General features: G+C 34.9%; 5 protein-coding genes across 5 annotated transcripts; 3 read left to right on the top strand and 2 right to left on the bottom strand.

Annotated features, from left to right (window-relative positions):
- Positions 1-33,112: 33,112 nt before the first annotated feature.
- On the bottom strand, positions 33,113-76,885 carry LOC144451123 (neprilysin-1-like). The gene is made up of 21 exons (XM_078141895.1): positions 76,413-76,885; positions 53,727-53,786; positions 52,491-52,652; positions 51,831-51,914; positions 50,404-50,612; positions 48,587-48,649; positions 47,922-48,044; positions 46,364-46,450; positions 44,557-44,684; positions 43,986-44,208; positions 43,572-43,670; positions 43,249-43,326; positions 42,537-42,640; positions 41,489-41,547; positions 41,139-41,190; positions 40,835-40,902; positions 40,372-40,502; positions 40,067-40,132; positions 38,723-38,821; positions 38,156-38,232; positions 33,113-36,137 (listed from the first exon to the last, which is right to left on the bottom strand). Exons 1-21 carry the CDS (start codon positions 76,660-76,662, stop codon positions 36,038-36,040), a joined length of 2,322 nt encoding a protein of 773 aa, XP_077998021.1. The 5' UTR covers positions 76,663-76,885; the 3' UTR covers positions 33,113-36,037.
- A 39,191-nt stretch (positions 76,886-116,076) lies between these two features.
- LOC144451308 (uncharacterized) lies at positions 116,077-122,754 on the top strand. Its single transcript, XM_078142112.1, has 5 exons — positions 116,077-116,255; positions 117,831-117,936; positions 118,713-118,819; positions 119,977-120,175; positions 122,431-122,754. The coding sequence occupies exons 1-5, from the start codon at positions 116,077-116,079 to the stop codon at positions 122,752-122,754; spliced, it is 915 nt and encodes a 304-aa protein (XP_077998238.1).
- A 3,184-nt stretch (positions 122,755-125,938) lies between these two features.
- LOC144451645 (protein phosphatase 1 regulatory subunit 35-like) lies at positions 125,939-131,056 on the bottom strand. Its single transcript, XM_078142540.1, has 4 exons — positions 130,944-131,056; positions 129,276-130,044; positions 127,802-127,899; positions 125,939-126,649 (listed from the first exon to the last, which is right to left on the bottom strand). The coding sequence occupies exons 2-4, from the start codon at positions 129,976-129,978 to the stop codon at positions 126,476-126,478; spliced, it is 975 nt and encodes a 324-aa protein (XP_077998666.1). The 5' UTR covers positions 129,979-130,044; positions 130,944-131,056; the 3' UTR covers positions 125,939-126,475.
- Positions 131,057-134,819: 3,763 nt separating this feature from the next.
- On the top strand, positions 134,820-135,920 carry LOC144451307 (prolactin-releasing peptide receptor-like). The gene has a single exon (XM_078142111.1). The coding sequence runs from the start codon at positions 134,820-134,822 to the stop codon at positions 135,918-135,920; it is 1,101 nt and encodes a 366-aa protein (XP_077998237.1).
- Positions 135,921-140,437: 4,517 nt separating this feature from the next.
- Positions 140,438-142,444, top strand: LOC144451306 (E3 ubiquitin-protein ligase TRIM71-like). The gene has a single exon (XM_078142110.1). The coding sequence runs from the start codon at positions 140,438-140,440 to the stop codon at positions 142,442-142,444; it is 2,007 nt and encodes a 668-aa protein (XP_077998236.1).
- Positions 142,445-144,179: the final 1,735 nt, after the last annotated feature.

Below are 144,179 nucleotides of genomic sequence, written 5' to 3'. Positions count from 1 at the left end.
CTTTTAAATATTTGATAAAGGCTATAATAGATGAACTCTATATCATAATAACTGATATCATATTGCATTACCCTGGTTGGATATGCTTTCACTTTCAATGCTCTATATTACTTTAATGATGACGTTGAATAAAACGTTTGAATGTATTATACAAATCTGACTATAAAATGTATTAGACTCGACAAGGGAAAAGTATTAATCCTTTTTGTCGTCATGGCGATGATCAAAAGGTCACTCGCGAGGCATTGTATCATTAAACATGAACACGCTTACATATTTTTCAAAGCCATTTGTTATTGTCTTCAGGTACTCGTGATGGTAAAGTGATTCATCTTTTGATGGTATGTTTCTATGGTAACAAAATGATGCATATGATGTACATACTTAAAAGTGCTTCCGACAAAGAGCATAGGAAAATCGTACATAATTATTATAACTGATTTATTTTTACATTAAGCCTCTTACATGTTGCTCTTTTGTTAGTATATGTGCTCCTATATATAGAGTCACACGATATTTAAAAGTTTTAATATTGAGATAATGGTATTGGAACATTATATCATGGTTTCATTTTAACCTCAGATTTGTCATCATGATGTCATGATCTTCCTATAACCGAAATAAAAGACACTATTGTACACCCATTACCTTGCTATGCGGGCATTAGTAGGCATCTATTGCCAAGAGGTCTATTGTATAGCAACTTCCCGAGACTGAAAGCCGACATAACAACAAGACAGGGAATATGTCTACAAGTACACGAATAAGGCCAGGAAATAAGTGTTTTAAAACCCATCACATTCTTAGATACATATTGTCTTCATATCCAAAGCAAACCCGATCAGATTTCCGTGCCATATGAATATTACTCTAGGGAAAAAGAACGCGACTAGTACCCCTATAAGCAAATTGAGGTCACCATGGCTCAAAAGTTCATGCCATGTGATATGATCTAAGCCAATCAATGAATGTTATATGTACGCGATATATGTATAATAGATAAGTTTGCTGGCTTGATAAAAATGCGATATTCTCCGGTAAAGGCACGTCAACCAGATATTTGCAAAATGTTTGTCAAAACACTTTTCTGCTTCATTATATCGTAATAAGAAAAAGAGTAAATGGGAGGAACCGTGTGTTTGTTTTCTCCTCTTTTATAAAGCGTGGCTTTTGCTAAGTAACAACCAGCATAACTGTCTTTTATCACAAAGAATCTTGTATATTTTAACATTTTGATATCGACATTATCACTGAAAAAAATTTAAACCGGGTTGTTTTTGCAAAGTACAGAATGGGATGGAGACCACATACATTGATCCAATAAGGCAAAGGTTTAACTTTGAGCTTGTAATGAAAATATTCTAGTTCTTAGAAAATAGAGTACATCTTTTAAAATTATTGGTGACTGGATGTGGCAAATGACAGTACTGCAAAGTTTGGTGTAAAGGTATCTTGTTTTGTGTAAAGCGCGTACTAGGCATACACAGAAACTGCCACACAGCACATAAATAGTAGATGACGTTGACGGCTGCTCCCGCCAATGAAATGTTCTGTACCACACGGGGTCGACACCACAACCCAGGTAAGATGTAGAGCTTGAAAGAAAGGCCAAAGGTCAGAGTTTCTTCATACATGATTACAACAGCATACTACAGCCTAGTTCTAAGTTCCTCACAGACCAGACCATATTATTAAGTGTCCATAACTGGCCAAATAGTCTCTTTTCAAGGTACATATACAGGTTACTAATTTGTATACACTGATGTAGATATAACACATATTTGGATATTTGTTTGGTCTTTCAGTCCTACACGGTTAGCCTAAATGTTGGAATATTTGCAATCTGTACAATGTAACAAATGTTATGTGCTGTAATCGTTATGCACAATTACATTGTCTATTTTTTGTCTGTGACGAGCCTTAAACTTTCTTAAACTTTAGAATTAACCTTTCATAAGCTTATAACCAAATGTAGCCTTAAATTGCGAGACTAATACACTAGAGGAGTAGGATTCTCAGTGGTAATTCTAAACCCCAAATAAACCGTCTTAGATTTCATTAAATGAATAAGGATGGGTTATGTTAAGGTTATCTTTTAAGAATCAGGTCAGCACTTATATAAGTTATACATATATGATGAATATTCCACTCGTCCAATACAAAGTATCGACTAACCTTTACTGATTGGTTTGTTAAGCTCATTAAAATAAAGTGACACATTGTGATTTTTTAGTATGACTAGCTTTTCCTTACTTGTGAAATGTTTACATTAAATCTCGATTAACCTATTTTAGTACGATATAAGATTAATGTCAATAACCTTTGATAGGCATTAAATCACAGTTTAAGGCATAATGCAGTTTTCCTCAGTATTGTAATAACCGTGTAATATATGATGTAATATATGATGTCATTTCGGTATGCCTTGGTAAGCAGAATGCTACAGGTACCTTTTATTATATGCATCACAACTTCGCAACAATAGATCTATGACATAGCTTCCATCTATAGTGAAGGATCTTCCATTTCAACTTATGACAAGGTAAAGCAGACTCCATGAATGTATACTTTTATTTGTTTAGATTTAACAACTTCCAAATTGTAGCACTAAAGAAACAACTTCCAAATTGTATCACTAAATAGTTAGCTTTGAAACTATTACATTTTAATTCGATTCAAATCAAGTCAATTCCACCCAAGTTGATTTAATTTATTTTGAATTTTCTATTTTGATTTCAATTTAATTCAATTCAATTCAATTCAATTCAAATCAATTAAACAATTCAACTTTGTTTTTTACACTTTTCGTACACTTTACAGAGATACGAGTGCTGAAATCAAATAATTGAGGAATGACTTAATGTATGCAGAAGAAAATGATTCAGCATATACCACATAAATGTATATATTGACAGATTTAAGGAGGTTACGACCAGACGTGTATTGTGTTGTATAAAATAACTCTCGAAACTGTTGTTGCAGCCGAAAATATGAAAATCTTTGTTTTTTAAATACAGAATTTATATCCTAAAAGTCAAGTCTGTTGCTTTTGGATCATAAAAATTGACGCCTTTTTAGGGGTTTTCAAAACAAACCTTGCTAACATTCACATATTGTAAAGGTCCTCCTAGGGTCTTTTAATTAAAGTTAATAGAGCCATTAATATAGAATGTAATATGTACTGAATAATGCCAAAGGGACACACACAATTCATAAGCCATGAATGCAACGTCGCCCTTTAATGGCCGCCACGGGTCGCCTCTGAGACTATAAATTGGCGCTGTAATTGTTCAGTAGCTATTAAAATTCTTTCCCGTCTGCTGTACTTTAGGAGACGGAAAAAAAACTGATCTATGAGGTCACGATTCTCTCGCTATGTGAGTGATAACAAAAGATTAGAGTTTTTCCTAGTACTTTGCCGCAGGTGTTTTTGGCACGTTTTTATATGAAAAAAAGCACACACAAAGTTATAACCTGCGTCTAAAAATGTCACAAACATTAGTTGGTTAAAACACGTGACGTCATACTGTCTGACTTGTAGTCACTTTGTCACATTCGTCAATCTTGTGATCAAAGACTAAGAACACCAGCTAGATAATTGTTTAAGTGTATTTAATGTCAACACGTAACCACCGTTTAGGCAAGCCAATAATTAAATACTGGGAGGCCCGTCTTTGGTCTTTTACAGTGGCAGCAGAGAATGGTGAAAGTAACTTTCTCACTGTTTTGCAGACAGATAATGTACACAAGAATTTTGAAAAAAATGTATTTGAATAATTATATCGTTGTATACAATATATATAAATATATACACATAAATATTTCAGGCATAAAATCATTAATCACTATAGCGATTTATGTGTGAACAGAAATATTGCATTTTGTGGGTCTATTTTAGTTTGCAACTCGTTGGTAAATATTAAGATTTTCGGCAAATGGAGAACAAGTTATGCGTTAGATATATTGAATTGCAGTCACTAAAATCACTAAGCAAATTTACTTTTTTTTTATAAACAACTGTACTTGGTGGTTGCCATGCTTACCAATTTGACTATTCATTGAATGAGACTGAATGTATAAAAAGCGTCTTTAAAAGTGCAATGAATTGTTTTATGATGGGCGTTTTATGGATATACATATTGAGGAGCTTGCCATAAAATGGTCTTGGGCATGACGATCAGCTAGTTTCGCAAGTGATTCGACTCGATATTTTTCACGGTTTATTATTTCGAAATTGTATAATTTGATTTTAGTAACTTTGTAAACTAACCACATATCTAAGTCGTTGTAAATTGCTTGTAAGTTGAGTTTAGAACGCCATCAAAGTATATAGGATTACAACGCGACGAACAATAACATGGTATGACGTGTTAAAATTAACCACTACAGTTGCCATGGTTTTGAGGGTATACTATTCCCGGTAGTTACCTTCCCGTGTGGATATCTATGGTTGCTTAATGATCAAATAATCAGTAGATTTAAGTCTCTAGTATGCTCTCCTCATTCAATGTTAATAAAACTAAGAAACAAAGTCACGACCCTAACTTGAATCAAAATGTAATGGAAACGAACACTAACTATACTTTGGAATGGGTTTGAATCACCAAGATTTAGAACCTCTTCGTCTACAACTAATTAATGCAAGTGTATATCGATATGTATAAAACCATATTTATAAAATAGTTTTAGAAGAACACCTTGAATAATAACTCATTGTTATGATAGATATATTATTAAGATACGGTTGCAAAAGTCACGTATTTGTGCATGGACAGATTGAAATAAAACCAAGTTAAGGAGAACATGTTTACAGTTTCAGACTTTCTATGACTCGCATATTGACGGCTATTGAATTACCCTTATTACCTTTACAATAATATATTGTTTTGAAACTCGTGATGTGAATTTAATAATTTGTCATCACCCTAACCAATATTTTGTAATGAATTGATATAACGTACTCGTTCCATTTGATTTGAATCAGTCTTCAGGAATTTGGACACTACGGAATATTTAACAAAGATTTAAGCGGGTAAAAGTCCAGCACAGAATAGTTGACGAGACACGCAACAATTCACTTGTTTAACAATACGATCCATGGTACTGATAGGGGTATTTCAAGTTGTAGGACTTTATATGTACATGTGATTACGTATTTGATAGTATTATATCTAACACTTGCCCTTTGCATTGAATGTTATTGAAAGAAGTGAATTAAGAATTTCAAATCGACAACTCTTTGAATGTTCATTAGGACACAAATATAAGTGGTGGGATTGTAGGGTTACGTACTGTGAATGTTAAAGAGAATCGTGTTTGTAAATCCGTTGATAATCGTTGATTCACACGCGAGAATAGAGTGATAATTATTGATATTTATTAGTGATCTCATTTACGACTCCTAAACCTTGTTTTTTCGGAATTCCTAAACTAGGTATGTCACAGAAGGATAATGTACTAACGTCAGCAATAAATAATAAGAATTGTGAATAATATCTGCATTGATTATCTGTTACCTATTTAACTTCACATGTATACATTACAACAATAAGATATACTGTTACAATATTATGATGCTGTGTATAGTCCAAAACACAACGTAACAATAAAAGCACAATCAAATTCTACGTACATGGAAATATGCAGTACATAAGAATAAAAGTTAGGGACCTAACAAAGGAATTCTTTTTAAATAGACGTATGGTGACTGTGCTCTTTTTTCCAAATTAATGGCATCTACATTTCTGAATGAAAGAATTCAATGCAATTTTTTTTCGCAAAACTAAATGTCCATTATGTAAAATGAATAGCGATTAATAGGTTACAATCAAAAATAAAGAGGTGTCAATCATAGCCAAGTGAAGGTATGACCTTATTCGATATTACATTTGCCCGAGATTGATACGTCCATATGGTAAACAGCATTATTTAGATTTTAAATTGATGGGATATTATTAAGGCATGGCAACGATAGATTCCCTGATGTAGTTTCTATACCATTATTTAGCAATTGTATCGGTTTTGTTGTTGTTGTTTTGTTTTTTTTTTTGGGGGGGGTTATATTTTATTATTATTTTTATTTTTATTTTTTTTGGAGGGGGGGGGGGGTATGAAGTAGGGTTAAAGTTAGACTTCCCTTGAAAATATCAGTATGTAGCAATTATTAGCTGGTAACATTATTGCGTCAACTGTATTGTGTAGAATTATGTATATCACGATAGTTGTGTTGCCACTTATTAGAATAAATGTCATTATCTTAATATGAATATGGATGGTAGTGTGTGTAATATCTTAATACCATTCAGGTGCTTTAAATTTATACTTTCCCATTAATATTCCTACTTCTTCCCACTGGCTCAACCAAAATCATCGACAATATTTTGATGGAAATGAATATTAATGACATTGAATACATTTTGATTATTTGTATGGTAAGTTCAGATATATGTTTTAATATATCAATGCACATTTTGCAGGTTTGGCGCACTAGGTTGTTTCAAGTTCAATCCCCTAATGTATTCAAATCATACATCATTAAAGACATGTTTGGTTAAGTTACATGACCTGTGATTCCTTATGGAAAGTAGAGCAACGGCAAATTAATATTAGCCTCATGACGCACCACAGTACTAAAATAAACTAATCCATGTAATGCGACTTTGCCGTCATGTAAAATTTAACAATTGAAAACTAAGCTCGACGAGCAGTGTTTCACTTACAGCAGAGTACACATTATTTACAGCCATTTTTATACAGACAATATTCTTTACAGTGCCTTCAAGGCACATGTACTTACAAGAATAGGTTTTTAAAAGTATGTTTTTTTTTAAATATCTTTTTTAAATATCACATCAACACATTTTCATATAGTTTATCTGATTTTTAAAAAATGATGTTAATACTAGAAATTAGCATTATTTAGTTTGTGTTTTATAAGATCCACTATCAAACTTTTCAAAGTTTACTTTATCATCACAATCCACGCCTTACAATATTTGTAAGTGAAAATGTCCTAGTGAAATATATATCGCTAAGTCCTCTGATAACATACCTATAACGAAAAATGGCGGCGGTTGAGAGGGGATATGCGTGCTTTCACGGAAATTAAAAAGGTTTCCTATGTTTATACTGTATATTGCTACTGTTATGATGTATAACATTAAAGTATAGTTGATGTATATCCTATCAAACCTGACGAAAATAAAAGTTTCAAGGTCTGCTGTCATATCAATAGTAAACAATACACGTAAAATGTATATAAGGAAATTTGATACCTTATAATAATTTCATATCACAAGCCTTGCCTTAATACAGGGATTTTCTTTTCATGTCATTTAACTGTAGTCCTTCACAGTGAGTTGGTAAAGAGAGATTAATGATAGCACATATAAGCTGTACCTTCCAGCTATGTACTCTCTTATTTTCAAAGAGATAATGGAATTGACATGAGTAACGTCTTTTCTACGTTCATATGTTGATGAACTGTGGTCGGTTTTTTAACGAAAATATTTCCGTTCCTTTAATTATTATTATTGCATCATACTGGCAGCTTTTTTGACACAGTGATGATAATATAATGATAATCAAGCAAAAAGGGGTATAATTGTGTTATATGATCATAAAATTATTGTAATTCTATTTATGGAGAGAATTGTGATTGGTGAACATTATGACGCAAGTATAGCAAACTTCCTTGTCGAAATCAGTCCAGCCAACTATTTTGTCAATATCTGTTGAAACACATGGTAGTGAAATCCAAATAGACTGGTATAAAAATTAAGTACTTACCCAAAGTTATGAACAATCCGTGGGGCACCGCAGAATAACTTCATAAATATTACACGTTGTCCGTTTGTAAATGTTATCCTGATCTGTGATTTGTTCAATGTGTTCAAACCAAAATGATTTCCTCGTCGCGATCCGCACACCATCAGCAAGTTCCAGTCTCCCTAGCAGAGATGTAATCGCCAGTGACACCCTAACTTTGAATAAATGCCAACAGTCAGGTGAATTACTATCGTGTGAGTTTTTTCGTCTAAAACCCGGCGTGCAAGGGTGTGTACAGTGTTCAATTAAATCACTCCTTTGGCAAGTGTTTCGTTTTACGATGCTTATATATAAAGACACAGCAATCTTAACCAGCGACGGTATTCATTCCCATAATGTGACTTAACAACAAAACTAACATCAATCCAAAATGTTGCAATTATAACGACAGTGTGTCGAACAGACAGAAATAATACGACAATGGGATGTAAAAATAAGCTAGTTTCGGTTGAGTGCTTTTATTGAAAATACCAAGGATTATATTCACAATGGATATGAATGTTTCTTGATGTTTACCCACATAACGGGGTGTAGGTTCGCATAAATGCCACATTGTCAACATTTAAGCATCAAATAGTAAACGAAGAAAAGATTTTTGAATTAAGAGAATACGTTGGTAAGTTCCTTTTAAATTGTATGTTTGGATAGAAAATCTCCTAACATATGGATATAATAGTTCACATTGCAACAGGTGTTTGTATCACTTGAATAATAATCACAATTCACTTGATCAATTTGCACAAACCTATATCCATCATTCTGATGCTATCTAGTCAGATGTTCGTAAATTTAGTTTTTTTAACGAAGGCCGTTCAAATCTGAAATGAAGCATATGGTTCCTTTATTACAATATTTTCAAATTCACAACGCATTTATACAATATGGGTGTATATATATACGTATTCCGTGCCCTGGAAACAACTGTGTCCTACTTTTTATCGCAGTGCTTAGTGTAGTGAATTCATAAATTGAACGTAAAATGAACAGATTTAGTCATAAAAGGATGATACTAAAGTCTGCTGCCTCCATGAACAGTCGTTAATACATTCAAATTTGTATCTTACGGAATCCGAAGATCACGAATACTGATGGAGATGGACTCCTTTCAGTGTTCAGCATTTGACCTCTAAAATTCCTAGCCTGTTAAAGTCAAAATATTGTCAAGGAATATGATATCTGTATTTCTTCTAATCGCCATTGTATTTTAGGTTGAATTGCAAGAATAACTGAAATAATACTAATGTACACAAAATGCGGTTCATGGGTAGAAATGTTCGCTTCTAAAAACATTTTCGAAAAAAAAGGTTATCAACATGTTCAGCACAGGTTAAGTTATGACTAGCGACGGTTATGAGCCTCTTGCAGTAGCTGACATTCATAGTATTTAGAATGAATATGAATGGACTTTTAGTACACTTAATTAACCCGATGTTTGTTTTCCTCATTTATTCTTTGTAAAGGCGGTCTTATGTGACATCATTGTTAATGACGTCATTCTGTAACATCTTTCAGACGACGTTGCTGTGGCATGTTTTTGAATAATGTAATTTTGTAACATCTTTTGAATGACATATGACATTTTTTGGAATGACGTCATTGTACTATAGTTTTGATTCAGGTTATTGACATCTTTTTAAATGACATCATTATGACATGTTTTTGTAAAACACCATATGATAACTTTCTAATAACGTCATTTTAGCATCTTTCTAAATGACATCATTATGACGTTTTACATTATTTTATATTGTTATTTTTCTAAGTGACACCATTATAACTTACATTATGTCATTATGAATTTCTAAATGACGTCACTATGACATTTTTTACACTACGTCATTATGACATTTTTCTAAATGACGTCACTATCACATGTTTTACACTACGTCATTATGATATCTTTCTATCTGACTTCATTATGATATCTTTTTTATAAATTTTGATTTTAAAGAGCCTGGTTGCATAATTTTGATATACTTGAAATTAAAAGACATTGTATTCATATAAACTGTGATGTCCAGTCCTTATTTTGTGGATGCATGGTAGGTGTGCTTCTCAGGGGGGGGGGGGGGTGTATAATTGATTGATTCTGATTGATAATATTGTGTCTAAATCCACTAATTAAAACGTTCTATCAGGCGATTAATTTCCTTTTCATGTCGCCATTTAATTCAGTCGATAATTGAAGTGCATTAATGTGTACGTAGGCAATATTTTCTGCTTATTACGTGGCATAAACATAGTGATTAATAGTTATTTTCAGCCATTTATAGCAGTGCTGAAATTGATATATAATATTAACTTTTCAAATATTACCCAACTTTCGCCTTTTCTATTTATACACTAAGATACATAAATGCAATAAAATACATATCAACATTTGTTTTTGAAATTAACGAGACTGTTAGTTTCACGTGGTCTGCTAATTCAATTCATATACTAAACTAAAAGTGTAACGTCTACCACGTAGTATGCCATACACGAGCCAAGTTGAACACAAATATGGAATATATACTCTGGTCGTCTACGTCACGACAACGCGTGTCTATGTCACGACAAGGTGTGTCTACGTCACTGGTTATGCTGTGTTCGAAATATGAGTCAAAACATTCAAAATTACCATTACTTTCCCCGATTTTTCTTCGATATTACTGGTGCTGGCATAATTAAGTTATTCCCCGATCTTTTTCTTCATTCAGTATTTTCCTTGGCTGAAAGAAGAAGAAAATATTGGGCAATAACTACTGAATGTTCCCTACATATTCTTTAATATTCTGTGAGTGGATTTCGTCTATAATTGCATTGTCTATTGTGTATAAAAGCAATCAACTAATTTGGCGTTGATTATCAACATTAGCCATGAAGATAGATTGTAAGTTTCAATTAGGGTGTCATAAATTATTTATGATATGGAAATTTATTTTGATTTAATATATCATTATCAATAACTTGGACATAAATGCATCATTATAAAAACATTATGGTGATAAGAATTACTTGAAATGTTCTTTCAAACAGGCACTATATCATTTGATTAGTGAATATGACTGAAAGTGTATCATAGAACCACATTTCGATATGAAATTTTACAAACTACGTACTAGCTCTTTATGTGACGACACTTTCGTCGTAGTGATGTCAGCTTACTGGCGATAGATTTTTATCATTATCAAATGCACATTACACGTTCCTGAAACCGATTAAGCGGCACTTGTCCTGAATCTAAAGATTTTAACATGTATTTGGTCAAAATATAATAAAACACCGTCGTTCATAGACGTGTGGCCTAAGCCAAACTAACTTCAACAGCTCCATACGTCTGATTATTCGACCTCTGACCTTGTCCAATTCAAGCTTTTGATACGAGTAGAAAACATGCCGTTTGTTACTGCTTACAGAGTAAATTGAGCATTTAAGTACCTAGACGTGGTATTTTCCTATCATAATATGCTTATACAAATTCGCCATAAGGCCCTCGTTTACCAGTATTCACACGTAAATTAAAGCCACGACTCCCGTAAGTTGCTAAGAATGCAACAAAGTAGGGTCACCATTTGATTTATCGAATAGTCAAACTAACAAAGTATTCGGTCGACTTCGGAAATGGTCGATATATAGACACACGTTTTAGACAACTAAGAGGAAATTATGCTGTCCACCTGCTGTACAATCACGGCGTCATAGTGGATGTGTTAGCATCTGTCTCCTCGTCTGCAACGACAAGTTTAGCAATTTTATTACAAAAACATGACCAAGAAAGTACGAGTCACCTTTCGTTATAAATACACATAAGAGATTTCAAAGAGGCTAGGCTAGTCATACAAACTTTGTAATAGCGACATTTACTTGTAAAAAGTGAAAATGCAACTTGTTAAGAATTTTTGTCAGTCATTTAGTTTAGAAAGAGGACATTGCGGTATAGATATGTTTGGATTTCTATTTTATTCACGTTCACACTATTATTTGATACCTCATTTTACCTACCGTAAGGGAAGTTTATGTTTTGACGATTCTTGTCTGTCTGTCTGTCTGTCTGTCTGTCTGTCCGTCTGTCTGTCCTTCTGTATGTCCGTGCGTATGTGTTTACAACAATGGCTCGGTTAATTTAAATGAAACTTAGTAAATACATTGTGGGTAATGGATAGAAGTAATAAGGTTTTAGCAAACATGCTACGAATATTAATGAGGTATTTGCTTAATTTACGGTTTATGGTAATGAGGCCATAACTTAAGAATGACATGCATAATTAATGATTTTCGGTAAATTCGGTAAATATATAAAGAATACAAGCTTCAAATTGCAGTAGATATGATTTATTCATTGATTATCATAGAGGGCACATATCCAACAAAGCTTGTTGATGTACCTCTTATATTTATAAGTCATTTGCATAATTAATTAAAGTCAAGCTATTCAATAAGAATACAAGATTCAAATATCAGTTTTCTGCATACATCGATGATAGTATTTTTATTTGTAATTGGTCATTTGCATAATTATCAAATTTACCAATCAATGGATACACCATGTACAGTAGTTCGGAATTTGCATTGTCATAAAAGTATGTAGAAACTAATCGAAAGGCTCACGTTTTGCCCTTACGACAGTCTTTCAGTTTACACGTGGCCATTAAAATAAGTGATATACCGAGTTTGGTACTAGTGGGTATATCATAAAACGTATCATTCCATTTCAACATGTTCAATTTACGATTTGCATCCGTTTGCTTTTTGTTAAAATATTAAATTTAACTGCATTTACCTATAGACCAACGTAAAGAACTGCCTTTGTGACTAATGCATGTGTTAGTATAGAGTAATCGTAGTGAAATGTATAGAGATCGATACCGAAAAGTATTAAAATTAATTCGTTCTTTAAAGATGCGAAATTTAAAATGTCATGTCACATCATGGCTTGAGTAAAGAAAGTCCATTAAATGTGTAGGATTTATTCACAATAAGGTATTATAACATATTTTACATTATCATATATGTTACATACATGCACACACACACACACACACACACACACACACACACACATACACACATACATACATACATACATACATACATACATACATACATACATACATACACACATACATACATACATACATACATACATACATACATACATACATACATACACACATAATGCATACATACATACATACATACATACATACACACGCACGCTCGCACGCACGCACACACGCACACACACACACGCACGCACGCACGCACACACACACACACACACACACATACATACATACATACATACATACATACATACATACATACATACATACATACATACATACATACATACATACATACATACATATACACACATACATACATACATACATACATACATACATACATACATACATACATACATACATATATATTAGAAAAGATAGTATATAAAATAGAAGTAAAATCACCCTTGTCTTATATATTTATTAAAAGCATATTGTGACAAGCAGGCAGTGAATTCATAGTACGGAATGCGACAGTCAATAATAATAGAAGTAAATCAATTACAATTATGTATTTCAATTACATATTTTAATACCTATCCTTTTCAATAAAAGTATCTTACTATTCATAATATTTAAGGATATATACTTCAATTGTTTAATTGTTAGGGTTTTTATTACTTTATTTTGTTGGTAATAAAAAAGAACATTTGTACTGCTTTCAGGGATCATATTTGTATATTCACTTCACCGGATTATGTTAACTTTACATTAGAAATATCATGTACTGTTCCGTTTCAAACACTAAGCGTATATGATAATAACGTTTGTTGGTCGACGCAATGTATTCATACCGTTATATACAAATAGGGTGTGACAATTCGTCGCCCATGCCTGCAGCGCTTCCATACTAATTCTTTCACTAATTCTAGTTTATGTTTCCCATATTTCATTACACAGTGTTCAACTGCATTAATCCAGCGCAAAAGGAGCCTGAAGCCTCTGAGCATGCGTAGCAGCAACACACACCAGTTCAACAGAAACTGTATGTAATAATGGCTTTATGAACAATCAGATCCTAGGCGTGGCATATGTTTGATTACTTTATAATCGCTATCATTTTGATAAGGAAGCAAGGAGATTTGTGAAGTCTCTTTTTAAAAAATACGCAAATTTTCACATCAGATTAATTTTTACTGTGTCACAGCTGGTACGAATGCTGTGAATAACATATTGTGATATTTGATGAGTACCCTGCGATCCTACATTTAATTGAGACCATTCTTCATAGTAAGTCCGACATGAATAAATGATCCTGTGTTGTCCCAAATGACACAAAACATGAATATTTATACAAGCCAGGTTATTCACCAGTATACACGTTTAAATACGTATTAGTATATTTTAGCATTTATGGATGACTTGTCTTTATGATACCAAATATTATCATAGAATTATTGGGGAATTTCATGTCAAGAATTATATCATTAGCAATGTTATGTATGAATTCAACATTTTCCTCTCAATGGAGGATTTGTAATTTATGACGTCATGTTATAAAATCATCTACCATATGACGGTAGATGCCTATGGCGGTCGATCAAGCTAATGGTGTCAACATGGATGACAAATGGGTATTCGTTTGGATTTTGTATTCACAAAACAGCTCTGCTATGTGTTTATACTTCAAACAACAATGTGAAATATCATATGCTAAATCCTTGCTTGTCACTCAAACAATTAAAATATTTTAAAAAAATCAAAAGTGTTTGATCTTTGCGTACAATAACAAATGTTTTAGACACGTTTTATCGTTTTGTAATGTATTGAGTTACAAACTCGGATTTGGTCGATTCTGTTTCACATTTGTCTTCAATTGCCACTTTAAGGCTATTTTGAGCTAAATATCAAACCATTTTTCTGCTTCCTTTACTATTACGTCGTTATTATTATTTCTTCGTTTTATTTGTATATTTTGTGTAACCATCGTAAATTGGACGTCTTTTCACATTTTAGAGTTATTGAATGATTAAATTCACAATTATTTCGTCTTGATAGAAGAGTACAAGATTAAAGTAATGATAACATGGGATAAACTGTACTATTTAGATAGGCAGATGGACATCATGCAAATAAGTTATTTTGTAGAGTTACACCATCAAATACAACTTAATAAAATTAAACTGGTAACTTCATGCAGGCAACTGTTTTAAATATTCATTAATCAGACAATTAGGAAGCTATGGATTTATATGTTCTATTTGCTACCAATTACATCTAAGAGAAGAACGCGGGAGTAAGGAGACCACAAGAGAAAATAAGTTTGGGAAATCTCATTTGTGACCATTTTAATTCTGCTGTCTTGGATAACATTTGGGGTAATCTGTAATTGTAATCCCAAATGTACAGTCGCTAGTCTAATTGGCCAAATTTCCACTGTTCTATGTTGTAACGTTCAAATGTTTAATCAGGCAAATACTGTAGCGATCGTATAGGTATCCCGTAGAGTAATAACTGCCATGTAATTTACAAACTATTAATTAAGTTTTTGTCGTAAAGTTAACGTCTGTAAATCTGTGATATAATATAAAATACATGTAACATATAAAGCTGTTACTCCATGATTAAGATACTAAACTACCAGATTAAATGTCCGATCTCAATAACAATAATTGCTAATGGTCTTATGTCGTTGCAGGCAAGGTATCTCCAGTTTTGCAGAAATAAAATTGTGGACTTCAAAGCTGCTTTTGATCATTTTTATTGTGTGTTAGTTACTTCTCAAATTAGATTAAATCATTCATGATTAGATATCACAAGGTAAATATGAAGAGTTAAAGGTTACGAGTTGTGTTCTATCATTCTATTGTGAACCTTTCTTCAATTACACACGTCTAATACATCCCATGTACTTTTAAGCCCTAGACTTCATGAAAAATGTATGAGAAGACTGTGTTGTTTTTCACTTTAGGAGTAATACTTACATATTGCATGGATCTAGGGTATTATACAGATAATATTCGGCTGTATGTTGTTACCCTAAAAGTGCATTAGATATGAGAATATTTTATGGTGAAGTGGTTTTATACATCAATAACCCTTAAACTAGAGAATATACAGTTACTGATACACAGTACAAACGACAAAATTGAACAGTTCTACAGTGATGTTTATACCAGAAGGGATGGTTGACCTTTCACTGGTGATGCGAACGCACATGCGCAGAAAAGTTGAAGCGGCTAAACTTGTAAAGATGCAAGTCATAAAATTGGTGACGAATTTATCGAAAATAAATGATCACTTACTTTAGTTTAGGATTCAGGACAAAGTTGATAAAAGACTTGTTTTGGTTGTAACTGTTCAAATGTTTGGAACACGAAACACTAAGAAGGTAATAGTCTCGTTTTCAGCATAACACAAGTTGTACTGTTTGTAAACTAACGCAAACATGAAATATCTTACTTGAAAATAACAGTGAATACTCAATACTAGATGACTAGTAATACAGTCGTGCAAATATGTACATAAGGGTATATGCACATGTATATCAGTTCTCAGCGTTTATATATGTATATGTTAAATGCATACCAGTCATAGAGATCTGCAATATCAGGGTTTTTCCTGGTGTTTGGTTTAAACTTACCGGTCCCCTAGGACCTTGAACATTGTTTCATTCAGCCAGATCTGTATAGGTCTTGCAATTCCTAAAGGTAAACCATTTTGGCATACTGAACATATGCGTTTTGCCTACGATTTCACTTTGTTTGAAAATACCAGGTCAAAGAATCAATGAAATTGAAATATTCATTAAAGTAACACCTGGTTTTACCAGATAAGCCAATCATTACAATGTTAAAGATTGATACGATTGGGTAAAATATGAATCTGCTAATCCAATTGGTCAAAAACTTGGCACGGAAGTAGCAGGTACGTGTTTTCGCTACTTAAAATACTTAAGCTGTGTAAACGATAAGCATTATAGAATTGTTGCAATTATATAAATGATAAGAAACAATAAGTATGTACATTTGAACAGTAATTATGTATTTAACCTGAATATAATAATTATGTATAGTGTTCACTAGAGCAGATATCTGATAAAATATTGACCACTGTTTGCATATTTCTGACATGTTACTTAATGACATTCCATGGATCAATTCGTACATTTTGATTATCAATGTATTTTTTTATTCCTTAGTCATTGTCATTCAAAGCATTACTTCAGTGTCAAGTTCACTGTCAAGGGCAGTGTCAAGGTATAGCTAAGATAAATTTACGGTATGCCTATTATGCATATAGATAAGGCGTAAAACTGAATCTCCTTAACATATGTCATATCCTAATCTCTGATATATAACATTTGAAAAACATATTTCTCTGTTTGGAAGTTCAGACGAACTTTTATATTCTTAGCAGTGTATTATAATAATGCTTAGGGACCATCGCACAATGTCGCACAAGCTCATCAAGCGATCGTCCGTTTGGGACAATACTTCCTCCCCTCCCTTAAACGAACGTTCATAAGTGAGACATTAACACTTTCATATATCGTGTAAAACATGATGAAACTGCAGCTCTCACACTACTACGATCAATGCAATGTAAATACATGATGGCAAACAGGAAGTTCCAACCTTATGAATCTGTTTATCGAGATGGTAAACACATCAAAATACTACCGTAAAGCCAGCACTGTATCTCACATTAAAAGAACATTTTTTATCAACTCATCAATATATCAGTAGTAAATACAGAAGCTGTTGACATTGGAGTCGTGAAAATTTTCGAAATTTGGTTAGAAGTTCAGCAATAGTATTGACGCCAGATACCACCCCCCCCCACCCCACCAACAAACGAAGTTCACTGACATTGTGACATTGTGACATTGTGCAACCGTCCCTTATACTTGATTGCCCTTTCTTAATGTAAGTGTGCCATAAAATGTGTTTTAGCCTCCAGCTGTAACCCTTTCTTTTTTCCATTTCAAGTTCGACTTTTCATGTGTCACCATTAATTTCCGCTAGCATCTCCTTAAAGTGTCATGTATGTTTCGAAAAGAATGAAAACAAAGGAAGTGGCTGAAAGGCTTGTCAAATGTAAATTTGTGAACAAAGATGGCTGCCAAGAAAGCTTTGTTTATTGTGAAATTGACATGGTTGGTGCTTCACGTCTATGGAATGCATAGCGTGATAACGTGATGGCTGGAATCAATTCAGTCCTTTATGTGTGTAATCCTTCTTATGGGATTAATAAGCTTTAATTATATGCACTACTGCATCACCACTGTCAAGAGGGCCAGGATTGACATCTGAATCTAATCCTCAGTAAACCCTATACTTGTCATCTCGACAGTTTTAATATGTTAAAAGTATATCGTAAGATCGTTAAGTAAACCCAGTCTGCAATAAGCAGTTCAAAGTGCAATTCAATATTTCAAATTATATATCGGAAATCTCCATAATGTTCCATCTAATAACCAGGAGAATTGTTACTTTTTTCATGTTATTTTTGTGACTATGGATGCATGTTGAATTCTTCCTTGGTAATTGTTATGGATATTTATATCGTATTGTGTGTCTCTATGTGGGTGGTTATTGTTACCTCTGTGTGTGTGTGTGTGTGTGTGTGTGTGTGTGTGTGTCTGTCTGTCTGTCTGTCTGTCTATCTGCCTATCTGTCTGTCTGTCTGTCTGTCTGTATGTATGTATGTATGTATGTATGTATGTATGTATGTATGTATGTATGTATGTTTGTGTTTATGTGTCTGTTACTGTCTGTCTGTCTGTCTGCCTGTCTCTCTGTCTGTCTGTCTCTCTGTCTGTCTGTCTGTGTTTGTGTGAAAGTATGGATATGTATGTACGTATATGTTCGCGTGAAGACGTGACTGTGTTCATAATTTACTAACCAGTAAGTCGATTTGTATCAAGGAATGTACAAAGATTTCGTCGAGAACTGCTGTTGATGTCTTTGCCAATGTCGTTATATACGTGAATGTTAAATAAAATAAGTGTATATATACACCTCACAGTTTAAGAGCTAAGTCTTAGAAACCTATACATAGGTTAAACAAAATGAAGTGCTATACACTGTGGTGGTAGTGTCTTTTTTTATAATGCTTTAATAGAAGATTCTCACAGCGGAATGACAACTTACTTACAGGCTTAACACTCCTTTGGCATCGGTCCAACTTGCAGTGGCCCAGTTTTACTAGTAAAACCTGTGAGCCAAATGTTTTAATATTTCACACTTTCGAATTACACAAAATCAGATGTTCCTGCAGCAGTACAATCACTTAATCCTTGTCAGTGTTGTATATTTAAACATGGCTGTTGATGCCTACACTAGTTGCAGGCTAATCCAGGGTAACGAATCGCAGTGCGTCAGCATGATGCATTTGTTCCGCAAAATCCATTACTGTTCAGTGATACCTACAGATAAACGTTTGCGTGAATTATTTGCTTTCCATCCACGTGTGACGCGCAGCAGGTTTTTAATTTCTGTTTTTGCCATACAATTGGTTAATAGTTAAAAGCAGATATAGTTGATAAGGCATCATGATGTCATTTCGAAGTCGCTGCAAAAAGCGAAATGTAATGTCACCAATTCTCTGATTGAACGTACCAAAGCGTAAGTCTATAGATAATAATAATGGCCTGGAAGCACACTAGCCAGACTCGGTTAGTAACTTGGATGGCATAGCAACGTAAACCTGACCTATCACTTAACCCAGCATTAACGCGCTTGCTGTGATATATATGTCTAATCATTTACAATTTTTATCCATTTTCCAGGTTATCTCACTCGTTGTAAAATATTTTTACTATTGTCCCAGAGCCTTTCATGATGCTTAATTGACAAAGTCGAGTTGTTGGGAGAGTCCAATCGGGACTTTACATGGCGCCGTAAAGTAGTGATTGATCCATGCATGGGAAGGAGGTTTTCTCTTATGATTCTAAAGCAACACAAACCACAAGGTGTCTTTTTCCTATTTGATTTAATTTAGATATCGACAGCTTTCACTACCTCTTATTTCCGGATGGAGAAATTCAATCACTCAGTGATTAATTTGATTTTAAAAACCTAGAAGAACAATTTACAGTAATTTCCCCCTCATCAGACCTCCGTTGCATTTTATACCGAACATTACATCTATGTATGACGTGAAGGAAAAACCAATGTACTTTTTTTTGTGAATGCATCAAGCGATTGGATCGAATTCCAAACCTTAAACCCATTTTTTTGTGATACTCGGATGAGAGTGCTGTATCAACGTTACTTGTATTTACTAGATGATTTGCTTTAATTGGTCAAACATTCGATGAATGTTTTCTGATTCGCTCTCCCCGTCAAGTTAATGGCAGCGCTATCCGTATTCGTCACATTCCTTCTTTCGATACAACTGACTCTTGTGAAAGTTACGTCAGCTAGTCTTAAAATAATTAAGCATTTCCAGTTATGTTTATTTTCTTGTATAAAACACGTTCTTATTATTTCTTATGCGGCCAGATAGCGTCACACATAGAAAGGAAACTTTACCAAAGACAAACTAGTCAAAGATAAAACTTTCTGTTAAATGTGATGTGTTTCTGTTATTTTTTGCATTCGTATGTTTAGTTATTTTATTTTCTCCTTTCCTACTGGGTCTTTTTCCAATTCAAAATCAAAAACATTGTAAAAACTTTGCAATGCCACATGTACACATGGCATATAATATGTTACATGAAACAACTCTACGTATAGAGAAGAACATAAAACACGCCTACATTAAATATTGATAGAATAATTATTTTTGATAAGTTCAAGTAATTGTCATTGGTCACAGAGACAGTCAATGAAATCTGAGAAGTAGAAATTAGCCTAGGAGGTAAAAGTTCCAGAAGGTGGCTTGATAATTGTAAAATAGTCGGAATATAATTGACATATACGCCTCAAAGCAATAATAACGTATCGTAGCATTATTCAACTAATCATATTTACCCGAAAATATATTTGATGATAGGTTTAATTAACTGTCAATCAAGTGACGTCAAGATGATCAAAGTGCACGGTAGAGTTCCCCATGCTTCAGTGTTGACAAGTTATCGTTCATTAAATTTAGAACATTAATAATTCGTAGATGACAACTTCATATATAAGGTTTACTTTTCTTCGCCCTGTCATTCAAATCAATTGTTAATGGAGAAGTGTGCAGCCGACTAAATGACACAATTCTATATTCCATTTCTAAAATTCGTTATCTTTGCCTCAAGCGAGTGTCATTTTTACAATATCACCCTTTGTAGAGTTTGTATGGTGTTCTACTTTGCGTGTTCTATTAAGGTCATATGAAGAAAGATAAATTTTGCCACTTCTATTACATGTAAAGTGTTATGGTATTAACATTAAAAGCAAAGACGGTGTTCTAGTTCTGTAAAAAACAGCTGCAAGTTAAGGGGGCAGAAGTTGAGTTTATAAGTTTTTGGGGTGGAATTGTTTTCCATGTTAAAATGTACATAAAGTATTCTACTTACTGATGTATACTTAACCATCACTTGCAAGTAACTGAACTCATCCTGGTACATGTATTAGGATATAACTTACAAACCATCCGATAACGTAATTTGTTTATTTACCAAAAAAATTACAGGAACCCTCTACAATGCAATCAAGTGTTCTAACAATGCCAGAACACAAATTGTAATGTGGCAGTCTTAGAAAGCATACCTCGACATTAACAATATACTAGAATAATTTTAATTATTTTTTTGTAAGTATTTTAATTGAGTAGAAATCTTATGAACTCCGCTTGTGCTATTTTAAATATGTGATATCGACTTCTAGTGCAATATCATCAGCATAAATTATTGAATTAATTAAGGGACTTGTTCACATTATAAGTCATGTTGACTTTACATAACACAGATTCAACGCTATCAAACTGTTTATCTTAATTAGACAATATGTAATGTTAGATTTGCAAATATCCCAGTGTTTTCCCTTTCTAAATATCCCTGTTGGCATTACCAATAGGAAACAGTGTTATTGATTATAGAATCACATCGAAGGATTGCGTATAGGAAGACATACTGTATCAAGGCTAAAACCATCGATATGTTTAAAATGATTGCCACTTCTTGTATATTTACCCGCCGCTTCAAGCTAACTGATTGATAATACTTGCCAGGGTTTCTGTGATCCAGCATGCTGTAAGTTGACAGCGAACAGGTTAACCATGGCGTAGAGCAAAACACCAGTGCGATCGCTATAAGTGACATGTCTCTCCATATCTGAGTCAATCGTAAAAAAATAAACTTTGACATTCGAATTTTACGTTCCTTAGTTTTACACAGATTCATGGACTCTTGGGGTTTCTAAGCTATCAACTGTTTTAACGTAATGGTTTTACGATTGTGGTACCAGACAAAGATTTCACATCGTGATATGAACTTTACTCTCGTGCCTATTACACATTTCACCAGGTATTAACATCTTCCATCTCTCCAGTCTATCACTCTATCGTTTGATAAGACTGATACATCAGTTGGACCGCTGTCATACTTTATAGTGCATAGTCAAATTAGATTGTCTCTGGTTAGTTAGAACAGTGTTAACGACATCAACTTTATATGTACACATACGGCATCAATTCCGTACGATTCAAACCATATTCAACAGCTCTTTGGTATATGAACAATTTCCTTCGACATGTTAGGTGCCATCAACGGGCTGTTTCAAAATGTGCTTTTATACATATATACATCATTTCATACAATTAAAACATTTTTGTCAAATTTCGAATTTTACAGCCCATTAAATGTAGATGGAAATAGGTCACGTTACCATTGAAATAATTATGCAAATAAGTCATGTGACCACATAATGAGGGTTAGTCACATTGCTTGTTAGTTTGGCATTTCCACTGCATTGCAAATTAGTAAAAACAAACCAAGGAAATTACTTGAAAACATCGCCAACCATAGAGTTTGGTCTTATGAGTATAATGAACCTAATAGGCATTGCACCCAAAAAGATTGAAACACTAGAAAATAACCTGTCCTTCTCACGGGATAAAGATATTTTGTAAGTAAAATCTGGTGTATGGCACAACCACAACTCGAATAAGTCAAATCGCTTCATATGAATAGCTCCCTACATGCATCACTGACAGCGACGATCGATTCCCACAAATTTTATGTAGAATTGTTTTGTGAACAAACCCCCGCTAAAATTACCCTAATCCATTCTGCCGAATCGAAAAATACTCCCAAGACAAAACTCCCGCTTCGTATTATAGATTTTACTCTAAGATAATTTATTTGTATTGGTCGTATGAAGCCAACGTGCCACATTGTACATTAGACGTGGCCATTGTCATCTGCTTTTAAAAAGATGCGATCATGTTTGTCGCTCTGACGTCACTGCTATCAATGACGATCATAAGACAAATAAAGCAATAACAAAATCCAGGTATAAATTACAAACACTTCGACTTTTTATGTGTCCAATATATATATCACACGAGTTGACTCCAAACTGTAGCCATTAGCTATTAATTTCACAGTTGAGTTTCCTCATCTATTCGTACAGTTCAGAATATTTAGAGTCCCTGACAAGATAGTGCTGAAAGATAGCTTGGAGTTTACTTTCAACAGTGAGGCACCGTGTTAGGCTTTTATTGAAACTGTAGGCTATGTATATGCTGACACAATGTAAGAGCAAAACACTGATTTCATAAAATGTGAAAACTATTGATGTCATGTAGTAACTGTCAATACAGTTTCAGATCGCACAATATGGGATCAACTATTTATCTCTGAAGAAATCTCAGTTTAACATATATTCAAACATAATGTTAACATAAAACACTAACAAAGTCATGGTTGCGAAAAATTTGGGTGGGCTACAGGCTTCTTGGTGTAAATCGAAGTTAAATTTATGAACAATAACTTAATATGTTTATTTTATTTGCCAAATATCATTTCCTAAAATGCTATGATAGAGCATTTTTCCACTAACAATGGCAAGCCTGAGTCTAGCCATTGCATTACACTAGAGAGTTTACTTCGACTAACAGGATATCGAACAGTATTTTGGACATAAAATACTCATCTGCGACTACTCAGCATTATTGAATATTCAAAAATATATAAAGTCTTATTTTAAAGTGAATTCACTTCTGCGTCACAAGTGACCTTGCAAATTACTTGCTTTAATATGGTTGTTTACTTCGCGGACGTCACTTTAATCATCCAATCGTGGTGAGTGTTTTGCTCTAGCAATGACGTAATGTTTACAATCATCCAATCGGTGTGAGTGTTTTGCTCTAACAATGACGTAATGTTTATAATCATCCAATCGTTGTGAGTGTTTTTATCTAGCAATGACGTAAGGTTTACAATCATCCAATCGGTGTGTATATTTCTCTAGCAATGACGTAATGTTTACAATCATCCAATCGGGATGAGCGTTTTGCTATGAAGCAATGACGTATTGTTTACAATCATTATATGACTCCGAGTGTAAGAATAATTCGTTAAGCGTATAGACAAGTAAATACTAGGCTTCGTTGTTTAGTTTAGTGGATGTGTGGTTGATATCTTTACACAATTTACGAATTCATGTTCACGATCGTGTTACAGACAGTTTTCGTCGCTTCCATACGTTCCTCATTAGAAGTCAGACGTCATTTTCTCATTTTTAGGTAGAAATCTAACGCTGACGACGCTTTCTCCCTGTGACACCATGCATACGATTGATAATGTCGTTATACTGTATACAACGATGAAATATGTATAGCAAGCATTAATGTGTTTGGCTTACGCTGTGTATAGCAGTAGCACATTTGCATCTTAGAATTACACACATAGATAAAGACAGACAGACAGACAGACAGACTTAAATGCAAATACCAATGTATGTACAATTGCATTAATTTCTGATAATTGCATTGATTTATTGACAACCATTCTTTACTGAATATTCAAAAAATGTATAAAGTCTTATTTTAAAGTCAATTCACTTCTGCGTCGTTTCGTCGTATTCACCTCTATTAATCGCAATTGCTTCATATAGGAGTGACTGGTTGACATTGATCGTCACTCACCTTTCATCAGTATATAGCATCAACCAATTATTGGTAGATTTATCGAGAAAATAACTACTGTCTTCCTGGAAAAGAAACTTTCAAAAGGAAACTTGGTCACGGTTGTTTGATTAGCAGGATAAGTAGTCTTCCTTTACCCATAAGGCCACATAACGTTAGTTGGGAGCTATTCTGAACATTTTATTAAGATAAACAGCTTACCGTGTCTGTGTGATTACCTTGGGTATATGTGGATATTACTAAGTAATACAACCTATAATTATATATAAGGAATAATTACTGTATATAATGCAAGACGGGAAAGTAATGTGTATAAATATGGCCTCCTTCGTCTTTATTAAGATTTGTTTCTGTATTTGAAAGGTCTGGGATGATCTTAGAAAAAATAATAAAGTATGTGTCTTACTGAAAAAAATGTATTGTATCAGGCCTAAAAAAATTGTTTGGTTCTGGTTACCCGACACCACTTACTTTTTCACTGGTGACCCTAAAGTTTTTTTTTACGAATTTGAGAAAGAAAATGATCAAATCGCGAAAATTGTGAAGTCGCAAGAAATGCTGGATGGAAACTGACATCAACTTAAAAGAACTGTTTTTCCAATCTGTAATGGCTGTACATCTGATGGGAAGAAACCAATAACACAGAGACCATATGGAAAACAACAGAAAACATAACTACCTTAACTAGACACTCACATATGAATAAATATATATATATATATATATATATATATATATATATATATATATATATATATATATATATATATATATATATATATATATATATATATATATATATATATATATATATATATATATATATATATATATATATATATATACATATAATATAAAAATCTACCTACCCTACCTACGTGCATGGTACCATTTTTTACAAAATATGTACAAGCGATAAGCACTTTGCGTTTGTAATTGCGAAAATCCTATGATAGCAGTTGCTTTTGCGAATGTGGGGTTCAAAATCAATTGTTTTGTGTTGCGATCTGGGCGAAAAAATTGTTACAGCTTGCCAAGAGATTTTTTTATGTTTGCAAATTTATTGTTCATTATTTAGTCGATGTTGGCACTGAAGTATCGCAAACAATAACGGCACGATTTTTAGTTTTAAAAAATCATATGCTATGAATCTATACCTGCCATTTCAAAACAGTATAAGTTATTACAAGGCCATTAAACTGTTGTCAATCATCGAGCCGCCGCATGTTGTTTTGTTTGTTTCGCAATGTAATATTTTCGCAACACGGAGAAGTTTAACATTTTGTTGAAAGTGGTACTGACGGTAAGCTTCTGTTTGTGTGTGTGTGTGGGGGGGTGTCAGTGTGTGTTTGTGCGTGTCTGTGTGTGTGTGTATGTGTGTGTGTGTACTTGTAGCATATATATTATCTTATCAATATTATCTTTTCAAAAGTGTGACTGGTTGAGCATCGTCTTTAGTTGAAGATTATTGATATTGAAACGCTATACAGAAAAGATAAACAAATAAGTGTGAAACGTGATATTCCTCCGAAAGGTCACCAATAATTTAATGTTATCACTAGATCAAACAGTGCTTAATTTAGTGTATATTTCAACTGTAGCCGTCACTGTTTAATGTACCACAAAAGTGTGATTCATACACCATCGTATTCATATCTCCAAATCTGATTAGACAATCAAAGGAACCGAATGTCCCAACCCCTTTCCCTTTTCGTCACCATTACCATGACTAAAGCTTTCAAGCGTAACAATGTTTTCTCATGACGATTTCAAATCCTCTTTCTTAAATCACTAATGAACACTCTAATAGCAAAGTGATAGTATCAGTAAAGTTTGTAAAATTAAATTATACCTTTTCCTTTATATCTTTGAGTTGGAGCGTCAAAATAGTCAGGAAGAATCTAAAAGTTATTGGCAAAACATATTCGTCGCACCTGCTACCTTTACCCGTGAACGGCATGCTTTATAATGTACAGACAGTATTGCACCTCCTTGCTTTGTTGGTGCTTTCAAATATTACATAATTAAAAACCCACAGTTCTATTTATTTCTTCGAAATTCTGTCCATATTTGGTCATAGCTAGTCCGAGGTTCTTTACGGTCCTTTTAACGTACGCAAGGCGAAGGTGTAAAGAATTTGTTTGGGTTGTGGTGGACACAGCTAAATGTCTACCTTCAAATTCATCAAGGCTTTTGATACCAACTAATATTATTGTCACATAGTGGAAGATTGGATAACATATTAGTTTGTTTAATTTTGACTCGTTACGAAACCATCTAGGGTTGTCGGTGGCCTAGTGGTTAAACCACTTGCCTCTTACGTCACTGCGGTCGGGGTTCGAACCCCATTCAGGGTTCAATTAAATTTACCACGCTGTAAGTAAGAAGAGTGTCATTCAGTTTGACTCTAGCGAACAACGCAGTTTTCCCCGGGTACTCCGGTTTCCTCCTGCATTAACACTGAATCCATGAGGGATGGCCCTCACTGGACTTCTTGGGAGACAAGTGTTTATATACTTAAAGAACTATTCAGTATAAAAGATTATCTATATCTCCCCTCCACTGTCTATGCTATAACGTACTGGTCGTGTTTCTTTATTGCAGTAAACTTGCCAGTTTAAACGGCGCCGATCGCACGGTATCTGAATGACAACAGGAAATGATATATCCATAACTAAAAGTTCTGTCACCTCCATTATTCAAATAATTGCTCGTTTCTTATATTACGACAATGAATTATTTATAGCTATACGACTGAAAGCAAAAGAGGAATTTGGACATGGGGTTATATTGTTTAGAGTTACCGGCAAATGAATTCAACAGGAAATTAAAAATACTGTTGAGTCAACTCTTTTGAACTTCGGTTTTGTTCATTGACAAATTATTCAAAATGGACTATAAAATATATCGATAAAGTGTCAGAATTGATTTTCAATTGACTTCTGCAGCTGCCCAGTTCCTCCTGGGGTACATCTTAGAAGTGGTTTCCCGTTACACATCGTAAATTTTACAAGTTTGGAAATTGTTCTTACGTAAATGCAAATGATCACCTGGCTTCAGACAACATAACAAAACTTTAGTTATCATGCCTTAGATTGATTTAGTTTTTATCATCTTAGAAGTGTTAAGGTTGATGATACCGTCCATCCATGATGAAATGTTAAATACAGGATATCTCGATTACCGCAAAATCTAAATTACACCTTTGTGAGTGCGCATTGTCTTTCTTTTTACAATGGTTTGTGTTCGTGTAGTAATCTCATTACACGTTTGAACACTTACGATATAACAAAATAGCCACCCAATTTGACGCCGTGTCGCTTCAGTGTCCGATTACGTTGTTGTAATAACACATTGAATGTTACGGAGACGTGCGCTACTATTGCATAAGATTGCATGTAAGCATATCTCAAGAACTGTAGTTTTAAAAGTCATGTGTCCCTTTACTCTATGTAATGTTTAATTTATAAATGTTCACATGTACGAACTTTGTGACGTTTTACGGATTTTTTGGTACATGAAGACGAAATTTCTTGAAAATGTAATGTTTTGTTAGGAAAATACTTCACGTTACACTAAAACAAAATAGGCCACGTGACGTCACACACGAATAAAATTTTGTTTCCATAACTAGTCGATTTAAAGCCTGGTATTTCAGTATAGCCGTCTGGCTGCAAAAATCATGTAAAGACTTGTATGTGATAATACAATTTCAAATTGTACATGATAAAAGTAGATACATTCTACTAAATACTTACGTTTATATATCAATAAAAAGTTGCGAATTGATCAAATAGTGAAATCAATGGATCACCTGAAAATCTTAATGTGATGTGTAATATGGAATCAAAATGTAAATAACCTGCGGTCTTTTTTATTCATTCCAATTTAGACAATTTAATTTCGATAACGATCATCTACAATTGATGATTTCTTTTGCGGTTTTATGACGTAAATCAGTAAATCTAATGAATATGAAGTCAATAAAATTAATAATACAATTTAAATGAATGTGTATTGATATTAGTTATTGACTTCACAGTAGCATCTTTGATAAAGTTATTTCTGAAAAGACAGTGTAAATTGAAAGTTATGCCTTAGTAAAGTATTACCATTTCGGTTTCAATCACATCATTTAAAGCATATAAAGTACAACATAAACAGTTTCCGAACGAGGTTGCTGACCAGCCTAACGACCAACCAGGTTCCGAACGAGGTTGCTGACCAGGCTAACGACCAACCAGGTTCCGAACGAGGTTGCTGACCAGGCTAATGACCAACCAGGTTCCGAACGAGGTTGCTCACCAGGCTAACGACCAACCAGGTTCCGAACAAGATTTCTCACCAGGCTAACGACCAACCAGGTTCCGAACGAGGTTGCTCACCAGGCTAACGACCAACCAGGTTCCGAACGAGGTTGGTCACCAGGCTAACGACCAACCAGGTTCCGAACGAGGTTGCTCACCAGGCTAACGACCAACCAGGTTCCGAACGAGGTTGCTCACCAGGCTATCGACCAACCAGGTTCCAAACGAGGTTGCTCACCAGGCTAACGACCAACCAGGTTCCGAACGAGGTTGCTCACCAGGCTAACGATCAACCAGGTTCCGAACGAGGTTGCTCACCAGGCTAACGACCAACCAGGTTCCGAACGAGGTTGCTCACCAGGCTAACGATCAACCAGGTTCCGAACGAGGTTGCTGACCAGGCTAACGACCAACCAGGTTCCGAACGAGGTTGCTGACCAGGCTATCGACCAACCAGGTTCCGAACGAGGTTGCTCACCAGGCTATCGACCAACCAGGTTCCGAACGAGGTTGCTCACCAGGCTAACGACCAATCAGGTTCCGAACGAGGTTGCTCACCAGGATAACGACCAACCAGGTTCCGAACGAGCTTGCTCACCAGGCTAACGACCAACCAGGTTCCGAACGAGGTTGCTCACCAGGCTAACGACCAACCAGGTTAGGCATAAGCGTACACACGTCTCATATTTAAATTACTCATCAACTAGTTATTTCGACTTCCAGTTTTATTGTTTGTAACAATCTGTGCGGCCACTTCGTTCCTTTCATGTAACGTTTTAAAGCGTATTGAATAGAAACCCTCATGTTAACTTGTCTGGAATTGGTATTACTTTATTCCGGGGACTTGAATTTTGCAAGTGTCATCTCAAGTCCACCGGGCAAGATTGATTTTATATATTTGCCTCTTATTTGTGTTTTATGTGCAATTTGCTAGTTTTGTTTGTTTGTGTGTTTTGTGTTCTTGGCTTTATGTTGAGTTTTCCATTTTTAGGAGCCTGTAAATGGGACTTGCTCGCGTTGGTGTTACATTAAATAAATAAATAAATAGTACGTGTGATATAACCCCCACCCCCAATTCCAGGCAATGCACGTCTAGGTTTTCTGAAATATTAACGTCTACAAATAATGCTCCCCGTTTTACATGTTGATCACAGACTAGTTGGTTTGCCCTCAAATAGCTGTGTTCACAAGATAATCATTGCGCATTTTTACAGTTTATTTTCAGACAAATTCTAGTAATTAGATATATTTACTTTGTTTATAAAATGTTGTTATAACCGTTGTTTTTTTTTTCGTGTGACGCAATAATGTTAAATTGATAAAAATGAAAAAGAATAAAAGTATTCATAATTTTAATCTGAGGGTATATGTGCAATCGTCAGCGGTGATGTGTAGAGTGTTCGTAATTTGATGTTTTGAGTGTTTTCAATAGTCTTATCGGCACCTTCAAACACACATGGAGTGGTCCGTTCCTCATCATGTATTATATATAGCATACCACAATTTATATAAAAGTTGTAACTCTATCGATGTAATGGTAGTTAGCTGTATTACAGCGTTGCTATGGTGTTTTCTATTAGTAGTGATGTCAGATTGTAGACACTAATTTGGGTCCACAACTTTTAGCAGTGACGATCAACCCAGAAGCCAACCTCTATGCAATCACACTACTATTTTTAGAACTTTGAAATCATACATTAAACTTTGAAATTTAAAAAACAATGGAGTCAGTCAGGTACTGAAAGTATCTTTACCCTTTACTTTACCTTTAATCAAATCATGTCAAGTTAAACTACAATCACCATGATCGTATTTTATATTAACATTCATTGCTTGAGAGCATATTGTAGCATTCTTAAGAATACGACGCTTTCAAAATGAAACTCTTACAATAACTAGGTGTATTTGTCAGAATATTTTGACCTGTCAATACTGAAAGGTTAACATTGGTACGAATTGAATCAGGATTTATAAGGCATTCTGCATCGACACAATTATTTTGAGAAATTACAATTTTGAGGATTCTTATCGTTTATGAGGTCGATAGCCTAGAATTATGATATAACCATCAAATCACCAATTTCCCATTTCGCTGTAATACGTATAGTATAGATTTATACATGCGGGGGAGTACCATGTTAACCTTTGACATTTTGAGTTTGATTTATCACTCGTGTCGACCATTCCGGCGACTACTAAAGAAGGTACACATACACATATACAACTAAAACCAGCTACCCTGAACGAAGTCGTTAGACTTGACAACAAACCATACTAACATTGTTGTATTTTATCGTCTGGCTAGACTTTTCTTTTATTAGCTCAATGGTGACATTTTAATCTTCTGTAAGGCTGTGACTCACGCAAAGAAAATATTACCATATTTGTAAGATTTTGTCACGTGATGAAGGACACTGAAGGGATATCAACACGCTTTTGAGTAATTTTAAGAAATTATATTTTCTCTTGCATGCTAGATTTTTTTTGCCTGGTCAATTTTCTTGTTGGTCTTTTATAAATTGACCAACTCTGATAAAACTGGGCAAATTCATCAAGAGTGATATCACATGTACATAAAACATTCGCCAACGTCTATAAATGTTAAATTTACTTGAAATCCTCACTCGGCTTCCTTTGACCTATTTTCATGTTGATATGTTCAGATTATATAGCATGTTACCGTAAATACTAACACGTGACAGTAAATACAGCATAATCCACATAAATCCACAGTAGTTTTTGTATCCTTAAATATTTCATGAGTATGAAGTTTTAATACACAACTACGTGATCAGTCATATTATCTCTCTCCCTTCCTCCCCCTCCCCCTCTCCCCTCTGTCTGTCTGTATGTCTATCTCCCCTCCCTCTCTCCCCTCTGTCTGTCTGTCTGTCTGTCTGTCTCTGTCTCTGTCTCTCTGTCTGTCTGTCTCTGTCTCTGTCTCTGTCTCTGTCTCTGTCTCTGTCTCTGTCTCTCTGTCTCTCTCTCTCTCTGACTCTCTCTCTCTCTCTCTGTCTCTCTCTCTCTCTCTCTCTCTCTCTCTCTCTCTCTCTCTCTCTCTCTCTCTCTCTCTCTCTCTCTCTCTCTCTCTCTCTCTCTCTCTCTCTCTCTCTCTCTCTCTCTCTCTCTCTCTCTCTCTCTCTCTCTCTCTCTCAAAAGGTGTTTTTCGTCGACCAACCCTTCCCTGAAACAACTAATCTACAAAAGTTTTCACACTTCATGATTTCATATTGAATTTATGTATTATTTGTGTTTGGAACTTTTAAGATTTACAAATGTAGTATAGTCTTGAAATTATTAGCAAGGCGATGTCGTCCATGCTTTGGTCTCCATAATTTGATTATTTAATGATGGATTGATGTGAAAACAATACCGTTATGCTAATCATAAAAAGAGGGCGCTGTGTGAGTACATGTACTGACAATACAGGTACAGTTACCCATTATTTGCGAATTAATCATTTTAATTTGATTTTTATGACCGAGACCAATACTGCAAATAATGTCATTAATCGTGGCTTCAAGATTAGCATATATCTTGACCAATGACGTAAACTTTATCGCATATTATTATTCAAAACTAACGATTTTGAAGTAAATGCGGTAAGAAACAATGTATTAAGCCTGGGCGTAGCGAAAGAGGTTATTCTCTACAGGACAATGTCGACCCAACCCAATCTGTATCTAGACATTTTCCCAGGCCATCGTTTTACGCACATGCGCAAAGAAGTTTTAGATAATCAAGATTGGTGAACGCACAAGTGCTGTGCCATAATTAAAGGCGTCATTTATTTCGGTAGGTTCTCATTACAACGGCGTGAATAAATTAAATAAGACACGTCATCAACATGAATATGATCAAAAGATAGTTTTTATTGATTTTTCTTTAAACAACAAAACAGTTCAAACGCTCTTCTGGTTAATGACCATTTACAAATTGTAAAACTGTAAAAACAAACAAAATCCATCTCACATTTATCAGAAAAAGTACGAGTGGGTCTCAGTCTTCACCCAATTCTATGTCCTGTAAGGCATGTGTACTTTCTCAGACCATTCTGTAAAATTGTAAATGAGTGCAAGAACTAGAAGCTTAAATAGAATAGACAAAAAATACATCAAGATAAAATTCATTATATATTTGCGTCATCGTTCTATACATTTTGTAATAGTGACAAAATATACTCGACTTTACAAAAATCCAACTATAGACGGTTTTGTATCACGTAGTCACGTGATACTAACAGCCTGTCATTCATTTATACAAGTGACCATTCGTGGTTTCTTGATACAGAAGCATACTTAAGCTACGTCTTCCTGATTGAATACAATATTTTTTTTATAAATACAGAGACATTCACTCACAGCCTTTATATTTGTGTGTTTCATCTTTACAATAATGTGCCCGTATATCAACACTACAACAGTAAATACATCACTTTAATATATCATGTATGATTAAGAAATTAATTGATTTGAAGTGACATATTCCAGAATTATGGAAAGTCTAATGCCAAGCGTTTTCTGACGAGTCCATGCCCACTTGTTATAATATGCTCGATCACTGTAGCTGGGAAACCCATCACTTCTCAGTTCAGATACTTGATTTGAAAAGTTATATCATTTGAAATACGTAGATATAATAGAACCAAGTGTTACCTGTTCCGTCCTTTGCCAACAACAATAAACCAGGCTATTTTAGCAGTGTTTCAAAAAGCTTTTCTGATAAAACTGAACAATTGTAAAAAATAACACAGAGTTGAACAATGTCTCTCTATACAGTTACTAACTTCTTACAATTATGATGTTCTTGATTAACATGTAAACAAATCAAACAGTTGCATGCTGGGAACAAAGTTCTTGGATACATAGTTTATCACGTGATCAAAGTAGGAAACCCACACTGTTTACAAGTTAGACAACTATATTTATACATTCTATTTATAATTCTATTACAAAGAAAATTGTTTACATTTGTATAGTCTCGAATAAATAACTCCTTGTACAATAGTGACATATTCTACTCCCCAGAATAATGAAAACACTGAGGGCGCTCTTTTTTTCTGTACAAATGACGTCGATTGATGCATGATATCGACCGTCAACTAAGTTGCCATTCACTTTCATACATTTCTAGACAAAGAAAAATTCACTTCGATTAAGATTTATATGATTCTTTACTACATACTGGGTTACGAAAACTGTAATATTATTATTTATATTTATCTGGTTAAATATACACAATTCGCTGTTTTTGAACAAATTGAGAAATTCAAATATATATTTCGCATTTGGCCCACCTTGATGAGACAAACCATTCTGAAATGACATGTCTATATCCCGACCTGTGATTTACCTCGTTTCTCACTAACCGCTTGTATTAGTATTTGTGTCAAGCCGTTATTGTGGTTTGAACATACGCGCTCGAACTAATTGGTCGCAATGGGAATTGCTAACTATTTAAATTGAAATTTTATTTATATTTTCAAACTATTTAACTGTATTCAAATGAAGTCAATTTGTAAATGTGCATTTGTACTTTCGTTACTCAGATGAAAACTAGTGTCAACCTCGATCTAATTTACATACATGATAATGTTATGTAAATATCTATAAACAGGCATAGTCGATATCGGTCAATGGAGGCGATAGTATTACTAGCACTTGAAGTAGAGCAAAATCCATAGATCGCTATGTCGACAGAGTAATTTGGAAAATGAGAGTTCGCCTTCCAAGAAGTATGTAAATATGTCGTCTTATATCAAACTGCGGTCATTTGCTGGTGTGTATTTTATAATTTTTCAGAACATATAAATAGTGTCTCTCTTAATGCACACTGTCAGTTTGTCTGATATGATATGGTCCAATTTTCTTTTTTTTTTTGTATCAAATTGTCATTTTTGATATTATAGTTTAGGTTTATTCTAAATTGAAATAACCATGAAATTTTCTGTTTTATGCAAATATTATGGCTTTACGATATTTTTCGATAATTATAGAAAACGACTCTATCTATTCATTTAATAATGTCGAAGGTCCGGGCAATAGTTTTTCTTAGAAGTTCAATTATACACTTTGGGTTAGATAATTGGTATTTGAAAGAGATTTGGGAAGCGATCAGGAAATAACAAACTTCAAAAAATGTATAAACTCTAAGTTGCATGGAAAGCGTTGAGATGACATACTAGTTTGACTAAAGTATATAAATTTGAGAATGCGTTGTACCAGACATATAATAATACAACCCGTCGACAGTTCTACTGGTAAAAACATCGTACTAAATGACATTACAGGGGGTTAACTTGGCGGCTGGTGTGTACTGCAAATAACATCTGGATTTTTAAAACACTTCAAATCATCTTGAGTTATATGAGTTATATGCTGCACGAATGAGAAAAGGAGAGGCCGAGCACTTCGTATTCTCAATTTAATTATCAAACTGTCGAAAGAAGAATAGATAAACAAATTCTCTTTAAACAAGACTCGACAAGAAGTTCTGATATTTTCCTCTTTCATTTTCATTCATTCTGATTTTGTCAATAAAATTCCACATATTACACATAAGGGAGGAATTGTTCATTCCACATTAACAACGGACAATCCAAGAAATGCAAGCGACTCAGCTCCGTAAAAATGCATATTCAAGTCAGGATAAATACAGAGGAATGTCCAACATCGCCCTCTCCAGGTCGGAACACTTGTTTATGATGTCACCAAGAATGCTATGTGCCCCTTACACACAGAGTGATTCAATAACTTTACAACTTCGACAGACGTGGCGTGGTAGTTGTGGTCAATAGAAAACTTCGTTCTGTAGTCTGAAATGTGTTTTTTTTTACCAAACAGAACACTTTTTATCCGGATTCATTGGTGCATTTTTCTTGCATCCAAAGGCTTTTGCAAAGTCAGGGGAGTTAGATACGGATCCAAGCACCCTATAGAGACGAAAGTCAAAAAACCTATTCAAACTTTTGACAAAGACATGCATTCATAAAAATACATTCATACACTAGTATGAATTTTACTGCTTTTATATCTGTTTCATTGAATAATTAGGACATGGTATGGAAAAACAAAACAGAATTGTTCCTGGTCAGGATATGTTGTCTAAAGTGCGGCGACGCGAATTCTTTTTCTCTTTAATTCTCAAAAAAACTGTCGCTCAATCTACTATATATGGCAGATACTGTTCTTTTTTTATTTTGGTACTTTAGAGCAAGTGTGTATGTCGGGGCAGATGTCATTTGCTTGCTCATGATTGGCTCTACAGTTGTTTTCACTGAAATAGCAATTAATGTAGGGAGGGTTAATTTTGTGTTTTATTTCCCCCGGATCTGCAGACTGCATGGGCTGGACAAACATGAAAAAAGGACCGACGCGAGGGTATAAATGTAACTACGTTTTTACAAAATAACAAACGTGCTCAAGTATTACTGAGGAAAAGTCTCTTGTAAAAGTCTTGATCGTCACCACTATCCCTTCAGCTTAAGCAAAAGATGACATTTTGCAGTGGAGTTCCCACGAGACATCTTGAAGCGAAGTTATCTCAAACAAAAAGATCTCATCCAAAACTGTTTATAAAGGATTCTTTAAATGAAGGGTTCATTGTATGTAAAAGATATAACGCCAACCTATGCAATCTGTAGATCCGTGGGGAAACACAAACAATAACCCTCCCCACTTCAGTGAAGACAACTACAATGCCAATCATGAACAAGCAAATGACATCTGCCCCACATACACACTTGCTCTAAAGTGCTAAATAAAAAGAACAGTAACTGCCATAAATAGTAGAATGAGTGACAGGTTTGTTACTTCACCAAAATAGATCACATACAACTAGTTCTACTTTAAATAATGATGCTAAGCAGTGCAGGTAAGAATGTACATACATTGAACATGCTGCTAACTTTATATACAAACATGCACAAATCAATATTTTAATGTTTTTGGAACAATCTGTGTATCTCTCGTTTGTATCTGCTTTAATTTGGTTTGGTTTTAAGGGAGCACTAAATGGTAATGTATTGTAATGGTATGGTAATTTTATGGTAATGTATTGCAATTTTATGGTAACTATATTGTAATTTATGGTAATTTTATGGTAATGTTTTGTAATTGTATGGTAATGTTTTGGTAATTTTATGGTAATATATTGTAATTTTATGGTAATGTATTGTAATTGTATGGTAATTTTATTCACCTTGCAATGTCATCATGGTAAATAACGCATTGCTTGTAATAAGAAAATCAGATCAAATGTAAGTTGTTTTGTTTTGTTTTTTAGTAAAAAGTAACAAGCAAGCAATCGGTAACAAATAAAGAATAATGCATAGCAAACCAAATTTAGACTATTTGAATGGCAAACTCAGACACGTACGGACATTTTAAGTCGTGCAGCCAAGAAGGTGTAATTACAACATAAAATAAGATTTTGAATGCCTGAACTGTACCTGTAAAGGGAAATGGCGTGTGATCGAGAGCTTACGTAAACGTACAAGGCTTCAGGACGATAGTTTATGCAGAGTACCTATCGGTCGACACACAGACATACCAGCAGGTTGGACCACGAATGTACATATGAACACACAGTAGCAAATAGGGAAAGGAAAAGTGACAGCAAGGCGATGGGTTAATTGGTGATGAATGTTGGTTTACAAAAAGACAACAAAATAACGGCACAAACAAAAACAGGAGAGAATGTTAATGAAATAATGAGAGGAATGAGTTCATTAATTTAGTAGATGTTGTCAACTTCCGAAGAAAACTGCAGTCTGTAATGTTAAAGCAGGTTTGATAACCAAATTTTGTGTTGTCCGATTCATAAGTCTGGAATGGTAATAAATGGAGCCAGGTACAGTTCCTCGGAAGTGACGACATAGCCTCGTTCGGTAACATATATTGAACGAGGTAATTGTTTCATGGCTATTTTTGTTTGTGTTTACCAAATTACCTGAAGAATCTTGGACTATGCCAGGCAGACGACAAGAAATTTGTCAAATATTCGTCGGTGGCAAGACCACACCAGAGCTACATATTTCGTGTAAATAATGACAAAAAGGTGAAGGAATATACCGTAAGTATTCATTAGTCCTGCAGTCATCATGATCAGTATGAACTGACTAGAAATTTGAATTCATATTACGGTTCAAACCCCCAGAAAATAGCATATTTGTTAGCCTGATTATTTGACGTATCGTGTTGCTAAATCGGGTGATAAACCTGCTTTGTGTACGAAGACAATTTACAAATGTAATAACTAAATACCTGCAAATGTGTTAGATCATATAATGTTGAACATCTACTTTCAAAAACAAACTTCTCTGTTCTATCTTTCGATAACATAAGAAATGAAAGTACTCAGTGCATTTGATAAAGTCTTTTCGAGATATTAATATCTTTGTTCGTAATCATGATGAAGTGTTGTCATAATTTGTGTCATATTGTCATTTCAATAGTATTTCCTGGAAGCTTGCAAGTCATTATTTGATGGAAAAATTTGACGTAACATTATAAATACCTGTCCAAAGTTGACAAAGAATAATTGGTTATGTGTAAGATTGATACCAGGGAGGGGTTGCTCCTCCTTTCCATTTCGCTGTACCCATCTCCTGTAAGCCTGATAACAACATATAAATATATACATGAGTCAATACACAATACCTTTAATAAAACAATGGACCCTGGCGTTCTATAAATCAATGTTACTGGGATATATATATATATATATATATATATATATATATATATATATATATATATATATATATATATATATATATATATATATATATACATGTGTGTGTATGTGTGTATTTGTATGTATGTATGTATGTATGTATGTATGTATGTATGTATGTATGTATGTATGTATGTATGTATGTATGTATGTATGTATGTATGTATGTGTATGTATGTATGTGTGTATGTATGTATGTATGTATGTATGTATGTATGCATGTATGTATGTATTTATGTATGTATGTATGTATGTATGTATGTATGTATGTATGTATGTATGTATGTATGTGTGTGTATGTATGTATGTATGTATGTGTGTATGTATGTATGTATGTATGTATGTATGTATGTATGTGTGTGTATTTATGTATGTATGTATGTATGTATGTGTGTGTATGTATGTATGTGTTTGTATGTATGTATGTATGTATGTATGTATGTATGTATGTATGTATGTATGTATGTGTATGTATTTGTGTATGTATGTATGTATGTATGTATGTATGTATGCATGTATTTATGTATGCATGTATGTATATATATATATATATATATATATATATATATATATATATATATATATATATATATACTCGGAGTTTCACGCATATTGCGATCATCAGACAATATGCGTGAAACTCCGAGTTACACCCAAGAAAGAGTTCCAGTACTACCAAAACTATTACGCTCTGCCACTGCGGTATAGAGCACTGTCTTAGCAGATTGATACTCACCGAGTTATATATATATATATATATATATATATATATATATATATATATATATATATATATATATATATATATATATATATATATATATATATATATATATATATATATATATATATATGTGTGTGTGTGTGTGTGTGTGTGTGTGTGTGTGTGTGTGTGTGTGTATAAGTCATTGATTTGAGTCCTTTATCTACATATATAAGTATCTGTGTATTTGACATGGATAATAATATATATATATATATATATATATATATATATATATATATATATATATATATATATATATATATATATATATATATATATATATATATATATATATATATATATATATATATATATATATATATATATATATATATATATATATATAACATGAAACTCACCATGAAGGCTTCCTTGATGCCACCGTTGTCTGCAATATTTTCGCCCTGTGTTTGAACACCATTGATCTGTAAGTGAAAAATAACGGTAACTAATCTCAAGTTACTGCATGAATTAAGACACCCTAAGTCATTGCAGGTTTCATCAAATATTGGTTTGTCAATGAAAGGTAAATAACCTACATATAAAAAAATATCCCATTACAATACAGTGTGGATATTAAGTATTGGAGTAATTGTCACCAAACATAATCTGGATGCTGTGTTGTTTTATGAAGTACAGTGCATTACAATCATCTTATACTTACATTCAATTTGATTTCCGGTACTGTGTAATTAGAATATTGGTCCACAATGCATTGTGCTTTTTGTTTGAAATTGTTCACTGATTTTTCACTCCACCATTGGTGCCAGTTTCCATTCTTATCATACTGACGACCTGTATAAATATAATATCACATTTACATCAATTTAGAAAAATATCTACATGAATAGGAAATGTTTTCAAAATGTAAACGTACAGTTGGTTCTTTGAAAATATAAGGTTCGGTCAAAGTATTAAAGTGTGCACTAGTTTCGTTCAATTGACTAAAGTTGACCTTGAAAATTAAAACATCCTAAGTTTACAGTGAAGTAAATTTGATATAGGTAACCATGGAAACTGTCAGTGAATTTCTTGTGCTGAGCTGGTTAACATGATCAAAGGATGCAGTTGTGAAAACAAACGTATCTAGCTGAATAAGAGTATGAGGGTGCTGTTTACATATCTACCTCTATCGTCAAAGCCATGAGTTATCTCGTGACCAATCACCATGCCTATTCCACCATAGTTCATTGACCTGTGAGATGAATGAAAAATATTTGTGTTATCAGAAATTGTGATGGTTGAAGCCCATAATTTACAACTCTACATAGAAATGGTGATGTACATAAAATTTGCATAAACTGTGTATACTGCATATCAGAAAAGAACAACACTTTCAAACGTATGATTAGAAATGAAAGTCTATGTTAAGTCATATGCCGTGGAATCGTGGTTTCTATAGGTATAAACTTGAGATAAAGTTAAGCTTACTTTGGATGTTCCTTGCTGTAAAATGGTGGCTGTAGTATGCCAGCTGGAAATACTGTAATGAAATAACAAAAAATATCAACTTTAAAAGATGATATCGTAAACTTTCTCTGAGAGTAGATTTCATAATATCCACCACAGAATTATTATTTAAATTTTAATAATTTCAATACACATTTTTGTTGCTATGCGACATGAAATGTTCTGCCAAGAGCATGGCGTCATTCTCCTTGTGATCAGTCAGTTTTCTAAAATAAATATTTTTCAGTAGTTTGTCCCAAACCTATGTAACAGGTACGTAATGCTGGAAGTGGTTTAGACTTCACTAAAGAATCATTGCTAATACAACTTACCTATTTCATTCCTGGATGGATTGTAAAACGCATTGACTGTTGCAGGTGTTGTCTTCCACCTGTATGATTCAACATGAATATAAGTTAGTTAGTTATGTATGCATGTATGCATGTATGTATGTATGTATGTATGTATGTATGTATGTATGTATGTATGTATGGATGGATGGATGGATGTGTGTATGTATGCATGCATGCTTGTCTGTTTGTTTGTTGCTTGTTAGTGTGTTTGTTTGTTTGTTTTTGCTGTTTATCTGTTTGTCTGGACGCTTCTTCAGATCGAATATTTATCTGACAAGTGCTGACACGTCAAGCAGTTGATTTTTCATGCATAACAGTGTCGTAAGCGCCACCTAGTTGGGAGATAGTCCTCCTCCCCTATATAGGGAAGGCTCTTCCTGTTTGCATACTTTATCCCTCCCCCGGCCTTCAAACCACATCGATATGACCATATATGTTATCAATGGAGTGGTTCGAATCGGGCGGATCCCCCAAAATGGATGGACTAGCTTGTCTATGTTGGCACATTCGCTAGTCCAGTGTTTTAGATTCACTTATAAATTAGCAACCATGGCAATCCTCATCTTTACACTGTATATCACAAGCTATATTACTTTTTTAAAGGGTATTTGTTCTTACAATAATATCATTTTTGGCTCAGCGGATTGTTGGGTTTGAAGAAAACTGGTATTTGAGGTTGCGTTCTTACTCGCAGCCAGAAAAAAAACTAGTCCTGTTTTATGTGAGGGGGGTGTTCAAATATCAGTACAAAATATCCATGTCTCCTGTCTGTCGAGAGAAATTCGCAGACTTTTGCAACATCGTCAAATAACAGTTTCTTTCAAACCAACGAACCGTTGCCACTGCAATTTATCAACAAGTCCAGTAACATTATAATAATTCCCATATTAACACTGACTTGCAATTGTACATTAACGTGTTGTACAAATAGCCATTTTGCTGCCCTTGGTTGATATAAGATCGGCTTGTAGTATTTGCTTGAAATATGAAATGGTGAAAACACGTTTTCAATCGGTACAGTACTCACTTTTCTTTGTCCACTGCTTCCCTAAGTTTCGAGAGAGCGTTATTAGCACTCCATTTGTAGATAGCTAAGACGTTTTCGAAGAAATTATCACGTGATATGACAATCTGAATATTAAAGAAATCAGACAACACATATTACATTTACCCAAGAAAACAAAACATACATAACTTGCATATGTGATCATATAAAAGCCAACGTGACTCTTTTGGGTTCATTTTCCGCAAGCTGAGTTTATAGGTTTTGGGATGTAATGTAATGAACTCACAGTATTCTATTTACTGAAGCATACTTAACTATCACTTGCGATTGACTGAACTCAAACCTTTTATTAAGATATAACTTATCAAATATTGAATGACGTAATTTATTATACATAAAAAAATATCGAGTAAATACCTGTACTATGAAGTCAGCTGTTTTAACACTGTCAGAAGACAACTGTAGTGTCATAGAAGACATGCATTGGCATTAACATTACTCTACAACAGTGTATTTTCATTTGCGTAAAAAGTTCATAAACTCAGCTTGTGCCACTTTAGTACTTACATGTAGTATAGATAGAGATAGTGTTTTGTCATGATCATCAATAGTATGACACATCAAATGTAAAATCAGACGACATATATTGTCTGTTTATGTAGAATATATTAGTGTCGTGTGCAAAGTATACGATTCGTTGTTATTATGGTAGATATTCACTGTAAACCCTTACATCTTTGTATTCTTCGTTCATTACTTTAGGATCAAGCAGGTAGTCTGGGTAACCGATTCTTTCAATAATAGCATCGGCCTGTAAAACGAAAACACGAATAGAAACACAAAGATCAGTGTTCGATCCCAACACATTGTTTAGTAATTCTTGCAATACTAGCAATCCTATAATTACATGTATTACGAACACGTCGTGATTTCTATGTTAATCTTTGATATCTATTTGATCTGGAATAGTCGTCTGCCAGTGTGAGGTCAAGGGTCAACTTGCTTAATTCGAAATCTTTGAATATGGATGCCTTGATGTGCAAAGTTTTTTTTTACCTTTTCTTCTGCAAGAATTTTTGTCTCGCCATCCATCCAATCGACTTCTCTCAGCATCGTTCTGAAGGACTCTCGAATATCAGCTATCATTTCTAAGGCCTAAAACAATAGAATACATCATGAATGTAGTCCGGTTATCAGAGAGACAAAGATTGTAAAGCTTGGCCACTGGGAGCGCTGTGCAAGAGCAGCTGTTGGACCAGTTGATTGCTATGACCAATATTGAAGGGCTCTCGACTGCTAGCTATTATTTTTATAGAACACAGATACAGGTTTAACATGAATTTAACATTACTGTCGAAAATTTTGATGATGTAGTATCAACAATCCATTCTTTGTCAAGAATGTTTTTCAAAATTCAGAAAATGAAAAACAAAATATACATAGTGGCAGTTGTTTTAAGCTTAATCGTACCGTTGTTCTGCTATCTTCATTAAAGTTGTCTTTCACAAATAGCGCCCCCACAGCCATGCCAAGTGCACCAGTTGTTTGACTAACGCACTGTCGCCATCTCTCCCTCTCTGTCTTTTCACCGAACATTGCTTTTCGAAAGTTCTGACGGACAGTTCGGAATTCTTCACTGAGATATGCTACATTTTTACTGATGAAGTCCCATATGACATAGTTTGCTATAGTCCTGTCAATTATACAAACATTTGAGAAAATAATCGATTAAAATGTATATTTCCTAGCATGACTACGGCGCTGATAAGTGAGTCCGATAGTTCTGAGTCCGTAATGCTCTGGTCGTGATATCAGTGACAAATATATCTGCGTATCATGAGCTCTTAAATCCTAAGGTGCTCACAGAAACTGGTAGGCTTTAATATAAACAATACTTGTGACGCTAACACAGTTTTCCCTTTGGAATTCTGTTCTATGGATACTATCATAATGATACTGAACACCTTAATTCAAGTAGATAAATAATATTAACACAAATTATGCCACGAGGGGGCGGAAACTGCTTTACAAGGTTATTTACCTTTTCGGGGTTGTTTCAATCAATGTTCCAAACTCCCTGAGGTAATCTGGTGAATAGTTTACTATGGATTCATATTGGTCGAGATGTACTCCTGGAGTTGTCGTTTGCAAAAACGCCATCCAATCAAACTGAAATTTAAGAGATAATAATGACGACATTAATTCCTTAAATTACGAACGTGTACTTCATTAATTCAAACTACCTCCAATAAAACAAGGTTCTCGTGACAGATGCCTCCCAAGATTTCCAAGTAGGCCATCTCACGTTATAGAGTATTAATGTATCATACTGAGTAGTCTGTGTGAGACATCTATACCGTCGTGTTAGGTGAAGATAACGAGATTCAAATATTGATATCCATGATCTTACAAGCTTTCACACTGTACGAATTATAATGGTTTAAGGAAGAAGAGATCAATAGTTAAATGTTAGATAAAACAAGTCTTCTTAGAAGATACAGCCCCATGATCGAAAGGAAATTTGTTGCAAAAAAAAATAAATATTGCAACGTGTGTGATAATGCAGGAAACTGCTGAATTTCGATAATTGAACCTGAAAGTCAGGTTCCAGGCCAAAGGTCAATGTCTGAAAAGAATGTTTAAATCTGGCAATATGGGGTAGACACTTGAATGTAGTCTCTATGTATTAACGTTTTTGAGTTATCTGGTAAATTATGATTGGTCACTACAAACATGACTGCCATTGATTAAAAAGTTATATGAACACCAAAACAATGCACGTGTATGGTTTTACATTATGTATAGGCATGAAGACATCAGCTAAAGACTAAAAGACATCAGCCACACATAATTGTTACAAAAACAACCTGGATGGAAATCAGACGACAAGATATACATGGCATAGGCATCAAATTAGACCTATCAAAAGCTACGCAAATACTCTCGTAACTATTGGACTTGACGCATGATAAAGACAGTTGTGCAGTAGTAACTCCGTGTGACGTCATAGAAGAAGTATTGCTACAAAGTGTATGCAATATGCAAATATTAGTTTAATTGTGATGGTCTACCCTGTAGGTCAAGGTAAAGGGTCACTCATACAAGAAAGCTTGCATGTTATTATATGGGGTTAGACACTTGAATAGAGTCTATGTATTGAGGTTTTAGAGTTATGCAGTAATATAGTGATTTTTTACTACAAACATGGCTGCCATTCATTAAATATTACATGAGCATCACAAACAATGTTTACTTTCTTCACATACTACTTGTAAACATGATTTAAAAGTAATTGACAATATGTACACACTACAATGTGTCTGTGATAAGCAGGAATTGGCTTGATTTTGATAATTGACACTGGAGGTCAATGTCAAAGGTCAATGTCTCCAAAAATAGCTTGCATCCTGATAATATGGGGTAGACATGCGAATGGAGTCTCTATGTATTACAGATTTTTAGTTATGCAGTAAAAGTAAATTCTTTTAGTTAGGCCTCAGAACCCCATCCCTCCCTCCCCTCTCCCCTTTCTAACTCAATTAGCCTAAATTGATCATTGTTTCAGAGAGCACAGTCAATTTGAAATCAGTATGTAGTAGTATGTCGTACTATTTGTCGCACAAATTTTTCGTTCCCAACATGTATTTTAGTGCCATGCACTTACTATAGCAAAATATCTTTCCTTTCTCTATTTGACGACATCTGTTATAAATATTGTATTTAGGGGTACCAAACAGAATTGTTTGTTGTCGGATAAGAACTAAACTGATTCATCTCACCCCAAATTCAAAGAATTTAGGTTTTTTTTTTACTACATCGAATTGAATTGTGTCTGTATTGATTATTACCTGTGTTATCTCTTCATTTAGTTGTTTTATCGTCATCTTGTTGTATAAAAGTTCCACATCTCTTCGATCTGCCTTGGGGACGCTGTTCTGGAAATGAACACACAACAGAGAATATGTCTACCATATACATAGCAATGAGTTCTCTCCATCCATCCATTCCTCTGTCAGTCAGTCCATATCCAGCGATGTTTCCGATTTTATTCAAAAATTGTATATAGGTGACTTACTATAGGTTTGTTGAATACACTAAGATAAGTCCAACTATAGAGAATGCAAGTGAAACTTGGTAGGGAGGCTAGAACTTAAGGAGATAGTAACAAGTATAGGGACATACCATAGGGGCATATCAACGCCACTTTCAATACCTACACTGTTAATGTAAGATGCAGTCTTTCCGTTATTGTTAGGATTTGGGCTTTGCAACTAAGAACTTCAAAACATTAGTTGACCGGGTTGTCTTTCAACGTGATATATAAACATCAAACTTGGAAGGATGAGGTGATTACGTTAATGTTCGCTTTACACAATATTTGCATTTGCAAGGACAGAATCGATAGGCAAGAAAAATGAAAATTAGTTCGTTTTATAACAGAATATAGACGTTAGGGATCTCAATTTCAGGAATTTAAACGAGATTCTAGACTATCCCTTATTACTGAAATATTCATGCAAAGTTGATCAATTTTGGTACAAATATTGGATATTATGACCAGCTTATATTAATTGAATGATTGGTGTTTTGCATCAAAATAAATATTAGGGGATTCAGAATACAAAACAAAGGACCAGCAGACTTGCAGCAGACAAGCTGACGTGTAGCAGATATAAGCGGAGGTGTAGCAGTGATAAGCAGCAGACGTGTAGCAGCGATAAGCAGACGTGTAGCAGATATAAGCATATGTATAGCAGGCATAAGCAGAAGTGTAGCAGACATAAGCGGAGGTGTAGTGGATATAAGCAGACGTATGTCATACATAAGCAGACGTATAGCAGACATAGGCAGAAGTGTAGCAGACATAAGCAGAAGTGTAGCAGACATAAGCAGAAGTATAGCAGACATAAGCAGACGTGTAGCTGATATAAACAGACGTGTAGCTGACATAAGCAGGTGTAGCTGATATAAACAGACGTGTAGCAGACATAAGCAGATGTGTAGCAGACATAAGCAGACGTGTAGCAGACTTACACTGGTTACAATGAATAAATCTGTGTTAAATGTTACGTCAAAATCCTATGTAGTGCCAAAGATCTGTCATACAGCACATTAATGGTTCATCACTGGAAAATGCTGAGGAACTGCTGATAACGAATACAGCACATGGGCATGGAATTGGCCATATTTGATTACAAATAATTGCTTTGTGCTTAATCATTACTTCTTTTTTACAAATATTTGCATTTTTTGTTTTAAATAATTGTTTACTTTGTTCGTATGTTGGTATAAAACATAAACAGATTCTAATTCTATCTCAGATTGCAAGTAGTTGAAATGTTAGTAACACAATTAAAGTCCCAACAGAAAATGAACACAGATGCAGTGTTGCAAAGATAAACTTACTTCGGCCATTTTAGTTTCAAATTCCAGCACTTTTGTCATTTCCCGGCGGGCAATCTCTTCATTACCATCGCTTCGCAACTTTGTGGCTATTTGCACCATGTAGTCTAGATATGCAGTCAGATACTGTGATAGGAGAAATCAAAATTCAACAGTGTTTATTTTTTTAAAGAATAAACAAATGATGTTTTCATGACAACATCTAATACACAATACACAGTTAATCAATATTTTAATATTTATTTATATTTGACTACTTGTATCAAAATAAATTAACTCCAGTTGCAACTTATTGAAATCACACAGTAATAATGGAATGATACCGTCCTCAATAGGGAACTTGCAAACCCGCCATCTTGAATACCCTGAATGTTGCATCATGGGAAATGTGATGACAAATATGAATCAATCAGTATCGTAAATTATTGTGTTGTATTGCTTGTAATCACAAATAATCTAGTCATGGTTAGCTGGCCCGGGCTATTCTGTTGATAGCTCTATATCAGGGCTTACTATAACTACAATCCCATAGTCCTTTGCAACTGAGCATGCTCAGTCTGAAGTAAAAGTTCCCATTTCTTAGTTTATGTGTTGGAACCATCCATGTTTCTTCCAAAGTAATGCAAGTGGCGACGTTGTGTCTAAAATAGAAATAACTAAACACTAACCTTTCCGGTTGAATTTTTCAGGAAGTAATCTCTACTGGGCATACCAAAAGTAGGTTGATCTACCTGTAATATGTATAAAACTATCATTTTCCTGTTTGCTGATCAAATATAATGATCGTGTTCAATGTCACATAACCACAGAAAGATAACGAGAGACACACAGTGGCTGAGAGGTGAGATCAATAGTTCATTGTAGGATAACAAAAAATTCTTACACTTAGGCCTCCGACCCCTCCCCACCCAGCCCCCTTCTGACTAAATTGGCCAAAATTGAAAATTTCTTCAAATGACACAATTAATTTCGAATCAGTATGCAGTAGTATGTAGGGCTATGAATACAAAGTCAGTATGTAGTGCTATTAATACAAAGCCAGTATGTAGAAGTATGTAGTGCTATAAATACAAAGCCAGTATGTAGTAGTATGTAGTGCTATGAATACAAAGCCAGTATGTAGTAGTATGTAGTGCTATGAATACAAAGCCAGTATGTAGTAGTATGTAGTGCTATGAATACAAATCCAGTATGTAGTAGTATGTAGTGCTATGAATACGAAGCCAGTATGTAGTAGTATGTAGTGCTATGAATATAAATCCAGTATGTAGTAGTATGTAGTGCTATGAATACGAAGCCAGTATGTAGTATTATGTAGTGCTATGAATACAAAGCCAGTATGTAGTAGTATGTAGTGCTATAAATACAAAGCCAGTATGTAGTAGTATGTAGTGCTATGAATACAAAGCCAGTATGTAGTAGTATGTAGTGCTATGAATACAAAGTCAGTATGTAGTAGTATGTAGTGCTATGAATACAAAGTCAGTATGTAGTAGTATGTAGTGCTATGAATACAAAGCCAGTATGTAGTAGTATGTAGTGCTATGAATACAAAGTCAGTATGTAGTAATATGTAGTGCTATGAATACAAAGTCAGTATGTAGTGTGTAAAGAATTGTTATTTTGTTGACACTTTACTTTATTTTAGTGCCATGTATTTACTGTAGCAAACATTCTTCCTTATATATTTGAATTTAGGGGTACAAACATGAATTTAAAGTAAAATCGAGTTTTTTATCCTACATTGAACTATTGATCTTGAATTGGTCAACATTATATGTATATGATCGACTTTTTACTCCTGAAACCAATTGAAATGTAATATTTACACAATTTTATCAATTTCCTGCAAGATGTTGACATATTGTCCAGTCTTAGTACTTTCAAAACAAGTTTTGTTTTTTTTGCTATTATTTGTCCCATTTCCTTTTTGTCATAGTCTTCTTATATATTGTAAATATTGTATATACTTTATCCATTTTTTTACTTGTTTGTAATAAATAAATAAATAAATAAATAAATAAATAAATAAATAAATAAATAAATAAATAAATAAAATTAGTTATAAAAAACACTAATCTCCAACATTTGTATGCTACAAAGATAACCAGGCAGATTTACCAAAACATTCCATCAAATACACTGAATGGTAAAAGGTATTGTAAATTGGTCTTTCATTGGAGTTTCACGTAATGTTCTCTGAGGTGATTAAACTATCAATAGTCTTAAACCGTAAAAAATCCATCCAGCTGGCTGATGAATTTGTTGGTTTGTATGTGTTTTAATTACTAAATAATCCAGTGCTGTATTGCTGGCTGAGTAATTGATTGACAGACAAACAGACAGGCAGACAGACAGACAGGCAGGCAGGCAGTCCTGCTCGCCTGTCTGACCGACTGACTGCCTGCCTGTTTGACTGACTGACTGACTGACTGACTGACTGCCTGCCTGACTGCCTGTCTTATCAATTAATACAACTTCTTACATAGATAATGTTGGTGTCGGAATCTTTATCGTCTTCTGCCGTCCACATATCCAGCATTACTCTGGTGTCATACTCGAGTCGTAACGTTCCTAACACATCCACCAACTGCCATGAACGTTCATTCCATACATTGTCCTCCATGACTGGCCATCCTCCCAAATTATGTATTGCTTTGACAATCAGGGTTGCCCCATTCCTTTCTATTTGAGCTACAAGGATAGCAAGAAAAGTTTGACATTTTTCATTCAGTAACTACCGTGTCTCATGGATACAAATGTTAGAGGCATGAAAAGAACGAACGAGCAACCCCAAAAAGGTATAGGCAATGTGTCATGTATATTTTCTTGAAAGGTTCACACTATAATGCAAACCAATGAAAGTTATGAAGTAAGGACTCAACCGTCTGATTTTTGGCAAACCTTTTCTCCTACATATTATCCTTTCACCAACATAATTCAATAAAATTGATAGGTTGTTTCCGTTTTGAATGCATAGGATGAATAATGGCCAAATTTAAAGTGGCAGAAGTTGAGTTTATTACCGTTTTTACTAGGATGACAAAAAAACTTACATGAAAACCTTGATTAAGCTATTCTAGTATAATTGTTAATGTCAATGCATACCTTTTATAACATTATAAGTGCCTCTGGCGTTGTTAGAACACTTGATTGCATAGTAAGAATTTCATGAACAATTTTTGATACGTATAATAAATGACGTCATCGGATCATTTATAAGTTATATATTTATAATAGGTTTGAGTTCAGTCAATTTGCAAGAGATAATTAACCATGCTTCAGTAAGTAAAATACTCCAAGTACATTTTAAATACGCAGCAACAACTTCGCCCCCAAAAAAGTCTTTTAAATTTGTCGATAGTAGCGATTTCCACCTGTTGTTGTTTACATTAGGGGGTTAAAATGACTTGTCAACAAATGTGTTTGTATTTGTGTAAATTACAATCAAACTATTTTGATATTGGTATTTTTGGAATTTAAATTCAAATGAAAAGTTTTGAAAAGTAAAGACTGTGTCAACTGCAACTTTCCTATGTAATATCCGAATTCTATTATAATATGTGTGAACAATAAATTGCAAGTTTGTTTTTAAAAATGTGAACTACGGATAGTGTGATTTTTACAGCATGGCCAAGAGCATTGAAAGCACAATTATTTAATGGAAAGTAAGCTAGTATCATAACTAGGCAAAACCCATAAGCTCGTGCAGGGTAGATTCATTTGTGAACTGTTGCCTCATGGTGATATTGTAGATAGTGCATAGTATATAGAACGCGCATTTGTAGTCATTGCGCCGCAATGATCCTTGGGTAAAACCACCCAAAAAAAGTCATAGTATATAGGACGCGAATGCTTACTAGTCATTGAGCCACTACGCGAGCTACTAATGGTCTGAGAATTAGTACATACCTTCATCCAGGCACGATCTGTAAAATGTTTTTGCCTTTGTGATGAACTCTGCTTGAAATCCGGAACTGTCGTATTCTAAAAGTCCTGGAAAGCGAAATAGATTACAGAGATTACAAAAAGAATAGTGAACAAGTCTTCATAGAAGACATAACCCCTCTAATAGACACTGTAATGTAGTCTCCATGTATTAATGTGTATGAGTCAGCAAAAAATACTTGTCTATACTTCTTTTCTTCAGTATTATTCGTAAACATGATTTAAAAGAAACTGGCAATATGTAAACTTTACAATGTGTTTGTGATAGGCAGGAATGGGTTTGATATTAATTAGCCCTGAAGGTCAAAGGTTAAGGTCTCCAAAGATAGCTCTCGTCAGATAATATGGGGTCGACACTTGAATGGAGTCTCTAGTTAATATTGGCGGCGGCGGCGGCGGCGGTGGTGGTGGTGGTGGTGGTGGTGGGGTGGTGGCATCTGTAGTGGTCATGATTGTAATGGCGGTCTATCGGTGTTTAATGGAAGTGGTTGAGTTTGAGATGGAAGTCGTAGTGATGTTATAAGCGTTGTAATAATATGTTAGTCGTTCTCGTTCATGCTGTTTTAATTCATTATAGTTATCGACGAGGTTTCTTTCAGTGCCGTATTTAAGAAAATAACTTACGTCTTCCAGTGAGTTCAACCTTGTCTCTCATTTCTGTGAATATATCATACACAGACTGGTCTTCTGGTATGTAGTTTTGTTTGTTCCAACTACCACATGTATATTGATAGAAATCTTGACATGGATCTACTGATTGGTCCATTTTCTTAAGGAGTTCTGAGGCTAAATTGAAATGTATAGAAATTGAAAGATGCGATTTTAATATTTATTCGACAGAAGTCGAAGAATAAATTTACATATAGAAGAAAAACGAATAACATGAATACATTGCTGTATATACATACATATATATATATATATATATATATATATATATATATATATATATATATATATATTTGTATTTGTATTTGTATATATATATATATAGACTTAATTAACAACTTATTACACATCCTTATTAAGTCTATAATGCTCTACTACTAATATTTGCATAAACCACTGTTCTCCCCAGTGAGACACTTATATGAATATATATATATATATTCATACGCTCTGCCACTGCGGTATAGAGCACTGTCTTAGCAGATTGATAATCGCCGAGTTATATATATATATATATATATATATATATATATATATATATATATATATATATATATATATATATCCCATATATCCCATCTCATCTTGTATCAGCTCGTTTATATATATATATATATATATATATATATATATATATATATTAAGTAAGAAAGTAAGTAATACAATTTGGAGTGCATAGACTAATTATAGCATAAATGATGATATATGTTGAGTACACGGAGCGTGAATGGTTTCAATGTGCGTACTGTGGTTAATGGATGGTTTGTCAAGGACGAGTGGGTCTCTGAAACAACGTTAGATTGGTTTACATAGCTGGTGTACAAATAAGGCAGATACAAATGAAAGATTACACTTTACGAACATTCAGATAAAACAAGAAGTAGTGCAATGAGACGAGTGTGGGTGACATGTTAGATGACGTTGAGTGGGGTGAGGTCAGATCAAACGAGCTGATACAAGATGAGATGGGATTCTACCGGATCAGACCAGATCAGGTGAGATGATACGAGATAACATTTTATGAAACATGGTCAGATTAGACGAGATAACACGAGCTGAGATGAAATGAGGCCAGATGAGAAATGATGACATGACTTGAGATAGGGGTGGCATTGGGCAGAACAGGACAGTACGATTAATATACGACTCAATGAAGTGTTGTGCATCCCAGGAATGACTTGTGTATCTTACCTGTCCGCACACAACTTGATGACGTACACACATTATTTGATTTGTTACTTGTAAGGGATCCTGAAAATAACGATACAATGAGATATTATTCAGACATGAAGCAATGTAAACTTTAAACCTGTTATTTAAAAGGATAATACCATTTATAGCAATCAGTGAATTACATCGATGGGTTGCAATATGTATACACATTACGTAATATTAATGTATTATCATCAACCTCTCCCCTCCCTTCCACATCCATCCACCCATACATGTTTACACCCACATCACAACCCACCGACACGCACACGCACATACATATACATACATACGCACGCACGCACGCACGCACGCACGCACACGGGCATGCATGCATGCATGCATGCATACATACATACATATATACATACATACATACATACATACATACATACATACATACATACATACATACATATATATATATGCATACATACATATTACATACACATACATACATACTCACACCCAGCCCTGCTAAGAGCGCCTCCAAGAGTTATAAGAAGCTACTCGTTTTGTTTCTATGATAGTTAGCCTTTGCCATTCAAAACACGATTCGTACCAGTAGCTATCATTCTCATACATTCTTACACCAAATACAACAACGAAGCTGCGGAGAGAATATCAGAGAGTTACAGCAGTGAGCTGTCTCGCTCCGTTGACAGCCAGTGTTCATTATCGGTGACCTTAATACGTGCGATCTTTCAGTACATCTGCCTACGTACATTACAGCAGTACGTTACATGCTCAACCCACTGTCATCATATCCTTGACCAATGTTATGGAAATATAACAGACGCTTATTAAGCAGTTCGCAGATTAGCACTTGGAAAATCGGACCATAATGTAACACATCTCTTGCCAAACTATAGACGAAAAGTTAAACGACCGTCGTGTAAACCCGTGACAAAAACAGTGCAAATGTGGATATCAGACAGCGAACTAAGAGATTGTTTTGACACCACAGATTGGCAAATAATTTTTGATTCTGTCGTTAACCTACACAAGCTGACAGATACCATAAGTTCATATAGTTAGTTTTGTGAAAGCAACATTTTATTAGGACAAAATCGGTAAAGAGTTTTTTTCAAATAACAAACCCTGGTTAAGGAAAGAACTCAATAAGCGTTTAAATAAGAAGAACTTTGCTTTCCTTAACGATGACATCGACGTATTTAGGGAAAAGGGAAAGGGAATTTAGTGTGAAAGTTAGCAAAGCTAGGTTAGAGTTTAAAGATAAATTTGAACAACAATTAATTCTACACAGGGAACGTAAAACAAGCGTGGGAAGGGCGCAATGATGGGGAGACAAAATGAAAATGAAAATTGCGCCGCTTATGTAAATGATCTAAGTGAATTTTATGGCAGGTTTGCAATGATCCTAGTAATTTTACCAGTAAGTGTCGAGGCCTATGTGAAAGCATTCCTACATGTGCCACTGTACAGCTGACGTAGGAGGAAGTTGCCAGATGTCTGAATCATGTCAATCCAATTCAATTCACAAAGCACCCGGTCCTGATGGTTTGAGAGGCAAACTTTTGAAAGTTTCCAGCTCTTACTCAATCTCCATAAAGTACCACACTCTTGTAAAATTTCGACTATCACCGACGACCTCGACTCTCCCACCCTCATACTCTCAGTTCGAACTATTGCCTTCATGCAGGCGCTATAGAATGTCACTTGCTCACAAGTTTTCAAAAAATCGTTTCTACCAAGCACAATGAGCATTCTTAATTCAGGTTGATAGTCCACTGGTATTTCAGAATTAACAATGAGGACAATAAAATGATATTGAATTGAAGTGAATAGTAATTCAACGAATGAGTACAACACAGTCAACTCTAAAGAGTACATGCATAACCGATTTCGAGTTTGACCTTTGACTCGCTATAGTAAATTGACCGGCGTTAACACTTTCACAGACCTTTACAAAATCTGACCCACTTTTATCGATGAACACAAAAATATTGGATCTTGGAAGAATGCCAAACGTATTACGATTAGGATACGATATTTATAACAAAATTAACTTTGAATATTCAGTACATTCCGGAGTGTACAAGTCAGACAATAAAACAATATCAAACACCCCATGACGTTCAAAAAATACATTATGCATATTTCTGCCATAATCAACTCAATGACATGGGTTTTCCCAACGTAACACACAATGGAACAAACCTGGCGGTCAGCCAGTGTAACGATTCAAATGGTAAATAGCATTAAGGTAACCTATCACTCTGTTATACAAAGACCGTTCAATCTGAGTATGTAACATGGGTATTGACTGTGGTTTAAATAACCTGCCAATTGCCTACAATATATATTTATTTAGCCTGGATAGTGAGCACAGGTCGAGCTACATGTGCCTAGCGCCTCAGAGTCTCTACCTAGCTTTAGCTATTGTTACGAGTCACAAAATAAACATTTAAGATTTGATAATTCCTCTGTTGACAAAAGACACAAGTGATAAGGTCACATTGATTAATGAGACAGAGCCGGGTCAAGTAATGTTATTCTATCCTAATGAGATTCAGCGTTGTAACACTATTCCCTGGACGATAACTCCGTTACACCTGTTCACTATTTCCGGCGTCACAGATTCAGTGACAGACAGGCTAGCGCTGCTCTCGAGTTGCACGACTATAGAAATCTACGCATACATACATACATACATACATACATACATACATACATACATACATACATACATACATACATACATAAAGAAATGCATAAGGAACTAATAAACCAGTCCGTATATATAGCTGTTAAATCCGACGTTTCGAATATATATTCTTTTTCAAAGGAAAAATTGGCGAGACAGAGAAATGCCAGGTGAAAACACGAACATTTCTACATACATACATACATGTATACGTACGTACATACATACATACATACATACATACATACATACATACATACATACATACATACATACATACATACATACATACATACATACATACATACATGAAAGGTATATATAATATCATTTTGCAGTCCAATTTGTTTGTGTGATCACCTTTTGTGTTCGATCAGTGTATTACATGTAATACAAGATACGAAAACTTACACGTTCCTGCATTTATTCTTTGTACTCAGAAATACTTGATGAAGTGTTTCCATTTGATTAATAATATTCGTTCATTGTCAAGCAGCCAGCAAGTCATATATTTCTACGAGGGTCGTACAAACTTTGACATATGTATGCAAATTAGATATGTTCATAGAGCACGAAACAATAAGTTGATAATTCCGTCCAAAGTTTATCTTTGTAAAAATAATTTTTTCATACAACAATAAATATATTAGCTTCGAGACAGTCTTGTGAGTGTTTATTTGATTACATCTTACAGTACTTGGCATAATACTTATCTTGGTCGGCGTCATATTGATCCCCAACGACAGAGATTGACCACTATATGGATTCGTCAAAGCGCCACAGTCATATAGGACGCATGCGCAAATTTTAAATCTCAAACAAACCAACGGTCCAATGGAGATTATAATATAAGTTATAATTTATATAATATTATAACTTACGGGGACATTATGGCGACCCCTGACAGCAAAAAGAACACGAAGTAAACTTTGGTCTAAGAAACAGATTAAAACCTGAACATGTAATTATAGTCGGACAGGTGATCTACATTTGAATGAATTTGTACATTGGATACATGGCACCAGATGATGTCAGTGCATGCATAGCACATTGCAATACAGTAACTCAAAATAACTTATTTGATGAGCTTTCAGAAAATGTATTATGCATATGACCGATGAGGTTCGAATCTAGAAGAAAATTCTAGCCTTTTTGAAGTAATTTACTACAGTGAAAACCGCTGATATAATGTTATCTTCTATCTCTGTTATTACTGTTGTCAGATTTCCTGCACTAAATTACATAGCTTACTTTTGTGTACAACACAGACACAGACACATACACAGACACAGACACACAGACACACAGACACACGGACACACAGACACAGACAAACACACATACACACACACAAATATATATATATATATATATATATATATATATATATATATATATATATATATATATATATTTATATATATGTATATATATAATCTAAGGTGTAAATATCGTATAACTCGTGTGACAATAATCTGAAGTAGCGGCAGAGGCGTGAAACTCTACGACTTATAATATGTTTATACGTTAGATTAAGTCTTGCATTGAGCGTCGTTCTCTCCTTTGAAACACTTATCTGAAGTTCGTTTTTGAATTTTGACATTACTTATTTCCTGTTTTCAGAAGAAAAAAAAATATATATATAGCGTTGTCCACTTCAATTTCATCAATCGTTTCGTGTAATTATATAATTTGACAAATACATCACTAACGTAACAATGACGACACTGTAATATGACACACAGTCATTGCACCTTTACACCCTATCAAAGAAGTGAATATTTCACAAATGATTTTGACCGATCTCCGTGAAAATAGCTCAGAATATTCCAAACGTATAACCTTTGACCTTTACTGGTGATGATAGGTTAAATGACGAGTTGTAGTTTTTGAGTAAAACTGTTACTTTAAACAAAATATTGAAAGTCATATAATTGGAGTCAATATAGTATATATCATGGTAAACCATTATATAGATTAAAGAAGATACTCCACGGTGTTAACTGCCAACCTTATCGGGTTTGGAAGCCTTATACACAAACAGTTATCTTCAATTATTGATGTAGTACTACTTTCATTACAGTAAAAGTCGCCTGACTGTCTCTATTCGTTTCCTTACTAGGTAGCTGACAATCATGTCGACCTTGACGCAAAGCAAAGTACAATTCCTTAATTACCGCTATGGATAATATACCCACTTTTTACACGCGAACGAGCAGTGGAAATTAGAGAAAGGAAAGTATTTGAATTGCTCGAAGTAATCGTCCGACTATTTTACGGTTGTATGATGTACGGATAAGATATAATGAACACTAAAGTTCTCGTTACGGTGGTTGTGGATCAATACCAGTAACACCTTACTTAGGAATGCCTACGTTAGATCGATATTAACGGCTGATAATAAGTAGTTAATGTAACCTCTAGGTCAACGGCACAGGTGGCGACAAACCCTTTGAACAGAACTGATTACTCACATCGTGTATTGTTCATGGTTTTACTTCATTCTGATCTCTCACTCACTGTGTCTCACATGAACCAAATAGATAAGAGAAGAAATGATAAAAAACTTTAAAATAGAAAGCAAGGAGTTAAAGAAACATTCTCGCCTGAGGTACTTGCTAGTCGAATGACATCATTTATTGATATCAAACGTAAATATTATAAATATAGCTTGATATTTTCAGGTAAATATTTCTGACAAATTTTCTATGACGTCTGAATAACCTACAGCAAAATGACAATTGTTCCTCTTATGGTCAGTGATTCTAAAAGAAATTTGATCTTCTTGGAACGGAAGTTCGGTCTTTCTATGTAGGTAATTCCTCATATTTCTAGTAGACTTACAATACTGTAATAGCTCGTGCTCTGAATAGGGAAGTATACAACTCCATTCCTTATTTCCTTGTATAGGAAACAGTGTGTTGAAGATGTTTTGAAACGAAGAGTTGTCTATGAAGATCTGATTTCTATCGTTTTTGTCATCGCATGTTTTCATTTCCGTCGGAGTGGAAGATGAAGGCCACACAATACTAGATACTATAAGCTAGAGAATATTAGTCCCATCCCACAGATGCTTTCATCAAATAATTCTTTTCATCGGGATTACAGTATACAGACCGATTACCTTACTACGTTCTACATTGACGGATCAAGGAAATAAATTATTAGCAAAGAATATTTACATTGCTGGCTACAGCTAATCTCTGCACAATTTTCTTCTTTCATTTCAGATATACCAAACGACTTGTCTCACTAAGATTCAAATCCTAATACTTAATTTTGATGAAATACAAGTTGGTGATTCAAGTGAAACAGGAAAAATAGACAGCTTACTTTTCAACATGTATTGCTTTATTTGAAATATTTCAAATGTTTCTAAAATAAAAAAAAAACTGGACTAGATGTTTTTTTAGATGACTGGATATAAGTGCAATGTCTACCTAGGACTGGATATATAAAGCACCATGATTAATTTATTCACTTTCCATTCAAATTTTTAATTACGAATGCTGCCATATTTCGAAGAGATGGGCAATTTTCTGAAGGGATGTATTTTGCCTCAATGATTCGATGTCATTGATATATCACGTTTACTATGTACATAGTATGTTACATGTATTGAGTTGTTTAGCGTCAATAATACATTAGCATAGAAACTAGTAGAGTTGTTCAGTTTAGACGTTTTTGTTGACTTGCATGGAAATTTGTCAGTTCAGGTATCTTCCAGAGATCAGAATACCATGACTATGTGACAGAACATTAAGATCGATATAACCTTGTATTATTATGCACAAAATGTTTTTAGTTATAAGATGGCCCAAACTGAACCTACACCACTACAATAATGATTTCCCGCCAAAATTTTAGCTGGCTAATTGATGTGTTCTGTCACATCCAGGCTAGTTGAAGCTATATCTTAAACTAAATAACTCCATAGTTAACTACAAATATCATTAACTATATCAAGAAAGTGATATGAATATGACCGAAAATAGAACCACACTGACACAAAATCATAAAAAATATAATATCTCCATTCTTCATATATTTTTGAAACTGAAGATAAGACGCTATCAGATGACGGTTATACATTTTCTTTTGTCGATGTACATTGAAAATGACTGTGTTCAGATGATTGACAACGCAGAGTTTATTACAAAAATGAATACAGTTCTAAAATATGTCACTGTAGAATAATGGTGTATACTGTAAGTCAGCATCGTTATTCGATTAAGCTTTAGATTGTGTACTGTCTGGGCAGGAGAGTGTAGACATTCCATTTGATTGGCAACATTACACTTTAATGACCTGAGGCCTGAATTCACATAAACAACATTTAGGCTGGAAGATACGATTGATTTTTGTTCCTTGAACAATTTGATTACACTTCCATTTGCATTAGAAACCGCTACAAAGGTGAACCATACAAAGTAATTCCGATCTTGATAAGTCTAAAAGAAACGTAAGATAGCGAAACATAATTTATATGAGATAGCATGGTATTTGTAAATGTGTTTCTCCATGTTTTCTTTAAATTCTGAGTGAATGTAAACGTTTTTATGCCTTGTAATTGTTTTCTGTAATATAATTCAAATCCTTAAACTGATTTGTTGGCGCTTTTAGTGATTCGGTTGAAATCACTATATAACTCAGGTGTCATGTTTCGTTAAATAAAAAATAAGTTGACGAAGTGTGCCATTCATATGATTTCATTGCCATAGCATTACGCTTAACGGTCCCTGGATTGTGTCAACGATTATAAACTGCCGGCGGCTTAAGTTTTGTATGTCATAAAATGACAGGTAAGGACCAGTATTTACAACAAGCACTTGTACTTATAAATGGGAATGCATTAGCACATCGTTTCCATAAATTTTAGCAAACAATTACAACTTGTCAATAAAAATGGTTAATGGATATAACGTTATATTTGTATAGTTGGTTTCTTACTGTATATTCAACGTCATTAGGTTATGCGACCCATGTAGGTACCTCCAAGCAATTGTATTAACTTCTGATGGTGCACTAAAGGAGAAATTTGAGACAAGACACTTGGAGCAAACGTTAATTGCAAGTTGGTAATAATAATGTTCGTTGCCCTTTGGTGAATTTCCAATGTCTCTACCCGGGTTCTTGTTATAACAATCCACTTCGGATTTTATGAAGTTGCGTTATCTAAAGGTAACAGCAAGTGTAATGTAAGTATCTCCTTTAATGTTGTTTATAGTCTGCGGTACACATACAGTCAGTGAGATTATACATTCTACCTCACCATTCCGTACGTACTACGAATCACGTTATTGGAGGTACGTCACCTTACATCGAACAAATCAATGGTGTTTAGCATTCTAAGTTGGTGTATACAAATGATTAGGAATTGTAGATCTAGTTATTTGATGTGTTTGCCTAAATCCCGTGTTAACTGATCTGATGATGCCAAGAGACAGCCAGTCAGACCGATACGATGCACTTCACTGCGTTTTCTATAGTATACCTAACGATGTTGACATTATCAATCGAAAGCTTAACATCAAGTTTGCTTTGTTTCTCTATGCATCACAGGGAGATACCCAAGTCCAAAACGTCATCTTCGTTTTTGAATAAATAAATATATATATATATATATATATATATATATATATATATATATATATATATATATATATATATATATATATATATATATATATATATATATATATATATATATATATATATATATGTTGAGGGTAGAAGAAAATCAAGTCGGGTTTTTCGTCTCTACAAGCCTGTTTCGTGAGTAAATCACTCGTCAGGAGATGTCAGGAGATGCAGACGTATCGAGCACTGTACTACGGACAAATCTTACCACTGACTTCCAATATATATATATATATATATATATATATATATATATATATATATATATATATATATATATATATATATATATATGAGAGAGAGAGAGAGAGAGAGATAACAAATGATCAACTCCTTTTATTGTGTATGTTCAGTTATATGGTAAAATATTTCAATTAAATGTATATACCTGGTTTCCTGTCAAACAGTCGACTACACGTATGCTACATATTTCAATGTTGCCTTTCAATTCACTTCATCAGATCAATCTATGTACATTAGTGATGGTCACAATATGCTGATTTCATCACTTGTGGTTATGGTTAAACCTGTATCACTGCAAACATGACCACGAACATCTACCGTATACCCCCCCCCCCCTCGCCCCACCCCTTGCCTCCTTACATCAAAGTCTGTGGATAGGGTTTGTAAATTTGAAACTGTTATTATATTAATCGAGTTTTGGTAGGTATGACAAAGACAATTATGAGAAATTTGACTTTGTAGTAGTTTCAGGAATAGGTGTTCCCACCCCCACCCCGCCCCCACCCACCCCGCCCCCAAGTGATGGGAATAAATCAGAATAAGGTGTTACAACGATCGAAAGAGTTAAAGAATCGAACGATATATGGATCAATGTCATTAGTTAATATCCTAAATCAGAATAAGCTAACTCGATAGGCACTGATTATATGCCAATGTCAGCATGACCCATATAGAACATTCTTTTTATTATTAGAACACTGGATTCAGGCATTTGCATGGCAAGTAAGCAGAAAATATGTACACGTGTACCCCCCCGTGATTTTAAAAATAATGTACCGCGCTATCGTCTTCTTTAATCGAAAACTGATATACTGCCAAGCACTGGTGTATGTAACAGATCGAGTACAGATATCTAAATACTGAAATCTCACGATTCAACGATTAACATTGGAGGAGATCTGCTTTCAATGTCGATGCAACTTTTCCATATCACGCGTTAAACGCCCTACATTTAATAAATCATGTCAACATTGATAATAAAGTGTAACTGTACTAAACAGTTCTTAAACATAACTGTTTATTTTGGGCGTAACCAGAACAAGCAAGCTGTGTGTCTCCTGAATTAAAAAAAGTGTTATTTACATATACCAGAGACGATTCAAAATAATAAAGTTTATGTGTCTCAAAAATATCGTAGTCAGAAAGACTGAACACTTTTCTGCGAATCTTTTTGACTAAATTTATATTTCGTACTATAAATTCGATTCTGTATTTTTGTCTATAAGACTTGGTTAGTGACAAATTATTAGATTAATTGTTACCAATGCACAGCAATAGTAATCATTTGATTACACAATCTCCCTTTAATGAAGAACTCCTATTTGTAGGAAGCTTTCTATGTTTGAATACTGTATACATCACACCTACACAAAGGTTTCTAATGTAACAATAGAAATTGTATATGGGCTGCTTACGGAAGATGGTGCTTGACAATCCTTGCACATCTAAAGAAATGGTTTGTCGAGATAATGTGTCGGCTATTTTCAAAATGATGTGGTACTAGTATGTTGTACTGCGTCCGAACACACAAGTACGTCTGTAGCAAATCGTTTTTTTGCCTCTTATTTTTCAATTCAAAATGCATACATTTATTCTAATTAATTTGGCTGTCATATAAAGTAAACCCCCCCCCCACCCCAATTCCCGCCTTTAATCTTGGCTTGTAGGCCCTGAACCCCTTACTTCAAACATGTAGCAGCAATACACGTACACAACTGTTACTTCAAACCCAGTTCACGCATTTACATGTTTAACAAATATCCAACCCCAATACCAAAACCTAGTACTAATTATTGTTTCAATCAATTCAACTATATGCCAATGGATGTTTTTGTAACAGGAGGAAATCACCATGAAACTGTTTTCTTGTTTGCTCCCGGCTGATTAAATTTCGTGCCATCGCTGACACTGTATCATTAATTAATTGGATGAATCAACCTTATCGCTACTGGTTTCTTGTACAACTGAAACAATTGTTACATTTGGTCAAATGGAAACATTCCAAGGCAAAACATTGAAACTTAGCCTTCCGCTCTCTACTGAACGTGTTTGTTGATATAACGACATGGGGTTTTGGCACGTTTGGAAATATTTTTACGGTATTATAACCATTGCAATATCGTGACTGCATATTTATATATTTGCGTAGGTATGGAAACTATGGCAACATCACAAACTTTCGTTCTTAACGATTACTTTGTGCTTGTATACGTAATTACAGTAGAGCGATCCATACAATGTCACAGAAACAAAACTGTGGCATTACGACGATATATACAAGTACTTCAAAAACCACGTTTATTGTGTTGCTTAGGGCGCGTCTAAATTTGTATCTTGCCAAACGGTATTTCTGTATAGAAATATAGTGTTCCATAACACGTGTCAATGTGTCGTGTCATGTGGTTGACACACTCAAAATCTGGCAATGTTCTCACATTCTGCACTCGTCAACTCTGTGACCCATATCTGTATATACATCGGAATGTAGGGTTCATTGTAGAAACAATGACGTCTAAAGACAAACAGAGAAGCCAACCAAAGTCGAATACAGAAGCCAAGAAATGAACTCAACTTGACAAATTCTACAAGAAGTACATGATGTCGATGATTTGGAACACAAATGTCTACAAGTTACATCCAAAATCGATAAACATCTTAAAGGGGGAACAGCAACATTGAACTAAGCCAGGGGATACAGACTGTAGACAGCAACGTCTTCACAATATACATGTTAATACGTGGAATAATTTCAAAGTGCCATATCCCCATCCTGGTTTCCTTTTGATTGTTGATTTACCATAATCAGATTGTGAAATTCTTAGCGACTATACATGGTACATGTATATCACTTAATTTCCATAAATCATTGATTATGCAAATGAACCATTAAATAGAAAACTACAGTGAAATGACTGAACAAGTCCACTTTGTTGACATCAATCCTTGTACCAAATTGTATGAAATTTTAAACCTCCATTCTTTATTTCAGATACTGCCTACTTGCCGAAAATCATTAATTATGTAAAAAAAACACTCAGTAGATTTCAAAGCTAAATCAATGAACTTTAAGGGATACATGTGCTACGATATCATCAATGCATGTACCGAATTACACGAAATTTGAAGTCGTGTTGCGTAATTCAGAAAATCATTGATTATGTAAATTAAAGTACTCATTATGGTTAAAATCTACATGGAAATGCTTTATTCAACACTTGCGTCCTGTTACCACCAATGTACGTACAAAATTATATGAAATTTGAAGCAGGTATTATTAAGATATTGCCTAATTACCGAAAATCGTTATTTATGCAAATACATGTTCATGGTATGATCCCCAAAACCTATTCAGTTCTATAGCAATTATTCTAAATATGGTATATATATCAAATTTCTTTTTGAATTGAGTAATCTATTTTTTAGAAAAAGATGATAGACACAGTGACAGAGACATATGCAGACATAGACAGACAGACAGACACACACACACACACACACACATCCATCCATCCATCCATCCACACGATAACGGAAGTGAAAAAAATATTTGTACTTTACGCCATTACCAAAATGACAACTCTAGTAGCCTAACTCGTGCACATTATGCAACTCGAATGAACAAAGAGACGTTATGCAGCATATCCTTGTCTGCCCTGTTTTTAAGGAAGATAGGTAAATATTCCTACAAGAAGCCAGACTCTTTAAAATTTAAGGAACTCTTCAAACGTAAAGAACTTACTGTGGTGTACAATTGTGCAAGATTCACAAAAAATATCATGTCCAAATTTACATACTTCATTTCGCAACTGACATTTGTATAGTTTGGTGTGTATTTTATTGTAATTTTCACCAATATTTGGCAGTAAAAGAGTTATCTACAAATAAAGAACCCTTATCAAACTTTTATAGCTGAGATAGTAAACTACTTATAGCATCAAAGTATGTTGCTCTAATACTCTGTATGTTTTCTCTGTTACACAGCACTGAAACTGAAACTCATCTCCAACACTTGAAATACATAATGTGCATATTCTATGCTTTCTTTCAATGTTCTTGTAACGGCCAACTTCAATTGGGAATATATGGTTTGAAATCCTTAGTTTTGTCTCTACAAACATAAAAGTTGAATATATATATATATATATATATATATATATATATATATATATATATATATATATATATATATATATATATATATATATATATATATATAATATCAGTCGTCTATTATTTGGATCAGTCGACTGATGATCGCTGAGGAAGGGTGAAACTCCGAGTAACGACTTATAACATCCTTATAATTTTGGATTTAGTATATATACATATGTGTATATATATATATATATATATATATATATATATATATATATATATATATATATATATATATATATATATATATATATATATATATATATATGTATTATAGTTAGTTAGTTAGTTAACTTTGCCAGTTAGTTCGTAAGATTGTAGATATAAAATCTTTCATATATCAATTTTTGAATCGTACCATCTGGTTACTACCACATGGGAGATTGTTTATGTAACCGTTTTAATGCAACCACATGTAATCATGGCAGGAATCGCAAATTCTAAACCTTTGACATAAGAAATGGTGGTTAAAAATAGAAATAGACTGTATATTGTATGGTTACCTCAAACTATTACTGTGTCAGATGATAAAGTTTATATAGGGTCAGTCAGTGTTCAAAAATTCCTATATGAGTACCAGGTCAACTACATCTAATGACTTGGACGGAAAGCCTAGTAGATATCAATTTAATTCGCATTAATATTTAACAAAGAATAAGTGTTGATAATGCTTTATACAGTCACAAAGGCTTTTACCAATCTGGCAGTGTTGTTGGTAAGCAATAATATATAATTCCTTTGATGTCTCGGTCGGAGTTTTCTTATTAGATAATTTTACCGAATCTACTCAAATGCCCACTTCATTTAAAAATAATATATATATATATATATATATATATATATATATATACATATATATATCTAGATGTAGACAGACAGACAGACAGACAGACAGACAGACTGACACACACACACACATACATACATACATACATACATACATACATACATACATACATACATACACACACACACACACACACGGACATACAGACAGACAAAGACATTACATTACAACCTTTCTAACTTAAATAACAATCGATTTGCCTTTAAGTGCACCAAACATTCAATAATCGTAATGTTTGATGGTCATTTGATTACCCGGAAGTCAAATTATACGTTAAATGTACAATTCGATACATTTTGACACTGAGTAAAATCAGTGTGGGTGGAATGGTTCAAATTGATTTCAAATTGAATAATCTAATCTTCGGCCAAATCAGAACCCAGGATCAAAATTTTATCTATAAGAAGCGGTATATAGTGAAAGAGTTCTGCAAATGCAATGTGTACATTAAAATGACAAATCTGTTAAGACCTCAGCCGTATGTAGCATACTTCATTTGAATCAAGTTGAAGTATTTGAAATGTTTGCTATGCAGAAATAGAAAATTCCACATATGTAAATTGGTATTGCTTCATTATTCTAACTGCATGTCAAAATGTTTAATTTTATTCCAGGGTACACTTGCCACGACACAAGGTGAAAGTGTCAAAATTCATTAATCTATATGCAAATTAAACTAATCAATATGCATAAACATTCATGAAAATCTAATAGGGTAGTGCTACACCAAAATATTGTCATTACAATAAGTTCAACCTAATACTTGTCAAGCTACTATATGAAAAGGTCAAACTACATTCATTAATGTGCAAACGAAGCTTGGTAAAAGGTACAAATGGATATGAAGACGTTAAGATTTATCTCTCTAACGTCTGTAATAAATTCAACTTCCTTAAAATAGAGCAAAATAGACAGGAAGGACAGACAGACAGACAGACAGACAGACAGACAGACAGACAGACAGACAGGGTCATGTGAGTTTCTGTTAAGGAGCTACTAAAACATTTGATATAAACTAAATATTATGAAAAGATAAGAGTAGGGGAGTGACGACGTTACGCTCCGGTGAAGAAAGCGCCAAATCATACAATGACCGTTCCACAATGGCGACTATAAGTCCTCTGTAATCACCATTGCACTTCTCTTCCGTTCCCACACTACGACATAAAGGTAACGGTCAATCAAGATTTTAGATACAACAACAAATCGATGAGACTGTATTCAACACACTTCTGTATCCTAATAAGAACAGAATAGGAAACTGTCCCCAACGTTGTCCGCTTAGTTTATTTAATACTGCCTGCAAACACTAGTCTTTCCCTTCTGTTGACTTAACAAAATACGTTTACGCTCCTTCTCTGTAGTATCCACTGAAATACATGAAGTATTATATTATTAATGATTCCTTTTAATATTAAAAAGTTACTCGTAAAAGGTCCGAAGACTATTTTGTTAATAAATACAAATGTATCCAATATTTTAGATTAATTCTGAAATATGATTAATACTTCTATATTAATCTTAATATACTTTAAGTTGGGGAGTTACAAATTATAATGCTTCAACGAGACTTAGTTCTGCACGACTGTCTTTTGTACTTGAGATCATTTTTGTTCGGTTTTAATTTTCCGAGTAGGTTTTTACGTAATTGTTCGTTTTGTAGCACGACTTTAGCTATGCGAATATTAGGCATATCTTAACCATTGCCGGAAATAATGTCTTAATTACGGGTGTTGTCACCTCACTCGAGTCAAATGTAGAAATAAGTATCCCTTGTGATCGTGGTCTATCAATCATTGATGGCGACGCATCTTACAAAGCTCATGGATATCAGCGGAAACGTGGCAAAAGACGCCAAGACGGTAATTCAGTGTCTGAATGAACACAGCTGATCTTGCGAATCTCTCCTATGACGTCAACCATAAGAAACGCCGTCAAGTTAAATATTAAACTCCCAAGCTAAGATAACGCTACCCTGAATGCACATATTTTAAAGGAAGGCTATATTTAGGCGAAGTAGGACTAAAATTAGCCGTAGGATTGAGGAAGTGAGCTTAGATTAGTCAAAATTCGTTCCCTTGAGTCATAAAACTACTTTCGGTGAATTGATTTGCAAGTCGTTCGTGAAAGGATTTTTGCTCAGTGTGAACGAACGTAAATTTTCTGCTATACTTAAACCTTGTCACATGACGTCATCGAGCTTGTTGGTGACATTCACTTATAGGAAAATTGAGCTTGTCGTTTCACTTATGGCTCTTGACATTGCTGACACACGATCAGGTAACTGCAAAATATACTATTATAGAGGTGCCTTTCCCCATTGGGAAGTAGAACACAGATAGGTAATCATGTTGCTTATCAGAACCATGCGCCAATGACATTGTAGCACAACTGTATTTAGCTGTTGCTATGGGAGTGGTCTTGTCGCTAGGCATATTTGCATACATTTTTGTAATCTTTAGTAATTTGCCTGCCCTTCCCAGTTTTCATCTTTGCAATATAAACCATCATTTAGCTGTTGCTATGGGCCTGGGCCTGTTGCTAGGCATATTTGCATACATATTTTGAATCTGTATTCACCTATACCTGCCCATCCCTAGTGTTATCTTTGTAATATGCATCATCATTTCACTGTCGCTAAGGAAATGGTCATGGTTGCTAGGGCCAATTGTACCAAAATGTTTTCAACAATAACTGCAGAATAATATCTCCAGAAACATCCCCACCAAGTTTCAACACTGTTTACCATGCAGTTTTTGACCAAAATTGACCTAATTTGCATACCACTTATAGTATCAACACAGTTTTATTTACACACGCCCATATGCATCTTATTAAATTTCAGCCCAGTCTGCTTAGCAGCTATGGAATTGATGATATTTGACCAAAAATACACAAAATTTGCATATCACTGACGGGATCGCCATGTTATGAACAATTCTGAACCTAAACACCACTAGGAACATTCCCATTAAATTTCAGACCGATCTGCCCAGTAGTTATATATATATATATATATATATATATATATATATATATATATATATATATATATATATATATATATATATATATATATATATATATATATATAGTAGATATCAATTTAATTCGCATTAATATCCATATATTAATATCCATATATATATATATATATATATATATATATATATATATATATATATATATATATATATATATATATATATATATATATATATATATGGATAAGTATAATATCAACACAATACCGACTAAGCTGACAGGTGCGATCACTCAAAACTCGGGACAAAGGTCAAAGATCGACGCTATGCAATCATTGTAAATGAAAGATTTCATAACAACGCGTTATAGATAAGAAATTATTTGACAAGGAAAACCAAACAGAAATGAATACTGTCTTTAAATATCTACTTAGTTACCATGACGACGACTTGTATGTAGGAATCACTGGTAAACCAAAATAAGGTTTCATCTATATCAAAAATTAGTGTAGATTAGAACTTAATTAAAAAATGATTTAATTAAATAATGGTTGTTAATTAATATTGGTTATTAATTAATATTGGTTACATTATTAAATCAGTATAGCTGATCTTTAAAACATAATGCAACTTCATGAAATTACCCGAATATAGCAATTTTCCTCGGATTACACACTGAAAAACTGTAGGAGCAAAACCAAATTCATCAAGATTGCAGCAGTAAAGTTGTCTACATTCTATTTCTGTGATTAGCGAGGTTTTTGGCACGTCGGATTTTCAACTTCATTGCATCTTTATATTGAAGTATTTGTAGTTCGACATCTAATGTAATTGGATAGCTTTTCATGGTTGCTTACGTCAATGGTAATAGACACATTTCGTTACTAAATGAAGTCACATCATCCTTTCCATCTATGATGTTCTGATGCAGCAATATGTCCAATCAAGCGAACTCCCTCAAGACAAGCATTTATTGCCTTCAAGATGGCATGGATTATGCCTTCTGAGTCACAATGTTTATAGCAATGTGATTGGTATTCTTACTTGCGTAATCTGTGAGCCAAGATCTGCCTTTTGCTTTGTAATTGAATTACTGTTACAAATTGAAGACAACTTATCTTTCCAGTTGAAATGACTCTCCTGACAAAACAGACATAATTCACTCTCCGTATGCCTCTTGGCATTGTTTCTACAGCACATTTTTTCTTGGTTCAACTACAGGTATTGCCAACATACTCATTGTATAGGTTTCAATTCGTTTCTATTGTCGCTATGCGCTAGTGTACGCTAGACTACACGTATCACCAACAGCGTTGACATCTGCCAACTACCCTTCCTTTGTCGCTGAGATCTTAGATCCACTAACTGTAAGCTCTCTCTCTCTCTCTCTCTCTCTCTCTCTCTCTCTCTCTCTCTCTCTCTCTCTCTCTCTCTCTCTCTCTCGGTCTTTTTTCTCTGTATCTGTCTCTCTCGCTTTTTCTCTCACTCTGAAATATTATGTCTTTCCCATGTACAATATTTTCACAATTTCAAATCTAAAACAAGTCTTATATTTCATAAAATCCTAGTCGTTAGACTAGTCTTCGATATGCCTTTAGCATATCAGTCAAAGCTATTGAGATTTTGCTGTTAATTAATTCAATTTGAAGATTTACTCAAATGAAGCTAATTAAGCACGGAAAGAAACTGATGGAATATTGTGTTGTTTGTGCAGAAATTACAATATGTCCCCGCGTACAAGTCAACGTAATCGCACTTATCTCTATTCATTGTATAGTTACTCTATCTCGAAAAGAAATCAGAAAGAAACGTATATCTCATGACTTTAATAGACTTGGTGCATGGAATGTTATCATGACATAAATTATTAATTTCAATATGTACATATGACCTCCTGTACATGTATCCTCACCGCTTTTAATTTTTTTCCATTTTTCACTAGACGAGGGCACATCTTGGCAAAGAAAGCATGTCTCTTGAGGCAAAACAATTATTATAGGAAATTGAATGGAATGGCTTTGGGACGTGACTTTATGCACGTTACGTTCCTTGCCATTGAAAGAGTTGACAAGAGTGTGCCATAGAATATGATGGATATAACATTCCAAAATAGATTGAAAAGACAGAGAGCAAACGCGAATGAAAATCAGACTATTTGAAAACGGGGGTTTTATCAGTGAAAAGTTAGGAAAACTATGAATTTCTGTCATCAAAACCATTGTTTTACCGGTTCATTTGTCACCGATCCAACAAGTAGTAAATATTCTAACTCTGTCTACAATTTTAGTTTATGGTCATTAGAATTTCATGTAGCATTACTGTGAGTTAACAAAGATATAAAACACACAGATACAATGTAAGATAAAAAAGAGTATACTCAATATAAGAAGTGGGGCGACAAATGTCATTTTGTGTTATCATATATTGAAAAATACTTAAGGAATACTACACAAGTATGACATCCAATGTCACATTATCATATTTTGGTTTAACGTACTGGTTACCGAAATTGGTGTAATATTTTGGTGACAAAGCAAATCTTTTAGGAATGGTTGGTTTGTTGATTGATTGATTGATTGATTGATTGATTGATTGATTGATTGATTGATTGAGTGAGTGAGTGAGTGAGTGAGTGAGTGAGTGAGTGAGTGAGTAATTGATTCATTCATTCATTTATTCATCCATCCTGCCGTTCATTTATTTATTCATCCATTCATTCATTCATTCATCCACCCACTCACTCATTTATTCATTCATTCATTCATCCATTCATTCATTTATTCATCCACCCACTCACTCATTTATTCATTTATTCATTCATTCATCCATTCATTCATTCATTCATCCACCCACTCACTCACTCATTTATTCATTCATCCATTCATTCATTCATTCATTCATTTATTCACCCATTTATTCATTCATAAATTCATTCATTCATTCATTCATTCATTCATCCATCTACTCACTCATTCATTTATTCATCCATTTATTCATTTATTCACCCATTTATTCATTCATTCATTCATTCATCCATCCACTCACTCATTCATTTATCCATCCATTCATTCATTTATTCATCCATTCATTCATTTATTCATTTATTCACCCATTTATTCATTCATTCATCCATCCATTCATTCATTCATTCATTCATTCATTCATTCATTCATTCATTCATTCATTCATTCGAAGCCAATGTTCATATTGAGGTGGTCCGTGAATAACGTGTTACATTGCATTTTCCCAAAATTCTTTGGCTCTGTTGCCCTTCGGTAAGCATTCAATTTTAATCTGGTTCATTAATAGTATAGTGTCACATCTTGACAGTTACATTTCTAGTACCCTTGATATATGTTTACTGTTTTACATATCAATGTTTTAAATCTTTAGAATTCAATACTAATTCATGTATGATGTAAAATATTATCATTTCTATGATGTGGAGGATGAATTATGTCAGATTACACTGCCATCAAACACTTCATATTTGTCACTTTTGACTGATTAATTTCCTGAAAATTGCTCATCATGGTCTACACTCACTATACAGATATACCACAACATTAAATACACAGATAGACGGCACTCAATACATATATAGACGATAATACTCAATACACAGATATACAACAATATTCAATACACAGATAGACGAAAACATTCAGTATACAGATATACAACAATATTCAATACACAGATAGACGCTAATACTCAATATACAGATAGACGACAATCAATACACAAATAGACGACAACACTCAATAGACAATACTCAATACACAGACGGGCGACACTCAAAACACAGATAGACGACAATACTCAATATACAGATAGACGAAAACATTCAATACACAGATAGACGACACTCAATACACAGATAGACGACACTCAATACACAGATAGACGACTCTCAATATACACGTAGACGACTCTCAGTACACAGATAGACAACACTCAGTACACAGATAGACGACACTCAATATACGGATAGACGGCACTCAATATACAGGTAGACAAAACTCAATATACAGATAGACAACACTCAGTACACAGATAGACGACTCTCAATATACAGGTAGACGACTCTCAGTACACAGATAGACAACATTCAATATACAGAGGGACGACACTCAGTACATAGATAGACAACACTCAATATACAGATAGACGAGTCAATACACAGATAGACAACACTCAATATACAGATAGACAACACTCAGTACACAGATAGACAACACTCAATATACAGATAGACAACACTCAGAACACAGATAGACAACACTCAATATACAGATAGACAACACTCAGTACACAGATAGACAACACTCAATACACAGGTAGACAACACTCAATATACAGATAGACAACACTCAATATACAGATAGACAACACTCAACATACAGGTAGACAACACTCAATACACAGGTAGACAAAACTCAATATACAGATAGACAACATTCAGTACACAGATAGACAACACTCAATACACAGATAGACGACTCTCAATATACAGATAGACGACACTCAATACACAGATAGACGACTCTCAATACACAGATAGACGACACTCAATACACAGATAGACGACTCTCAATATACAGATAGACGACACTCAATATACAGATAGACAACATTCAGTACACAGAGAGACGACACTCAGTACACAGATAGACGGTACGACACTCAGTACACAGGTAGACAACACTCAATACACAGGTAGACGGCACTCAATATACAGATAGACGACACTCAATATTCAGATAGACGACTCTCAATACACCGATAGACAACACTCAATATACAGATAGACGACTCTCAATATACAGATAGACAACACTCAATATACAGGTAGACAACACTCAACATACAGGTAGACAACACTCAATATACAGATAGACAACACTCAATATACAGGTAGACAAAACTCAATATACAGATAGACAACATTCAGTACACAGATAGACAACACTCAGTACACAGATAGACGGTACGACACTCAGTACACAGATAGACAACACTCCAATACACAGGTAGACGACTCTCAATGTACAGATAGACAACACTCAATATACAGATAGACAACACTCAATATACAGGTAGACAACACTCAATATACAGATAGACAACATTCAGTACACAGAGAGACGACACTCAGTACACAGGTAGACGACTCTCAATGTACAGATAGACAACACTCAATATACAGATAGACAACACTCAATATACAGGTAGACAACACTCAATATACAGATAGACAACACTCAATATACAGATAGACAACACTCAATATACAGATAGACAACACTCAATATACAGGTAGACAACACTCAATATACATATAGACGGCACTCAATATTCAGGTAGACGACTCTCAATATACAGAACATACTGTGTACACGGGTAGACGATACCGACATAGGAGAACTGTCAATACACAAAATGACGACACAATGTTCGCTAAATATCATACACAAACCAATAGAAAGAGACAAATGTATTCACTTTTTGAATTATTAATTATTAATAACAAATATATTTCGATGATCAATTCAGAGACAAACATTTGATCACGGTCTTTGTGAGAAATGGTTGTTAGAACGTTATAAAGGGGGGGAAATCATCCTTATATCGATGGTCACATGGTCAGGGGTCACTAAAGGTGAGTGTCCAAAATCAGTCGCCGGAAAAAAACATGAACGAACAACAAAAGATGTAAACAACAAATCGTTCTCTGAAAGATCTATGACCTAAATTTTGTGAATAAGTATTTGAACCCGCCATTAATTACAGAATAGGAATTATCAACCACTCTGGAGGTCTTAGAGCACTGTTCAAAGTTTAATGACTGTAGTAATGAACAGATTGGAGAAGATATATGATATGTCGCCGGAGCAAAACCTTTTGTTATATTACATTATAAGATGGAACTAGAGTAAATGAAGCGTTACCAAGTCTGACTATATGACGCTTACAATAATTATCAGGAATAATGTGCTTGCAGTGAAAATATCCTGATATGTCTTCCTGAACAATCAAACTTGACGTCCTAATATTGTATGAATGTCGGATGTGGTGGTTGAAGAAATCGCATTGATAGTGCGGGTTAAAAATTGTGTTTTACTTACCTAGCTGTATAGCCAATACAATTATGAGGATGATGCACACACAAGCTACGAATCCCAACAGCAGACCGAGTGATTTTTCGACAGGCGTCCGTCGCTTCCACCAGGCCTTGCATATCAGTGGTCCGAGAGCCCTGTTAGTCTCATCCCTGAACAAGATCGCATCACCGTTTTCTGCTGACGTCGACGGTTTGTATCTGATGGCTTCCGACGATTTATTCACAGCCTTGCCGTCTTTATCGTCCGTTGTCATCGTGGTGTGTTCACTTTACTATAGTAAAGGTCACTGCACCAATCCGTCGTCTTCGTAGAACTTGAAGCACTTCAGCTTGTCGACGTATGTCTTCGTCGTTTTCACCTACTATCTTCAAAGATGTATCTGACTGAAAACGAAAGACAAACGTGTGAATCACAACGCTGTCGATTTATGCAAAGGTATGCACAGCTACGCTACGCAGCTTTAAGCCCTAGTACTAGAATATGTGCACAAGACAACTCGCTTTTCTCAAGCGTAATTTCAAAAGTGCGCATGCCCAGACGATTGTAAGCAAGATATCGCTTTCAGGTGTGTAAAATGGTAATAATACGTGTGTAAGGAGTCTTTGCAAAGAATGTTTACAAAGGAATGCACATGCCCTTCACAAAAAGGTTAGCTGGTTTGTTTAAAAAAATGTCAAGCAATGGGTTATTGCCTAGAAAGTCATATTTCTTTCCTATTCGTAAGAGCTGTGGTACATGATTACATGTTTTACAAAGGTATGCATTAGTCTTGCTATCAAGACAACAGTGATTTCTAAATAAGTGTTGATAAATTGTACATATTGTAATATTGCTCAAAAGACTACGTTCACAACGAATCGCCCGAATGAACAGCAAACTCGTTAAATTTGAAAGACATGAAACGAAGCGAAACGTAGGTCTGCAACACATAATGAAATCAATAACATTGCATTCGTCAACACAAATGTATACAGCATAGCCATGGCTGGCACGCCAACGTGTATACGTATATACTTACACAACTTACACGTTTGAAACAGAACAATATGGAAGCTCTGTGCTTTCCTATCATGGTCCAAAAATATATATTCTACCAATATCATCGTATATTATGTGGGTTTGTTTAATTGAAAATGAAATAAATTTCAGAATTTGATCTAGAAAGTAGTTTTTTATTTTATTGTTGGTTTACTCAGTTATAAATACATGCGTAAACCTATAACCCTACCTGTTGTATACTACATTTAGTTATTATCCGAAATATTTGATATTTTTAGACTTAAGTCATTGTCACCTATTACATCTAGTCTGTATGAACATTACGAAGGAAATATTATATTTCGTATATGTTTATAACTTCTAATAATATTCTTGCATGTGTGTGTATGTGTATGTGTATGTATGTATGTATGTATGTATGTATGTATGTATGTATGTATGTGTGTGTGGGTGTGTGTGTGTGTGTGTGTGTGTGTCTGAATGCATGTGTGCCTGTCTGTCTGTGTATGTCTACATGTGTGTATGTATGTGTGTGTGTGTGTCATTTTAAACAGTAAATCTGGGGTATGGTGAAAGAAGCGTCATTATACATTCACAACATGATAACCAGTATTTAGGTATGACATATAGTGTAATATCAATACAACTGAACTTGTAAAATATACACATATCTGAGTACTGTAATAGAACAGAAGAATGTCATATATATGTGTATGATGTCATCAATACAGCTATATGTATGGTGTCATCAATAGCTATATGTATGATGTCATCAATACAGCTATATGTATGATGTCATCAATACAGCTATATGTATGATGTCATCAATACAGCTCTATGTATGATGTCATCAATAGCTTTATTTCATGATGTCACCATTGCATGCAGCAAATTTGATTACTTTGTTTGGTAGTCTTAGGGTTAAATGCGATAGCGGCTGTTTTCGAAAAAAAGCGACAGACAGACAGACAGACGATAGAGGGGAAGAGATTTACATACACTTGCGTGTGTTAGGAATTTATAACTTAAGACTTTCAGTAACGAAATCAACATATTAAGATATAGCTAAAGTCACAATTTTCCAACCAATATTGTCGTTTATTGACCTCTTGCACACACATATATACCCGTGATATATATAGGTGATAGAAAATTCATTGGGAGCATGCAATGGAATTGAATTTGCCATACACCATCCGTAATCAATTCAACCCTAAAGATTGTCACGTTTTCATTTTGTCAACCGTAAATGTGTTATGCAATTCTCTTACGGTTTAGTTGGCTGTTGAAATAGCGTATTTTGTCTCGACGTGATTATTTTGCTAAGAACTCTTTCGTTACTAGTACAGATCAGGCCGTATTCGCATAATGTTAACTTTCTTCCATCTCCAACGTGAATTGCAGCATACTATGAACTTTGGAGTTCAACTTTTTCAAAGACATTACTTTGGAACCTGTCAGTTTCTTCGGCCGGGGGTCGGTGGATTGGTGGGGGGGGGGGGGGTCATCCTGTCTTGAAAATTGTGGATGGGGGTCACTGTGTTTTGGATTTTGATGGAAGAAAAAAATCCAAGTCTACAATGGCATATAACGTCTGAACTGTGGTATTTGTTCTTATCCCTGTTTCTTACAAATATTACTTCTTGTAAGAGTTCAAACGTAACTATACATATAAATAATGTATTACCTACCACACTAGTTACAGAACATGTCATGTAAATACTTGGCTGTTTCACAATCAATGCTTCACTTATATTGCACTTTAAAGCAAACGTGAACTTGAAGGGTTTGTAATGGTAATCTTCATACATAGTTATAAAAAAAAGTTAGTCTAAACTGTTCTGCTCTTCTCTGTGAAGGGATTAATATACTTTCTATTTCGGACACTACATGTTATCGACACTACAATTCACCACATCTCATCAGATTCCAGTTTCTATTATACACAGTAGGTATGACCACCTAAAGTTCAACATGTCAAAGCTGGAGTACCACAAGGTACAAATCTCGGCCCTATTCTATTCATTTTGATAATTTATGATATTCAGGTTCCCAATGTAAGTTTACTCGCATTTTATTTTTATGGACGATACCACGATATCCGACCCCGACCACTTTCACTGTAATGACACAAGTAAGTCTAGTTTATAAGCAGATCTCAATAGAATTCATGAATGGTCTTCTGACAACAATATGAGTGTAAACCAAAGAAATTTCAGGAAATGTGGTTGTGTTTTTTCAACGTCAGATATAATCTTTCTCCCCTTGTAATTGGTCAATCGACCGTAGAAGTTGTAAACGTATACACATGCTTAGGTCTCAATGTAACCCACAACTTAGAATGGGATACACATATAAGTGATATTATAGGCAACGCTTGAAAACGCCTACATAACGAGAGTCCTGAATAGATATCGTGCCAGCAACGAAGATTTTAAGTTTATTTACATTTCTTTAGTCCGTCCAAGTCTTGAATTCTCCAGTGTTGTTTGGCAAGGAAGGCTCTCATGCGGTGATGACTTCTGCTACACTTCCAGGCATCCCTCCCGCCATTCAGTGCACCATTTGACCCTATGTGTAGGGTCTGTGGTCGTATCGGAAGAAAGCCCGAAGGTCTAGCATACAATAGCAAGACTAGCAACCCCTATATTTGCATCAAGTATGTTATCAACGCCAGAAGACGATTGATGGCTTGTATCGACATTGAAATTATACTAGGAGTAATTTAATCATGTTTTATGTCAGTGTTTTACCGACATTATAAAATCAGATTGTACCACTGAAATTGTATTAGTTGATGTGCAATGCGTTTGTCGTCGAAGAATTTACACTTATGTATATGTTGACACCTTTAAATATGTGGAGTTGATGAAACTGTATTTAGGTTCTGATTTTAGGGACCTCATCGAAGAGTTCCTTACAACCGTTATCTGCTTCGTTCTTTGATTTGTATTGACTACATTTTAGCCACTACGAGGTATTATACTTTTGGTTTGTATATCAAACACTGTTAACATTTGATCTTTGTAGCAGACAGCTTTCTGAACAGTTACTATGACAACTTAAACTCTATGCCAATTTATTTCAACATTATTGTATGAAGATCACGTGACTCCGTTATTTTATGATATCGATAACGCTGTAATCTCAATTTAAAGGATATACGATGCGAACGGCTTAACCAATCAGGAGTCTTGATGTAAACAAGGTAGGAAGTCATTAATTAATAAGTAGAATATAAGTACACCGTACTGAATCCACTCCTCAACGAAATGTATATAGCTTGGTTATTCTCTAAAACCTTGCATTATCCGTGAAATGTAATCAACTTACGCTAATGTCCCTAGAGAGAGTGCCCAGGGGGACAAATTAAACAGTGTTTCGCCCACGCCCTGGACGTTTATCTGTCTCCAATTGCATCTACAAGTCCTGATTGTCTTGGCTATAATAACGTCTATGATTACTATTTCTGATTTCAATTACGCTGCACAACAACAAAGTGCGTTAGGCCACTTTGAAGTGAATTGTACCGCGTAAGGGAACCCGTACAGATAGACAGATACATACAATGTACATATACTTTAGTATATAGATAGACATATATCTAGGTACATAGACATATAGTCTAATGGGTAGATAGACATATCTAGGTAGATAGACATATAGTCTAAAGGGTAGATAGACATATAGTCTAATGGGTAGATAGACGTATAGTCTAATGGGTAGATAGACATATAGTCTAATGGGTAGATAGACATATAGTCTAATGGGTAGATAGACATATAGTCTAATGGGTAGATAGATATATAGCATAATGGGTAGATAGATATATAGTCTAATGGGTAGATAGATATATAGTCTAATGGGTAGATAGACATATAGTCTAATGAGTAGATAGACATATAGTCTAATGGGTAGATAGATATATAGTCTAATGGGTAGATAGATATATAGTCTAATGGGTAGATAGACGTATAGTCTAATGGGTAGATAGACATATAGTCTAATGGGTAGATAGACATATAGTCTAATGGGTAGATAGACATATAGTCTAATGGGTAGATAGATATATAGTCTAATGGGTAGATAGACATATAGTCTAATGGGTAGATAGATATATAGTCTAATGGGTAGATAGACATATAGTCTTATGGGTAGATAGACACATGGTATAATGGGTAGATAGACATATAGTCTTATGGGTAGATAGACACATAGTATAATGGGTAGATAGACACATAGTCTTATGGGTAGATAGACACATAGTCTTATGGGTAGATAGACACATAGTATAATGGGTAGATAGACGTATAGTCTAATGGGTAGATAGACACATAGTCTTATGGGTAGATAGACGTATAGTCTAATGTGTAGATAGACATGTAGTTTAATGATAGATAGGGACCCCGTATAGGTAGATGTATTAACATACACACAGACTTTGAGACAGACAGACAGACAGACAGACAGACAGACAGACAGACAGACAGACAGACAAACCAATTGATTGATTGATTGATTGATTGATTGATTGATGGATGGATGGATTGATTGATTGATTGATTGATTGATTGATGGATGGATGGATGGATGGATGGATGGATGGATGGATGGATGGATGGATGGATGGATGGATTGATTGATTGATTGATTGATGGATGGATGGATGGATGGATGGATGGATGGATGGATGGATGGATGGATTGATTGATTGATTGATTGATTGATTGATTGATCGGCCGATGGGTTGAACGATAGTGAGATACGAATTGCAATGAGAGTGGGTGATAGAGAATACTTAATAACCAAAGTTTGAAATGTGTGTAAGGATAATAACATGGACTTATCTTCTACACCTCAAACAAATAATTGAAATTGCTGACATGAATATGGAATGTGCTTATTAAAGGAAAACGAACGTGACTGTTTAAGATGAAGTCACAGTGGGTTGTAGTCAAATCATTCATGCTTTGGTCTAAATTCTCTCGTGGTAATATGAGTTCGCATCATGTGATTATGCCGTCATTCAAAGCAGTAAGCCCATAATCACTCGCGCTAACGAAACTTTCTCATTTACAAATAGTTTTGTAGATTCGTTCATTAGTCCACGGTTTACATCATTTCGTTATTTTTAACAGGACATATTGAATTGTTGCGTGTTGTCACCGTTTAGCATCAACATATATACATATCAATGTCATGTTGCAGCATGAATATCAATTAGTTTGTAAATAACTCATTTGAATATTTCGAGTCATTGTTTTTGAATGAATCAGCCTATCAGAGTGGGTGGAAATTGTATGGGTAATACACCGTCCTTAACAATAAGTAAAATCACCAACGTTTAAAATAAACTTCTTTAACAAGGTGGCGGCAGTATAGTTGTGAGCACACTACCTGACGAAATCTTGTGCAACTAAATTAGAATAGTCAGGTTTAGAATCTGCAAGTTGCCGGTTCGAGCCTCGTCGCTGCCGTTCGTTTTTTATAAATGGCTGAACATATTGGGTCAGATTTGATATACAGTCAACCCAGTTGTATAATTGGCGACCTGGTAGGATAGAGGTTGTTGAGCAGTGAATACTTTAATCTCATGCGAATACAAATGCTGCAATGGATTGTATGCTCCCAAGGAGGTAGAAAGAGCTGTTTGTGGTTTAACTATGGATCTGTGCAAGGAGTGATAATTCTAAAGAGTTTTTATTACAGTGTGGAAAGGCGGTATACAAAGGTTGACGTTAGTTTATCTTGACGTTGATGGACATGACACATTGCTGCACACATTCAGTTGTTGGCAAGTAAGTGTAATCACATTCTGTTTAAGCACATACATCAACATGCCAGGATGACTTGACGTCACTACAATGACTTTATCATTGGCATGGTCACTTCATGGATGTGTCTACTTGTCGAGATCTGACATGTCCTATTATCACCATCTCAGTCCATTTTACTTTACTTAACAATGTCCTAATCAAAGCCTCCATGATATATTATCATATGTTCACCAAAATGCAGATCATTCATTGGTCAAGTCATCACAACACGATATCTATCAAATCGATTACTCAATCAGTTGCATAATTCATCGAACTTAGCGTTTATAAATTTCTTACTACCAAACCAGAGAGACTATAGACTATGAATTACGATGCGTTTACGTCTCACACAACGTTACGTTTTTGGTTGCCAATTTCATAAAACAAAATATAAACACTGATAGCTCGGCAGCATGTACAATGATATGTTTTATCTCACAGTGACATAAAATGTAACATTTTATTAATGCGAGTAGTATATAAGTGCCTGTATTTGTCGTGTAATTTGTAACAAGAAAAGTTACACGAGACGTAAAAACATTGTGACGCCTAACTGAAACTCTATGGTCTTTCTAGTTTAGTAGTATAAATGTGGTTATTATAGTCACTTTTAAGAAAGTCTTTGTTATCGTTACTCTTGATGTGTAAAAATTGCCTTTGCTAATGTCTGGTGGAATTTTACCATTATCAGTAACTTGCCTTGCTAATATCTGGTGGAATTTTACCATTATCAGTATCTTGCCTTGCTAATATCTGGTGGAATTTTACCATTATCAGTAACTTGCCTTGCTAATATCTGGTGGAATTTTACCATTATCAGTAACTTGCCTTGCTAATATCTGGTGGAATTTTACCATTATCAGTAACTTGCCTTGCTAATATCTGGTGGAATTTTACCATTATCAGTAACTTGCCTTGCTAATGTCTGATGGAATTTTACCATTATCAGTAACTTGCCTTGCTAATATCTAGTGGATTTTATACAGTTATCAGTAACTTGTACGACACGTGTTTGGTAATTTTTGAATTTTTGTAAAATAAAAATGATATGGAAAATAGCATAACTATGGCAAAAATAAAAAAATAACATAATTTAAAATTCATAAATTTGAATACTGATTCCCAAATAACTCTGAATAATGATTCCCAAATAACAAATATATTTATCCTTCTGAATATTTGTCTTTAGAAACGTTACACAGTACGATAAATCGCACGCCGTCATTACATAAACTCCAATTTTATATTACATTTTACACTTGAATGACAGAATTTGACTAGACACAACTACTGAAATATCAATCTAATTTATAATTGATAACACAAAACACTGACTTCTCGAGACGGTTATTCATAAATATACAGTAAAAGAAATTAAACTTGAATTGGATATACGGCTCAGTGGAATTGAATACCTGGATGTCCATGTTACAGTTATATGGTTAGATTATATATATATATGTGAGGTCATGGTGTGAGTCTGTTCGACAATATTGCTGTACATACATAAACTAATGGTGACAACATTTACAGGTGAAAAGTAAATTGTACAACTTGCGAACATAATTGAATTTCTGCTATGAATTCAAAAGCTGAAGTATGCACTCAAGCGTGATATCCATTCCGTTATTCCCCGAGGGAGGATTACATTGTAGTCTGCGAAGAAGACACAATTACACAATCTTTCTTTCTTGAGAACTTTCCTTGCTGTAAATAATTCCTACTGTACCACAGACAGAACACATAACGACTATACATGCGGTACTGGAGAATTTGGTTTCATTTCCCAGACTAACCAAAGAGTGTGATATAATTTAGTTTTTTCTTGAGATATACCATTCCAGCTAAGATACAAATATGTCTTAGGTCAAAAAGAAAGAATTGTTTCTGGTCAGGATGTTGTCTAAAGTGGTGCAGCGACAGGAAATTTTTATTATTATTTTTTTAATTCTCAACAAACCTGTCGCTCAATCTACTATTTACGACAGTTACTGTTCTTTTTTATTTTTGTACTTTAGAGAAAGTGTGTATCTAAAGGAGATGTCATTTGCTTGTTCATGATTGGCTCTACAGTTGTCTTCACTGAAATAGCAATTAATGTAAGGATTGTTATTTTTGTGTTTTTCCCCTGATCTGATGACTGCATGGGCTGGACAAACACGAAAACAAATCGGCGAGTGGGGGGGGGGGGGCTGGGAGAGCTATATTTAAGTGATGCGTGCGATGAACAGAAACAATTCTCTCTCTCTTTTTGGTCTTGAAGATACATACAACTACTCAGATTGGCGCTTGAGCTGTATCAATATGTATGCCCTGTAGCGGTCAAAATGTTGACCCAGTGTTTGACATGTGCAGGATTAGCAGTCCTCTATCGGCGCTAATGTTAAAGTTTGTGCATCCTCAGACCACAAGTTAAGGTGTATCAGATTGGTTTCTGGCAGTAAAAAGATAAAGTATATACAATGTAGTTGACCGGTTGTGTCAATACGGTGATTCATTCCTTCTCTCGATGACCCCATTGACCTTTTAGGATTAACTACGTCACCGACAACACTTACATGAAGTAGTCTCCTTTACTTGAACAATTCGATACTCGTTCTATTATACCATCTGTTCTATTTCACCAGCTGTTCTAATCTATCGCCTGTAGTTTGATTGGATAATCATCCTACCAGCAGCAAGCGGAGAAATAAGCTAAACTAAGTCATGTGGGGGTGCTTAAATCTGTGCATTGCCTCTTTATGTTTTTCATAAAATATTTTATGCTGATAGCCAGTTACATTTATGTGAGCTTTTATTGGATTGGATTGAATTGGCCGGTTTTATTGTTTGATTAAGAATTTCTTTAAAGTGGCCATATGGATGAGAATTTGGTATTTATTTTGGATTTTTATTTGATAAAACAGCTTCACTAAGTTTTTCTACTTGAAAAAATAATGTGAAATAACATATACCAAGTCTATGTTCACAACTCAATAAACGGCAAAACATTAAACAATGTATAAAATGTTTGTTATTGTACGTACAATAACAAACTTTTTGCACTTTTGCATCTTTTTGCAATGTTTTGAGTTATGAACATGGACTTGGTATATGTTACTTCATATTATTTTTTCAAGTAGAAAAACTTAGTGAAGCTGTTTTATCAAATAAAAATCCAAAATAAATACCAAATTATCATCCATATGGCCACTTTAACACCCGATGTGTGTTTATAAACTTTTAATCTGAGCCAATAGCCTATATCTAGATCTGTCCAGGGTTTCACAAAATGTCACTGTTACAGCTAACTATATACAAATGAAGTTGCGTTCTATATATTATGAAGCAACTCGTCTTTGGATCAGACATTTTGGTTTGATCACGAATTCGTTTAACACCTAGTGTACGATTAGAAGATACAATCTAAGTCAATAGCCTAGAGCTATGCAAAGTTTCATAAAACACGTTAGGGTCATAGCTAAATACATACCAGATTAACTATTATTACATATGTACCAATTTGATTACTTGCACTGGTGCGCGCGTATACTAGTGATATTTTCACTGCAGTGCAATACCGAAACTATTATAGTATTATCGCATACCTGCATGCAAACGGTATTCAAATGAGGACGAGATCGTTCGCTACACACGAAATCGCATGATCGCGCTACATATGATTTTATGGAAATTTGCCGTTTCAGATAAACATATGTAGTAATGACAGAACCCAATGCCACGTGAGTTCCAGTGTGGGTACTCAGGGCTAGGTATTTGCACTTGTGCTTGGAGTGTTTTTTATTCCATTGCGCTTTCAAAGGCTACGCTCTTGAAAGTAGGGCTGCAGAGAACACTGTAAGCATTAACACAAATACCCCGAGTACGCCACACTTACACTCACGTGTCATGGGGTTCTGTCATATTATAATCTATGTTGTTTGATTAGGCATTTTCGTTTTGGTTAGAAAACTCATTTAATTAACACATGGTGTGAGTTTACAATAAAATTATGCAAATGTAAGCCAATAGTCTTCATCCCTTCACGACTGGCCTATACAATATCAAAGACTTATCTTGTTCTACTAGGTATTTATGATTGGATTTAACATCTGGTGTAAGTATTACAAATATGTTAATCATATGCAATCTAAGCCAATAGCCTGTATCTGTATCTGTATCTGTATCTGTATCTGTATGTATATCTATATCTATATCTATATCTATATCTGTATCTGTATCTGTATGTATATCTGTATCTGTATCTATATCTGTATCTGTATCTGTATGTATATCTGTATCTGTATCTATATCTGTATCTATATCTGTATCTATATCTGTATGTATATCTGTATCTGTATCTATATCTGTATCTATATCTGTATCTGTATCTGTATCTGTATGTATATCTATATCTATATCTGTATCTATATCTGTATCTATATCTGTATCTATATCTGTATATGTATCTGTATCTGTATCTGTATATGTATCTATATCTATATCTGTATCTGTATCTGTATGTATATCTGTATCTGTATCTGTATCTGTATCTATATTTGTATTTGTATCAGTATCTGTATCTGTATCTGTATCTATATTTGTTTCAGTATCTGTATCTATGTTTGTTCTGTATCTGTATATGTGTCTGTATTTGTATCTGTATATGTATATGTATCTGTATCTGTATCTGTATGTATATCTGTATCTGTATCTATATCTGTATCTGTATCTATATTTGTATTTGTATCAGTATCTGTATCTATATCTGTATCTGTATCTATATCTGTATATTGATGCTGTATAAGTTTTATTAAATATTTTATGTACGTTGACGTTAGATATTTTAGTGAAATGTAGACACTGGAAGAGTAGTCAGAGAGATTGATGACCATATCTAACGTGTTTAACAAAAGAAGTATGCTAGCATGATTTATGTTATTTAAAGAGGAGAGAAAATAAATGAATCGTGCTTGATAGCCATAATTTAACTTCAGTTGATGTCTCTGTAGATACTTAAGTCAATTGTATGTTTAACCCCTCATTTGTAAGACATTTCTGAACAAAGGGAGAGCATATTAAATGTTATGAACATCTTTGAAATTTGAGCTACATTCCGTGCAAATTTAGGTGAAATTCATAAACGAGGATGATATATATCATTCGGGTCTAAATTCAATTTGATTCACACCAAAATACTTTGAGAAAAATCTTTTCATTGAACGGTACTTTGTTCCTAGCTATGTATTATTTAAAACCTGTGTATGGAGTAATGGTAATTGTGTATATGTGTTAGTTATGGTAGGCAGAAATTGACTGTTGACGCATATGTTGTCAAAATGCCATCTAAAAGTCCAACGTTGTATTTGACACCTACAAGTCATACGTTGTATTTGACACCTAAAAGTCCAACGTTGTATTTGACATCTAATAGTCCAATGTTGTATTTGACACCTAAAAGTCCAACATTGTATTTGACACCTAAAAGTCCAACATTGTATTTGACATCTAAAAGTCCAACATTGTATTTGACATCTAACAGTCCTACATTGTATTTGACACCTAAAAGTCCAACATTGTATTTGACATCTAAAAGTCCAACATTGTATTTGACATCTAACAGTCCTACATTGTATTTGACACCTAAAAGTCCAACATTGTATTTGACATCTAAAAGTCCAACATTGTATTTGACATCTAAAAGTCCAACATTGTATTTGACATCTAAAAGTCCAACATTGTATTTGACATCAAGCGTGATATTCCGTACAATCATGACGTACCCGTAACTTTTTAACACTAATACCAAATTAATAGGAATCCTAATACAACAGTCTAGTGTACATACAATGTTGGGTCCAAGTAGATTGTTCTGCTGGTATTGTGTTGTGGCTAATTTATACAATCTGGCATATGTGATGGGATTAGATATTTTCATCGGCATTGCAATACCACTTGTTCTGCACTCAATGTTGCTTAAGCTGGGGTTTAAAGGTGTGTTTCGACGAGTACTAGTGTGTATATAAGTCGGTGTAGGCCTTCAAATGCATATATTCGAAGTCGTCTTCTGGCGATGTTACCCTCAACCCACCCCCATGACCCGCACAAAAGGTATTAGCAAGGATTGTGTCCATTGAATGTTTTCTTCCAATCTGGGTCGAATGCATCATGTGAATGCTATGTCACCATCAGTTCAGCGACTGGTTCAAAGAGCAATTTATATATTTTCTTTAAACTTCAAACAAACGCCTAACTATTCAATCGGCAGAGTTAAACTGACATCGCGGTTCGGTGTTTTACTGTCACCAGTTACTACAGACGCTAATTAGATAATGCTTGTTTTGAGTGCTTCACATTTATAAACTGTGCCTTACATTCATCTACTATCAGTGCCTTACATTCATCTACTATCAGTGCCTTACATTCATCTACTATCTGTGCCTTACATTCATCTACTGTCGTTGCCTTACATTCATCTACTATCTGTGCCTTACATTCATCTACTATCAGTGCCTTACATTCATCTACTATCAGTGCCTTACATTCATCTACTATCTGTGCCTTACATTCATCTACTATCAGTGCCTTACATTCATCTACTATCAGTGCCTTACATTCATCTACTATCTGTGCCTTACATTCATCTACTGTCGTTGCCTTACATTCATCTACTATCTGTGCCTTACATTCATCTACTATCTGTGCCTTACATTCATCTACTATCTGTGACTTACATTCATCTACTATCAGTGCCTTACATTCATCTACTGTCGTTACCTTACATTCATCTACTATCTGTGCCTTACATTCATCTACTATCAGTGCCTTACATTCATCTACTGTCGTTACCTTACATTCATCTACTATCTGTGCCTTACATTCATCTACTGTCGTTGTCTTACATTCATCTACTATCAGTGCCTTACATTCATCTACTATCTGTGCCTTACATTCATCTACTGTCGGTGCCTTACATTCATCTACTATATGTGCCTTACATTCATCTACTATCTGTGCCTTACATTCATCTACTGTCGTTACCTTACATTCATCTACTATACTACTATATGTGCCTTACATTCATCTACTATCAGTGCCTTACATTTATCTACTATCTGTGCCTTACATTCATCTACTATCTGTGCCTTACATTCATCTACTATCAGTGCCTTACATTCATCTACTGTCGGTGCCATACATTCATCTACTATCAGTGCCTTACATTCATCTACTGTCGTTGCCTTACATTCATCTACTATCTGTGCCTTACATTCATCTACTATCAGTGCCTTACATTCATCTACTATCTGTGCCTTACATTCATCTACTGTCGTTGCCTTACATTCATCTACTATCTGTGCCTTACATTCATCTACTATCTGTGCCTTACATTCATCTACTGTCGTTACCTTACATTCATCTACTATCTGTGCCTTACATTCATCTACTGTCGTTACCTTACATTCATCTACTATCTGTGCCTTACATTCATCTACTATCTGTGCCTTACATTCATCTACTGTCGTTGTCTTACATTCATCTACCATCAGTGCCTTACATTCATCTATTATCTGTGCCTTACATTCATCTACTGTCGGTGCCTTACATTCATCTACTATATGTGCCTTACATTCATCTACTATCTGTGCCTTACATTCATCTACTGTCGTTACCTTACATTCATCTACTATATGTGCCTTACATTCATCTACTATATGTGCCTTACATTTATCTACTATCTGTGCCTTACATTCATCTACTGTCGTTACCTTACATTCATCTACTATATGTGCCTTACATTCATCTACTATATGTGCCTTACATTCATCTACTATATGTGCCTTACATTTATCTACTATCTGTGCCTTACATTCATCTACTATATGTGCCTTACATTCATCTACTATCAGTGACTTACATTCATCTACTGTCTGTGCCTTACATTCATCTACTATCTGTACCTTACATTCATCTACTGTCGTTGCCTTACATTCATCTACTATCTGTGCCTTACATTCATCTACTGTCGGTGCCATACATTCATCTACTGTCGGTGCCATACATTCATCTACTATCGGTGCCTTACATTCATCTACTATCAGTGCCTTACATTCATCTACTGTCGTTGCCTTACATTCATCTACTATCTGTGCCTTACATTCATCTACTGTCGTTGCCTTACATTCATCCACTGTCATTGCCTTACATTCATCTACTATCTGTGACTTACATTCATCTACTATCAGTGCCTTACATTCATCTACTGTCGTTGTCTTACATTCATCTACTATCAGTGCCTTACATTCATCTACTATCTGTGCCTTACATTCATCTACTGTCGTTGCCTTACATTCATCCACTGTCATTGCCTTACATTCATCTACTATCTATGCCTCACATTCATCTACTATCAGTGCCTTACATTCATCTACTATCGTTGTCTTACATTCATCTACTATCAGTGCCTTACATTCATCTACTGTCGGTGCCATACATTCATCTACTATCTGTGCCTTACATTCATCTACTGTCAGTGCCTTACATTCATCTACTATCTGTGTCTTACATTCATCTACTATCTATGCCTTACACCCATCTACTATCAGTGCCTTACATTCATCTACTATCAGTGCCTTACATTCATCTACTGTCGGTGCCATACATTCATCTACTATCTGTGCCTTACATTCATCTACTATCTGTGCCTTACATTCATCTACTATATGTGCCTTACATTCATCTACTATCAGTGCCTTACATTCATCTACTGTCGTTGCCTTACATTCATCTACTATATGTGACTTACATTCATCTACTATCAGTGCCTTACATTCATCTACTGTCGTTGCCTTACATTCATCTACTATATGTGACTTACATTCATCTACTATCAGTGCCTTACATTCATCTACTATCAGTGCCTTACATTCATCTACTGTCGTTGCCTTACATTCATCTACTGTCGTTGTCTTACATTCATCTACTATCAGTGCCTTACATTCATCTACTGTCGTTGCCTTACATTCATCCACTGTCATTGCCTTACATTCATCTACTATCTGTGCCTTACATTCATCTACTATCTGTGCCTTACATTCATCTACTATCTATGCTATACATTCATCTACTATCTGTGCCTTACATTCATCTACTATCTGTGCCTTACATTCATCTACTATCAGTGCCTTACATTCATCTACTATCTGTGCCTTACATTCATCTACTGTCGTTGCCTTACATTCATCTACTATCTGTGCCTTACATTCATCTACTGTCGTTGTCTTACATTCATCTACTATCTGTGCCTTACATTCATCTACTATCTGTGCCTTACATTCATCTACTATCTGTGCCTTACATTCATCTACTATCTATGCTATACATTCATCTACTATCTGTGCCTTACATTCATCTACTATATGTGCCTTACATTCATCTACTATCAGTGCCTTACATTCATCTACTATCTGTGTCTTACATTCATCTACTATCTATGCCTTACATTCATCTACTATCAGTGCCTTACATTCAGCTACTATCTGTGTCTTACATTCATCTACTATCTATGCCTTACATTCATCTACTATCAGTGCCTTACATTCATCTACTGTCGGTGCCTTACATTCATCTACTATCTGTGCCTTACATTCATCTACTATCTGTGCCTTACATTCATCTACTATCTGTGCCTTACATTCATCTACTATCTGTGCCTTACATTCATCTACTGTCGTTGCCTTACATTCATCTACTATCTGTGCCTTACATTCATCTACTATCTGTGCCATACATTCATCTACTGTCGGTGCCTTACATTCATCTACTGTCATTGCCTTACATTCATCTACTATCAGTGCCTTACATTCATCTACTATCTGTGCCTTACATTCATCTACTATCTGTGCCTTACATTCATCTACTGTCGTTGCCTTACATTCATCTACTATCTGTGCCTTACATTCATCTACTATCTGTGCCTTACATTCATCTACTATCTGTGCCTTACATTCATCTACTATCAGTGCCTTACATTCATCTACTATCAGTGCCTTACATTCATCTACTATCAGTGCCTTACATTCATCTACTATCTGTGCCTTACATTCATCTACTATCTGTGCCTTACATTCATCTACTATCAGTGCCTTACATTCATCTACTGTCATTGCCTTACATTCATCTACTATCTGTGCCTTACATTCATCTACTATCTGTGCCTTACATTCATCTACTATCAGTGCCTTACATTCATCTACTGTCATTGCCTTACATTCATCTACTATCTGTGCCTTACATTCATCTACTGGCGTTGCCTTACATTCATCCAGTCATTGCCTTACATTCATCTACTATCTGTGACTTACATTCATCTACTGTCGGTGCCTTACATTCATCTACTATCAGTGCCTTACATTCATCTACTATCAGTGCCTTACATTGTCGTTGAAATGACCAACTGTTTAGGCGTCACACGTCCACCCTGGATGTCTGTCAAGTACGTAGAAAAAATTCATGACCATGAACATAATAGATAAGTATGGCTGACGTATGCTGAACGTTGCACTTCTGCTAGGTTAATGTCATGAAGGTGAGTTTTATGACAAATGTATGTATGTATGTATGTATGTATGTATGTATGTATGTATGTGTGTGTGTATATGTATGTATGTATGTATGTATGTATGTATGTATGTATGTATGTGTGTGTGTATGTATGTATGTATGTATGCATGTATGTATGTATGTATGTATGTGACTATTGATGCACGTTGAATTCTTCCTTGGCAATTGTTATGGATATTTATATCGTAATGTGTGTCTCTATGTGGGTGGTTAATGGTTACCTGTGTGTCTGTCTATCTGTATGTCTGTCTGTCTGTCTATCTGTCCGTGTGTCTGTCTGTCTGTCTGTCTGTATGTATGTATGTATGTATGTATGTATGTATGTATGTATGTATGTATGTATGTATGTATGTATGTAGTATCATTGTATGTGCATGGCATGTGTATGTGTACATATATGTATCCATCCATCCATCCATCCATCCATCTACTTGTGTCTTCGTTTGTCTGTCATCCTCTCGTATTTCAATACATTTAATATCATGTCCAGAATCAGCAGGGAAGAGGGACGACAGGAACGAACAAGACGAGGGGATTTCAAGTTTCCGTCAGCCATTATGAACTGAAAACGATACCTTAGTATTAAAGCTTGAATTGTTTGAAAAGATCTCACTCGAAGAGTGGACACGTGGATGGATGAAATTAAAAAAAAAAAAAAACATGTACACTGTGACTTTTATCTGACCCACGACAAAATAATTACCACTAGAGAAATAACAAAACAGTTGTGTGGCCTTTAAAATGTTGATAAATATTGTCACATGGCCGACACCAAATCATTACTACGCATCTGAATATATCACACCACTGTGTAATCGAGGCTGAATGTGAATACTCGCTCAGCTAGTACACAGACAGGTCGGACGATTTGTCGGCTTTCAAGTCTCTTTGTTTAGTTCTACTGTTTATACTACTCTAGGCCAATGACGACACTATACGCCTAAAACGTGTCAAATTACAATAAGTAATCCTCAATAAAGCATTCAAACACTGACCTTGATCTCGAGTCGGTGTTTCAAAACTATTAATCGTGCCTCCCATTCATATCTGCGCACATAATGCGAGTAAAATCTTACGTGGCAAAAAAAAACGATTCGGACGTGTATTCTGTAATTTAAATCGACAGTTAACAGAGTGAAGCTGTAGTCGATGGTCACGGCTTAACGCTTGTATACTGGCTGGCAATGTTAAGTACTTAATGCAGTTGTCCTATTTCATTGCAATCACATCACGACTACCGGACCTGTATCATTTCTCCATTTAGAAAGAACGGGTTTATATGCAAGACTCAAACTTTAGAGCAAGGTTGGCACTGTCTATTTTACTTTCCGTTCCATTATAGCTCTACCTACCTACCTACCTACCTGTATGTCTGTCTGTCTGTCTGTCTGCCTGCCTGCCTGCCTGCCAGCACGTTCGCGTGTGTCTGCTCGAAGCAGCTGCTTCAATTGTAATGAACATTAATACATATATCTTCCATACGGGAATAGCAAAATCTGATTAGCCTTAATTTGATAAATAACCTATGAGTCATTTGCATAAATAACTTTTCATAAAGTGCAAGTGTAGCCAATAGTTATATGATACTAGCAATTCATTGTCCCTTGGGTTGACTTACAACCAAAGGTAAATGTCTGACCTTGAGTGCATCTAAATGGCATTCATCTAATCACCTTCATGTATCACTCCCCCTCCTTCCCCATCTTCTACACACACACACACACACACACACACACACACACACACACACACACACACACACACATACATACATACATACATACATACATACATACATACATACACGCCCTCAGCATAGAAAAGTCTCCCTTCACATAGAAAAGTCTCCCTTCACATCGAACATGATTTCCCATGCTCGCTGACTAAGTGCCTATTACTGCAGCTTTCCATCAATCCGCAGACATATCACAATATCACAATAACTCCCTATGTACAGTGATTCAAAAGAGGCCAGAGAATATACCCTCTCATAAACTCAAGAACTGCCCTAAAACACAGTTCCATCTATGTTTGCCTAGATATCGCTCTGATAATCAAATTAACCCCATTATCTTGAGAAATAAACGCTCTTAGGAGAACTACTCCATTTCAATTATCGATAACCAGCATTTGTACTTTTAAATATAGCTATGAGTATTTTTGTAAGAATACATTTAAATATTTTCTTGCGATTTCCAGGACAGTGCATTGTACGTATCATCCTATTTTCATTGTGTTTGACCATACATTGAAAACAATGTTGTCCTTTAGCTAGTTTATAATTTAGCATATGCATCTAGTCAAACGAAAACCATGGTGGTACTTGGAAGAAGATTATCGCCTGTAGTATTCTGGTATTTTGTCTCTCGCACCACGCACACAATTCGGATGTAAGTGTGATTGTAAAATGAAAGTAGCTTCAACCAATGTAATTGAAAACTAAAAAGGTAAGATTTTTATATAAATGTAATTCTTACCGTGGATACGACGATTCCAGCAGGAGATTAAGCACACAAAAAGCTACGACGTTTATCGTAATGTTTGAAAGCGATGGATGCTGATACAGCATAGACTACCTACAAAGGGTACTTCTACAGCATACAGAACGAGGTTCTTTCAGCAACCGCTGCTCAAAACAACAGCGTAGCCTTCGCGGTGAGGCGTTTTCAGTGGTACTGTCTCTTGCGTGCGTACTGTCAAGAAAGTTTGATATCGTGTACGAGCCAATGAGAGCTGAGATTACGAATGACGTTTCAAAAAAATAAACGTACTGGATTCTCGCACTAGATGTTCATAATTCATGCAGACATTCACATCCCTGGATATGTGACGTGAATCAAAGCATACTATGTTATACAGTATTTCTCTTCTTGTCAGGTATAAATTCTCAAACGTTCTTACATTCTCTCTAAACCCTGGAAAACGTATATCTCTAGATATTAATACACTTACACGTTAAAATTGTAACGATAACCAAAGAATTATTACTGTACGTACTGTTCACAATCATTATCAAATGGCATAAATATAGTTTGAAGTATCACTTTAATTAAAGTGTTTTGCATCTTTCTTATATTTTGATATTCATAATTCATGTACGCTTTATAATGGTAGAGAAAGATGAGGTTTTATCTACAAACACTATGCAAATTTTACTTTTATAATGTACATCTGAATTGAGCCAACAGTGTGAATTCGTCGCTGACGGTAATGTGTTTATGAAAATGAACCCAATCAAAATCTAAAAACCAGGCGTACAATGGTATGAAAACTAATATTGTAAACATGTACAGCATGGATCGAGAAATGCATGCTTCTGCCCACAAGGTCGAACCTTAACCTACATTTGAGGATTAGCTTGAAACGTGGCATCACAGCTGATGTAACATCTTCCAAAAATCAATAGTGACTGTAGTGTTTGCTCATATAGATTACTTTCATATGTTAAAGTTACGATCTTTTGATTGTTTTCTGACGTCACACACCAATGATTTGTAATTCCATAATAATGGCAAACATAGTACAGCATAGCATTTGACAGCACCACATATTTCCAAAAAGAGTCAAGGAAAACTGAGAGAGAAATACTTTAAAGTACGGATAATATTGATACTTCCTATATCACCAGGCGGCGAACAAATCATAGAACTTGACACTTGAACCAAAATATCTTTTAAAGTCCTACTATTTTGAAGTCGGCAAGGGAGTGGTTGACTGAGTTGACGTGCTTTGGTATTGGATCTGTATTGCCTTTTCCAGGGATAAATGGTTCTGCATGCCGGTGTAAATGTTTATCATATATATATATATTTATTATTACAAAACTATTGCGCTCTGCCACTGCGGTATAGAGCACTGTCTTAGCAGATTGACACTCACCGAGTTATATATACAGTTGTCTGATGATCGCGCAATGCGTGAAACTCCGAGTTACAACCAAGAAAGAGTTCCAATACTACCAAAACTATATATATTTATATATATATATATATATATATATATATATATATATATATATATATATATATATATATATATATATATATTGTAAATAACAGTCATAATAAACATAATTTTGTATGTTTATATTTATATTCATAGTATGTATTTATATATTTATTTATTCGGACTGTATAACCCGTTCCTTATATATATATATATATATATATATATATATATATATATATATATATATATATATATATATATATATATATATATATATATATATACACACACACATTAGTCAGCATAATTCCTGCACATTTAAATATACATACACATGCATATCTCTTGTCATACATTATTCAAATGTTGATTTGACGATTCACAGAGATCTGTCTCAAATTGATTATACATTTACGAAGCACATGCACATCGCTAGTTATGTCATGATCGATCTTTGACCTCGAATTATCTCATTGAGTTAACTCAACAGAATATCCACTCTAGGATGGTATGAGTTAAAGACATTTGAACTGAACTATATTACAATCTCAGATATCATTCTAGATGTGATAGGTCAATTTTTTGCGCTATGAAATGATACCATTAAGTAATACTTTGTGTAGTTGCAAACTAATGCAATGTATCAATGGCACCATGAAGTAAACCATGTGTTCATCTAACAGTTTATACAACAGGTCTCTATACTTCCAACATGCTGAGCCAAGTGTTATTAATCCGATTCAGTTCTTTACTTCCCCTGTTTGTAACAGGTTCGTCCACGGTCTGATGTCAGCAGTTGTATTTCGTTTTAGCAGGACTGGAATGATTGGGTATGAAAGATCACGTGGACAGAACAGACGGGCTTCAGTTTCAATGTAACTATCAAAATGATATATATGCAATTGCATTATTATTAGTATTATTACGCGGTTTATATAAATGATCAAAGCGGCGAACGAAGTCAACAATTCTATAATAAATGAATATGTAATAGAACGGTTTCAAGACAGACTGCCCAATAAAAACACAAACCATGACTGTATTATTTACAAAGCACAATACGTCGATAAATTCTCTTTGTTCTAATCTATAATTTACAAAGCACAATACGTCTATATATTCTATTTGTTCTAATCTATTATTTACAAAGCACAATACGTCGATATATTCTATTTGTTCTAATCTATTATTTACAAAGCACAATACGTCGATATATTCTATTTGTTCTAATCTATTATTTACAAAGCACAATACGTCGATATATTCTATTTGTTCTAATCTATTATTTACAAAGCACAATACGTCCATATATTCTATTTGTTCTAATCTATTATTTACAAAGCACAATACGTCGATATATTCTATTTGTTCTAATCTATTATTTACAAAGCACAATACATCGATATATTCTATTTGTTCTAATCTATTATTTACAAAGCACAATACGTCCATATATTCTATTTGTTCTAATCTATTATTTACAAAGCACAATACGTCGATATATTCTATTTGTTCTAATCTATTATTTACAAAGCACAATACATCAATATATTCTATTTCTTCTAATCTATTATTTACAAAGCACAATACATCGATATATTCTATTTGTTCTAATCTATTATTTACAAAGCACAATACATCGATATATTCTCTTTGTTCTAATCTATTATTTGCAAAGCACAATACGTCGATATATTCTATTTCTTCTAATCGATTATTCACAAAGCACAACACGTCGATATATTCTCTTTGTTCTAATCTATTATTTACAAAGCACAATACGTCGATATATTCTATTTCTTCTAATCGATTATTCACAAAGCACAACACGTCGATATATTCTCTTTGTTCTAATCTATTATTTACAAAGCACAATACGTCGATATATTCTATTTGTTCTAATCTATTATTTACAAAGCACAATACGTCGATATATTCTATTTGTTCTAATCTATTATTTACAAAGCACAATACGTCGATATATTCTATTTGTTCTAATCTATTATTTACAAAGCACAATACGTCGATATATTCTATTTGTTCTAATCTATTATTTACAAAGCACAATACGTCCATATATTCTATTTGTTCTAATCTATTATTTACAAAGCACAATACGTCGATATATTCTATTTGTTCTAATCTATTATTTACAAAACACAATATGTCGATATATTCTATTTGTTCTAATCTATTATTTACAAAGCACAATACGTCGATATATTCTATTTGTTCTAATCTATTATTTACAAAACACAATATGTCGATATATTCTATTTGTTCTAATCTATTATTTACAAAGCACAATATGTCGATATATTCTATTTGTTCTAATCTATTATTTACAAAACACAATATGTCGATATATTCTATTTGTTCTAATCTATTATTTACAAAGCACAATACGTCGATATATTCTATTTGTTCTAATAGATTATTTACAAAGCACAATACGTCGATATATTCTATTTGTTCTAATCTATTATTTACAAAGCATAATACGTCGATATATTCTATTTGTTCTAATAGATTATTTACAAAGCATAAGACATCGATATATTCTATTTGTTCTAATATATTATTTACAAAGCACAATACGTCGATATATTCTATTTGTTCTAATAGATTATTTACAAAGCACAATACGTCGATATATTCTATTTGTTCTAATATATTATTCACAAAGCATAAGACATCGATATATTCTATTTGTTCTAATCTGTTATTTACAAGCCACAATACATCGATATATTCTATTTGTTCTAATCTATTATTTACAAAGCACAATACGTCGATATATTCTATTTGTTCTAATCTATTATTTACAAAGCACAATACGTCGATATATTCTCTTTGTTCTAATCTATAATTTACAAAGCACAATACATCGATATATTCTCTTTGTTCTAATCTATTATTTAGAAAGCACAATACATCGATATATTCTCTCTGTTCTAATCTATAATTTACAAGTTATATGATTGAGACGCCAAAATATTGCAATCTTAATTACACTTCAACTGCGGTAACTTAATATCTATGCTCTATTATTAACAAATTAGGAAATGATAACGAATTTAATTCCCGAAATCCATATCTTTGCAAGTGATATTCTTTGAATTAGCCGCATGTATAAGTCACACACAGAGACCTAGTATCAGCGTCAGATTGTAAATTAATACAAATTATACATATAATAAAAAGTACTGTCCTTGCCAGTGTTCAAGGTCCGTATGAAGATAAAAATCAGCAACGTCTTAAATTGCAAGACCGCCTAGGCTTGCCTGATCTAGTAAAAGGCACGTTTCGTTGAACGATCCAGGGTGTCAGATTGCTGCATACGGTAAACGCACTGTTTGTCGTTTGATAGATCAATGAACTACTGGGGGTCACCTGTGATAAAATCAAATAACTCAGAATAAGAGTAACGCTGTACGACTAATACACTCTCCCTCATACACTAAGCATCAGTTATTGAAAAATTTAGAAATGTTATTGAAAATTCTAAACGAAATTTAAGTTTGTCTATGACTTGATTACTTCTAATGTTTGCCATCTTTAGCTTTCTGTTACAGTTATTGACACAATGTTTCTCCGATGCAGTGCTAAAGATGTGTATACAACAGACATTCGTGACATCTTTATCATTTCAAAGTCGCCATATGGACGAGGATTGGGTATTTATTTACTCAATTAATTGCAAAATGGCAACAAAATATGTAAGAACCTTTTCAGATTTAATCTTCTGCAATTTATTGAGTTACAAACACAGACTTGGCATATGTTGTTTCACATTGATTTTTCAAGTAGGAAGCCTTCATAAAATTGTTTTATGAATTAAAAATCCAAAATAAATACCCAATCCACATCCATATGGCCACTTTAATAAGGTGTTAAAATTACTTTATATTTGAATCTTTAATTATATATTTCAAACGAACTTTCCGATATTTAAACAAAGCAGTGTGAGACTATCTAGTTACAATCTTATATAGACAACGTCAAACAATATATTAGCACACACACATTTTGAACCAATTTGAGAATTTTCACTAAACCCTGGTCAGTTACTTATTATAAGACATTATATCTGTCAATTAGTGGTCAATATTATCTGTAGGTAGTGTAGTGGTAAGTTTAAATCTTGAGTGAAATCTTGATTTAGAATCTGTCACCATATTAAAACTGTACTAGTTGTAACTGTAGTATCATTTTTTGATCAGACAACTACAATATATTCAATGCGAATTGTCAAAATACCAATAATTAGACATTGTACATGTTAATCAGTGATCGACATTATCCATAAGCAGTACAGAAACAGGTTGAAATCTTGATCGCCGTTGAGGGCGCTGATTTTTGGTTGCGGACCCAAAAATCAATTTGACTTAAATTTATTTGATTTGATTTGATTTGATTTGATTTGATTTGATTTATCGTGTGTACGGGGACAAAAAATAATTTTACCCACATTTAAATACTCTTGAGGCTGCACGATATTTCGAGTAAGTCATTGTATCTTTAACAAAAAAAATCAAAAATACATTCCAGTTGCAGCTAGTGCAGGCTGAATGGGAATTAATTTGATGACACTTTCGAGTTTTATATATTTGTTTCGTTTGTACAAAAAATATTGGAGAGAACATGTTACGACTTTCAGCAATAGTAATGCCTTAGCATACCACAGTTCTGCATATCACCATGGTGACCATTTTTACTTCAATATCAAGATGACATTGTGTTGCACGAATTACATATCTTAATAACATACAATAATTAGAGAGTGAAAACTCATACAGCTTTGTAGAGAGACTATGGGATATTCGTAGAGTTCAAGCACTAATCCAATCTACACTCCTCTAGGGAAACCCAGCTATTGCGGACTTGCAGTAATCGAAAAATACAATTATTATGAGAGCGTTTTACTTCTAACGAGATCCAAACAAGCTCTCCCGAGAGACAAAAATATTGTCCGGCGGGGAATACTCGTTGGCACCGTCACACCGATAGAAAACTAAGGCCTTGAGATTTTGCTCATTAAGTGTTTTAAGTCAAATAGAGAACTTTTATACTATTGCTAAATTGAGACATATTGCCGCTTTGAAAAGCTTTATATCAGCGAAATCGCGTGTAAACAGAGCACACATTTACTAGGTACCCTCCAAGGCATATTCAGCTGAGATATTCCATTTGATAGCAGACACTTGAAGTCACTGTGGAATGACATTCGAAACTCTTTTGCTGTGAGCAAACGAATTTACTTATTACGAACTAAATTACATGGCGTATCTCTTACTCCAAGATAATGGATATTGCTTTTTGTTTGTTTTCCAGGAGCTGTCGACTTGGGGTACCTGGATTTTTGACCGATAGTAGCTCTTAAGCATGATATGATCTATAGTTGCTTCGATCGCAAAGCTGAGTTCTTCGACATAACACGATGAAAGGGTCATAATTTAGAAAGAAATTGTCGTCATTTGTGACTAGGGTTTTGTATAACAAGGTATTAATGGTTTTCCCTTGTTGAACAGATTCATTAAACTTTTCATGAATCAATAAACTTCAACCGTGTATGCCTTGATTATTTGCGTCCTGTCTGTTTGCCCTACTTTTCACCCAATATATTTGCTTACAATATTCTTACACTGTATGCATTCCACGTATACAGTTCTTTTTATATCGAATATTGTATTAGCAAATGCTATTTCACATATTTGCATAACAATTATATTTGCATATTATATACGTGATGTAATATGACGTCACCATTGATTACAACAAGATAGCAAAACTCATTTTTATTTTCTAGTTTGAATAATACTCCACCCAGGCTACTAACACAGCATGCTCTCTTCACGGGAGATCCGGGGAGAATGATTCATTTGCATACATAATTACATATCTATATTATTTGCATATCAAAACAATGACGTGCTGGATCATTGAGTTAATGACGTTGTCCTTCCTTTACTGCCATCTTCAACCAATTTAAAATCATTCAGTAAATTAATATTTCAGTAAAGTCTTACCTTATGTATCATAGTATTGTGTGTATGTGGTATGTGTGAGTATATATATATATATATATATATATATATATATATATATATATATATATATATATATATATATATATATATATATATATATATATAATGTATTAAGGTAACGATATCACATTCAATTCAGTGTTTTATGTTTTAACAAATTAAAAGAAGTTGACTGTCATTCACTCTCGATTTCGACCATTTCAACAATGACTAAGTATTCAGGTATTGCAAGTGTTGATCACGTTGTAAGCGGTTTCCATATTTGCGACCACTGTAACTCAGCAGTTGTATGCATTTAGCCGATAAATCAGAAACCAGCAGCAATCTCAATGTTGATGTTCATACAGCGCAACCTATAATCATCTCATTAACTAAAATGTTAACAGATAACCTAAAAAAATAAATGTCTGAAATTGTTTGTCAAAGACATTAAATTGATATACGAGATTATCGAAATATGAGTGGTATACATTATTTTATGATTTTTATGTAGATATCTGCAAAACACTCAATCGCATTCAGTTTTTGTTTTGAGTTGTTGACTACGCACGCGTTGATGAAATCAAATTAGCGGCACTACCTGCAACTGGAACATTTATTTTGAAAATATTTGTCAAACATAATTTCCTCATAATATCGTACATCCTGAATAATACTAAATTACTTGTGGATGAACGTATCTTTGCAGCTATATACACGATATGGTAAAATTACTGAAATCAAATTGATTTTAGGTTCCGCACTCACAAATCAGCGCCCTCAACGGCAATCACGATATCAACGTGTTATTTTATTACTTATAGATAAAATCGACGTCTAATTAACATATACAAAGTCTGATTATTGATACCTTAACAATTTTCATTTTATAGATTGTTGTTGTCTGGTCGAAAAATTACATTGGGACTATGTATGAACCTGTGTAGTTTTAAGATGGCGACAGATTCAAAATCAAGCTTTCGCTCAAGATTCAAACTCGTCGCTACACTACCTACGGATAATATTGACCCCTTAACAGATAAGTTGTATTTTTATGTAATTGTTCGATTTTTTGGTGAATACATATTTGGTTACTCGATGAAAAAACTGTACCAGTTGCAGCTAAAGCAGGTGTAAATATGTGTACATGTTATCGTATTGCTTGAGTCATAAAGAAACATTCATTTATCATATTACGCTGCTGTTGATAGAGGGCGCTCATACATAGTAATGTAAAGTTTCAAATCGATAGCAGTCGTGTTAACGTCATAAGATATCAATCATATGGCATATCATTAACGATTTTGTGACATTATAAATAATGTTATCTAGTAAGCAGTTGTAGAGTAACCAAACATGTTCACCAGCTTGATAGATGAAATGATCAGATTACGGCACAGATACTTGTCTGCGATTACACTGAGGTAGGACAAGAGTTACCTCGTCCTTTGCAAAGCATAACAATGGGTACGACGTATTAGCGATACTTGTTGCCTGACTGTTTTCTGTCATTAATAGTCAAAGCGCTGCTAAAAAACGGTCATATTTTGTTCTTCGAAATTGTCACTTTTAAATAACTTTATTACTGGATAATGCTTTATCCGTTCATGAATGTCTGATAAGTTGTTCAAAATAATATCGCTTTTCATTGCGATAAAATTTGACATTTTACCAAAGACCAGTAATTCTGAATTTGTAACATTCAGTTATCATGGCATTAACGAAACTACAATATTAGTTCTGTAATATTCTAAATTCCTGAATAGGTGGTTTAAAAAAATGTAAAGCTTAACATTGTCGTCTGCCAAAATGCTTAGATTTAAATGCAGGCATCTTAATGTTCATGGAATTTTCACCCGTCGTCATTTAGAACTGATTTAGAATTATTTCACGGCTTGAGTTTATTTAATCATGACTTGTTTTCGCCTTCCAAGTGTTCATACATCAAGGAGTGTAAAGTGCCCGGGTTAAGGGTCACATTTCTTAAAAGTCGACGTGAAATGGTACCCTAGAAAGGTCATTTTTGTGTCATCAGTGCTTGAGAATGTTCGGCTGAAGAGTCTTAAAATCCCCGTGTGGCAGACGTGGTGACAGACGACATAATGTACTAACCATCATCACATTCGCGTTGGTAAAGTTTCCCTTTTTAACAAATCAATCCACAACATTGTACTGAACGTGTCTGTACTTCAAAGATCAAACTTTACATCTTGACAGAATGATATCAAGAAGGATATAAGTAGTCTGTGATACAGAACAGATGACGTATTGGCAGTAATCCCATGGTAAATTTAGAAGTGTTTTGACAAAATGATTAAACTTTCATAGAAAACTGCTGTGGCTTCGCTAATATTAAGAAAGTATTAACTTAAACATGTGATGGTTGTGTAACCCTGGATATTTCAACATCTTAAGAACTTATTCCAGCAATCGCTTGGACCCCGATCTATCTGAAACGGTAGCGAGACAGATATATCCGAATGATAGGCATGTTACAAACTATCATTTGAATAATACCATCTTTTGGGGTCAGACCTCCACACGTAGACACAGAAGACACCTCTACCCAGCAACATCTTGTTCTTATGGACGACATTGTTCCTCGGTTTTATTCTTAAACCTACACTAGCTACGACTGCGACATTTGTTCATCAAATAACCAAAGATATATTCATTAACATGGTCAGTTACTTATAAAAATCTGTTAATTAGTGGTCAATGTTAATTATAGGTAGTGTAGTGACAAGTTTAAATCTTGGGTGAAATCTTGATTTAGAATCTGTCACCATGTTAAAACTGTACTAGTTGTAATTATAATCATTTTTCGATCAGACAGCCACTGTATATTTACTGAAAATTGTTGAAATACCAATAATTAGACCTTGTACATGTTAATCAGTGGTTGATATCACCCATAAATCGTGATTGTCGTTGAGGGCGCTAATTTTTGAGTGCGGACCCAAAAAATCAATTTGATTTGCTTTATCGTGTGTACAAAAATATGCTTACCCAAAGGTGATGAAATACTGTTCAGGGTGAACGTTATTATCAACCAGTTATTGGAGGTACAAAACATTGTCAATAAAAACTTTCCAGTTGCAGCTGGTGTGGCTTTAAGTTGACCAACGATTGGTGTAGTTCGGCCACTGTGTACCTTTGATAGTACATGGCAGTCGTAATAACTACAGCAGGAATTCGAAACAAACACGTTAAAATATCACTGATATCATTTTGATGTCATATAATTATGATTGATGGGACCACCAACTTCCTCTAATCGATGTAGTAGAACTTTCATTAAAAGTCTTTACATGTATTTTGATAGTAAGAAGATAGGTTGAAGGCTGCTCAGTGAAAATAGATACTTGGACCATAGACTTAAAATAAACACTTTGAAATTCAAAATCATATTCATTACACATAATCTTACACGAATGGTACACGATCGTCTTCTTGTGTTTCAGACCTCCGAAGTGTTGTTTTACCTTAGTAGAGGAGAGACTCTGTCAGCAAACAAATGTGTGGAGCTACCATGTCTGTTACATTAACAGCTACTCCTAGTATGCACGCAATATAGTGAATTTCATAATACCGTGCAGCGTTTCTGTTTGATACAACCACGCAGAAACAAACAATAAACTGTATATGCCACACTTCAATAGCAAGATTGTATTTTTTTTTGCTACATTTAATCTAAATGAAATCAACCATTTAAATGTATTGCAACTCCATGCAGACATTCGAGCGCCAATGTTTTTCTTAGTATCAAACTCCCGATGAAGTGCGCGTAAAATGTTATTTGTGGTGTTCATTTGATGTTTCAGTGTATGTTGGTATGTGTAGTTCATTTCAGTTAGTTGCTATCTTAACGTGTAGCATGTCCTGGTTTCTGCATGGATGTATCAAACAGAAAAGCTGCACGTTGTTGTGAAATACGCTGTACTACCTTTGCTATATATGATCAGTTAGGTTAATTTCCAATACACTTCGGCCAAAGATTAATAAAAAAAATTGTGTGGTTCCGATTACGCTCAAGTTTAGAATAGGTGGGGTAGGTAGATTTATTACTTTATTTAATTATATTTTTGTCATGTGTGATTGTCTAGTTCATGTAGTTATGTTTTCTGTTGTTTTCCAAATGGTCTCTGTGTTATTAGTTTATTCCGATCAGATATACAGCCATGACAGATTGGAAGAACAGTTTTATATTGTCTTTTTAAGTTGATGTCAGTTTCCACATCCATTACTTCTGGCGAGACTTCACAATTTTCGCGATTTTAATATTTTGTTCTCAAATATGTAAAACAAAGTTTAGAGTCGGCAGTGAAAAACTAGGTGGTGTCGGATAACCGGAACCACACAATTTTTTTATTAGGCCTAAATCATACTGTAATTTGTTTTTCTTGTGGATATGAATAGCATTCCTCTTTAAATGTGCCATCACAAAAACACAGACCTCCCTCTTCATATATCTGATACCATATATATTCCGTTAAACAATTAAAGGGAATAAACTGTAAAAGTTATTTTGGAATTGAAGGGTATCGGGTGTTATCGTTGCAAAACTAACGACAAAATACACCCACACGACCACAGTCTTAATAATTGACTTAGTGATAACGAATCGACTTTCATCTGTCATCACGTCATTTAGAAGGCGCTACACCGTACTTAATGTCAGTAAGCCTTATTCTACCCAATAACTCTTTTCTCGAAATAAACAAAGCTCACGTCTTCTTCCATTTGTTTAAAAGGCTATCGTCAGTGTCTCAAGTAAACGGCTATTACGTGTCATTTTACAAGACGTTTGTGTACTTGAGCTGTCCAAACGTTATCTTAAATACAACCATTTACACAGAATTGTACAAGGGTTAACACTAAATGGTGACAGTCAAAGTACGCCTGTCAACGGAATGTGTGCAGTTTATCGGTTCCACATATGTAACAATAAAATTGGTGAGACCGTACTTGTGGGCACTGATTGCCTTGAACCAGGATCTCAAATCGACAAACCCAATTTCTCTTCTATATTTAAGTCTATCTCTGGAAAAAGAAACAATAGTGTGACTTTTTAAAAACTGTGTAAAAATGAACGTACAATTTCATATCCTGACGTCACTGTAACTAACTCGGGCCGAGTTGGCGATGGGCCGAGTTGGACCTACCCCGCTCGGGTTAGCCTTCCTTAATCTTTTGACATGAAATATGACTCTTGACCATTACGGCTTCTACTGTACGTCATGGCGTTACTTCAAATGGTTTTGAACATTGGCATTTACATCACTAATTGAAATTAGTATCGGAATTTGAGTATTACCGGTGATAGCGAGACGCATACCACAAACGTTAACATTTAGACCTCGATCGTCAATTCACAGCCATGATGAGTTACGATGGTTGGGTGCAAACACCATCACAATGTAGAGTGTAAAAGACATTTTAATTTACTATGCATTAATTCTAGACATCATGTTATAGCATAAAAGTTGTGTTGAACATACATGAACATTTTTGAGTGGATGACAAATTGGTAATTACGTTGGATTACTAATATTTAAGACAACTCTACTATGTTTACCTACTTTATGAAAAAAAACACTGTTAAAGTAAAATAGCATAGACCAAATCCTTGTTTGTAGCACAAGCAACTACAAAAAGCTAAAATTGTGTTCAAAAAGTTTGTTAGGGTACGTATAATAACATTTTTTTAAATTTTAATGATTTGCAATTTCTTGAGTTGCAAACAAGAATTTAGCATATGCTGTTTCAAACATAGTATAGTTATCTTAGAAATTAAAAATCCAAACAAATCACCCAGTTGACATCCATTTGGCCACTTTAAATGTATCATTTTGGTAACGATAGAATGAAGTGGTTTTGACATTCCCAAAAGAGTTCGAAACTAATACGAAATATTATTCCCGGAAACCAGGTGTTTGGTTGTAAACTATGGGGCGTTAGTATTTTAGCTGTCTAATAACAATTGGTGGTTTAAACTATAAGGAAGTGAATGCATGTCAGTGTAAATGCTCTAAAAGCACACGTCTACATTAATGTAAGTTTATGTGGAGAGAAATGTGACGGGGAGTTTGAAAGTGAATAGTAATATAGAGTAATGTACATGAAGACAATGGCTGGACCCTTCCGGACAGGACTAGACAACCAGGTCGGATATCGTTTCCGAATCCCAACTACATCCCCAATCCAAAACATTTGATTCTCGAATCTTCTACACAAATGTGAATCCAATATTGGATAGCCATCTAGGGTCTGAATGTCTGATATTTCCACTTGAAACCCTGACAATAATTGACACTCGATGTTCATATGTATAAATGTAACTTAATAGTAATTTCGTGTTGTAAGATTTTGTGGTAACTCATTAAGCATCTGTATTAACGAAGTGAAGATAGGTGGTTTGACCATAAATGTTTATTATCACTATAAAGTTAAATAAAGTATAAAGTTCGTGCTTTCTAAGCCCTGTAGGCATACTTTGAACAAACTGTTCTTCGATTAAGAGAAAACTTCCAAAATACCTTATTTTCGAATGGAAATCCATCAGTGTGTTAAATATATTAGAAGTAAAATTTCTTGTTTTGATTACACTTGAAAGCATTTTGTTTCTTTTAGAAGAATCTAGAAATGAATTGGGTCAGTGTAGAAGCAACTCAGCTTTCATTTCAGTCAGCGTGGATCAAGTTGATCTCGCTAACATAAATGTCTAGTAATGACTGCCAACATATCATTTATACGCGATTATAAGCTATTTCGGGGTTTTACGATCGTATGTTGATAGCCGAACCTTGGATGAGTGAGTGAGAATAGACATGAAACGACGTGATAAAATTACATCTTTGGTTTCAAGACCAAATATAAACTCATTTTCCTCTCTTAAACAAATGAATGACGTGGCAGAGTTTATATTCTGAATGTCGTATCGACTACACATATACAAGCTTAAATGCTTTTTACCATCTGATTTTATGCTTTTCAGTTCTCTGTTTTAAGTACTTTTATATGTTCAGTAAATGCAGTTCGTCTATTTTCATCTTTTTCCTATATGTGTTCGTATAGCGTATACATTCTTTTGCTACATGACATAATTTGTTGTACGTCATCTTTGCACGTTAGTTGCCTACTTTCATGTTATTTATGTAACATTGTTTATGCTTTCCTCATTTTTATCTCTCTACATTTTTCTCGCAAGAATTTTGTTAATGACTCACCTTTATTTTTAGGAAATCCTAAGGAGTCAAATGTGAGATCTTCTGGATTTGTATATTTGTCTCTACTGTACACTCCTTTGTCTTGAGTTTTCACCGTTTTGACAACAAGCCCTTAAGTCTTGATTTCGACTACGCACTCTCTTTCTCCTTGATGTTGTCAGCTGAATAGTACTGCAACCGTCGCCGATTTGAGCCCAAGTAATATTATCGCTAAACTCGGCAAAATCGTGTCAAAAGAAGGATTTCAATAACAAATTGGCAGTGCTGAAGTAATTTTGAACACTGTACAGACGATAACGAAAGAAACGCTGTTCACATCGTCTACTGCACAGTACAACTGCTTCTAGTCACGTACGCATGATATAATACCAATCCAATTTAAGTCAAATTTAAACAGCGCAGAAGCCAATGCGCCAATCGGCGTTTATTTTTAGGTGCGTGTTTTTTCCACTGCTGGAAGGGATTTGCTTATAATTTAGTGGATCGAATGGACGTAATTATTAGGGAGACATGCGCACAACGTCGTCGCAGAAGTGAATAACATTTGAAGGGTTGCACTCGGGCTCGTTATGGTAAAGCCCGCGTGGTCGCACAAGTAGACAATGACTGCGTTGGTATCAATGAAGTCAGGGCAACCAACGATGTTTCAAAAGAATGAACGCTGTGTACTTCCTACAACATTTGCCTTACGTTTGTGCATTTATTACAATTTCCTATTCATGTTTACCCCATACAGTTCACATAACTACAACCATATGTTAAATGTTCCACTGTTGCCAAAACACTGGCGTGACGTAATTAATCCAAAGCGAGGCTTTTGATCTGGCTCATTTGTATCAGTGATCTAATGTTTAAGCCTGGATGAATACAACTCAATACACACGTCAACTTAGATGTAATTTCAAAGCTTTGTACAAACGAAGGATTAATTATATATTACTATTAAAACCTTTATAAATACAGTGACATTTTCAAGGAAAGATAATTAACGTAAACATGGAGATATATACTAGTTCTGGGTCTTGAGAACAATAAAACTATTCAGTCATTATTTCCGGCAATAAATTAGATCTCAATAATGTTGACTAATTCAGCCATACACTGAACGATATTAACTAGTAGAAATCACATTATTGATGTTATTGGTGACGGAATCGTAGTGCAAATAATAGCCAAGCAAACGGTTTATCTATTGAACCAAAGTATGTCTATTGGCAATTGGTTGTATATAAAGCTGTATCGCCTATTTATTTATTTTTTTTATTTCGGCAAAATATTGAATAAGTTCAAGATTTACTTTATTCATAAAATAATATTCGCATAATTTAAGGCATCGGTTTTCGAAGATAGACACAAATTAAACTATTGTTGTTCAATATGGTAGGTCCACTTAATATAGCTAATATCAACATGTCGCAAAAGATAATTTCAGTTTGCGTCTACATCTGAAAGGGGAATACCACTCCAGGAAATATTTGGGTTCTGGAGAGCCATTTCATGATTTTACATCACCTACAATTACATGCGATTTCTGATAAGCATAAAGTTGATCGATCTTGTGCCTTTATATGGTATCTTGCTATCTTAGGGCCATTGCTTGATGGGAGTCAGCAGAACTAATATATTCGTGGTTGAAAAATGAAAAGTAGTTTACGAAAATGCCTGTATTTCCTGTAGTGGCGTTCACCCGAAACCGCTGTCGTATGTTGATTATGCGCAGATAAGGTATGGTAAGAGTTCCGTCAATCCTCATTTAGGGCTTACTCTTATTATTCAGAAAAACAAAAGTTTTAACCGATTATTCAAATAAAGATTTATAAGTAGTGACAGAATAATTAAGGCCTAAAAAAATAATTGTTTGGTTCCGGTTACCCGACCCCACCTAGCTTTTCACTGCCGACCGTAATGTTTTGTTTACGTGTTCGAGAAAAAAAATAATAAAATCGCAAAAATTGTGAAGTCTCACGAGAAATAGTGGATGCGGAAATTGACATCAACTTCAAAAGATAAATTGTAAAACTCGTGTTCTTCCAATCTGTAATGGCTTTACACCTGAAAGGAAAAAATAAATAACACAGAGACCATTTGAAAAACAATGGAAACCCTGAACTAGACACTCACACATGAAAAAAATATAATAAACTAAAATAAAAAATCTACCTTCACCGAACTATTCTAAAACTGGGCGTAACCAGAACCACACAATTTTTTATTAGGCCTAGGCCAAGCCTAATCCAGAATGCTATCTTTGAAAAGAAACCATTCACGTATAGTATACATATATTATGTGTGAGAATGCGTGCGTGCGTGTGACTGTGTCTGTCTGTCTGTCTGTCTGTCTGTCTGTCTGTCTGTCTGTCTGTCTGCCTGTCCGTTTGTCTGTCTGTCTGCCTGTCTGTCTGTCTGTCTGTGTTTGTGTCTGTGTATTTCATCTTTAGAAAATACATAGAACACGAATGCACAGAATATTATTCTGAAAGACTTTCATTCTTGTCTATAAATTTCAACTCAATGGCGCTCTTTAATATCAGTAATTTCCAGTATTGCCATACTATTTGCATTTTTGGGGGGTCGTATACTGATAACAATTACAATCGATTGGGGGAAGGGGATTAATGTTCCAACTAAATATTACTTTAACCTAAGCACGGTAGAAATTCATCAAGTAGTGTAGATCACGTGGTTCTTTAACCCTGAAAATCATAGAAAACTCTGGAAACCCTCCTGTCAGCTCAGTAAGTTGCATCTCACGACATCTCACAAATTGAGAGATTACTTTCTTGGCGTCCACAATATCAAGCCATTTGTACGTCATTATGATTAGATTCGGTAGACATCAGTTGAAAGTACGGTGAAAATTTATGACTGTGCGTAAAATACCAACTGTAATTCTTGCAACTGTATAATCTGAATCCCGACGAAAGTTGATGGGGGGAGAGGAGGGGGGGGGGTAGTAATGTGATTAGTCAGATTTATACTTTCATTTGCTTTTAACGTTTTTATTTCCTCCACTATTTATGTATGTGTTATTCCTTGGTATCACTATCTTGATATATAGGCCTATCTTACAATATACAGTGTATATCCCTTATGTACGCTGTGTTCATTATGTTATAAACTACTAAATATGCAAATGAGGAAATAGATACATCATGATTTACAATTATTGAATATAATATGAGAATAGAGTTATTAAAGCTAAAAATGTACGTTTAAAGTTCATGTTGTAATATTACAATAAAGAGAGTGAAATAAATATGATTGCTTCTGGGGAAAAGTATGATAAATCACAGAATTTATATGAAATCAGAATGCACATGTGTTTTTACAGTAAATTTATAACCGCAATACCGTTTAATGGCCAAATATCTTCAACCTGAACGGGTTTTTAATGAAGCTTCACTATCTGCAACTGGAACGTTTCCGCACTCTCAAAAATGTTATGCTCCCCCTCCCCCCACCCGAAACGCACCCACGAATGTTCGTGAACCCCCCCCCCCCCATCCCCAGGGAACAGAGATATTTTATTGTAGTATGTACTATGAGATGTACGTACAATTGTATGACACACTACATTAATATAACAGTGGTAAATCAGCTTCGGCGTCCATACATAATTAGACATTTCTGAACCAATAGATATGAGGGGTGCTTTACAAGGAGATATCTCACATTGAGTTGAGAGAGAGAGAGAGAGAGAGAGAGAGAGAGAGAGAGAGAGAGAGAGAGAGAGAGAGAGAGAGAGAGAGAGAGAGAGAGAGAGAGATAGAGAGAGAGAGAGAGAGAGACACAGACAGACAGACAGACAGACAGACAGACAGACAGACAGACAGACAGACAGACAGACAGACAGACAGACAGACAGACAGACAGACAGACAGACAGACAGACAGACAGACAGACAGACAGACAGACAGACAGACAGACAGACAGACAGACAGACAGACAGAGAGGGGGGGCAGCCGAAAGAAAATTTGTCTCCGACCGCTCCTGGGATTTGGTTCATATCATCATAGACAGTAGAGGAGAGACATCAGCATGTTCACTTAATTATGTTGTAAATTAGATGGCATTCTCACCAAATTATGTTGTAAATTAGATGGCATTCTCACCAAATCAGGTTGTAAATTAGATGGCAAAGTAATATGATCACTCTTTACCACCTCAACGAAACAAAGTGTTCACACACTCCACAGCAAATATCGTCATCATGTTATCTTGATGGAGGACATTTTGGTTAAATTACAACTCTTTTTAGTGGTACTTATTTTGCCCTTATCAAATGATGACGCTCCGGGTGGCTTGTTGACGTTCATGTCGTAAATTCTGATTTGAGACTGTTAATAAACAGAGCAGAGGAAAGCTAAGGCACTGAACCTTGCTAGATTCCGTTGACAGCTGAAGAAAAGGTAGAGGCTTTGGTAGTTGTGAAGAGGAAAGTATGGCGACTTGCCTAATCAACATGTCAAGAAAACAGACACTAGGTGACGTTAGAATTCATTGTGTTAACATTTTTTAGAATAAGGAATTGGCAAATGGTGTTCAGAGGCCTGCTGTACACTGGGGTGATGACACATGATCATAGCAAGTACACTAACTAACTTATTAGGAGCTTCAACCAATCCATTCCCAAAACTATGGAAGTTATAACCATAGAAGTATAATTTCCATGCATGCCAAGCACATATTTAAAAAAGAAAAACTGTGCCCCTACTAGGCAAAAAAACTACAGTAACTACCTAATTCATGTAGTTGCTCTAAGAAAAAAAAATTGCTGCCTTGGTGGTTGAAAAAAATTGTTGTTGGGTCCAAATCAACCCACACAGAAGTCAAATGATGTTTACTTTTCTCCGAGTCCCTTTACACAACAAATTACGAATTTCCGACATACTGGTGTACGTACAGCTACGTCTACATGTACACAAGGCAAACGAAGGCAAGGCTTTGCTTTACAACTTTATACCTTTGCCGTAGAGGGCACAATAATAGGAAATTAGTACGTCTGCAACAAACAAACAAATTTGTCGCGCTATTATTCAAAATGGCTGAACAAAACATAACTGGAGACTGTGCGATGTCAAGTAACATTGAAATGGGTGACGAGACGACTGTACCAACTGATACAACCATCGTTACAAGTGAGACAGACGGCAAATCAATGTTTCGATTAAGGGAGGCATTGGATAAAACTGTTGTAAAGTGCATGGAAAAGACAAGCCGGTATGTAAATCGCCAGCCCTACTTTACTCTTGAAGTTGACTGTTGAGGCTGTAGTGTACGCTTAATAATAATACGTTCGACGTTCACAGACGAGACACAGATATCCTTGTCTGTGGTACGATCAGAATCAGAATCAATACGTTGAAGGAACCAATGCTGGTAAATAATCAACGGAAGATGAGGGCGAAACACTTAGTCGCCCTGCACCAATCCAGATATGACCAAATTATTGAATTCCTGTAAATTTCTGTTGAAAGCAGCTACAAGTACTATGATGTAGAGGTGATTGTCGTGTACTTTTCCACAGGGTTGCTATGTTGGTGTTCTACAAAGTTCCTGAGTTTAATTGTCCGCTTTGGTCTTTGTGGTATGAGACATGTGTCATAATGTATTGCACTCCACTGGTGAGTCGAGTGACAACAGTCAGAATCGAATCACAGACCCTCACACACCATGCCATTGCCCTCTCCCCCCCCCCCACACACACACACGTTTAGCATAGGATTGTTTGAGTGGCACCCCCCCCCCCCCCAAAGAAAAGAAAAAAAAGAACGTATTTGCCAAAAGACAGTCTTTAGTCAAGAAGACAATTCTTTCTTATCTTTTTGTTATAAATGTTAAAAAAATGTTTAGGGTCGGTCGATTAGAGTTTGATTTTTCTTATGTTTTTCGTTCATTATTCTAAAGCACAACCAAGTTTCTACTTTAAACATTTTAGTTGTGTTCAGTTTTGTATTGTTCAGATGATATATGCAGCGAAAACTACGATCGTTACCCTGGTCGATTCGGTACCACGATTCCCGTACTCATTATTCTAAAGCACAACCAAGTTTCTACTTAGAACATTTTAGTTGCCTACTGATTTATCATACCGTATTGCTCCGTTGTCTCAAATCAGTTGCCTACTGGTATTTTATTTTGGATTGGCTCAAATTGTGTCTTTGATAATGTATCCTTACGTTATTGCATATTGCAAGTATGGCTCAACTTCTGTCACGTGAACATCCTTGCGTAGTTTGTTCAAATAAATGTAATAAGTGGCAACACCGTACATGTCGTACTGGCATCACTAGAGATATGTATCGTGCGATGAATCGAGGTGAACTCGAAATTGAATCATGGCTGTGTGCTTCTTGCAAAGTACAAATATCTATGGAGGTTCAGAACGCCCCGTTTGATGTAAGCCAGCCTACCTGAACTTGATGAATCTGTATCTAATCCGAACCTATTGGCTCAGGTCGGAAATGTAGTGCCACCATCTATGGACTCTTGGAGGGTCCAAATGGCACGTTAGATCTAGGAAAACTGTACACAACTAAAAATTTCTAAGTAGAAAAATGAAAATAGTCACACTCTGAGGTTGTTGCTAGACTTCAGTATGTAGTAATAGTGCCGAATCGTAGCGTTGCGTTGTCAAGTACGGGGATTGTGGTACTGAATCGACCAGGGTAACGATTGTAGTTTTCGTTGCGTATATCATCTGAAAAATACATCATGTCAGAATCACAATGTTACCCTTCAGTCCTTGTTAAATCTCTTAATATACAACATTGTTATTATTCTATTTGATCTCAGGTACAGTTTATATGCACATACCTACAAGTTTGCACACAGAAACAACCCAAAGTTGTTGAAGAGTACCATTAGGCAGCTAAATGAAAACTTGGAGGCATCTGTGAAGGTAAAGCATTGCATATTTATAGATTTATTCCTGTCAATAATAAACATGAATCGTCTATATCTACTTAGACTTGTCAACACTCCAGGCCTTTTTCATTCTCTATTTAAATAAAGTATTTTTTTTAACACAGTCTCTCTCACACACACACACACACACAGACACACACACACACACACACCACCACCACCACCACACAACTAATTATCAATTTCATCTATAACCACTGAGACTGAGACTTTTGAGTATGTCCCCTTACGACAAATATCCCTGCTCGGATGACCAAGAATATTGAAATTCGAATTTTTCTTAATTTCAAACCACAAGCATACTCTACCATGTTGGATATTTAGTTGAGTGTGTAACAGTATTTACATTTGTAAGTTGGTTAAGAAGGTCAATATAACAGTGTTTAAGTTGGTTAAGGAAGGATGTTTGAACTCACTCAGTGTTTGAAATTATGCAAATTTCCCATTTTCATTATTTTTGGTCGTCTGAGATGGGTGTACTGTAAAATGACTAAATACTGAATTGATCGGTAATATTGGATTGGTAGGGTGTTAATTCTTTAGTTAACAGCAATTCTGATAAGCTTTTTGCAGGATGGAGTAGGAAGTGGACAATGACAGAATTGAACCCTGATTTACTATGTCTGCAAGCAGGACTACTTATTTGAGTGAGGGGTTTTCAAACCCCCCCCCCCCCTACAATTAGTTGATTTGAAATAAAGTAAAAATTCAATGTTCATTTTCCTTTTTTACATGTTTTATGTTTTGTAGACTGAGTTTGAAGTTATGATGAAAGAAGAAAATATAGTGTCATTATGTAACAGACTTGATAAGGCTGTTGATGAAACACCTGTACCTGAAGAAGCCAAACCAGCATGGTAAGTACAAGACTTTTGATTGGTTGATTTCTTAAGAAGCCAAACCAGCATGGTAAGTACAAGACTTTTGATTGGTGGATTTCTTAAGAAGCCAAACCAGCATGGTAAGTACAAGACTTTTGATTGGTGGATTTCTTAAGAAGCCAAACCAGCATGGTAAGTACAAGACTTTTGGTTGGTGGATTTCTTAAGAAGCCAAACCAGCATGGTAAGTACAAGACTTTTGGTTGGTGGATTTCTTAAGAACCAAACCAGCATGGTAAGTACAAGGTTGGTGGATTTTCTAGGACCTTAAAGGTAAAAATTAAAGATAATAACACATGATGTAGATGTTGAGTAAAGTTGTGTGTCTTCATCAAAACTTCAGTTGCTCTGTGTATGTCTTAGTACCTGAATGTGTGTATGCTACTATTGTGTCATTCAGTGGGGGATGACTGGTCAAAAATTGTGAAGTGTCATGAGAAATAGTGGATGCAAAAACTGACATCAACTTACAAAAGACATTGAACATAAAAATGTTCCAATCTGTCAGTGCAGTACATCTGATGAGAAGAAACCAATAAAACAGAGACCATATGGAAAACAACAGAAAACATAACTACCTGAACTAGACACTCGCATATGAAAAACAAAATCAAAAATGTACCGACCCCCACCTATTCTAAAATTACGAGTAATCTGAACCACACAATTTTTTAGGCCTTATAGGAAACAATTTTTTTGTTTGGCCTAACAGAATAGTACTGTAACCAGGTTACAGCTGCTACATGTAGTTCTACACACACAACTAGAAGGAAAGGGATATTGTAAAGAACACGCCATGTCCCCATATAGTTTATACACCCATATATGTTGGATGAGGAAACTTACAATAATTTTAAAAAGACAATATAAAACTGTTCTTCCAATCTGTAATGGCTGTACCGGTACATCTGATAGGAAGAAATAAACAACACAAAGACCATTTGGAAAACAATGGAAAACCTGAACTAGACACTCACACATGAAAAAAAAATATAATAAAATAAAATAAAAAATCTACCTTCCCCACCTATTCTAAAATTGAGCATAATTGGAACTTACTTGTTAGGCCTTACTTGTCATCCTGTTCAAATCAAATGAAACTCCTTTTTTTTTCCCAAAACTTTTTCATTTAGGCGTCCATCTGGCAGTCCTGAGAAAGATTTACATGCACACATCATGTTAACTAAACTGAAAGAAAAGGAAAACCTACAGAAAGAGTTAGAAGAGTTGGAGAAAAGTAGTCTGAAAATACAGGAAGTATTCAATGCAAGGAAAACATATTTATTGGAATCTCAGAAGAAAGTAAAAGACAGGGTGAAACATTTCACTGAGGTAAGGGTTAATTTTCATGAAGAGCGCCCTCTATGGTGGAAATAATAATAAATATAATTTATAGGGTGCCTAATCTCTGCAAGCAGAGCTCAAGGTGCAGGAATAAATAGGAAGAAAATTAGTGTATGGTAAGAGGAAATATGGATTCACAGACACTGGATACTAGGTGATTGAAGAAGGCTGAGACTAATGTTTAAAGAGATAGGTCTTGAGAGAATGGCGGAAGGATGTAAGACACTAAATGAACCTAAAAGAGATAGGTCTTGAGAGAACGATGGAAGAATGTCAGAGACTAAATGAACCTAAAAGAGATAGGTCTTGAGAGAATTGTGAGAGGATGTAAGACACTAAACGAATCTAAATGTATTACTTTCATCTTGACTATCTTTTTCTGTCTCTAAATTTAATCCTAATCTGAACTTAGTAAAACACATAATATTTACAGGAGATATGAAGATGCTTTAGTGTTTCCCTCATGAGACATATTGTTGACACACACTTCAAACACAAAATAAACAATTATAGGTGCACCATGGAGTAGACAATTTAATATAGAAATTATCAGTTGGACAGTAAACAATTGAAATCATTAAATTCACCAACTTCATATGTGTAAACTGTAATTTTAGAAGCCTGTTTCTGCTGCATGTACTATAAAAGAATGGCAACGCTTTATCACTTTTCATTTAGATTAAAGTAAAGAATCTTGCTGTGTTTGTTTTGTCTCTGTTATTGCAAGTCTAGAATTTTTAGTACCTGAATTTATATTACTGCCTAGGCGCATCATAAAAATAATGAACATTCAATTTTTTGGTCGCCACCATAACTTCCACTCCACGTGCTTCACATGCATTACTATAGGCACGTGTAAGAATAAATTGTCCTTCTTTTGACCCTCTAGCATAACACAAAAAGCTATTGCAGGTACCGGGAATTGAATGGTGTCTATCATTGTGTTAAAAACATATCCCATAAGTGAAATGCCAAGGCAACTTAATTTCTCCTGTAGTTCTCAATACATTGTATGGTATTGATATCTCTGTTTATTTTGCTTTGTTTCCAGGTGACCAATATGATTCCAGAATGCCAAGCGTCTGAGATGCAAAGTACAATGTCTTTAATGTCGGACTGTACAGACATTCATAAAAAATAGCAGACACACAGTCCATTTTATATCACTTCAGCAAATATAACCATGTGATAGCAATAAAGAACCCATGGGTTACAACATCATTTTATACCATGTACAAGCTAGGTTCAACTAAAAATATGGAATGTATACTCTGGTCATTCTACATCATAACAACACACTGTCTATGTCATGACAACACGTGTCTACATCACTGGTTCTGCTGTGTTCGAAATACGAGTCAAAACGCTCAAAATTGCCATTACTTTCCTTCATTTTTTTATATTGCTGGCAATGGTATAATTATATTATTCCTCAATATTTGTCTTCATTTAGACTGAAAAAACTTCTAACCTAAGATTTGTCACTACTCGTCTAGTGACTCGTACTGACAAAGGCCCCTTAGGTCACTCGTATTTTCCTTGGTTGAACGAAGAAAAATATCTTAAAGTGCTAGTGGCCATATGGATGAGGATTGGGTATTTATTCTGGATTTTTAATTTATAAAATAATTTTATCATGGCTTCCTACTTGAAAAAATGAATGTAAAATAACATACGCCAAGTCTGTGTTTGTAATTCAATACATTGCAAAAGACTAATAAATGTGTAAAAACGTTTGTCATTGTACATACCATAACAATCATTTTAGACATTTTTTGGCATTTTGCAATGTATTGAATTACAAACACAGACTTGGCATATGTCATTTTACATTCATTTTTTCAAGTAGGAAGCCATGATAAAATTGTTTTATAAATTAAAAATCCAAAATAAATACCCAATCCTCATGATAATCCCACAGCGTCTAGGAGAAATAAATCACTTTTTCCTATAATTTTCCAGATTTCTAATATTATTTTCTTATTTTTCTCTATATATCAAATCAAGTTTTAACTATTACCATCATCAATATAAGTAGAATTTCCTGTCTCTTCATATTTCTTACCATTATCACTGTCTTATCAGAGTTTATCATACCATCACTGTCTTATCAGAGTTTATCATACCATCACTGTCTTATCAGAGTTTATCATACCATCACTGTCTTATCAGAGTTTATCATACCATCACTGTCTTATCAGAGTTTATCAACTTTGCATTAATTAGTGTACAGCTAATTCCAGAATTCTGGTGATGGTGGTAGTTGTGATGGGAGTGATATTAATGATGGTGATGGTGGTAGTGATAGTAGTAGTGGTGTTAGTTGCGATGGTAGTGATATTGGTGATGGTGGTAGCGATGGTAGTGATATTGGTGATGGTGGTAGTGATGGTAGTGATATTGGTGATGGTGGTAGCGATGGTAGTGATATTGGTGATGGTGGTAGTGGTAGCGATGGTGATGAATGGGATGATGACAATGTCAACAACAGTATACCGTTCAATTTAGTGACAACAATTTTGTTGGTCATATTAATAAAAATTGTGTTTTTATTGAGAGTCGCCTGATAGCAATAGAATATCAGAACACCAAATTATGGTGAGTCACTGGAAGTTGGTAGACATCAATGACATATCAAATTGGCTTTTTTAGAGGGAACACACTTGACAGGGATGGAAGTGATGTGGTGCATTGGCAATGGCAGCAGTGAAGTTTCACTGGGAGACAACAGTAGAAGTTATAGAGTTGATAATGTATACAGCTACTATATGTAGTACTTCCATTGTTAGGGACCATCGCACAATGTCACAAGCTCAATAAACGAACATCGTTCATTCAGGACAACACCCCCTCGACCCCCCCCCCCCCCCCCTCCCATTAAGCACACAAGTGCGACATCACACATTTACGTAAACTGTGATGAAAACTGTAGGGGTCACACCACTACAATTGATGTAATGTAAAAACATGATGGTAAACATGAAGTTCCAACCTTATGAACCTGTTAGATGAGTAAACCCAGCACTGTATTTCACATTACAAGCAAATGTTTTATCTTTTTGAAACTATCAATATCTCATTAGTAAATGCAGAAGCTGCTATCATTGAAGACGTGAATACTTTTGAAATTTAGAAGTGGGAAACTGAAGTTCAGCAATCGCATTGACGTTGCAAGACGACCCCACCCTCATGATGTTCACTTATAGAGCTTGAGTGACATTGTGTGATCATTCCTTATATGACTAAAATTTTCTAACAAAATTACTCTTTGGACGTGAAAAACAGACAACAATGACAAAAAAATAATCTCATAGAATTGGTTAATGTCAACGTTTATTATTTTATAGAAATACAGAAATATTAAATTTTGAAATATGCAAATAAAGGTAATTATATTGATATACTTGTGGTCAGGAATATTTTTATTATCAAATTAATCATCTGAGTCAAATATTGGTTTTATCACAGTATATTAACAACATTTGGTCTTTAATTTATTTAACTATTTCCTTCAAACTATCATACAGAAATATTTGAATCTACAGCAGTACATTTACAAAGTTGTTTCCCAGAAGAACCCCCAATTATAAGAACTATCTACTAGCACAGTAAGCAATATCTTAGGAATACAATCTTACTCAAAAAATATAGATTTGATTCTCCATAGCAAATTCTAGCCTATACTAAAGATATATCTGATATATATATAACACAAAGTATTTCTTGTTGGCAGTGTACCATAATCAACTAGGTTTGTCACAATTTGTAACATAGAGGGCGCTGTTCACTGAAGCCATCATTATTTATTTTTTTTAAAGCTCAGGGTAGATGTTTTTATTTATGCTAATAAAGTGACTGGTCCTATTTTATGAAAGGTGATAAAAATTAAATAATAGTACCTTCTATGTTCAGATTAGCAATGATCACAATGTAACTGATGGTAAGATGGCTAAAACTCATTTATTGCTGAAATTCAGGACCTTTAACACTTCATCAAGAACTTTTGTTTTGAAACTGTTAGATACAACGACTTAGTCCTCATATTGTAAACCTTAACAATTTTGAATCAACCAGTGGGTAAATGGATTTGTGCAATAAATCCAACCAAGTGATTTTTGGGTCTATACCCAGAAATTGACGACCTAAAGGTGGTCACAATTTCAACCTGTTTCTGTACTACTTCTGGATATAATGGACCCCTATTAACATGTACATTGTCTAATGATTGGTATCTATGAATATCAGTGAATACTATCAGTGATTATATTATACCAGTATATTGATGGTGGAAATCGAGGGATCTGATTGGTCTAGACATCGAACTAGCGCGTCTAAAACGAGTGATAATGCACTGCTGGTACGATAATGCACTGCTGGCACGCGTCCAAATTTTGTTCGTCTACGAGCGTTGAGTTGTAGTCCGCCGTGATACTGATAGTGAACTCTTCGAATTGTCAGAGGAGGATTTTCTCTCAATGAGACAATATTTTATGAGAAATTATGAAGGAAATTTCGAAAGCAGCCCAGTCATCGCGTATTTGTTCAAATCATCGCCTACTACATGTACTAAGGTCAAAGCGCTAGGCATGCACGAGATCGGTCCCAGCCTCGGCGCGGCTGGAGTGGAAACATTGGTGAGCTGTCCTGTCCTGTCATAAAAATGAAGCAAGTGAAAGAGGTTACACTGGCCGACTTAACATTAATCTAAATAGAAGTTTGTCTGGGATTCTGTCCTAGAGTATCAGTCATCAATCCGAGAGGGAAATCCTCAAACCCGAAAATCTGCTGAGGTAACTTCCAGTAATATAAATACATTGTAAATATCAACCCGTCTATCACTTCACCGAGTCACGAATTCGGCCGAGAGCGATCGAAGCACGCTGTATTCAATAAACCAATTCAAGTTTATACCTTGAGTCAAACAGGTTGTTTATTCATCACTGTGCACTTTTAATGAGCCGATCAATGTACAGATTATCCCTAGAAACGACGAGCAGATAAAACAAATCCAGTCGCTGCACAACGTTCACATTGAGGCCAAGATCAGCTGTCTTGAAAAGCAGCGTTATTGTTATGCAAATTAGACACAGAGGCGCATACTATGATTATGAAACGAGAAAACGTTAGTTCTTATCTTGTTTCCGATATTATCAATATACTAGTATAATATAATAGCGATAAACCACCCCCTGGGGAAGGTATACCACTCGGTTTTGACCAGTGAACTCAATATATGCACTCGCTATCGCTCGTGCATATATTTCGTTCACTGGTCAAAACCTCTTGGTATACCATCCCCAGGGGGTGGTTTATTGCTTAAATATACCGTTGGCTCTCTGATCAAAAATATTATACAGCCATGGTTCATAGTATCCCTTGGACTTATAGTATTAAACTGTCACTTTTAAAGTGGCCATATGGATGAGCATTGGGTAGTTATTTTGGATTTTCAATTTATAAAACAATTTTATCATGGCTTGAAAAATCAATGAGAAACAACATATACCATGTCTGTGTTTGTAACTCAATACACTGCAAAAAGAGCTAAAAATGTGTTTTAAAAAAGTTTGTTATGGTACGTACAATAACAAACATTTTACACATTTATTAATCTTTTACTAAACAACATTAAAGGGACACAAGCTGAATTAACATGTTTTTGGGATGTAATTTTTTCTACATATCAAAAGTATTCTACTTACTGATGTATACTTAACCATTACTTGCAATTGACTGAACTCCAACCTGGTATTAGGATATGACTTATAAATGACCGATGACATCATTGATTATACATATAAAAAATGTACGAACTCCCTATCATGCAATTAATAGTTCTAACAATGCTAGAAGACAATTGTAATGTGATAGAAGAGATGCAGTAACATTTAATATGATGCTAGCATATTTTTAATATAAGTTTTTGGAAAGTATTTTCACTTTGAGTATAGAATTCATAACTCAGCTTGTGCCACTCCCACTTTAATACATCAGGGGTGAACAAATCATTTCATGAACTGGTGCTCCCCGGACCAGTGCCTTAAAAAATCCAGTGGTCCTGCTGAAAGAATTAGTGGTCCCAGGTCCCGCTAATGTGAGATATTAAATATTACCTATGAATCTGTATATTCAGATGACTTTTTAACATAGTTATTAACAGTAAGGTACTGGTCCGACAGACCACACAAGGTAAAATTTGTGTGGTCCACCCAAAAAAATCGCTAGTCCCAGACCCAGGACCAGTGGATTTGTTCACCCCTGTATGTGTATTATAGACTTTAACTTGTTTTAATGTTGTTGCCACCATTGCATATGTCTGTATAAATCAAAGGCCATGCTATCTGGTGCTTGTTCTAGTGGCAAGGTTACTTTTGGGACAACACCAGTACTCCAGTGTGCTCTTTCCTCTTGCAGATCTTCCGTAAAGAACTCCATTATATCTGGTCCAGGGACTTCTGGCTCCTGTGAAAACAATAATATATATAAGGGTTTAGACAGGACATGTTATGATAGGTGAAAGTTGTAAATTTCTAAAACTGTAATACCACACCTCAACAACATTGTTGCAAGAATAAACAGTGACATTGGCCTTGTTCAGGAGAGACAACAAAATCAAAAGCAGACATTTCATTAAAGGTGAGATAGGGGTATAAAAGGCCCCCTAACTTTGTGGGGGTTATTGTCAAACTTGAATACGTACAGTGAACAACACAGCAATTCTTCTATGGAAATCTATGACAACAATGAGCAGCTGGTGATAACAATCTACACCTAATAATAAAGATAATATGCCAATATTCTGCAAAGCAGAGATCAATGCTTAGACGTACATTTATTATCCCTGGCATAGACTCAGACAACAGAACAGAAGCTTTTAAGGGAGCACACAATCCCTACAGCCAGTGAGTGAGTGAGTGAGTGAGTGAGTGAGTGAGGGTTATAGGATGTAAGCTACCCTTTATATTATCATATCTTGTTTGTGTATATGGGACACGTGTCTGCAGATGTTGTTTGTAATTTTTCCAACATGTGACAAACGTTCCTTATCCATGCTATACCCGCTTTTATAAGTAACTTTTCCAACATTGTAAATGGTATGTCAGTAATTGTTTAAACTTTCAGTACTTTCACATCCTTTCCAAGGAAACATGAATCTAATAATTTCCTAAGTTTCAGTGTCAATGAATCATCATCACAAGACATTCACAGATTCACACATCTCTTTCACTGCAAAATAGAAATTCACACACATACATGTCTTCACAAGACACAGATACACACACATCCCTGTCTTAACAAGACATACATCCCTGTTTTTCACAAGACATACATCCCTGTCTTCACAAGACATATATACATCCCTGTCTTCACAAGACACAGATACACACACATCTCTGTCTTAACAAGACATACATCCCTGTTTTTCACAAGACATACATCCCTGTCTTCACAAGACATATATACACCCTGCCTTCACAAGACACAGATACACACACATCTCTGTCTTCACAAGACATACATACACCCTGCCTTCACAAGACACAGATACACACACATCCCTGTCTTCACAAGACTCACTTCCACTAGACACAGATCACATACAATTATACATACCTTTGTTTTCTTTTCTGGTCTGGCTTTGACCTTTGACATCTTCTCTTCAATCACGTGATTAACTGTTTCTTCAACTGGTACATCTATGCTAATTAGACCTGAGAATTGAAACAAAATAAAACAAGTTAGTATGTCAAAATACAGACAATGTGAATCATACAGCTCTAAATTATCTGATGAAATGATATTTTATTTCTATGTTGCCGGTGTCAACAATAAAAACACAATGATCAAATATACTAATCTAGGATGACAAATCTTGTGATGAGGAGGGAAGGCTTGATTTAGGGTAATCTACAAGGTATGCTGTGATGGGGGCACCCTCACAAATAAATCAGGCTGGTGACACAACATCTTATATAGCTATAGTCTAGATTTAGGCTTTAATGTGCTATTCAATAGTTCCATTCAGACTGTATAACTGACTATGTTTCTTATGGTAATGATATTGCATTGTATATAATTCAATGTTACAGGCTTGTGTCTGATTTTTTTTGTCCGACACAACTTGAGAAAAAGGTGGTCCTGAAAACAAAACAATAATCCTATCTCATTATTATGTCTTTATTAGATGTAATAAACATTTGGGCATTACAGGAGAACACCACTCCAGGAAATAAAGTCATTTTCATCAACTATGGGTTCTGGCGAGTCATTTCATGATTTTACATCACCTGCAATTACTTGCGATTTCAGAGAAACATCAAGTTGATCTTGTGCCTTTATATGGTATCTTTTACATGGACCAATGCATCATGGGAGTCAGCAGAAATAATATAATTTTTATTTGTTGGGGTTGTTTTCTGCTAAAATAAAGTCTCCTGAAAATATTGTTTATTCATGGATACCATGCATACCTTCCTAAATTTGTGAAAATTAGGTCAAGGAAAAACAGGCCATTTCTTTTTCCAGTAAAATTATATAAATCCCTTGAAAATATAATATTTGACCATATTCATGGTTGAAAAACGAATATTCATGACTCCTCTAAGTGTGTATTCCCTGCAGTGTAAAACATCTCTCATGAATACACCACACAAAAGTAGATAACGTGTGTATTCCATTTAAACCTAAGTTAATATGTTTTAAATACATTGATCAGGTCGGTAAAACATAGTAATAATACATTCTTGTACAACGACCAATGTTATTATTACTAATTAGTAACGTTTTGCCTCTTCAGGTCGACAGACTTTGTCAAACTGTCTGTTTGCTGGCTTTACTGCTAGACAGCTATGAAAAAGGACAAGGGTGCATACCTATGACATCCTTTTTATGATTACGTCATCGCCACTATGCCACCTATTGGTAATGCCAGCATAATGGCAGTTTGTCAGAACCTGTTGACCTGACCTGGCAAAATGTTACTTGGTAAGTAATAAAAACATTGTTTATGATACAAGAACATATCATTACTAGTAAGTTAATTCTATTTTAAATTACTTCATAATCTTGTAAGAAATAAATAACATACCTGAATATTTTTTCTCCTTTGCAGGAACATTGACAACTTCTGACACCTTCTCACTTAGGGCATACTGTGTGGATTCAGATGTCTGCAGAACTTTCAAGACCGCATCTTCTGCATCAAACTTATTCTGTCTGACCATTTGGAGATGTTGACCCAGTGCCATGGTAGAATTGTAAACAGGTCTAGAAAGTTCAGAGTTTCCATCCTTTGCCATTATCCTGTTGGTTTTGTTTCTCTCCTCATTTTCTTTTGTTGTACTTCGTTTGCTGCTTTTATCTCGTTTTCCTAAATTCTGTTTGATCGTTGGTCTGACATCGATATCAATTCCCTGCAGTTCTCTGGTTAGCTGTCGTTCACTATACTCTGGTACTGGGTCTTGAGATTGATATTTTCTTACCTGTGGTCTTTCTGGTGAAATACTGACTTTTTTACCAGGACGTTCTGGTCTCTCGGGAGATAAGCAAAGTTCTGGGTCTCCCATTTTATCTGAAGCACTTGGGAAATGTGCTGTTGGGATGGGAATTCTTTTGGTTGGCTGAGGTTGAGGATCAGTGCCATCATTGTCCTGAACAGTAGGAATCACAAAGTCATGCAGTAGCATATGTTTTTCATAATCTGAGACTGGTCCGTGACCTTTGACCCCTGGTTGAGGAACTGGTGGAAATATTGGTTTTTCAGTATTAAAGCAAGCAATGTGCGATGACATGATTAACTATATTACACTATCACACTGCAAATATGTTGCTAGGACACAGATATGTTGCCAGGAAACCTGAAAAGGGAATCAATAGAGATAAATTAATTAGAATAAAGTTTCTAGAAAGATAAACTCCAAGCATTCAGGTCTCAGTAACATTTATTCCCCAATTAGTCATTTGACATACGGCTTTATAAAAAATTGTTTGGTTCCAGTTACCCACCTCTCCACCTCCCCCGCCCCTAAACGTTTTTTGCGTATTTGAGAAAAAATAATAAAATCGCGAAAATGTGAATTCTCACAAGAAATAGTGGATGTGAAAACTAACACCAACTTCAAAAAGACAATATAAAACTTAAATTTCTTAATCTAAAGACTAAAATGAGTTGTGTTTTTTACAAATGTGGTAAAGTATCGTAACTTTTCAAACCTTTATCTCATAGAAATGTTAGTGTTCTGTTCTCGTACAAACTTCACCGCTATTGTCATTGACTTCACAAATCTGATACGTTCATGGATAACAATCTAGACGCTGGCTTTCGATTCTACCAAACATTTCCTGCATTGGAAGAGGCCTGATTTTCCGATTCAAAAGTCAATGGACAGCCTCTAGACTAGTACGTTCACTGTAAACATGTATGCCCGGTAGCGGTAGTGTGGTGGTACAAGTTCAAACACGACACAGCGACAGTTGGGCAAACGGTGCAATGTTTACTTCATTATTCACATATCAGTTGTTTTCATTTCTACAGTAAACCTTACCAAGTTGAGCTGAATGTCATAAAATATATCATATGGCGCGTGAATCATCTCTACACCACTCTTTCCCAGTGTGTTCTCAGGCTAATATGTGTCGTTACAGGAATGACTTCAGAATCATGTCGAGTGAGTCTGAATGATACACGTTCATTCTTTTCATACAAACGTCTTGCTCATACAGAAACATAGGAAAAGGAACTGAAATAAATTCTTACCTTTCTCTCTCACCTCAATCGGCACGAACTTGACAAGTTATTGTACAGATTAAAAAAACAGGGCTTCATTGACGCATACATATATGATACACAACTTCAAGTAAGCCGCCATTTTGTGCGTGTTGATTCACGGGAGTTCTATTGCAACCTTTGACCTTTCTTGCTCCAGTTCATTCATTTACACATACACGAGCCTGAAAGTTAAAACTGCACTATCTGCAACAAGAGCATTTCTCTCAACATTTTTTTTTATCAAATAACCAAGCTATATTCTATTTTTTTAAAAAGAACAATTACGTATTTAAAAAAAGACATTGTATCTGGCGATTTAGTGGTCAATATCTATACTATAACGGTAGTGTAGTGGCAATTGCAAGTTTAAATTTTGAACGAAATCGTCAGAGAAATTTCTGGAAATCGTGGTTTTGATTCTGTCACCAACTTCACAGCTTATAACTAGAATATCATTTTTCGATCAGACAATCACAATATATTCACTGAAAATTGTTAAAATATTAATAATAATTAGACATTCAAGGTACATGTTAATCAGTGGTTTAATCATGCAGTGGTGAATATTATTTATAAGCAGTACAGAAACAGTTTGAAATCTTGATCGCCATAGAGGGCGCTATTTTGGGTGCGGACTCAAACAATTATTCGATTATCGTGTATACAGTTACAAAAAAATAAGTTTACCCCCAGGTGATGCGATGCTGTTCAAGGTGTACAATATTACGAGTGAGTTATTGTACCTAACAAAACATTTTCAGAAAAATGTTCCAGTTAATTGGAACTAATATATTAATTGTCCACAACTTTATTTTTATTTTTCTAGTCCACAGCCCCATTTGCTTGTTGTTTGTTTGTTTGTTTGTTTGTTTATTTGTTTGTTTGTCTGTTTGTCTGTTTGTTTGTTTGTTTGTCTGTCTGTCTGTCTGTTTGTTTGCCTGCCTGTTTGTCTATCCGTGTGTTTGTTTGTGTGTGTGTGTTTGTTTGTTTGTTTTATTTGCTTTATTGTTTGTTTGTTTGTTTGTTTGTTTGTTTGTTTGTTTGTTTGTGTGTTTGTTTGTTTGTTTGTATCTATCACGGTTCCTAGGTCTTCTAAGACTACTGTAAACACTTGATCAGACTAGCTGCATCTCTTGAACACGTGACGTAGAAAAAGGTTTCTTATTGGGTGTAATAAATTATATAATCCAACAGAGCATTCACCTATCAACGAGGGTTGTATCATCATAGGAGCGCGTGTACTATTTCTTAGATCGTTATTTTCTTTGTCTACAATCTAAATCTAACAACATTTTGACTTGAATATATTTCCCCAACCCTTTGGAAAGAACACAGAATAGAGTGTATATTGATACATTTGTAGTAGCAGGATTCGTGTAACACTTTTTTTTTTTTTTTTTTTTTTTTAGAAAATAACAATCTATAAAGCAGTGATACGTGTCCCCGTATTGGTAACTTGACTAAGCACTACGGGAGGCGGTATGTAAGCATCATTCCAAACTGAACACCATGTTTCATTCTCGAAGGTTTCAACTTTATGAACGAAATCTGAGCAAATTTCGAAACTAGTCTCATGTGTTATACCCATTGTTTCTTTTGAGGTTTCTTTTCACCTAGGCTTCTAGATTCTTAAATTACGTGTATGTAACAAGATTACAAAAATAACTACGAAAATTTCGACTAAGTTACGCCTTTCTCGAAATCTGAGCGTGCGTGGTGTCATGACACCTAATTTTAATTCATTTTCCAAAATTTCGAAACTAGTCTCATGTGTTATACACATTGTTTCTTTCGAGGTTTCTTTTCACCTTCTAGATTCTTAAATTAACAAGATTACAAAAATAACTACGAAGATTTCGACTAAGTTACGCCTTTCTCAACAACCTCTCCTTAGAAACACAAAGTCATGATCAATCAGATCGATGCATCACCTATTTCCATGCTGACATGTTCTTTAGAATATTCAAACAATGGCCTATATATGTCCCGTAGTGATTGGGTTGCCAGGTTAATTCAAGTTCTCAATTGAGCTGCATCACGGCACATCCAGAGTCACGCAAGTCAATATTCATTCGTTAGTCAGGACGTCTAGATCTGTGTAAGCACAAGTATTCAACTCAGTAGCTCAACAGAGACTTGTCTTAGTGTTACTGTCTGGAGAAAAACCTTCTGGGTATCATCAATATTTTAATTAAATGATATGGTAACGAGCAGGAAATCGTGAGAACCCCTGTTAGGTACAAAATAATTCCTCATAATTATAATTATAACTGATAATTGCCCTACCGGTACAAACTGGCACGCGTGATTAAGGGATGAATTTCGATGTTTCACTCGGTATCTTTGAACAGGCAATCAATCGTTATATTTCCATTGCTATAATAATTTTTCTTAAGTCGTTGGTGAAATTTAGCTCACATACTAATTAGCTTAATTAAATCCCAATTAAGTCTTCGTCATATCTGTTACTTCTGTGACTGAATGGCGACACAATTGAAAAGAAATTGATTGCAACAAATGAAGTCTACCTTCAAAGTCAATGTCAGAAGTCAATGTCTTAAAGGTAAGATTGTGAAACATATGATATGGTCAGGGACTTGAATGGGAGCTCAGTGTCTTAAAGGTAAGATTGTGTGTAATCATATGATGTGGTCAGGGACTTGAATGGCTTATCTGTGCACTAAAGTTTTGAGTTGTGTAATAAATACATTGATTTTTACTACAAATAATGGCCGCCATTCTGTAAAGAGTATATGAGCACCAAAAGTACTAGTAATCCGATTTATTTTGATAATTGACCCTGTCAAGGTCAAATGAGAAGCCAGTGTTTTAAAAAACAAAACTTGTATCTGATAATATGTGTGTAGACACTCGAATGGAGTCTGTGTTTTACAGTTTTGTGTTATGTGGTTGATTTTTAGCTACAAATATGGCCGCCACTTTCTTGAATCACTGGACCCCACTGGAAACAAGTCTTTGACTTTGTAATTCAACGATTTGTACCAGTTTTTATTTGTATATCTGTACTGTCGATCTTGTTATTTTACTGACATAAACTAAACTAATCTAATCTAATCTAAACACCAGCTGGATTCTCTCTTGAATACGACTTTTTTTTTTTTTAAAGTGACCACGGGTGAGGCACAGGCATGGAAATGTACACAAAAATAGAAGTAAATTGTCACCATTTACTAGGGCCTTTTTGCATGTTTAGGGCCGGGAGCTTACACTAAGGGTGGTCTGTTGGTTATCGGAAGCACACTATTATTTTCATTTGGCTATAGTCGAAATCTCCTAGCATAAAAGATGTATGGTAGGCCACACACAATTGTTCTCAATAGTATTGACAGTGGAGGTCTGTTCTGCTATAGTTAATATAATTGCTGTCAATTATTGTTTCGTTTTGTCCTTGATATGTAATTATAAAGTCATCAATTCTAATGATATGACTCCAAGGAGTAATATTCTATAGCTCTTGATCAAATGATATTTGAATGTTTTGCAAGAATCGTCACAGTGACGTAGGTTTATACGGTTTCTGTTGTTGCAAGATACACTACAATGTCCATGGTTTCAATAACAGTTCCTTCCGTATTATACAAAAGCTAGTGCTCACAAACTACGGTAGTGCACAAGCAACATCTGTACACTTGACCGTGCACAAGTTAAAACTGTGACTGTGTATATATAAGCGACCCGTGTAGCTGTGTACAATACTAGGGTCTAGTGCCAGTGGCTGTATATGTGTATGCGACTAATGTAATGTCGATCGCTGTGTCCAAGGGACCAATGTGAAGGTGTAAGCGACAAGTGTATGTGATATCGATCAGATGTAGAAGGATTGCATGCATCCTCTGAGCAACCATGGCACAAGATACAGCACTGAACTATGAGGGCTTTGACGAACCTTCATATTACTCATCCTTTTCTTCGATGTACGATGGCTGGAATTTGCTTTTTACGGAGTCAGAGAATGTCAATTCCACTACCAACAACATCACCATAGCAACGAACCCGTTTCAAGCTTTGGAAGCTGGACGAGTGTTTTTGCGACAGTATTCCGTTTTACTAGCTGTTTTTTATGGCATAGTGTTTTTGGTTGGTACGGTTGGTAACGCCTTCATTGTTGTTACAGTCGGATTGAACAAAAATCTTCGTAATTTTGCAAACTACTTAATATCAAACCTTGCCTTATCGCACTGTTTAATGTGTATTTTCTGCATCCCATGGACACTGGCAAACAGTTTGATGGACGAGTGGGTATTTGGAGAAGTACTTTGTAAATTAGTACCGTTCATTCAAACAGTCTCCGTTTTCGTTTCGATCATATCACACGTGATTATTTCATGCGGTCGACTTCGTATTACGATGTACCCTCTGCAAGGAAGGATCTCGTCGACGACTTGTGTTATCATTATTGTGTTTTCATGGACAGTCGCCGTTCTTGTAGCGATACCAGTAGCTGTTTTCACCCATGAATTTGACTTCAGAATATTTGGTTATCACATTGTATGCTACGACGTCTGGCCTTCAAGACTTTTTAAAAACGTGTATGACTTCACTCTTCTCGTACTTGGCTACATCGCTCCTTTGGCTTTCATTGCTGTATGCTATACCAAAGTCTGCTTGTATATACATAAACGAGTTATACCTGGTGTCTACACACGCCGACAAAAGCTTCGAGACTTGGTTAAAAAACAGAAACTGAACCGCCAATTGATAGCAATCACAACCACGTTTGCTATCTCTTGGCTCCCACTTTACACTGTTCGAACGATGGCCGAGTTCAATCCAACGATATTCCCGACAAAGTATTATGATTTGATATACATACTTTGTCATGCTTCGGCGATGAGTTCAAGTGTCTATAATCCAATTATATATGCTTGGATGCACAAGAAATATCGTCGGCATTTGAAATCAACCCTTTTCTTCAAGCGGCCTAAACATACACTCCAGAGGTAATCCGTCTAAGATGACGGGCCAAAGAATTCTAATTCAACGCCATGTAATACATCGTCGGACAGAAGTAGTGTCATGAAGATACGTGTTCAACATGGAAGAATTTCAATGTAACCAGTTTAACATGTATCATAAATATTGACTCATCACCGATGGAATTTAGCAAGGTACCAAAACTTTCTCGTAAAATCTGGTAGATTGGCTTACAGTTGCCCTTCTCAGTTTACTTGCTAACACGATTTGTATCCACATTAGGATCGGATTCTAAGACGATACCATCCGGGAAAAGAAAAAACACAACCATAAGAATGAAAGTCTTGTACCAAGGTACAGTGTGATTACAACAGATAAAAGTGTTCTGAGCCCGTTTACTCTAGATATCGAGGACAGTCGAAACATAAATGGGTCAACAAAACTTTGGAAGAAACAACTGTTTTGAAGTGATGTTCATTTAAATTTAGACAGAAAAGAAAACGGGTAGTGTCTTAATTAGACATGTTTTATGTTTAAAGCACGTCTGTAAAGTTATAGTAATTGTTTGTTGTTCGATACTTGTTTGTTTGTTTGTTTGTTTGTTTGTTTGTTTGTTTGTTTGCTTGTTTGTTTTGTGATTGCTCGTTTGTTTTGTTTGCTTAGTTGTGTCTGTCTGTCTGTCTGTGTGTATGTATGTATGTGTATGTATGTTTGTTTGTTTGTTTGTTTGTTTGTTTGTTTGTTGTGTTCGTGTAGTAACATTGTACATTATTCTAGAAAACATTACTGAGAAGTCTCGAAACTATACTACAAACACACACGGGGTGACTACATCTTAATTCCCAACCCTTTAACTTGCCTGTATAATTTCATTTCTGTATGTGTACTTTTTATTTATTTCTGTTCATTTCATTTGTAACACCGAGAGAGCTTCTCTATATCTACATAATTTTTGCCATGGACATAATCTCCACCACTATTCACAAGAGATGTAATTTTGCTGTTATAATTCATCCCCTACTTTGCCTAAATTTTCGTGGACGTTTGGTCCATGGTCTTTGATTAATCCCTCGGGAACTATTACCAAGGCCGTCGTGTAGAACGTAGAAGTTGGATTTTATTGTTTTTAATATTGACCTGACTATCTGATCAAATTCACACATTTTATGTTTAAATCACGTCTGTAAAGTTATAGTAATTGTTTGTTGTTCGATACTTGTTTGTTTGTTTGTGTGTTTGTTTTGTGATTGCTCGTTTGTTTTGTTTGCTTATTTGTTGTGTCTGTCTGTCTGTGTGTATGTTTGTTTGTTTGTTTGTTGTGTTCGTGTAGTAACATTGTACATTAGTCTAGAAAACATTACTGAGAAGTCTCGAAGCTAGACTACAAACACACATGGGGTGACTACATCTTAATTCCCAACCCTTTAACTTGCCTGTATAATTTCATTTCTGTATGTGTACTTTTTATTTATTTCTGTTCATTTCATTTGTAACACCGAGAGAGCTTCTCTATATCAACATAATTTTTGCCATCGACATAATCTCCACCACTATTCACAAGAGATGTAATTTTGCTGTTATAATTCATCCCCTACTTTGCCTAAATTTTCGTGGACGTTTGGTCCATGGTCTTTCATTAATCCCTCGGGAACTATTACCAAGGCCGTCATGTAGGACGTAGCAGTTGGATTTTATTGTTTTTAATGATATTGACCGGACTATCTGATCAAATTCACACATTGTATCTGACTACTACTTTTAACACCGAATCCCAACGCAGTTTAAGGATCTTGGCTTGGAACCTCGAGTGTCACGTGATTATGTTTTAAGGATAAAATGCCAATTATTTGCTGTATTCCCTTTGCATGCGAGTTTTACCGTTAGTCAATTAAGTCATTTATTCTATTCAGCTATTGTAGTCAATTCGTGTATTCGATCGCTTGATTCAATACTAGATCTATTGAATGCTAGTTCTATTCTGTGTACATAATCACTGCAACGTATGTTACATTTTATCAGAATCAAGGTTTGTTTGTTTACTAAAAATACCTCTCCAATGTACACCTCATTTCAGTGTTTACAGTAGCTATATTTTACATCGAATACAGGTATTTTGCTGTAGGCTATACGTATTGTCTTCTCAGATTGTACAAAAACTAATGAACGCGTTCGTGTATATATAATCAGTTTATAACTATACTTGTGGGCGTTTTTATCGTTCTATATCGACCATAAAGAAACTACTACTAATTTACTTTCATTGAATTTCAAACAATGTCATTATTTATGATCATAAACCATGGTAAAGTATACATAGTATACGGCTATTAAACTATATGTAAAGTAAAGATAACAACTTTCTTATACAAATTCTGACGGCATCGTAGTGAATTATATTGACTGTTTACTTTGAAAGATAGCAATCAAAAAGGTCCACTGGCACTGCTGTAAACTAAAAAATCTCGTAATCTTAGCTCAAATCAGCCCATAATATTGCAGTATTTTAAAGATGATGTATACGTCAGTAAATGTGGCTAATTTATCATTACAGGGATTACTACTAGGTATATTATGGGATAGTCAAGACTCAATATACTGTTTTTACTGATTTGCATAAATTTGCATAACGGCGAGTAAAAACCGCTAAATGTGTAAAAACGGTACTATCAGAGTACTATACTGGGATATAAACCAGAGATTCAACGGACAGTATTTAAGAAATTATACGACGTCAGATCATACATTGTTTGCTGATGATATCACCTTGCCATGTATTTATTTCCACTCTTTCTGTCTTGCAATTTTTAGCTAGTTGTGAAATAAATGGAATATTTTGGTCGATGGTACGTGTTTAATTTCTTCATTTGTCAGCTAGTACAGTGGAACCGTAGAGGGCGCTATACTCTTCGCTATATCCATGCTTTAATATTAAGAGTCAATATTTCGATCATTCTATGTACATGTTGTTCAATCTCTTTATGTTTGGCATGCTCTTTTACCTTACTATTTCCTCAGGGAATCAATTACGTATTGAAATAATTCTATTTTAAGTCACATAAATCTTGTAAATGAACTTTAGATAGATTGAATAAAAAAAAATACTAATTCACAATTCCTTGAATTCATCCTGGATCTAAATTGAGAAAATAGGAATTTAAAGAAAGACTTTGTACAACAAATAGGAAATGAATTCACCAACAAACAACATCCTGTACTATTACATATATCCTTGAAAGGACACATGGATAAAGTGAGACAGACAGACAGACAGACAGACAGACAGGCAGGCAGGCAGGCAGGCAGGCAGACAGACAGACAGACAGACAGACAGACACTATAGACAGACAGGCAGACAGACATACATACAGACAGACATACAGACAGACAGACAGACAGACACTATAGACAGACAGGCAGACAGACAGACAGACATACAGACAGACATACAGACAGACAGACAGACAGACAGACAGACAGACAGACAGACAGACAGACAAAGAGGAGAGAGACCCTTTCTATTATCCATTCGCTATATTCTTTCTGACAATTATTGTTCATTTATTCAGAAGATAGAGGGATTATATCAAAAGATCACGTGACAAAGTTGTAACCTCGAGGAATATAGGACAAATTGCAAATGTCCGTTGATAGCTTCGTTCTTCTAAATAGGCACGAACAAAAGTCTCCATTTTGTGAGATGATAAACACAACGCTAATTATCCAAGATATTTTATCGACTCGAAATGATGATTTAAATGTTATAGTTAATGTCAATTTGCTGTAAAATTGGTTTTTACAAAAACCTAAACAGCAATGGTACACACAGATTTTAATATGAATGGTACTGACGTATTAAAACTGAGGAGTTGTTTTTCAATTCCTGTGTGTTGCCATGGTGATGAGCTAAGTCGGTATACAGTTCATATAAATGTCGTTATGGTTGACTTTTCACAAACAAAAGTATCTCAGTGTTGTTTCTTCGTTATGTGAATACATTCTTGGTTCAATCCTGTGATTGAATGTTTCAGTTCAAAAACAACAAACATAATTATAATGTATACAGCAATAACTCATACAGTGTTTGATACGACACGCCTTTTTATGCTTGTTCCTAAAATATACCCATACAACTTGAGAGAAACGGAATTTTTTGAAGTGTGTGTTGGCCGCATGTTGTGACTACGAACGGTAACATTTGTTTTTGTTCGTCAGCACACATGTCTGTTATAGTCAAACAAAGTAAGATATCGCCTACAGGAAGATAAATTGTGCAGAAAATATCCCCTTTTGCCATAATCTGGTGAGACGAAAAGCAGAACACTGGTGTGGGAAACTCTCACCCGTTCTTTTTGTTGTGGGACATTGCATGACATTGCACAATGTTACTCAGTCCATCAATACACGACCTCTCGGTGAACCGTGCTATAGAAATCCAAACACAGGGATTTGTTAACCCTGAAGTATCAATATATATGTGCACAAGTGACATGAATACAAATTAATACAACCAAGGCCTGCTGTTATGTGTGTTTGTTGCTGGACCGACGATGGCTGCCTCGCCGATATTCTCCGAGATCAGCGAGCAGTTCTTACGTTGTAAGATATGTTTCAAGGACTTCAACACACCTAAGCTTCTGCCTTGCCTCCATTCTTTCTGTAAGGAGTGTCTGGAGGGTTTGATACACCCTGAAAATCGCTCACTTGATTGTCCCGTCTGCAAACATCATCTTTCGCTTTATGATAATCAAAATGGCGTCGACGGGTTACGAGATAACGACTTTATTTCCAGCCTGACTGAAACGATGGGCATGTTAAAAAAGATACGAAATCGAGAGGGTGCAATCGTATGTACATGCTGTTCCACTGAAAATGATGCCACCTCGTACTGTCTCACCTGTGCTGATTTGCTATGCTCCGACTGCATTGGGGCCCATACACGACTCAAGGTGTTCAAGGGCCACGATTCGATGTCCTTAGACGAATTGCGATCGGGAAAATATACAGAATGTTTGCTGCAGCATAAGGAACCATCGAAATGCGAAGTGCATGATGGTGAGATGATGAGATTCTACTGCCGAACATGCGAAAAACCGATTTGCCGTGACTGCACTGTCCTCGACCACAAAGAGCCAGGACACAAGTACTGTCGGTTAACTGATGCAGTGACTGCATGTCGTGCGGCACTGAAAAAGATGCTTGCTGAGGTAAGGATGAAGATTTCCCTGGTCACTGATGCGCTCAAGTCTGTCTCTAAGTCTGGGCAAGAGATTGCCAGAGGCAAAGAAGCAGCAGTGGAGAAAATCCGCACAGAGGCTCAGAAACGACAGGACGACATCGTGCAGATGAGAATGACGTTGGAAAGGGAGACAAATACGTTATCGGCCATCAAAGAAAAACAACTAAGCGACTTGAAAGATTCACTCGATCTAGTGTTGCTGAAACTAAACAGCAGTTTTGAGTTTACCGAGACCGTACTTAAGATGGGTAGCGATCGGGATATTCTTTCTGGGAAGTCTCAAATTGAGACTAGGTTGAAGGAATTGACGGACACCTGCGTTGAGGCGAAACTAGATATCGATACAGCCGTCAAATTTATCGTCAACTACGACCACACAGACCCACTCGGTACCGTTGTCGATGATAGCGGCACAGTCGTCGACGGCCCAACAGATTCTGATGTATCAAAGCATTTCTGCAAATTTCTTTTCGAGTTCGGAAAGCGCGGTTCCGGACCAGGTGAGTTTTGCGATCCGGAGGGCGTCGCCGTGACGAAGTCCGGCGATATCGTCGTCGCTGACAAAGGTAATTGTAGAATCCAGGTGTTCGATAAGTTTGGAAGTTACAAATACCAATCCCCTGAACAAATGTTCAAAACTCCAACCGATGTTACCGTCAATGCAGACAACCACTTTGTTACAGTCGACTACGGCGAACGTAGCATTAAAACAACCTCCATCGACCGATGTCACGTGACGATTCGTAAACGCGAAACTGATGTCCCTCTTAGCCCAGTCCGAATTGACGACCACTTTTGGAATTACCTTCACGGAGTTGCGGTCGATCGAGTTGGACACGTCATTGCCTCGAGTTCCCGTCATGATACATCCGAAATCCGCGTGTTCACACCGTACGGTATTGAAGTGAGCCGATTTGGTGAATCAGATATGCTGAGTTTAGATCGCATCTTCTACATGTGCATAGATTCCACCGGACAGAACATCGTTGTATCAGATCATGGCAACCGCAATGTCCGTAAATTCAGCCAGGATGGCCAAGAGAAATGGTCGACGGATTTACCGGGACATTTCCTTACCGGCATTTGCTGCGACGACGAAGATAACATTATGGTCGTCAGTTATCGTACGGGTCAAGTCTTGATGATAAGGAAAGACGGTACATTCGCCGGACATCTCGTTGAAGGTCTCAATCACCCCGAGGGGATCGCCTTCACCACAAACGCTGGTAAAAAGTTGGTTGTCGTCGACGGAGGAAACAATAGGGTGAAAGTGTACCAATACTTTCGCAAAGAACAAGGCGAGGACTCTTCTCAGTAAACGAACGTTGTCCCTTTCTGGGGTGTAACCATGGAAACACTTCACGATGGTTTAAACAGAGAACGCGACAAAACGAATGAATATTCTGACATTCAGTTCAACTACTTCAACTCATGTACTGTGACATTCCTTCAATTATTCGACTCGTTGTACATCATTCAATGAAAGGCAAACTACTAATATATATACGTGAGCAACCATCTGGTAACACCATTTCCTCCAAAGATCAGACACTAATCTATAAAGGTAACTTACCAAATAATTCCAACATCTGGCAAAGTCAGTATACTATGTCAATGTATATGATGAATAATTAAAGCAAGTGTGTATGTATATGTATATATATATATATATATATATATATATATCCCAGGTATCAGGATGCTATAAGTCATCGCTAGTCATAACTCAGAGTTTCCTTCACGCTTTTGTTGCGATCTTAAGACTGCTATTAAATTGAGATAATATATATATATATATATATATATATATATATATATATATATATATATATATATATATATATATATACAGTCTGTGTATGTATTGGAGACATCTCTTCAGTACATTGAGGTATATCATCACCCATTATGAATATATAATCCTAGTTCATGTTGAATAGTATAGGTGGTTATAAGATATAATGAAGTTATAGATGTATAAGATATATATCATATATACACCCTTAGTATTATATAGGTTAGGTTTATCTATAACAGGGTATTACGTTTTAGTTTTGCATAAACCTTCCATTTAAAGACTGCTACAGCACCTATACGTATTTATATGGGCTGACAAGTGTCTTCCTCATCAATTGGTTGAAATGTGACGTAAAATACACGGTGATGGCAATAGATAGAGCTGCATGTGGTGCTGTGAAACTAGAATGACTATAAAGACGTAAGAAGGGACATACAACTGTTCCAAGAATTTCCAACATTTAGTTCTTTTTTGTCAAACAAACAAACAAACAAACAAACAAACAAACAAACAAACAAACAAACAAACAAATTTACAAACATCTTGTCTTTTTCGTCATAAACCCGCCATATACCTATAGGCTACTTTGCGGATTTTGTTTTTTGACGAAAGCAGAGTATATGTACTGCTGAGTTCAGAGATTGTTTGCTGTTATATGAAGTTACAGCTGTATCCCTTCTTTTGATATGAATTCGGCACTTTACATGGACAACCATGGCTCACATACAGGAATGCTTATTTCAATGTACCCCGAGTACTGCACGCTTATTTCATTTCATTATTCCAGCAAATGTGCGAAAACGGTCGACATGAAATACGATAAATTAACGGCAATTCAAATTATGTCTGCTCTCTCTGATGAGAATCTGTACAAAAATCTTTGATGAACTAATTAATCAGGCAGGATAGATTGACGTAATATTCAACATAAATTATTAACATGTAAGTTTAATATATGTAAATTTATAAGTTGATTTTAAAATTCAAAAACTGTGAAATCACATTTCTCACTAGTGTAACACTTTAGGATACTCATTGACGGGTGCTAAGAACGTTTTATGTGTCCCAGTTGTGTTTTTTTCTCTGTTTCTGCTATAATGCCTAACAAAACAATTGCGTGGTTTCGATTACGCTCGATTTTAGAATAGGTGAGGGTAGGTAGATTTTTTTTATTTTATTTTTTTATTTATTTGTTTCATATGTGAGTGTCTATATTGTCTTTTTAAGTTGATGCCACATTCACTATTTGTTGCGA

This window comes from Glandiceps talaboti, chromosome 21, assembly GCF_964340395.1.
Source record: "Glandiceps talaboti chromosome 21, keGlaTala1.1, whole genome shotgun sequence".
NCBI lineage: Eukaryota > Metazoa > Hemichordata > Enteropneusta > Spengelidae > Glandiceps > Glandiceps talaboti.
This window is presented reverse-complemented; position numbering and strand designations above follow the sequence as displayed.

Excerpts from the sequence above, each read along its gene's own strand:
- LOC144451123 (XM_078141895.1), bottom strand. The coding sequence starts at position 76,662 with ATGACAACGGACGATAAAGACGGCAAGGCTGTGAATAAATCGTCGGAA. Across the intron at positions 40,503-40,834 it reads TCATGGCTTTGACGATAGAG|GTCGTCAGTATGATAAGAAT; the intron begins GTAGATATGTAA and ends ATATTTATACAG. Across the intron at positions 38,233-38,722 it reads TCTTTGTCAACTTTGGACAG|CTCTGGTGTGGTCTTGCCAC; the intron begins GTATTTATAATG and ends CGAAATATGTAG.
- LOC144451306 (XM_078142110.1), top strand. The coding sequence starts at position 140,438 with ATGGCTGCCTCGCCGATATTCTCCGAGATCAGCGAGCAGTTCTTACGT.
- LOC144451307 (XM_078142111.1), top strand. The coding sequence starts at position 134,820 with ATGGCACAAGATACAGCACTGAACTATGAGGGCTTTGACGAACCTTCA.
- LOC144451308 (XM_078142112.1), top strand. The coding sequence starts at position 116,077 with ATGGCTGAACAAAACATAACTGGAGACTGTGCGATGTCAAGTAACATT. Across the intron at positions 116,256-117,830 it reads TGCATGGAAAAGACAAGCCG|GTACAGTTTATATGCACATA; the intron begins GTATGTAAATCG and ends ATTTGATCTCAG. Across the intron at positions 118,820-119,976 it reads GAAGAAGCCAAACCAGCATG|GCGTCCATCTGGCAGTCCTG; the intron begins GTAAGTACAAGA and ends TTTTTCATTTAG.
- LOC144451645 (XM_078142540.1), bottom strand. The coding sequence starts at position 129,978 with ATGTCATCGCACATTGCTTGCTTTAATACTGAAAAACCAATATTTCCA. Across the intron at positions 127,900-129,275 it reads AAAGGAGAAAAAATATTCAG|GTCTAATTAGCATAGATGTA; the intron begins GTATGTTATTTA and ends TTCAATTCTCAG. Across the intron at positions 126,650-127,801 it reads GACCAGAAAAGAAAACAAAG|GAGCCAGAAGTCCCTGGACC; the intron begins GTATGTATAATT and ends TTGTTTTCACAG.